This window comes from Mauremys reevesii, linkage group 9, assembly GCF_016161935.1.
Source record: "Mauremys reevesii isolate NIE-2019 linkage group 9, ASM1616193v1, whole genome shotgun sequence".
Taxonomy (NCBI): domain Eukaryota; kingdom Metazoa; phylum Chordata; order Testudines; family Geoemydidae; genus Mauremys; species Mauremys reevesii.
Genome location: NC_052631.1, coordinates 78704681 through 78814695, shown reverse-complemented (window position 1 = coordinate 78814695; position 110015 = coordinate 78704681). Strand labels below are relative to the sequence as shown.

General features: G+C 45.8%; 1 protein-coding gene across 1 annotated transcript; it reads left to right on the top strand.

Moving 5' to 3' along the window:
- Positions 1-24534: 24534 nt before the first annotated feature.
- On the top strand, positions 24535-107841 carry FAM155B (family with sequence similarity 155 member B). Its single transcript, XM_039489550.1, has 3 exons — positions 24535-25356; positions 106137-106308; positions 107321-107841. Exons 1-3 carry the CDS (start codon positions 24535-24537, stop codon positions 107716-107718), a joined length of 1392 nt encoding a protein of 463 aa, XP_039345484.1. The 3' UTR covers positions 107719-107841.
- Positions 107842-110015: the final 2174 nt, after the last annotated feature.

Here is a 110015-nt window from a genome sequence, read left to right as displayed (position 1 = left end):
ATAGGAGGTATGGCAAGAGATCACACTGTCTTAACCAGGAGATCTTCAATGATCTAAAAATCAAAAAAGAGTCCTACAAAAAGTGGAAACTAGGTCAAATTATAAAGGATGAATATAAACAAATAACACAAGTACATAGGGACAACATTAGAAAGGCCAAGGCACAAAACGAGGTCAAACTAGCTAGAGACATAAAGGGTAACAAGAAAACATTCTACAAATAGATTTGAAGCAAGAGAAAGACTAAGGACAGGGTAGGCCCATTACTCAATGGGGGGGAATAATAACAGAAAATGTGGAAATGGCAGAGGTGCTTAATGACTTCTTTGTTTTGGTTTTCACCAAGAAGGTTGGTGATGATTGGACGTTTAACATGGTGAATACCAGTAAAAATGAGGTAGAGACTAACAAAGATGAAAGATGAGAAGAGACTAAAATAGGGAAAGAACAAGTTAAAAATTACTTAGACAAATTAGATGTCTTCAAGTCACCAGGGCCTGATGAAATGCAACCTACAATACTCAAGGAGCTGACTGAGGAGACATCTGAGCCATTAGCAATTATCTTTGAAAAGTCATGGAAAATGGGAGAGATTCCAGAAGACTGGAAAAGGGCAAATATAGTGCCAATCTAGAAAAAGTGAAATAAGGACAACCCAGGGAATTACAGACCAGTCAACTTAACTTCTGTACCCGGAAAGATAATGGAGCAAATCAATCAAACAATCGATTTGCAAACATCTAGAAGATAATAAGGTGATAAGTAACAGTCAGCATGGATTTGTCAAGAATAAATTGTGTCAAACCTACCTGATAGCTTTCTTTGAAAGGGTAACAAACTTGAGGATAAGGGGGGAAGTGGCAGACTTGATTTTAGTAAAGCTTTTGATACTGTCTCATGTGACCTTCTCATAAACAAATTAGGGAAATGCAACCTAGGTGGAGCTACTATATGGTGGGTGCAAAACTGGTTGGAAAACAGTTCCCAGAGAGTAGTTATCAGTGGTTCACAGTCATACTGGAAGGGTATAATGAGTGGGGTCCCTCAGGGAACAGTTCTGTTCAATATCTTCATCAATGATTTAGATAATGGCATCGAGAGTACACTTATAAAGTTTGCAGATGATACCAAGATGGGAGGGGTTGCAAGTGATTCGGAGGATAGGATTAAAATTCAAAATGATCTGGACAAACTGGAGAAATGGTCTGAAGTAAATAGGATGAAATTCAATAAGGACAAATGCAAAGTACTCCACTTAGGAAGGAACAATCAGTTGCACACATACAAAATGGGAAATGATTGCCTAGGAAGTACTGCGGAAAGGGATCTGGGGGTCATAGTGGACCACAAGCTAAATATGAGTCAACTGTGTAACACTGTTGCAAAAAAAGCAACCATCATTCTGGGATGTATTAGCAGGAGGGCTGTAAGCAAGACATGAGAAGTAATTCTTCCGCTCTACTCCGCGCTAATTAGGCCTCAACTGGAGTATCATGTCCAGTTCTGGGCGCCACATTTCAGGAAGGATGTGGACGAATTGGAGAGAATCCACAGAAGAGGAAAATAAATTATTAAAGGTCTAGAAAACATGATCTATGAGGGAATATTGAAAAAACTGGGTTTGTTTAGTCTGGAAAAGAGAAGACTGAGGGGGGACATGATAACAGTTTTCAAGTACATAAAAGGTTGTTACAAGGAGGAGAGAGACAAATTATTTTTCTTAACCTCTGAGGAATGGGCTTAAATTACAGCAAGGGAGGTTTAGGGTGGACATTAGGAAAAACTTCCTAACTGTCAGAGTGGTTAAACACTGGAATAAATTGCCTATGGAGGTTGTGGAATCTCCATCATTGGAGATTTTTAAGAGCAGGTTAGACAAATACCTGTCAGAAATTGTCTAGATACTACTTAGTCCTGCCATGAGTGCAGGGAACTGGACTAGATGACCTCTCAAGGTCCCTTCCAGTCCTATGAGTCTATGACTGTGGATTGTTCTCTGAAAACATCCACTCAATGTGCAGCAGCAGTCAAAAAAGCTAACAGAATGTTGGGAATCATTAAGAAAGGGATAGATAATAAGACAGAAAATATCATATTGCCTCTGTATAAATCCATGGTATGCCCACATCTCAAATACTGCATACAGATGTGGTCATCCCATCTCAAAAAAGATATATTGGAATTGGAAAAGGTTCAAAAAGGGCAACAAAAATTATTAGGGGTATGGAATGGCTTCCATATGAGGAGAGATTAATGAGACTGGGATTTTTCAGCTTGGAAAAGAGACAACTAAGGGGGGATATGATAGAGGTCTATAAAATCATGACTGGTGTGGAGAAAGTAAATAAGAAAGTGTTATTTACTCCTCATAACACAAGAACTAGGGGTCATCAAATTAAATTAATAGGCAGCAGGTTTAAAACAAACAAAAGGAAGTATTGCTTCACACAACACACAGTCAACATGTGGAACTCTTTGCCAGGGGATGTTGTGAAGGCCAAGACTATAACAGGGTTCAAGAAAGAACTAGATAAATTCATGGAGGATAGGTCCGTCAATGGCTATTAGCCAGGATGGGCAGGGATAGTGTCCCCAGCCTATGTTTGCCAAAAGCTGGGGATGAGCAACAGGGCAGATGGATCACTTGATGAGTACCTGCTCTGTTCATTCCCTCTGGGGCACCTGGCATTGACCATGGTTAGAAGACAGGATACTGGGATAGATGGATCTTTGGTCTGATCCAGTATGGCCATTCTTATGTTCATTTACATAGAGCCCTCTACAACCCCACCCACATAGGATGCCCATCTCTGGGTAACCACAGACCGAAGCTCATGGGTGTGGGTGCACATTCCGCTGCAGGTCAGGCAGATGTGCAGTTGCCAGTGAGTCTGATGCACAGGATGGGGCTCTTGCAATACTTAAACTATGTAGCCATGGATACTGCACCCATTACTATGGCGTCTGGGCAACAGGTGGAGGCAGAGGTAGCTCTGTGTTCCTTGGTTGCGCTGATGGCTATTGTCAGTTAGCTTCACTCTGCCATCTCCTGCTTGATGCCTGCTCATGTGACTGGCTACTCCAGGTGTCCAGAGCTCTGGGTCTATGTTACTCAGCTAGAAAGTCTTGCTGAGAGGATCTCTTTTAGTGTTCCCTTCACCCATCTCCCACGCACCATTTCCTCATTAGCCAATGCCTTGTGATTCAACGTTCATCCATTCCTAGAGCAGAACCATTCCATCTCATCAGTGCCGAGATCAGCAAGCTCAGAACATTGTCAGGCCACTGGAGAGTTTATTTCATGGGGATTTGTGGCCAAGACACACATGTAAGATAAAGAACATGCTATCCAGCATTGGTATACACACATTTCCTGTGCATCAAGAGGCAGGGATGTGCGTATCTCTGGGTCTGAGTATGTGTGAATGCTCATGTCTGTGTGTGTGCACACACGTGCACATGTGTATCTGTGGATATGTGTGCATATGCATGCATGTGCTAGTGTGGAAGTGTGTGTTTATGAGTGCATCAGTATGCATGTGTGGGTATATGCCCACGTGCATATCTGTGTGTCTGATCTGAGTGTGTGTGAGTGGACAGAAACACAATCGTTATTCAAAGCACTGGTGGAAGCAAACAGAATGGGGAGAGGATGTGTCCAAGGGGATCAATGGTGAGAAATGGAAGGAGGGGAGCTGGGAAGAAGGAGGGAAACAAACAGGGTAGAGATGGAAATGGGGAGAGAGAGAAAAGCAGAGAGGGAGCATAGCTCTGTAACAAGGGGCTCAGGTAATTCAGCAATCAGTGCTAGCTTGTCATACACAAATCTACACAGACGCATGTCCTGACAGGCATTGCTAACATACATAGCCTCACACAGATATATCAACGCCTACATGGACATACAGGCTGGTGCATGTGGTGTGCACACACAACTGCCAGCCACCATTAGTGAATCACTCAGGGACTAGGCGATGCTCTTCTGTTCAGAACAGACAGTCAGCTACCTCGCCTGCTTTCTGGGCTTAGACCCCCTTTCTGCTTCCGTCTCCCTGGGCCAGGATTAGCCTCTGACCCCTGCTGCTTGTTATATGGCTGTGAAATAAAACCTCTATATCGCTGGGCAGAAAGTTCAGGTCAGTGACACTAAGTTGCTGTCAGCCTGTTGCCCTTTGCCAGGCCCTGCATGCAGGGTGCACTGCCTGTTTGTAGTTGGCCTTTGTGGGTGAAGGAGGCAGTGTCAAACTGCTGGAGATTGGCCCCGAGCATAGGGTTGCCAACTCTCCAGGATTGTCCTGGAGTCTCCAGGAATGGAAGATTAATCATGTGATGAAAGATTATGTCATGTGATGAAACCTCCAGGAAGACCTCCATCCAAAATTGGCAACCCTACCTGTGCAGTGGACTGCTGGGGCCCTTCAGAGATGGGCTGCATCCACTCAGACAAGTTCCTCTACCTGAACTGCTCTCTGCACTGTTAGGTAGCACCATGTTAAATCAGATTGACTAAAAGGGTTGGCTCCGCTCCCAGGTTCCCCATGGGTCATGAGGGTGGGTCAGATACTGCTGGGAAGCCACCAAGGTATTTGAGTTCCAGCTGTTCTTAGGGAAGAGCTTGTGTTCTGGCACACAGTGTGAGGGCTCTGCTGGGGTGGGGCTTTTCACTGCATCAGCCCTGCTGCTTGGCCCTCTCAACTGTCCCCCTTTCTAACCTTTGCTTCCTAGCTGAGACTCAGAATGTCCCACTGTCCTGGAGAACTGAGCTGCAGCAGGAATGGGAAACAAGTCTCAGGGAGCTGGGTGTGTGTTAGGCTTCTGCAGCACTTCCCCACTATGAACTGAGAGAGCCCACCCCCAGGCTCAGCACATCTTCTCATATTCCCATTGGTGGCCAGCCAGTCCCAAGGGGGCAAAATCCCACCATCAGCCTGCTCTCCAGCTCCCAGCACAGCTTGTGTTCCAGCACTGGTGCTTCCAGGAACATTACACAGCAAGTGTCCCTAGTGGAGGGACCATTCCTGTTTTTAGCAGGACATTGGCCATTTCCCCAGGCTCTCTCCCCCAGTCAGACGTGTGCAGAGTTTACTTTTCTCCTCAACAATCCCTATGTCTCAGTTTCACCGGTTGTCAGCCACCTGTGATGGCTACTAGGCCAGCAACGTCCTTGCCCCCATAGTGACCCTTTCTCCTGTGTGAGATCTGCACCACTTCCAACCCCCTTGAGCAGGCAGCTTTGCTCCAGCCCTCACCCTCCCCCGCCCCAGCAGGTGTTTGTTTCCTTGTGGCTTTTAAAAGAAGGGGCGGGAAGATCTCCAGGGGAGTTTGGAGAGAGCTGTCAGGCCAGGCTTAGCAGTGAAATATTGCTGGTCGGGTTTTATCAGCCTGCTAATCTCCTTGGACTGAAAATCAAGATGTGATAAAGGGCCTGGCGGTTCCAGCAGGCCCTGGCCGCTCTGCTGTGGCTTTGGGAACAATGGAATCTCTGTTCATGTTGCTATCATTGAGTAAATATCAGGCAATCCTAGCCCTGCAAACAGGGAGAGGTGACAGAGCGACATGGGGCTCTATCGTCACCATGTGGGCCTGAGGAAGGAAGGGCAGAACCAGCACCTGCTGCCAACAGGATTGGGGCATCTGATCTCAGATGCAATGGAAACAAACGCCTCCTCCTACAGGACCATTTCAGAATAGTCCAAGCCATTTAACCCCCATGCTGCAGCAGGGCTGTGGGTGTGTCCTGCAGGATTCCCACCCAGATGTCAACTCCTGTCAAGCCTCAGTTTGAGCCAAAGGCCACAATGCATCCACCCACTTGCCTGCCCACTTCTAGAGATGAGTGCCCCAGAGCAAGGTGCGGAAAGGGGAGAGGGAGTGCAGGGGGAACTGGAGAGTGGTGGGGTCCTGGCATCTGACTTCCCAGCTCCTCGGTGTGTCCTGTCTGCTTATTGCTGGAGTTAAGGGCAGTAAAGCTGTTTCAGAGTCTGCTCCTGACACTCAGACCCCAGGCCACAGCAGCTAGGTCCAAGGAGCATCCAGGCTGGCCTGCCTTCTTGCCCCAGAGGAGTCTGGCTCTCCTGATATGAGCTGCACCTGTTTTTCCCCATCACCCCATTCCAGTCTGCCTGGGAGGGTGCGAGTCCAGGGCTGGCCTCTCACAAACTTTCTGCTGCTGATGGTGATTCATGTTGGCTTTTCAAAGCGACTGTTTATTTTAGCAGAAGCCCTAACAGGGGAAGCGCCAGGTGCTGTTTACATGGGGCTTTGGCTGGAGGCTGCACCCAGCAGCTCTACTGGCCACAAAAGGGCTGGTTGAGAAACATAAAACAGGCCAATTTGTTACACGAGACTGCAATGGAAATGAACCCTTTGAGCCCTGATTTCGTGCAGGAGAAAGAGGCCATCCAAGGGCAAGGGGATCAGGGGCTTGTCACCCAGAGAGGCAGCAGTGGCTGGACTCCAAAGGAAGCAGGAACTGCACAAGGAGTTCGCATCTCATTCTCCCCAGTTTGTACCCACTCTGCCATGCTAATGAGATGTCTCTCTATCTGCCCTGCAGCATTACAGTTCCTCACTGCTTTCCCAGCTCTTCCTGCCCTGTGCTCTGCTCTCTGGCCTAGACCTCCACTGCAGCATTACCACACTGAGTCCTGTCCTCCCCCAGCCCCAAGCTCCTCTCCTGGCTGAGCCCTGCTCTGCAGCTACAGGAGCGCCTCGGCATTTCTTCTTCCTACAGTCAACATTTATCCTAATTTCACTGATCTTTTAATAATTAGAACTAAAATGAGACTCTCTAGGTGAGAACTGCAAGGACATTGAACCCTCACAGAGCACATCCCGGCTCTGATGGGAAGTCCCAGGGGACCCATGCGATGAAGTCTTGATGAGAAATTCCTGCATAGTCCCAGGGATCCACGTCATGGAGCAGGGAGAGGACAGGAGCACAAGGAAAAGGCCAAACTGGGTGAACGGTGAACACAGAACGTGCTTTGAGTGGGAATCAAGAGAAGGTGTGTGGGAGGCAGGCAGCAGCATCCAAGACAGAGAAAAATGCAGAAGGAAGCTACAAGTGTGGTGAACATGCTGATGAGTATGTGTGCACATATGTGTATGCATGCACACTGTGTATATGTGAACTCTTTGTGGATGCGTGTGTGCTCTGTGTACATGCCTGCACTCACTGTGAGCATTGTATGCCTATAGGCGCAGGCGTGTGCGCTGTATTTGTGTACTGGTGCATTTTATGTATGTGTGCTGTGCACTGCAGGTGTGTGTGCACGTGCACTATGTGCGTGCACTCCTGTGCAGGTGTGATGGTGGTAAAAAGGAAAGCTGCTCAAGGCAACAGGAGAATGGATCATTAAGGAATTAGGTGCATAACAAATAAGCCATCAGGACAGAGACTGCTGTGCCCCTAGGAGTGTCATTCCCCTGTTTTTTTATAGAAGTGCCATACTTCATATGCTCTGGAACATATGCATGCAGAGCACATGGTGTCCCCAACAGAGGCCTCAGATTCTCAATGTAATGGGGATGGACTGGACCACTGTAAGGATCAAAAGGAGATGTCTCTCTATACATTGATATTGACGCCTGCAGGCAGGCACAACCAGGGAAGGGATGATCACACCCTCAAGCATTTGCTTTGGGCTCCAGAGTGTGTGAGGAAAGTGATATACAATAAAGTATGAAGCAATGGCTGTGGGTACTGGGATTGCGCTGGTCCGGGCAGCCCACAAGAGGGAAGCAGAGTGTAAGAAATAGCCCATTTCATTTCCTGCAGAGGATGGAATAAATAGTAAAATTATGCAATGGCTCTAGAGGGTTTTGTCACTGCAAAGACTTCAGCATTGCTATGGGTCAGGTATAGCTCTGCTACCTTCACTAGCTCTGCTCTGTGACTGATGAGAGTGTTTCCCCTCTCATGTTCCACCTTTTCCTCTCTATTGCAGTTGCTTCTCTGTTGAGTTTTACTCTTTTAATTTAGCAACACCGATGCAAATTCAGCTTTAAAACCTAAATGAAATGTCTTTGTTTTGTGGGGGGGGGGAGGCAAGACCCCATAGAAGCACATGGTGGTGGATTCCAGGTAGCCCCAGGGAAATCATCCCATCACAGGAAGCTGGGACGCTCTCCTGGCTGATAGTGTGCCCAGAACCCCAAGCTGCAGTGGCGCTGGGCTGTCTTCACCTGGAAAGAGGCTCGAGTGTTCCTCACTAGGCAGGATTTTCTCTCTAATTCACAGCCAAGACATACAGGATTTGGGCCAGATGGGCTGCCTCTGTGATACTGTGGAAGATCAGCACTGAAAATGGGCAAACACAGCATCTCCTCTGCTTGTATTTCATCCTGTCATGCTCACTGAGGGAGCTGCAGGCTGCAGCCTGCCCTTTGGACCCATGCGCCTCATGGATGAGAAAAGCTGGGAGGTGGATACTGGTTTTGCTATTCATGGAACTTGACAACAGCTCCCTTGGGGAAGGGCAAGACACCTGCATACTTGGAACAAGCAACTACTCAGGACATGGTCTCGTCACATTGACAGTCTTGGTAGCTATTGCTCTGTCTCTAACCCTCCCTTGGGGGGAAGATCACTGTAAAGAGGCCTCAGAATTCCCCAACCCCTGTCAGTTGGGCTTTAGCCCTAGATATGCTACAGAAAGAGTGCTGGTCTCCTTCTGGCAGTGGATAAAGGTCAGGTGTCTGGGCTGAGGCTTTAAGATCTCTGAGCTTTGTTGCTGACATGGCTGAGGACCCAGCCAGTGCAGGCGGAGCTGAGACAGATGGGCTCCCTTCTTCCTTTCCGAGACCCCAGAGGGGAGTATCCAGCAGCTGCTTACCTGTCCTCGGGGCTCTCTCGGGAGGGGTGAGCCAGAGCTTGTTTTCTGCCATCCGGTCCTACATGAGGAGGGCAGTGAGGCAGGATAGACTGTCCTGCCCTCAATATACTTCTGACACTGCACTCCAGCAGACCCAGATGGTGTGATCTCTAGGCTTTCTCAGTCTCTGGCTAAGACATGGGCCTGGGTGAGAGGCTGATGCTTGGTCTGAATATGATGGAGGTGATTTTGATTGGCTATGGGAAACATATGGAGAAAGGCCAGAGGCCATACCTGCCATCTCATTTGATTAACTAGTCCCACCAAGATGGTCAGTCAGATAAGCAACCCAAGACACCTCCATTTATCTCTAATAGTGGCGATTGTATGTAAGCAGCCCTTCCTTCTGCAGGATAGTTCCCTGATAACTTTCCCTTCTGGGTGAACTCTTCACCAAAGCATTTCCATGTCATTCACTGAATAGCTCATATTTCAATTACTCCCCGGGAACACCAGCTACTGTACAGTGTCACATGCTCATGGCCTCACTAACCTTCCCTGGGATCTTGCCTATCCCCTGGCTCCTAGAGGATGCAACAATAGCCAGTGAAGTGTTTTCTCACTATGGGATACCAGATGAATTAATAACAGACAATTGCCCACCATTCACAAGTAGCTCATTCTGGCAATTCTCTTTACAACAAGCAATTCAAACACACCAGGCCAACTATGAAGACAAATGGGCTTACAGAAAAATCCATTCAAATAGTCCTGGCACATTCAAGGGATCTAGACTTAGCATTGCTAGAATATCATGACATACTTCACTTTGGGGATCGCCAGTTCAGAAACTGATAGGCAATAGGACAAAAATCTTAGTGCCAACCTCTAACAAGCTTCTTGAGCCAAAAACAATTGACCCCGAAGAAGCTCCTTGCAAGAACAAAAGCAACATTAGGACAAAAATCTCAAACACTTAGCCCAGCGCAAGTGGAAGAAAATGTTTGATTCCAGACAGTCTGTGTCTGTCAACCTGCAGTAACAACTCTTCCATCTGCTCCGAGGTCATGCAGCATAACCATCCCTTACGGCCAGCTCTAGATGAGGAAGAAAACACATCCAACCAAAGCCAAGAAAGACAACAACTTTCTTTTTCCTGGGGATACTCAGAGTGCTGCTGACAGAAGTAATACACCTCACCTAGTTACTGACAATGAAAGACACAGGGAGCAGCAAACACAAGCTCCATGTAGTAGACTCCCTCAAGGGTCAAATAGACCATTGCTGAAGGGACTTTTTTGGGAATAAGACTTGGCCGTGTGATCAGAAAGCCAGTGAGGGTCAGAGAGAGCAGCTATTGGCAGATGTCCAATAAGAGAGAGAATAATCCTCTGCTCAGTCAGCGGTTTCAGGTTGTTTCCCCTGACTTCCAGCCTATGCATCCCCAATAACTAGTCTGTGGTGGTGATTTGTGGTTGGTATTAGGGTTTATTGGCATTTGATTTTCAAAACAAAAAGGAAGATGTATCAGTAGCCACTAGAGCAGAGTGATACTAACCTCTGTCCCACAATGGGTATTAACCTTTTGTAACCATAACACGTCTGGTGACTGAGGCCAGGACATAAAAAGCCAGCTTTTTCCAGCACTCCCTTATTACATAGGAATGAACTTTCACAGCCTCTTATCCCTCTGCTGTGCATGCAGAGATGACACTGATTCTATCGGTTTGGCTGCCGTCCCACATGCTGAATTTGATATGCATGCATGGCCTCCCCCTCTCCCCCATCTTCAAAGTCAAAGACCTGGCAGCCGTTCTGAAACCCGGGCAGTTTCTATGCCACGCTTGGCACGGAGCTCAAAGGCTCAATTAACAACATCTGCTTTTGTGGGTTATGAAACCCTCTCCCTCCCCTCTGAGCACTCACAGCTGGAAGCAGCATGGAGCTGCAGCCAGCAATATCCAGGGAGTTCTTTTAGCTCTCAGCAAATCCCCCTGCTGCAGGTCAGTAGGAAAGAGCTGGGAGTATCCAGGAGATGCTACCTAGAGGAGGAGCAGGCTACCATGCAGCCATGTAGCACTTCATTTGAAAGAATTCTGCAGGCCCAACTAGCTCAGGGCTGTAGACCCCTTAAGGCCCCTCCAGATGAAGGGTGATTTAAAATGCTGAGAAGTGGGCAGGGGATCAGGGCAGCATGTGATAATAATATGAGCTGATCCAGAGGTCTAGTGAGCATCTCAGCAGGGGCAGCTCCAGGCCCCACCACGCCAAGCACATGCTTGGGGCGGCGAAATGTCTAGAGCCACCCCTGCAGTGTGCTGCCGCTCCAGGATTTGCATTGGGTTCTGAGCCCTGTCCCCATAATTGGGCTGGGAAAGGCTGGACTCAGGGAGGGGATCCCTCATGTTCCTCTGCAGAGACACGCACCCCCCCCCCCAAATCAGGCTGATTCAAAGAGGGTCACTGCTGGCTCTGAAGGGAACTGCATTCAGCCTTCTTCAGCCAGAGTCAGATGCAAGGCCTGAAAGAAGGAAGAGTGGAAACCCCAGAGGAAGCCAAGGTAATTTTGAAAGCAACATGGGGGCCAGGGAGAACCCACAGCACACGTCCAACCTGACTGGTCATTACACAGCCATGGACAAGCTCAAGCCCTGATTCCAATACAAATACCTAGACAAGAAGCCACACAATTCCCACTCTCCAGGAAAATGGGCAATTTTTACTATCCCCAGTTGGTGGCTGAGGCATGGGGAAGAAATGACTAGCTTGAGGTCACTCAACCAGTCAGTGAGAGAGCTGGGACTAGAACCCAGGTCTCCCAGGCCTTTGTGCCAATTCCTGGGCAATGCTTCCTCACAAAGCTAGGGGTAGAACCAGTCCTGGCAGCTGGTCAGTGACCAGCACAATCTCCCGGCAGGCTGGGACATGGCGAGGATGTGGTCAGCCACGCAGGCACTGCCAGCATTCCGGGGTAGGGGTGGATGTGAGGATGCTGTCATACCCTCTCTTTATGCCATCAGGCAGAGCATGGTAGTACAGTGGCGAGTGGGAGTTCCTGCAAGAAAAAGCTCCTCTCACTCTCTATAGCGCCTGAGACATGTAATGAAAATGGGACTTTCAGAGCCTTGTGCTAGGGCTGCCATTGTGCTTGGCTGCAGCGCCATTGATGACCCTGGCCTCAATCCCCAGTGTCAGGGACTGGAAACCAGTCTCCATCCAGCTTCACTACTTATGTAGGACAAAGGCCTCCCAATAGCAGCTCCTCCCCCAACACACACGGATTGCTCCGGTGCCTCCCTCTCCCCCCTGCCGACAATGACTTCCTTGTTTGGGGTCTTCTTCCCTTCCAGCCCCCAAGAGAACATCCCAAAAGCAGGAGTGAGAGCCTGGAACAGCCCAGTATCAATTCCCACAGACTGGAGATGAGCCAAGGCAAATTGTGTCCATCATGTCCCACGTTCAACCTGGGATCAAAGCAGAAAAGCTCTTGCAGGCTGGGGAGGGGAAAATCTTCTCCTTAATCAACAATGATTAGGAGGAAATCCTTGAAGTACACTGCCAGGCATCAGGCATTTGACTCCCATCAAAGAGATGAAGTTATCTGCACGGCAGAGAAGTGGGGGAGGAGGCAAACCAGCTTTTCTCATGCAAATGTAAAACAGAAATTGAAATGAAAGTCTCCCTCATCAATAATACAATAAAGGGAGAGGGAGAGATAACAGGGAACTAGCCAGATAACAAGGAATGAACAAGACAGCACAAAACTTAACCACACCCTGCTCCCAAATCCAGCATAGCTCCCCTCTTGGGTGAGATGAGTTTCTGAGGCCTCTGTACAGCCTGTACAGAGACCTCCAGGTTAGTGTTACTGCTTTGCTGTTCTAGGGAGCCTCCCAACTGAAGCTCTTCGAGTGCTTTATTCACCAAGCAATCAAACATGCTCCCTCATCTTTGAGATAAGGTGACCAGAACTTCATGCAGTATTCAAGGTGTGGTGGTCCCATGGATTTATATAGAGGCATTATGAGATTTACTATCTTATTATCTATCCCTTTCCTAATGATTCCTAACATCCCGTTAGCTTTTTTGATGGCTGCTGCACATTGTTGAGTGAATGTTTTCAGAGAGCTATCCACAATGACTCCAGGATCTCTTTCTTGAGTGATCACAGCTAATTTAGACCCTAACATTTTGTATATATAGATGGAGATATGTTTTCCAATATACATTATTTTGCACTTATCTTTGCACTTTGAATTTCATCTGCCATTTTGTTGCCCCTTCGCCCAGTTTTGTGAGACCCCACCCTTTGTAAGTCTTCACAGTCTGGTTTGGACTTAACTATCTTGAGTAATTTCGTATCATCTGAAAACTTTCCTACCTCACTGTTTACATGTTTTTCCGGGTCATTTATGAATATGTTGAACAGCACTGGTCTCAGTACAGATCCCTGGGAAACACTGCTATTTATCTCTCTCCAGTCTGAAAACTGACCATTTATTCCTACCCTTTGTTTCTTGTCTTTTAATCCATTACTGATCCTTGAGAGGACCCTCCCTCTTACCCCATGATTGCTTACTTTGCTTAAGAGTCTTCGGTGAGGGACCTTATCAAAGGCTTTCTGAAAGTCCAAATACACTATATCCATTGGATCACCCTTGTCCACATGTTTGTTGACACCCCCCACCTCCACTCAAAGAATTCTAATAGGTTGGTGAGGCATGATTTCCCTCTACAAAACCTGTGTTGACTCTTCCCCAATGTATCATATTAATCTATGTGTCTGGTAATTCTATTCTTTACTATAGTTTCAACCAGTTGCCTAATATTTAAAGTAGGCTTACTGACCTGTAGTTGCCAGGATTGCCTCTAGAGCCTTTTAAAAAAATTGGTGTCACATTAGCTATCTTCCAGTCATCTGGTACAGAAGCTAATTTAAGTGATACGTTATATAGCAGTTAGTATTTCTGCATTTTCATATTTGAGTTGCTTCAAAACTCTTGGGTGAATACCATCTGGTGCTGGTGACTTTTACTGTTTAATTTATCAGTTTGTTCCAAAACCTCCTCTACTGGCACCTTACTCTGGGACAGTTCCTCAGATTTGTCATCTAAATAAAATGGCTCCATTGTAGATGCTCCCTCACATCCTCTACAGTGAAGATTGATGCAAAGAATTCATTTAGTTTCTCTGCAATGGCCTTGTCTTCCTTGTGCGTTCTTTTAGCACCTCAGTTGTCCAGTGGCCACACTGATTGTTTGGTAGGTTTCCTGCTTCTTATGTACTTTTAAAAAAATGTTCTTAGTTTTTGTGTCTTTTGCTAGTTGCTCTTCAAATTCTTTTCTGGCCTACCAAATACTACTTTTACACTGGATTTGCCCCCTTAAGGAGAGGGTTACTCAAGAGTCCCCGCATACCCAATCCCAAACGCAAATCTACTATAATTTCTTCCAGGCCCCACTGAAAGAATTGGTTCTTTCTCTGCCAGAAGTTGGAAAGTAATGAGGCTTTATATTCCAGTTTGTCACCAAGTCATAACCCAGATGCACTTGTATAACAGACAATAACTGTGCAGGATGCTGGCCCAGCACAGTGGGGATAAATATCCCAGACTTCACGGGGTGCCCAGTGTGATATGTCCATCACTGGCTCACTGACTTACAGACAATTACTTGTTGATACTGCTGACATGTAAGTACAATATTTATATTCCAGATTATTTTATAATTATACGATAAAAATGAGAAAGTAAACTATTTTTCAGTAAGTGTGTTGACACATTTGTATTTTTATATTTTGTTAGCAAGTAGTTTTTAAGTGAGGTGACACTTTGGGTACTCAGGATAAACCAGACTCCTGAAAGGGGTACACTAGCCTGGAAAGGTTGAGAGTCACTGCGCCGGAGGGTCTGTCCTTTAGTATTATGGGTTTTAACTGAGCAGGTTTTGTGATGACGATGAAAGGTACCAGCTCAATATCCACATTTGCCACTCTCATTTACACACCTACATGCTGATGTGAGTGACCAGAAGGTGGATTTGGATGATTTATTATGGGTATTTGAAAATCAGCCCCTCAGCATGTAAAAGTAGATAGACTGTAGAGGGAGGGGGCACCCTCTGTGTGGGTGACCTTATGTGGAAATGGGAATGCGTGTTTATTCATTGTTACCTGTAGATGCAAATCCCCCTCCCCAATCTCATTAAGTTCATATACCAGTGTTATTATTCTGTTGCAATCTACTTTTCTGCTTTTTTTCCCATTCTCTTGCTCTGGGCCAGATAAGGGCTCATCCCCTCTGCTGATCTATCCAGCCAGCTGATCAACAGCCTTGATGACAAAAGAGATTTCCATTTGACAAGGGTGTCTGCAACAAGATAAGAAGTAATCAGAGGGGGCTCGTGAGCAGCTGCACAAAAGGACATAGACAGTGAACAGGCACACACTCAGGCTGTGATGCTGGTGGATTTTCAAAGTGGGCCCCCTATATCTTAGTGACAGAGTTGCAGGGTCTGAGGGAAGGTAGTTGATCCAAACTGCTGTCCACTGCAGAGATGCTTGTCAGGGAAATTCTAGCCACAGTAACTTTGGCTGAGGGGGGCCTTTTTAGAAGGTTTGAATAACCCCTGGTAAGTGCCTCTCACGTCTTCTCCCTTGGGCCTTTATTTCTGTTGTTAGCTTGTTTGGTTTTCGTTTGTGTGTGTGTGTGTGATGCTAAGCACCCCTGTATTTGCACACTATTGTAATAATCTTTGTAGAAGATATGCCTTGTGAGGTATCATTTGAAAACTAATAACTCAGTGAGCATTAATATCCCTGTATGATGTATGTGTGCGCAATGTGTGTTAAGAGTTACAAATATACATCAGAATTATGACTAAAGTGTGTGTAAACCAGGCATATGGTGGGAGGGGAATTGGTAAACAGGTCTATCCTAAACAAAGGAATGTGTGTTTACTTCAGTTTACATATGAGCAGTAAACAGGGCCATCAAGACAGCATAGGTAGGAGATGGCAGGAAACAGAACAATTTGCATTTCAACAAACACAAGTATGGGAAGAAGGAGCCTGGAGCTTCTTTTACCACCAGACTCCACAGCTTGAATAAACTTTACCTTGAGGGGTAACCCTCAGAAGAATCCCTTTCAAAAGTTTACTGGTCTATAAAGAGGGGATGGGCTTAACCTCAAGTGATAAGCAATTGAATCAACTGAGTGTATATGATATTACTGTATTGTAAAAGTTTATAGAGAGGTCTTTTCTGAAAGCAAATGGCACACTGGTGATTACATTTGACTATGATATTATGTATTAACACTATATGAGGAAATATGGATATTTAATTACATGATATTTTAAAGCCTGTGGCCAAACAGGGAGAAACCAGTTCCCTAGGGGCAGGAGAGAAGGCAGCTACTTACCTGTCTTCTATGTAAATTAAGTATGGTGGGATCAAAGGACTTGAAGCCCACAGGAAGGGAAGAACAGCCTCAGGTCATCCTGCCTCTTCAAACAAAGTAATTGAATTTGGGAGATACAAGCATGGACAGAAGCCATCTTTGGCATCCATCACAGACAGACACAAGAGGCCAGAGCTATTGCAAGCTGAGAAAGATGGGTCCTTCAACCAAGGAGAGTTTGACTTCTCTATAAATGAATATAGGTGAGAAATCTGCATAGGCAAAGATCTTTCGCCTATGAAGACAAGGGCAGACAGCTCCTTGTACTTCTGTGGAAGCTCCTGCCTGAGGGAAAATCAGCCATTGCTGAGAAGAGTTGCTGGTGAGAGAACCCATCTTGAACAAAGCCTGGATCTTGTTAGATTATGTTTTAGACGTTTAGGTGCACGTTTTCACCCTTTGAACTGCTTTCCCCCTTGGCCAGAGTTAGCTGGGTTTTGTCTTTAAAGTACAGTTCTGCTCTGAAAAGTGGTTTTGTAAAATGGCATCATGGCCCTGTTTATTGTCTAACAGTGGATTCCTAATCAAATTGTTCATTTTACAAGCAAAAGATGGGGGAGGAAGCTTCCTGCTGCCAGCCCTGCAAATTCCCACCTCATGCATCATCACCAGAAATACTGAATCTGCCAGCCAAAGGCTGCCCTTGGCTGCACCTGTACAATTCTACAGCCCTCTGGCTCTACGGATGTAACTGAGGGCCAGACCCTCAGCTGATGTAAATCAGTGTAGCTCCATGTACTTCAACAGAGCTTGGTGGATTTCCAGCACAGGATATGGCCCAACGGATTACACAAGTGGACCTGCAATTAGAACCTAGTTAACAATTCTGCTGATGTTGTGCAGATCATAAAGCAATCTCACTTCCCTGCCAACCCTCCTTTAGCTGGGATAGCCCTACAGGGTTACTAGGAGTAAAAACAGTAAGGCTATCTCCACTGTGCAGCTGGAAGCACACTTCCCAATATGGGTAGAAAGACCCAGGCTAGCTGTGCCCAAGCCAGCTTGCTAAAAATAGCGGTGTGGCTGCAGCAGCTCAGGCTAGCTGTCCCAAGTACATACCCAGGGGATTGGGCAGGTTTATGCTCAGGCAGCTAGCGTAGTTACTCTTTTTAACACGCTAGCGTGTCTATCTGTGCTGGGAAGCACACTCCCAAGTGCTGCACAGACTTACCCCAAATGCCTTTTGTTACTGACGTCAGCAGCAATGACTCTGACAATCTGAAGGGAAAAAAGAGGCCACTTTTCAGAGCAGAACTATTCTCTAAGGAGGCTTTTTGAAGCCCACCCCTTGCTCAGAGAGCCCAGATCAAGGCTGAGCATGTTCACTTAATGTTGGTATAAAGTAAAGAGAACTAAGCGACCTCCCCTGGAGTGACCATGTGGAACAGCAGCCAGGTCTCTACCTCAGGGCTGAACAGCCGGGGTGCTGCAGGCGGAGGGTGAGCAGCCTTGGCAGCATGGGGACTCAGGAGTGGAATAAGAAGGTGCTGTGTGTCAGCCCTGAAGTGCGTTGGCAGGCCCCTGCTGTGTGGGTGGTTGTAAAGTACCCGCCCACACTACACCTGGCTCTAGCCAGCTCTGTATCCATCCTTCATTATCACAATGGAGCACTAAACGCATTCACAGAATAGAATAAAAGTGAGGTGACTCTGGCAGCTGCTGTGCCCTGCTCTGTTTCACTTGATACCCACATGGTTCTGAGCCAAACTGGCCAGTCAGACTCTATCTCTTATCCAGACTATTTTAATAATATAAATTAAGAGTTTCCCTGCATTACAGTCAAGGCCTTTAATGTGCTTAGTGCTCCTGTAGTACAGATTCAGGGCAATAAATCAGCATTCAGCATTAAACCTTACTGCTGCTTTCAAGTGCTTAGATTTGCCAGCGCTAACTTACAGGCTGCTGCCAAATATAGTTTGTCGCACCAGCAGCATGAGGCACTTGCTGTCTGCACTGTACCCCAGCCTGCAGTCACTGGAGACCACTGAGAGGAAACAAAGACCCCAGGCACAGCAAAGTGCTGATACATTGTCTGGGTGAGATGTGAGCTGCACCCCAGCACCCTACAGAGGGAGAACTTCTCCCATAGTGATCCCTCGTCTCCACCATTCTGAGTCTGCACAGCCTAGCAGAGGGTAGCAGAAGTGCCCCCTGCATAGCAGCATGTCCAGAGTTTAGCACGCTATAAGGTAGGTTCCTTATCTAGCCAGACTCTTGTGGGTGACACTGCATTAAGATATGGAAGTGATTCAGTTACAGCAGGGATTTGTGGTATTGCAAAGCAAGAAACAGCATTGTGATGTGACAGTTTCATCCCTGAGAACAAAGCATACAATATGGCAGCTCCGCTTCCACATGGCAAACCCAAACACTGACAGGGCTATTTAGGGGACTTTTTGAAATGGAGATTTGATAGTCAGGATCTGGGTTCATAGCCTCTAACCCTGGGTCCCACATGCATTAACAGGGATGAAATGCTCACAATTAAATTCCAACAATACATCATTCGTGTTCCATATAACCCAAATCCAACTTGGCCACGAAAACAAAGCATAAGGAGTGACTTGGTGATCAATGTGAAATGGAGCAGACACTGATTTGAGCATCTCTGAGAGAATAAAGAATGGCAAACCCAGGAACCCTCTCTGATAACAAAGACATATCTGATTCTGGAACTATGTACTAGCCAGCCTGTCTGAGGCATTTCTAAAACATCCCATCCCCATGGCAGTTGGGTGCCAAATACAGAACTAAGGGTTGCACAGCATTGATCCGTCCCTCCGCCCATCCTTGATTCAGGCACCTGCTTAGCTGTAATATTTTTTAATCAACATTCTGTTTCTGAGAGAAATCATGTGGGTAACTCCTGAGCTTGTCACCCATGCGCTAATCTCTCTGGCACAGCGACTAGGTGGCAATGCTGCCTGCAGTTGTTGAAAGTGATGTGCAGCTGGTTGTTGTCAGCACACTGGTGACACCAGAGCATGTGGCAGAAGCTACCCTACTGCTATCTCTAAATAATTGTGGGTGTGTTCTGGACAGAAGATAGGGCTGAACACAACAAGGTGATGAGATAGTCCTGAGCAGGGAGGTGGGGCAAGTAAAGCATAGGCGGCAGCAGAGCTAGTTCCCAAACACATTGTTCATCCTGACAATGTGCCTCACCCCTGACCTAAAGGGACCCCTCTGGGGAGAAGATGGGGACCATTTCAGGTGGTGGTATTTCTGATGTGAATATCCAACCTCTAGGAACTGAAAGTCCCCATCTTATACAGGCCCCTGGATAGCCATTTTCATGGTAGTGAATCTTACTGAGCACTGACATTGATTGGAACTGAACTGGTAACCTTCACTGTATTCCATTACCAGGTTCCGGAGCCCCTCAACGTATTTCATCATATGCATTTCTAAGGCACCCATCAGTACAATATCTAGGGCACCATAAAAGCTCATCATCAACAGTCCTTCAGGAGAAGGAACCAGGCCTCCTATTGTCAGATGGATGCAGAATCTTGGGAAGAAAAGCTGTCATGACACTGACAGTGGCTTCCTAGTTTGCTTATAGTGCCTCCTTTCCTCCATGGAATCCCCACCAGCAATGATTAGCGCCTGGTAATGACAAAGAGGCAGTGACCCCTGACTCTGAGTAGATACAAGTGTTCCACTTGTAAACCAAACGTTGAACCTTAAGACAAAGGCTGGGCTGGAGCCCAGGCTTCCAAACTGAACTGCCATGGCATTGTCAGCCAGCCCACGTTTCTCTGCTTGGAATAATAAAAATGTTAATAAACAAGATTGCTTCCTGAATAACAGCAGCAGCAGTAGTAAAGAAGAGAAATCCAAGGAAGGCTGAGCAAACTAATCAATTGTCTAATTAAGGACATGTGTAAACCAGCAGTTTTTTAATGAAAGGACCAAGAGTGAGAGGAACTGTTAATGTTCTTCTGATAAGGAGAAACTCCCAGGTAAAACATAGCTTTGTAGCTTGGAAACGAACCCATTCCTCAAACAAGGTGAGCCATCCAATATTTGCATAGGCTTTATCTATATTTGCTGACGTTTGGCTTGGTGCCAGGGAGGAAATAGAAAGGGGATTGATCATAGCACTGAGTGCCCACTCACAACACCTGTGGGCTTTTGGGAAAGTTTGGACCATGAGCAGAGCTTTTTTGTTTGGACTGGTCTATACAATATAGAAACCCAGTGAATAAGGAAACAAAATAGGTATGGCATGCTGTAGTATTCATTGTTTTCCAATTGTGGTGCCTTTGTTTCCCAAGTACCACACCTTTACATTTCTAAGTAGTTGTGTGCAAGGCCAGCAGCCTGTCTTTTTTGTTTGTTTGTTTGCTTCCCCCAGCCTGTTACAGAGAAGACACAAACACACTGTGGTCTCTCCTGAAGACTTTACTTTTGTTCTTTCTTGTCATTTTTTTGCCAGAAAGAGAATTATCTCCTCTCCAATATGCTCCTTCAGTTGACTTATTATGGCTTAGCGCCATCCACATCAGGTTTCTGAAATTGTATGGAGGGCCGGTTAAGGGAGGCTGTGCCTCCCCAAACAGCCAGGCATGGCCCGGCTCCCTGCCCCCATCGGACCCCCTCTGCTCCTTCCCCCCTGACAGCCCCCCTGGGTCTCCTGCCCCATCCAACCTCCTATTACCTCTCCCCTAATGGCCCCGCTTCCACCCCTGTCCCATCTACCCCTCTCTGCCCCCTTACTGCCCCCTGCTGCCCCATCCAACCCCTCCTCTCCTTCCTGACTGCCCCCAGGACCCCTGCCCTCATTCAACCACCCTGCTCCCTGCCTTCTGACTGCCCTGACCCTTATCCACATCCCTGACCCCTGAACTCCCCTGCCCTCTATCCATCCCCTCCCCCCCCCTCCTTGCCCCCTTATCGCGCTGCCTGGAGCACCAGTGGCTGGTGGCGCTACAGCCACGCCACCCAGAACACCAGGACAGGAGCCACGCCACCTGGCTGGAGCCAGCCATGCCACCGTGCAGCACAGAGCACCAGGTCAGGCCAGGCTCTGCAGCTGCGCTGCCCCAGGAGCTCACAGCACCACCGTCCAGAGCATTGCACCGGGGGCGCAGTGAGCTGAGGCTGCGGGGATGGGGGGAACAGCGGGGAAGGGCCCGGGGGCTAGCCTCCCAGGCCAGAAGCTCAGGGGCTGGGCAGGAGGGTCCCATGGGCCGGATGTGGCCCACAGGCTGTAGTTTGCCCTCCTCTGCCCTGATCTATGCCCTCAGATATGTGAGTGTCATGAACACAGCTCTTTCTGGAATCGTTGGGGCACAGAAGAGTGAGCAATAGGGATTTATTCTGCATGTTGCTAGCACGTGTCATGTAGCCGGCTAGTGCCATTTCTTTGCGCTGCCCTGTATCTCTCTCCTTCATGCTAGCTTTATAGGGAATCAGTCAGGCTGCAATGCAGGGGGTGGTCCAGAGGAGCAGCTCCAGTGCAAACGATTGTATATCTGGAGGGATGTTACTAGAGCTGGAAGCAATGACAGGCTTAACTCAGCGTAACTCACTTCAGGATGCAGCTAGATGAAAGCCCCAGAAATAGGAACACTTGGACCAGTTCCCACAAGCCAGGTTAATGCCTGCGAGTGAGAATGGATGTGTGTTTGGAAAGGCAGGCTCAGAGCACGCACTGCCTGCTGCTCTATTAACAGCAGAGTTTCACATTGCAGAGCTCTATTTATTGTTCATTTCTCTTGCCCAGGAAATCCCAGCGGGGTGTTAACGGGGCTGGGGGCACAATCGAGTGACGTTCCCTGGAAGTTGGTTTCTTCATCCATTTCAGGGGCGATTCCGAGTTCACTGTCAGGGCCCTAGAGGCAGAACACTGGGGCCACTCTTGGGAGGGCTCATTTCCCGACCCTTCTGGGAGTGACGGGCCCCTGCACTGGCCCCCGCTCGGAAGACAGAACTATGGGGCTCGGGAACCTCGGCACCGCTCTGGCTCCCCAGATGTTCGGGGATGGGAACGCAACCCCCTGCCTGGCACAGACCGTTCACCTCCCCAGGCCGGTGTCACCACAGACACAGGCCAGTGCGCGCCCCACAGCGCAGGAGCCCTTCCAGTGCTGCCAGGGGGCAAAGCGCTGGGCATTGTCTACCCCCAGCCAGGGGGAAGAACCGCACAGTGCCAGACAGCTCTGCTCGCTGGGCTGCGCCGGTATCGTCTCCCGGGCAGAGTCCCGGGGCCGGTTACATGGGACTAGACAATGGGGTGAGGCCCTCCTGAGTGTGCCAGTAATAAACGGAGCCACACCTGGCCCGTGCTGCCGCTCGCCCTCCCCAACAGCGGCCGTCCTGCCCAGGCACCCAGCAAGGCCCAGGGGGATTGACCTGTGGGTGCAGACGGACCCCGTGAGCGCGAAGCTTTTGCCTGGGCAGAACAGCTGCCTCCTGGGCAGGAATTACCCGCGGCGCTTTGCCAGGCTCGGAAAGAGCGAGCCCGGGACTCGGCTGGGGCTTCTCCGCAGGCTCCCGGGGCTTAGTAGAAGGGCAGCAGTGAGGGAGCTGCTGGCGGAAAGCAGGAGATGGCTAAAGAGCCGTAACTCATCTTCTGGGGGAACCTCGCTGCAGAGAAAGCCCCGCTCCCTGCGCTGCTCCGACCCGCGCGCTGGTGTCTCTGAATTAAGCAGATGCGCCGCTCTCGGTCACTGGCTCCAGCCTTAGAAACGTAACGAAGCTCGGATCTTCCAGCTCAGCTCTCATCCTGCTTTGTGGATTCCTTGCCGATCATGGCTCCCAGGGATTTCCCTTCCCCTCTAAACAGTTGTTTGCTGGGAAAACACACGGAACCCGGGCTCGGCCAGAGCCGATCCATGTCACCGCGCTTCCAAACTTGTGCACAAGCAAATCGTCAGCACCCTGGCAGCCAGCGCAGGCTGGGGGGTCTACAGACGGGAAGGCTGCCGCCTGCACCCCCCCTGCGCCAGGGAAGGCGCTGTGGGGACCCCCGTCCCCCGCTGGGTCTGGCTGGGCTGTGGCAGGAGCTGTCCTTCAGCACCACGGCACCTGCAAGCCCCTGGGTGGCCCGCGGCGCCCGTTCCCACCACCCCGCGTCTTCCCCCAGGAGCTCAGCCCCGCAGCCTGCCTGTGGCAGAGCGAGCCCCGCGCAGAAGCAATGTCAGCTTGGTCCGGGACCTGCTTCCTGAATCCAGGCAACTTATTCTTCCAGCTCAGTGAGGAGAAGCAAGGCGCGGGGGCGGGGGGCAGGAGGCGGCCAGGAGGCGAGAAGAGGCTCGCAGCCCCTTGGACCCGAGAGCCGGGGACGGATCTGCCGCGGTGTCACACGCACAGAGACATTAGCCCCCCCCCCCGGCTGAGCTCCGGGGACCGCCAGCCACCGTGGCGGAGCTCAGGCCACCTGCAGCAGGGACCCGTCCCCCGGCGAAGGTGCCGCGTGCCCAGTATCCCAGCGCTGTGTGCGCGCGAGCTGCTGGGCTGGGCCGGGCCGGGGGGTAGGAAGGCGCCTGAATGAACGCTGGGAAGAGCGGATCCGATGAATGAACGGCTCCCTGGAGTGAATGGAGAGGCTGGGCTGGGGGGAGGGGAGGCACGAAACAAATTGCTGGGTAGATGAAGAGGGGATGAGGAGCGCGCACGCGCCTCCCCTCCGCTCCCCCTCCCCCCGCGGCTCCCCCCTCCCCCCGATCAATTTCTCAAGGTGTTCTCTGTACAGCTGAAGATGGCGACAGATTGAGGGGGGATGGAAAACAGGAGACACCGATCCAGGATGATCAGGAACGGGAAAAACGTTGCCCACCAAAAAAGAAAGAGGAAAGCGGAGTGATTGTGTGTGCAGGGGAGGGCAGAGGCAGGCAGGAGAGAGGAGAGGAGGCGAGGCACCCCGGCAGGATGAGGATGAGGAGGGCCAAGCGCTGACTGTGGGGAGAAGGAGTATGCTTCTGCCTGGCTCCGCTCTGGGCTGAGGGGCTCGCTCTATGGACTGGCATTGGCGAACCGCAGCCTGGACATGTTGAGGACCGTAGCGCTGATTTTTCCTCCCGCAGCAACATGCAATGGCTGGTGGTAGCATTTAGCAGCCCAGGAGGAGGTGGAGGTGGTGGTGGAGGAGGGGAAGGCACTTCCTTGTTTCTAGCCATGAGAATGATGCCCATCATCACACCATGCTCCAGAGGAGGTAGGTGACATTGTTGGGGGGAGTCTATAAGAGGAGAGGAGCAAAGAGAACCACACCGGAGACCGCAGTAGCCCCCCCACTCAGCCCCTAAAATATGATCAGGGGGGCTTGGATGTATCCAAGAGAAGATGACGCTGTGTTAAAAATTTGTTGTGCACCAAGACAAAACGACAAACCCTGCGCTGATTCCGAGAGGGCACAGAAATGGCGAATGTCTCTGGCATCCCTTCTATTTTTCACTGTCCTCCTCTCTGATCATCTGTGGCTCTGTGCTGGAGCCAAGCTCAGATCCAAGGATAGGAGCTTAGCCATGCAGACGCCTTGGGGGGACGCAAGCCAGCGCGCCTTCCAGCCACATTTCCTACTGACAGGGGATCAACAGTCACAGGAGGGGAGGTGTGAGATTTTTTTAAGCAATTTGACCAAATTTGCTGCTCCGATCCCATATTGCACTGGTGCCCGGGGTCATTTCGATCTGGACTCAGCTTGCACCAAATTGTATTCCTTGCAGCGACTCTTGGGCTCTTTCCCTTCTGTACCCTTAAGGCCACCCCCCTCCTCCTCCTCCTCCTCTTCATCAGCCTCTTTTTTTTCCTCTTCCTCCTCCAAAATAAACTTCTTAAAGGCTTATTTTAGGAACTTCAACCTCTCTTTTTGTGATACTTACACGATCTGGGACCTGCTGCTGGGCATGGCCGGCCCAGACAGCTTGGATTGCAGTTTGGACAACCTGATGGTGGATTTCGTGGCTGCTGCAGCCGGTGCTCTGGACGGAGAGGCGTGTAGCAGCTGCGTCCAGGCTTATCAGAGGCTGGACCAACACGCTCAGGAAAAATATGAGGAGTTTGACCTCTTGCTGGAGAAATACTTGCAATCAGAAGAGTATTCAGTTAGATCCTGCATAAGAGACTGCAAGGTAGGAGGGGGAAGCACAGGGGGCCTCCGAGCTCCTGCCAAACCACACTAGAAGAAAAGTAGCTTAAGGCAAATCACACCATTTTCCTGGGTCCCAGTCTCCCCTCCCCCATCTCCCTTGTTGCTCCTTTGTTCTGTCTGTTGGCTGGTTGGACTTTTTTGCTTTCACAAGAATTGGTTAATGCAGATGTGGCCTCTTTGGATGTGCTGGAGCCCTGCAGCCCTGCAGTGTGATAATATACAGGCAAAAGTCACAGCAGCAGGAGGAAGAGGAGGAGGAGGAGGAGAAGGGAATGAAACCGTTCAGTCTGGTAAAAAATAATAATAATAAAAGCCCACTGAGGGTATGACTCGAGCACTGGTGGGTCCCCCATGCTCTCTTTCCTCTCACCCAGCACAGCCTGGCAGAAGGCATTTCCTTGGGTCCTCAGATTCCTTTCTTCCTGATCTGAAAGCCAGTGGCATTCCCCTGGGCTAGCTGGGCTTTCCAAACCTAATCCCACAAAGGAGGCTGGAAGGGGCAGATAGCCTGGGGGGTGCCACCACAGAGAACATTCCTCTGATCAAGTAAATCCGGGTGCTGCACAAGTTCAGTCCCATAGAAATGCCCATTTTGGATGGCAAATCAGTGGAGCAAAGCCTATGGAAATGGTCCCCCCCATGCACACAGCCCAGACTTTGGGCTAGTGACTAGAACTCGCACACAGAACAGGTGTGGGAGCCCATTGGCTGCTGCTTCATCCGGCCTGTTGTAAATCAGTGTGGCTCCTGCGTGGGGATGGGGCGGGGGGGGGGGCTCTCGGTGGATAATTAGGCAAAGGTGTTTGAAATGAAGTGGCAACCTGATGTGACCCAAGAGAACAATGGCTCTCCCCTCCCCCCAGCTCTCTCGGATTGTCCTCTGCCTGGGAGGCAGATCTCCAGAGAGCTAGTCAGAGAAAGGGAAGAATCAGACGTTTGCCAACCCTGGCCTCTGCATACTTGTGTCCGGAGGAAAGTGGCTGGTAGGTCAGGGAGTTAGGAGTTAGCAGAGGCGAGGCCTTTGAACCTCTCTGAACTGTGTACTCTTAAGCACCTATTTCTGCAGATCACTTTCCCCTTATTTCCCAAAAGTTCGAGGGGAACGAATGATTCCCTTCCCTTTTCTAGAAGAGGCCCCTGGAGCTGCTTGTGCTAAGCCCTCCATCCTCCTGCAGCGCAGTGCAGAGTCAGTGTTATGAGCAGCCTGCATTTCCATCAGAATTTACAGCCACCCCACAATCCCTCCCCACCCCAGCCAGACAAGGCTGCTCCAGTTGCCACAGATTACATTCCTAGCAGACCCCTGGGTCACTGTTATTCATCAGCACACACCTATGCCCGGCTCTGGGTTGGGTTGGAGGCAGCTTAGTTCTGTCAGTTCTCCTCACTGAGGCATGGTGAGCTAGCCCTATCAGGTGGTGATGGTGGGAGAAGAGAGACCGCAGTGGGGCTGCTTCTGAGGCCCATCCTGGGTGACGATCGGGGAAGGGTAAGAAAAGTGAATGAACTTCCCCCTGGACTCTGGGGCTGGATGCAGGGCTGGGGTGGAGTGCCTGGCAGGAAATAGACAGGCACTAGGGGAATTCTACTTGACTTGTGTAGTCCAAATACTTGAGAGCTGTAGGGGCTGGGCCTAGAAGTGTGTGTGTGGACAGTGCCTCACACAGTGTGAGTGCTGTTATAATACAGAGAAATAATAACCATAACCAAATACATTTTTGTACCTGGGCACATTAATCCATGTAGGCCCTTATTCTGTCCTTGGCAGTGACACGTGTGCCCAGTATTTCATAGGAAGGCAAAAATACCCACAATGCACTTAGCTAATTGTGCAGTGCTGTAGCTCTCGTGGAGAAGAATTTATTCCCAAAGCTGCAGGTGATCACTTCATATGCAAGAAGCATAAGAGTTGCCTTCCCCAGCACCAATTGGAACAAACTTCCCAGCCCACCGTAGTCAACTATGTTTTTAATATATTCCAATGTCCAACCAGATTCCTTGTAAATTACATGAAACTCTTCAATCATTTCTCATGAAAATGACATAAAGGTTTAATCCCCAGGACATGGCTCTTTGAACTTCAACATGTTCAACAGCCCTTGAGTGACTCTGATGAGATTTCCTGACTTCACCTGTGCAATCTCCCTTTAGCTGCTATGTCCAGGAAATGTAACTGTCTTGTTAAATTATAACAGAAACCTTTTCTCAGAGCAATTTCTTGGGGGAGAGAGAGTGTCTGTGTGTGATAGCAAAGGCTTTGCTTCCACATGACCTCACGGAGCAATTGTGTCAGCACTCAGAAACTGACCAGGGTTGCTCTTGGTCAATACTTTTATGGGAGACTTCTAAGGAAATCTCAGAGCTGCAGTAAAGGTACTTGTGATGCATTAAGTGGTGCTCTTCCCCCCAAGGAAGTACTGAACTAACACCTTAGTATGGTGCTGGGGTATGGAGTTCCTGCTGCAGGTATCATCTGTCAGGTGATGTGAAATTGAGATTTTGATCATCACTTCCTGACAGTTTTTGTAATGAATGTTTTTGGAAAGATGTTAGCCCTGTTGTCCTGGGAAAATTCCAATTTGGGTAATTACATTCTGCCTACCTAAATTCTTCCTGCAGTTTCAAAGGTATATGGTGTTCTGCTTACACTGAATTGTTTTGTATTGCTGCTCTGCTCTGTTAAATTGTTGTCATATTCCACTGGAAAATGACTGCATTATTGCCATTTATTATTTTTATTGCAGTAGCGTCTGAGTCCCTAGTTAGGAACAGGGTCCCATTGTGCTTGGCACTCTACAAACCTGTAGAAAGAGATGATCTCTTTCCCGCAAAAGCTCAGAATCTAAGACACGGTCATGGAAGAAGTGTAAAAAAAACCAAAAGGAGGGAATAGGAGAGGAAGGAGAAGGGTAATAGTGATAGGGATACATGGCTGCGGAGACTAGCTACAGTCACAACTTGATGGTACTGAATCCTTTAAAATAAACAAATAAAACAGATATCAGCAATCCCCCTGGCAATCTACCTGGGCATTTTCAGATGGCAGTTTTCCATAGGCGTCACAGACAAAGCGGATCTTAAGGAAGGAGAAGGTAGTGGCTTTATGGATCAGTGTGGGGATTGTGTTCTGTATGTAAGGAGCAGAGTGGAAGAAAGCACAAAGACATTTGTGGGGGAAGGGGACAAATGGGCAGGCATTGTTAGTGGCATGACTCAATAAGCTACAGGTAGAGAGTGGCAGAGATGTGTATATTTCCTGTGCGCATAATTTTAAAAGCATATTGGCATCCTTTAGGATAAAAGGCCTATAGGAAAGTCAGACACTATCTGTGTGTAACTATCATAGAGGAATTCAGAGGTGTGAGTAACCAAAACACAAGAGACGTATATCAGGGGAGCGATATAGAGCGGGAACTTTGTATATAAGAATATAATATAAGAAAGGCCATACTGGGTCAGACCAAAGGTCCATCTAGCCCAGTATCCTGTCTCCTGACAATGACCAAGTGACAGGTGCTTCAGAGGGAATGAACAGAACAGGTACCCATCAAGCGATCCATCCCCTATCACCAATTCCCAGCTTCTGACAATTTACAGAGGCACTACAGACACCATACCTGCCCATCCTGGCTAATAGCCATTGATGGACCTATCCTCCATGAATTTATCTAGTTCTTTTTTGAACCCTGTTATAGTCTTGGCCTTCACCAGGGCCGGCTCCAGGCACCAGTGTAGGAAGCAGATGCTTGGGGCGGCCAATTCAAAGGGATGGCACTCCATCCAGTATCAGGGCGGCACGGGTCCCTCATTCTCTCTCTTCCTCTTTGAGCTGCCATCAAATTGCTGCCGAAGAGGAAGAGAGGGGGGACCCGCCACCGAACTGCCGCCGAAGAAGCGGCGCGATTGAGCTGCTGCCGAACTGCTGCCGCTCGTCTTTTTTTTTTTTTTTTTGCCGCTTGGGGCGGCAGGAAAGCTGGAGCTGGCCCTGGCCTTCACAACATCCTCTGGCAAAGAGTTCCACAGGTTGACTGGGTGAAGAAATACTTCCTTTTCTTTGTTTCAAACCTGCTGCCTATTAATTTCATTTGGTGACCCCTAGTTCTTGTGTTATGAGAAGGAGTAAATAACACTTCCTTATTTACTTTCTCCGCACCAATCATCATTTTACAGACCTCTATCATATCCCCCCTTAATTGTCTCTTTTCCAAACTGAAAAGTCCCAGTCTAATTAATCCCCAGTGGCCATCTACCTGGGCATTTTCAGTATATGGTTTAGGCATTAGTTCAGCAAAGCACATAAGCACTTGCTTAACATCCACCTCTGTTGAGTTTAACATGTGCTTTGTGGAATAAGAGCTTTAATAGATAAACAGATTAAAGTACTAAATAAATTAGTGGGTTGGGGGCTTAGATGAAAAACTGACACCACTGAAGTCTAACACTTAGAAATAGGTCCGTATCTAAACAGGTACTCAGATACCATGGTGATAGGTTTGGCCTGGGAACTTAGAAAGAATAATATGTAGGGGTCAAGGTAGTGATAATAAGAAATATATCAGGTAATTTGTTAGATTGTCAAGTATTTACTATGATTATTTATATCACCAAATAACATCAGTTTTACAAGTTTGACAAGATCTATTTGACAAGTAGCATTAGAGTTCTCCATTTGCAAAAAGAAGATAATACCTAACTCATCAGTTGTTGTGATGATTAGTGAGTTCTGATCTGATTTGCAAAGGTTCTGAGCACCTGCAGCTCTCATTGCCTTCTGCTAAGGTTGTGGTTATTCAACAGGTCTGAAAATTCAAGCTATTAATGTGTATAAAGCAACTTAAATTTGTAAAGTACCATTCAAACGCTGAATATCATTGTATTTGAAAATATATCTTTGGGCTATATACTGCTCAGAGAATATTTGGGCTATATACTGCTCAGAGAATATACTGCTCAGAGAATAGGCAACATTGCAGAGCACTTTTCAGCTAAAGTTTTGTTTTGCTTTATGTTTGTTTGGTTTTTTTAATGAGAATCAAAGGAAAATGCAGCAAAATCTGATTGGAAAATCTGTGGCTTCTGCAAAAATCCTGCATTAAAGGACCCTGGCCATAAAGATTTTGGAGGTTCAAGGAGCACATATCTCATTAGGTGGGTTATTTGATTATAGAAGTTTTCCTGAACTGAGTTATAAGAGAGGATAAAAAACCAAGTTGGTTCTTATGTTATAAGTCTGTAATTGAATAGGAATTTATATAGCAAATGAAGATACTGAAATGCTTGCTGTATAAATGAGAATAATTGCATGAAGCTGTAATTGTCTATTAAATATGCTTATGAGAAAGAGAGCTTTGTTCATGCCCGCTGATTTCCTGAAAAAAGAGCTGGGAGAGAAATCATGACTGCAGGGAGAAGGAGCCCATGAGGTGAACAAATGCCTGAGGAGCTGAGCCGTTGAGCCCGGGCATGATCAGGAGCCTGTGACCCAGAGGCTGGGGGCTAGGCCCAGGCGTGATCTGGCGTCCGGCGTGGGCGTGGCCTGGGCAGTGGGGAGCTCGGGAGCAGGCGCGCGAAGTGGGCCGCGGGCAGGGCCCAAAGGAGCGCGGGAGGCTGGGAAAGAGAAGAAGGCCGGCCGGAGAAAGGGAGAGCTGGGCGAGGCGAGCTCAGAGGGGCAGGAAGCTGCGGATGAGAAGAGGCAGCGGAAGACAAAATAAACAGGTTGGACGCTAACACTCCTCTGATATGTTAGGAGAAAGGCTTGGCCGGGACACAGAAGGAGCTTAGGGGAAACCAAATACAGTCTTCCTAAAACTGTTTGGATTTGAAAACACAAACTGTTTGGGAGGAGTAAAAGCAGCCTTAATAAGGAAGCTTTCTTGGGGAAACAAGGGAGCTGCTCCTGGAGGAAGAAAATACAGAAAACTAAGGAAGCTTTTATGCTTATTGCACATACCGAAGGCCCAGGAAAGACTGATTGGCTGGAGAGATGAGCTGACAGGGAAGAAGAGAGGAGTTGGGCCTTGGGGCTGGCCTGGGCCTTGAGGGCACAGGAGAGAGGAGGAGCTCCCGGAACGAGCGAGGACTGGACAGGGGTGAGGCTGCGCACGTAGGCGGGGCCGGAGGTCGTGACCTACAAGCAAGTAAGTTGTTTAGCGGCAAGGTTGTTTGGAGGTCGAGAGCTGGGCTGAGGCCGTTCTGCCGGGTGAGCTGACAAATGGCAGCCTAAAAAAAGCAACAGCAGCGGTAAAGAGCAGCAACACAGATTGTTTCTTCTAAAGCAGCCAAGCAGGGAAAAGTAAAGCCAAGCATGAGTTAAATTTTTTTTTTCTTTTTTTTCTTTTTGGCCAACAAAATGAGTTCATGCTCTAATGCTCTTTTAAGCAGCTCAAGCTGAAAAGCTAATAATGAAGCAATCTGCAAAAAAAGCATGCAAATGCTGCAAAGCTGCTGTCACTGCTCTCACAGAAAGGCACTTTCAGACAAAAAGGCTGCCCTAGCTCAACCCCATTCCTGACAAGGAGAGAATTTTTATTTTATGATTTTTCCATTTTTTGATTTTTTTTTTTTTGATTTCATTATGCTTTTTGATTTTTTTTTTTTTTTTTTTAGTTTCATTGTGCTTTTTTTCAGCAGCAAGCGCTTTTTTTCTTTTTCCTTTCTCTTTTCGTCCAGGCAGCCCCAAGGTAACGCATGATTAAAGCCAGAAAGCTTGATCACACAAGGGTTGAAAGATTCCTGAAGAAAAGAAGAAAAAAATCCATCAGAAATGAGAAAAAAAAAAACAAAAGACACCTGGAAGAAAAGAAAAAAGAAAAGAGATTTTCTGAAGAAAGAAATGGGAAGAAAATTGGAAAAGAGATTTTTAATTGATTTTTTTTTTTTTTTTACAGGATTTTTTTTTTTTTGGATGTATTTTTTTTTTTTTTTTTTTTTTTTTTTTTTTTATTTTTTTTATGTATGTTCCTTGCCCAATTAGGTTTTTTTTTTGTGGATGATTTATATTTGAAGCATTGAAGTGGAGCTGGTATTGATGTTTTAGGATATGTTTTGATGCCATTTTTGCCCAGTGATTTTTGAATGGAGTGATTTTGATTTACAGATATATTAGGAGATATTGCAGATATATTTATGTTAGATTATTTGGAGGGGTTGTATGGATACAGATATTTTAGGTTTGGTTGGTGATGTGAGACCAGTTGAGTTGTGTACATACCAGTTGAGTTAGGGTGTGAGGGTTGATGGGGGTTCAGTTGGAAATGAGGGTTGTTGGATTTTTTGATTTTGGTTGTTTTTGTTTTTTTTTAAAGTTTTTTTTTTTTTTATTGAGAAAGTTGTTTGTGTTCTCAAAGAGTTTTTTGTGAGAATTTAAGTTAGGGAGTTGTGTTTTGGGAGAATGGCTTTAAATTTTTTATGACCCTAAATTTTTATGTTAAGTGCCTTTGAATTTTTTGTTAATTTTGTGTTATTTTATTTATGTGTTTTTGTTAATTTTGTGTTATGTGTTGATTTTATATTTAGATAGACTTTGTATGATAGAAGATACTATATGGAAACTATTGTGAGGGTAACAGGAAAACAGAACTGGTTGAAGCGTGGAGGCAACAGAGGAAAAGGAAAAAGGATAAGTTGAGAAAAGGTAAGATTGTACAAGCAGTGTAGTGTAAAAATGTTAAGTAAGCACTCTGAGTAAAAAAGTTAACACTGAGAATTTGCTAATTAATGCTTTGAGAAAAATTAAATTGGTTGTAAAAGTTTTGGTGTTTTTGTTTTTAATTTTTTGTAAAATAATGTAGTTGCATTAATTGTTAATTTTGTTATTTACATATTATATTTTGTTGTTGTTGATATTGTATGTATTTATGGTATATAAATTGTAATTGTTATTTTAATTTTATTTATTTTTTTAGTTTTTAAAAATTGTAAGAATTTTATTTTTGATTTTAGAATTTTTTTTAGATTTTATTTTTTGAAAAGTATTAGTAGAAATGATTGGATTATTGTATTTTTTTATTTTTTTTTTTTTTTTTTTTTTTTTTTATTTTTTTTTATTTATTTTTTTTTATTATTAATTTTTTGTTTTTTTTTTTTTTTTTTTTTTATTAGTTAAAATTAAATTTTAGTTGTATGTATAGCATTGTGTGTTATGTGTAATTATTTATAGTTTAAATTTATTGTTATGTTTTATGTTTTTTGTTGATGTGTGTTGTGTTTGTTGTTGAATTGTGATGTTATTTAAAATGTTTGTTGTTGTTGTGTTTGTTGTTGTTGTTTTGTCAGTCTCAGTTTGATCACGATCACTGACACATGAGATTGATGTCACTAAATTTTTTTTGTCACGATTTGGGAGAGATTGTGGGGAACCTGCAGAATTTATGTTATTTTTTGTGTTTATGTTTTTGATTTTTGTGTTTATTTTTGTTGATTTTGTTTGTGTTGTATGTATATTTGGATTTGTATGGGGGATATTTTTATTATAGATTGATTTTTTTGTTTTTTTTTTTTTTTGTTTTTTTTGGTTTTTGTATTTTTTTTTTTTTTTTGGAATTTTGAGAATTTTGAATAGCTGCCCCAATGTGAAAAAGTGGAAAATTATTTTGAGAGAAGAAGAGAGAGATAATGTTGTTATGAGAAAGTAGGGGAGAGAGCAGATGAGGCAAGGGCCAGTGGCCAGACTGGAACTGGGGATCAGGGTGTGAAATGGGATGGGGGAGACAGTGGTGAGGATGGATGGGTGAAGTGCCAGTAAGCCATTTGGATTGGCAGAGTGCCATAAATACAATGGCCTTCTGCTTGCTGCCCCATGTTGCTGCAGTGCCCTATTGGAAACCTGCTTTTTTGGTGTTTGTGTTGCATATTTGCCATACCCTCCTGGCCCCTGGGCCCTTCCATGTAGGAGGGAGAGGGAGGAAAAAAAAATAAAATAGGCAAGATAGATATTGTTATTTGTTTTAGTTTAGCAGTTTGGTTTTTTTTGCTTTTTTTTTTGTTGTAATTGATTGTAGTAATGTGATGCTATAATGGAATGTTGTTTTGCTTTTTTTTTTTTTTTTTTTTTATGAGAAAAAAAGGGGGTTGTGATTGTTTGTTTAGTGAGTGTGGAAACAAACTGACAGTCTCAAGGATGAGGGATGTTCTTATCTGCTGGGAGGGAGGCAATAATATATAATAAAGTAGGCCAGGATGTTAAATAGCCAATGCCAATGAAGTTAGCTTGTGTCTGCTGCTTTTTTTTATTTTAGCAATTAATTATTTGCCTGCCTAATTGTATAATATAAATGAAATATGCTGGAGAGAAATAAAGGACTTAGCTGCCAATCATACTGACTGAAGAGCTTTGTTCATGCCCGCTTGAGAGGCACCGAGACGCAACACTGAGTAAACATGCAACAAGAAGGAACATTAATCTTTACTGGGAAAGGCTTTTGTCACCAGAGGAAAATGCTTCCTACAAATGATAGTAACTTCCCTTGTTTTGCTCCAGATCAGCAGGGGATGAGAGCAGGACTCTGCAGACAACAGTTTTGTGAGGCAGGGTGAGAGGAATTTTTGAGACATATTTTTCCCTGTCCCTCCCTAGTTTGAGGGACTCCAGAGAGAATGATACAGACCCAAAGTGGGGAAGGCAGAAGCAGGGAACCCCAGAGGGCCTCCCCTAAAAGGACACAACTCAGGGTTGGTTGTTTCTTTAGTTTTTCTTTTATTGACGAACACAGATGAAAGGTGCTGCACTGACAGCTGTGGAGGGTGGAATGTCTCTGTATCCACACAACAAAACAGCACAGACATGGGGGACAAACTTCCTCTAGATGGTGACTCCTGTCAACATCCTTCAGCCTGACCTGGAGGAGAGGACCCTCGCTAGGGGTGTGAGCGTAACTTGGACTCCATGGCCCACCCAGCCCTTGACATCACTGCAGAGAATGCCAGAAAGCAGGCCAATTAGTGCCAGTTGTGGTGATGGTGGCTTTTGTGATCTGGATACCTGCCCAGGAGGAACTGGACTGAGACCCACCAAACCCATTTCACAAAATGGCCAATAAACAGCCATCAGAGAGTAATGATTTGGGGGGTTGCACTGGAACTGGTGAAAGGCTCTAAGTCTCATTCACTATCCCTGGCCCATCCTGTCCTCCAGCAGTAAATCTTTTGGCCCTTTCGCTAATGAGTGTCTTTCTGTCTTTCATGATAAGCCATGGAAAACCTAACACTGGAAAACAATACAATCCCAGCTCTACTGGCACAAAATTCCTCAGAGACCTATCTATCTGTGGAGGCACATCTCCCACCAGTAATTTCCTCCAAGAGGGACTATGTAACTCAATAAATATCACAAATGCAACTATTAGGGAACCCCAATGAGTTCAGCGACTTTGGGTTTTTTATTGGCTGGTTTATTTAAAAAAAAATCAGCCAGGAATAGCTACTCCATTTTTGCTGCAGCAGCTTTGACCCTTAGCAAAACCTATAAAATTTCCAGTTAAATGTGAAAACTGATATTCCATGAAAGGGAACCAAATCTGATGATTTCTCTGAAAATGGTCCATTTCACTTCATTCAGAGGGTAAAGGTCAAGTGGCCGGGAGAGGTAGTGGGGGTTAGAAGTCTGGTGGGCGAAGGGGGAGGCAGCAGCAAAGAAAAGCAGCGTTAAGGAGTTTCACTTTATTCATGTTATTATTATTTTTGTTTCATTTTCTTCTTGTCTGGTCACAAAAGCAACAGAGGCAGGGAGAGAATCCCCCAGGCAACTTAACTAACAGCTGGTGAGAGGAACTAACTGTCAGAGAGCCTTGACCAATTTTGAACTGCTGTCCATCATAAGTACCTCGGATGTGAACCATGAAGTTCCTTAGGCTCCTAAATCCCATAGTTAGGCACCTCGGTGATTCACAAATTTCCACTCAGCTGTCACTTAACCCAGCAGGTGCCTAAATTCAAAGCGCCTCTAAGTTTTTGCCTCTAGGCATGCACTCTGTAGCCTCACTTTAGGCATCTGGGTGTCCATCTCCCACCTGATCCCCAGAGCCATTCACAAATTGAGAAAATTAAGTGTTCGGCATGGGCAAAGACAGTGGCATTATGGGATTTGTAAAAATTTTTGAACCTCTCTGGCTTCCTCCAGTGCAGAAAATCCTTGAATGCCCAGTGCTGAGTGCAAAGGACCAAGGGATACTCTCTGAGAAATGCCACATGCTTCGCCCACAGCAAGGCACTGCCATGTGTACACAATGATGTGAACTGAAAGAAGGAACAAGTGTCCCATGTGTGTGCATGCTATTATCATGGCTTACGTTCTGTGAATTAAATAATGTACGTACATCAAATCAATCCAGTTCAACACACACACACACACACACCCCTGTGTTGACAAGCCCTATGTCAGGTTCAGGGACCCGATCCAATTGTTTAGAAGCACCTTCCCTGAAGAACAGAGCCCTGAACTGTAGAATAGGATTCCACTGTAACTTGCAAAGGAGAAAGGTGCATGCTAGCAAATGTTCTCAACAGAACAATGAGATGTAGGAACCTTTAGCTAGTATAGACTCTGTTAGCAAACACTCTTCTCTTGCGGTAGGTTCACAGGTAAATCCCAGCTCCAAGATCTGTCTCTCTTGTTTTTCCTTCCAGCCTTTCCAGCCCTCCTGGGCACAGGAAGAGATGGAATGGTTTAAAAGGCCAGCACTCTGTGGTGAGTGCTTGACCACTTGCTGGTTTGTTTGAATAGAAGTAGGTACGTACAAGTCACTGTTTCTTAATAAATCAGTTGCAACCGTCCCTCCTCAGGCAGCACAAGCTGAGTGGAGTTGGGCCTGGTCAGTACTTGGCAAAGAAAAAGGCAGGTGTTGCAGGAAGTGGTATAGATAATTCAGTATTAAGTATTTGCTAAGTGTCAGTGTGTTCAACACCTTACAAGATACAAAGGAGCTTGCAGTGTAAAAGACAATCAAAGATTAGACAAAAATCACACTTGCAGATCCAGAAGATGGACATTACTTAATATGGTGGAGTCTCTATATAAGGAATAGAGCTGTTTAGATTACTCATTACAAAAATATATTCAAAGCAAATTTAGACCTTTTTTGTGTTTGGGAGTCATTCATCAACTTATCCTGATTTCTGCAAACAACTTTGGTATTCTAGAGGGACACCATCAACTTTAAAACCACACTCTGTCTGAAAATGTTTTACTTACGACTGTTCCAACTAACTTGAGCACTATGGCTAACAGGTTAGATGAGGAAAATACTTTTCTCTATTTTATTGGTTCAGTACATTTGCCAGCACTTGTGTAGTGTCAGTTTCACTGTCCCCCCTGTATGCTCAGTTAATTGGTTTTCCCTAGTTGGTTGTGTGGGTCTATTTCACAGCAACAAGGGAAAAGATAAAAAGAAAGAAACTGCAATTGTAAACCCACAAAAATTGGCAGAGGGGATGCAAAGTCAGGTGCAGTTTCTGAGTCATGGGCAGCTTGCCCCTTTGTGGGCTGAAGGCCTGGGCATAGTGTAGAGTCACACCTGACAGAGATCAGCAGTTTCCCCTCCACAGGGCAGCAGGAAGCTGCAGGGAGGAGAGGGAAGCTCAAGAGACTATAAAGAGTGAGAAAGGCAGCTCTAGTGAAGACCCTGAGACCAAGGGAGTTATTCCAGCTGGGAAGGGCTGGGACTAGCCTGCTAAAGTAAGGAGCCTGACCAGACCAGGGCAGTTTGGGCTGTACCAAACTGAAAGGAAGATTCTTGTATTTAGATGTGAGTTTTAAGTTAATAAACCAGACCCTAAATAGGGCTGTTGTTATTGGGACTGAAAAAGTTTTTTTCTTTTTAAGCTCAGTTTGAGGAACTCACAGGAGGAAACTGATGTGAGGGGTTGTCTTCATGGCTGCCATGAGCAGGGGCGGCTCTAGCTTTTTTGCTGCCCCAAGCACGGCAGGCAGGCTGCCTTCGGCGGCTTGCCTGCGGGAGGTCCGCCGGTTCCGCACCTTCGGTGTACCCACCACTGAATTGCCACCGAATCCGCGGGACTGGCAGACCTCCTGCAGGCAAGCCGCCGAAGGCTGCCTGACTGCTGCCCTTGCAGGGACCGGCAGGGCACCCCCCACGGTTTTCCGCCCCAGGCACGCGCTTGGAGCGCTGGTGCCTGGAACCGCAGCTGGCCATGAGACCACAAGGGGGTGTCTCTGAGGAGGCCACTTACTGACAATCTGAAACAACTTCTAGCCTGTTATGTTTGTTTGTAGCAACTAGATTTCAGGTTGACTGTGTTTGCTTGCTGTGGTTCTTATAAACCACTTAGTGATGGCTAGGTTGAGCACCAATGGTGTATAATTGACTTTTGCTTTTCCTGTTCATAATGACAGACAAACAAACAAGCAAATGTGTATATGTGTTTGGCTGTCTAACACTGGCTGTTTTTCCTCCACCCTTGGTATGTTTCTTGTCTTCTCAGGCCCTGGTGCCATAAAAGCTTATACATATGTGTAAGTGAATGCATAGAGCAGTTCTCTTGAAGTCAATGGATGAGATTTTTTCAGCAGAGAGACTAAAGGTGTTAAGGACACAAGTTCTACTGGATTTACTACCTGAATCCCAGTCCATGTGGGACTACTCAGTGTGTAAAGTTAGGCAATTGCAAAAGTCTTTGCAAGTCTATGTCCTGAGACTGTAGGATCCTCAGGGCAGGGACTGTGTTTGTAGAGCACCACACATAATAAGCCCTAGTCCGGGCCTCTGGGCACTCCTGCAATATGAGGACCAGATCTCTGCTTGTGTCAGTCAGTTTAGCTCCACTGAAGTTGATGGAGCTATGCCAACTTACACCAGCTAAGAATCTGCCCCTAAATAGTTAATAACAATTGGCCAAATATTATGGACCAACAACTTTCAGTTCATGGTTTTGTTGTTGGTGTGTGGGGCTTTTTTTTTTAAACAAGCTGTTTACTCTGATTATTTACTGCTACTTAGCTGGTGGCTGAAGGCTCACTTATGTCACATGGCATTACTGCTACTCTTTGACTGGATGAATGAATTTATTTATTTTTTCTCCAATAGAACAACAAATCCTGAATTATGAGTTAAGCACTTCCTGGTACAAATGACCAGAAAAATCACCTTTGGTGCTTAAAATGTGTGAAACTTCAAGGAATGCTTTCACAAATACCCTGTGGTCACCCGATTACTGACAAATTAGCTATTAACTCTTTGTATGATGGATGTGTAGGTGGATATTTATGATATTTATAGGTGGAAGTGCTGGAGGTGCCCTCTTTCAGGGCAGAAAAACAAACCAATGCTCTCTAGCTCTGTTGACTACACAATTAAATATTTTTCTTAAATGTGCCCTGCCTTGTATTTATATTTTCCTCTACAAATAGTTATTCCAAAAAGCTCTAAGTTCTAACTCAGAACACAAAGTCCCTTAAAAAGTTATTGAGGAAAATAAATAACCCTGGGACAAAGTACTGTGGTGGATTAAGAACTGATTGTGTGGTAGGAAATAAAGAAATGTTGTGGCTGGTTACTTCTTAGCGCACAGAGAGGTTAATAGCGGAAACCCCAGGCTCTGTATATTAGTTAGTTCCTCCTCTAGATCACTGATCTATTGAGTTCCTCTAAAGTTGGTGGCATTTGCTGATGATACTAAACATAGTTCCACAATAAAAACTAGAAATGGGCTGAAGAGGCTGAATTATGTTTGCAAAGCCAGCAGTGATACATGTCTAGCTTCAACTTTTTTTTCCTGAACCACCAAAAGGTAGGAGGGGATAGTTGAATTAAAGGTTCTTGTTTAGACATACTAATTTTTAATGAAAGACTGAGACTAATGTGAAACTTTGTATGGACTTGAAGTCATTGTTAGACTGAGCAGCCAGGTGGCTGCTCAAATTCATATTGGATAAGCATATTGTAAAGAGCAATACAAACCTCTCCTGTAGCCTGATAGAGGAGACACACTGGCAGGGCCTGACACTAGGATTCTGTAGCTGGCAAGGTCAATCTTGGGCTTACGGCTGTGCGGGGCAGAAGTCTCCTGCTGTTTCCTAGCTGAGAGCCATGAAAACCAAGTGATATTAACTCATTCCTGTGGTAGAGGGTTTGGTCATTTGTGAATCCTCTAAAACCTAGATCATGACTTCAGAGCTGTGAGGAGCAGGAACTGCTGATGCTGGAGTTAATGCCAGTTTCCCTCCTGGCAGCTGAGATGCTCTTTGCTGAGTAGCTAATGTGGCCTCAAGGAGGCAGCTCAGTAACATGTGGCAACATGTTCATCTGGACTGAGCAAGGAATTTCTGTGGTCTTGTCCCAGTGCTGCCACTAACAACCTCTCTGGCTCATGGCTGCAGAGGTTATGTGACTTGGCCAAGTTTTCCCCATCTATAAACTCTACTTATTAGAGGTGATGGAGTGCAAGGTGGTAAGAGCTTCATTTCAGAGAGGGGTTTTTGCACAACGCTCATGTTGATTTAATCAATTTCTCTGTTGTCCAGATGTCACTTGTCCAAATTTCAGCTAGATCCAAGCTGCATGTCATTAATAGACATGCTATGATACAAGTTACACAGCTCAATGAGTGTGGCAGGGCCAGAGCTGGAGCAGCTGGAAAGAGACTTCACAGGTGGCCCAGGTTAAACAATAAAACCCTCTCTGGGGTTCCCCTCTTATCATTCTTGTTCAGTCAGAAACAACACAACCATGAAAGTCTCTGGCTGCCTTTCTTTACTGCAACTTCTCAGGCCGTAAATTCCAAACCAACAAAGGAAATCAAATAAAACACACAGAGGGCAGCTGTTCTGTCCCCAAAGTATTCTGTCCTGGCTTCTGCTCAGAGCACTCTCTTCTTCCCAATACTAGCCCAAGCTCAGCTGCCTCATGTCAGGGAGTCCGCCAGCCTGGACTCTGAAATCCCTTCTTGTATTGAAGCTGAGGCCCACATTCCTAAGGGCACCAATGGGCATGGTGCAGCAGGGCTGTGGGATCCCCTGGGGACCCCAAATAACCTGCACATGCTCTCAGTGCGTCAAAAGAGAAGCATTGACAAAATGCTTCCCTGGATCTGAAGCTCTCAAATCTGTAGTTATCTAAAACACTTCTTATTATATTTGAGCTCCAACAATGTGCTCACCACTGTAAAAGACAGTTCCTACCCTCGAGACCTCCCAGTTTAGGAGACAGACTGATAAGATGTGCTGGGAGGGTCACAGAAAGGACAATTTCCCTTACATAATTTTTAAACCCTTAATTCTTTTCTTGGAGTGTTACAGAAGAAGTGAGTCTTTCAGAGGGATTGAACGAGGAGAGGATGGGTGAGGGTAGTAGATGACGATAGGGAGGGGAAGGATGGGAGCAGGCATGAAGGTGGCAATGGGTGAAGGAAACTGAGGTTTAAAGATTGATATTGCTGGTGGAGCAAAGAGGGCTAGGGTTACCAAGATTAGAGGTGGGAGCTGAGATAGAGGCTGGTGCTGAATTGTGCGGGTGCTGAAGGTGGGGAGAAGTTTAAATTCAATATGATGAGCAAGAAGGAGCTAGTGGGGTGATTCAGAGATGCACTTACTTCCTGGCTGGGTGAGGAGAAGAGAGTAGAGTCCAAGATGTCCCTGAGATTGCAAGCCTGAGCAATGGGGAGAAAGCTGGTGCAATCAACAACAATGGTGAAAGGAGAGAGAGGAATGAATTGAAGTGCTGAGCTTGGTCCATGTTCTTGAGCTGATGGTAAGTTATCCTGGATGGTCTGTTAGAGGAACAGTGTGATATACAGGCCTGGACAGGGGCTAACTATTACTTATCTCATTAGAACTTGCAAAAAACCAAAGTCTGTTCTGTCTGTCACACTGCAAGCTCAGCACGGCAGGGACTATATTTACCTTTGTATATTGTACAGTACCAAGGCCATGGTCAGCACTGAGCACATTAATAATGAGTTAATGTTTGTAAAGTGCTGCATCCATGATAGTAGAACTCAATGTTGATGTTGAGAAGACAATGGAATGCAGAGGGGAGCGAGGTGACCCCACTGAGACAATGGGGATCAAAGAGAACAGCAGTAGGGGAGAGACAACATAACCTGGGAGACAGCCAGGGGGCACAATAGAGAATGAGGCAACAGTGGGAGGACAGAAGAGGAGGTACTGCTTTTCAAAAGTGGGGGGGGGGGCAGGGGGGAAACCTAGACCAAAGTAGGTATGGAAACGAGACACGGGAAGGAAAATGAGAATAAAGAGGTGACGGAAGGGAATAAGCTGGAAAAGACGCACACCTTTCAGGTTAGTGAATTGTATTGAATTTATGGTGCTGCCCAGCATCTCTAAGTCTGGAGGCCAGGGCTCTGAGCAGACAGGGTACACTAATGTAATGGGTTACTCTGGATCCTACTTGAGTTATTTTCTCTAACACTCACCACTTGCATTTCAGCCTAGTGTCTCCCAAACTACATGGTTTTATAGAAAATTGTCCCTTGAATTTTCTTTTCAATACAGACGCTCCCCAGGTTATGCAAACCCAATTTACACAAATCCGCATTTACAGAAAAAGTTCCATAAGCTTTTTTTTTCCCCCGTAATTGTTGGGTATATGTTCCTGACTTACGCAAAATTCTCTGGAACACCTTCCATAAGTTGGGGAGTGTCTGTATTGATAGCTATAGGAGAGCCCCATCCACAAGTAGCTGAGTTTCCACAGCAAAGAAGCTGGTGGTGAGCTAAGCCAACCCCAGAATGCAAAGGCCAGCTCTGGGATCAGAACTGTAAGATCTGTGGAAAATTAAGACCTGGTAAGAGAGATCCATGGAATCATCTGCAGCTAATTCTGTCCCAACATTCTACTTGCTTTTTTAACACGGGCCATGATATATTATATTCTATCATAAAAGTGGGACATCATAGCTTTGCCCACTGTTGGGGTCCTTGTCTTAGATGTTAAGCCAAGATGGAAAAGGTCCAAAAGGGGCAGGAAAGATATCAGTAGCAACATACAGGGTTCTTTAGCATAGTAGGTAGAGGTTGTTAGAGAAGAGTTGGTCTAGTGCAAATGGCTATTTGCTGTTACTGACTATCTGAAGTATCTAGTCAGTGGGGCCTGATGTTGTTCACCCCAGGGTGCTGAATGAATTAGCTGAAGGAATCTTGAAGCCACTGGCAATAATATTTGCAAATTCATGGATGACAAGAGAGGTCTTGGAAGACTGGAGAAGGGCTAACATAGTGTCCATCTCTAAAAAGGAGGAACTGGGAAATTATAGAGCAGTTAGCCTGACCTCGGTACCTGGGAAACTACTGGAGCAATGTATGAAACATTCAGCTTGCAAATATCTGGAGGATGAAGGGGTAATTGCTAGCAGCCAGCATGGATTTATTAAGAACAAGTCATGTCAAACCAGTTTGATTTCCTTTTTCGATAGAGTAACTGGTTTGGTGGTTAGGGGGAATATGGTGGATACAATATACCTGGATTTTAGCGAGGCTTTTGACACCATCCCACATGACATTCTGATCAGTAAGCTGGAGAAGTGTGGGCTCGGTGGCACTACCATTAAGTGGATACATAATTGGTTAAACTGCAAACAATGAGTATCTATTAATGGAATGATGTCAGATTGGAAGGAGGTCTTGAGTGGGGTTTCACAGGGATCTGTTCTGGGTCCTGTGTTTAACATATTGATTAATTACCTGCATGTAGGAACAGAGAGCACAGTGATCAAATTTGCAGATGACACAAAGCTGGGGGGAAGGAGGGTAGCCAACACTTTTTTGAATTGTATCTCTTTCCTCCAAGGGATCTTAATACATTGTTGAATTTCTTTGCCATCTACATCCCCATTCTCCAAAGACAAATGTAAGGTGATTCTATGATTCTATGAAAAAAAAATTCCATAGACTCAATTGAAGAAAATTGATGCCTGCAACCCAACAGAGTTGGGGATGAGGAGTTTGGGGTGTGGGAGGGAACTCAGGGCTGGTGCAGAGGCTTAGGATACAGGGGTGAGGGCTGTGGGTGGGGCCAGGAAGGAAGGGTTCAGGATGTAGGAGGGGGCTCAGGGCTGGGGCAGAGGGTTGGGGTGCAGGAGGGGGTCAGGGCTCTGGGCTGGGGGTGTGGGCTCTGGGATGGGGCTGGGTATGAGGGGTTTGGGGTGCAGGAAGGGGCTCTGGCTTCCTGCCTCTCCTAGCACTGCAGACCGCACTGTGCCCTAGAAGCAACCAGCAGGTCTGGCTCCTAGGTGGAGGCGGAATTAGCCAATGGGAGTGCAGAGCCAGTGCTTGGGGTGGGAGCAACATGCAGAGCCCCGTGACACCCCCCCCCACCCGCCTACAAGCCGGACCTGCTGCTGGCCACTTCTGGGGCACAGCTTGGTGTCAGAACAGGTAGAGACTAGTTTTTACTGGCCAGCCGCCAGGGTCCCTGGGTGCTGAACAAGGCGACCCAGTGCCTTGCATTCCGTGACCCAGAACTGGGTCGCAACCCAAACTTTGAAAACCACTGGACTATAGGATTAGAAGGGACTGCAAGGATCATCTAGCTCTGTGATAAGAGAATTGGTATCACTGAAATGAAGTTAGTGGCTGATAAGTTCAAACTAGGGCTGTTGATTTAATTGCAGTTAACTCATGCGATTAACTCAAAAAAAAGTTGATCACAGTTTTAATTGCATTAAACAATAGAATACCAATTGAAATTTATTAAATATTTTTGGATGTTTTTCTACATTTTCAAATATACTGATTTCAATTACAACACAGAATACAAAGTGTGAGGTGCTCACTTTATATTTTGATTATCATTTTTACAGTGCAAATATTTGTAAACAAGACAGTATTTTTCAATTCCCCTCAGACAAGTACTGTAGTGCAATCTCTTTATCGTGAAAGTGCAACTTACAAATGTAATTTTTTTTTTTGGTTACATAACTGAACTCAAAGAAAACGATGTAAAACTTTAGAGCCTACAAGTCCACTCTGTCCTACTTCTTGTTCAGCCAATCACTAAGACAAAACAAGTTTCTTTACATTTACAGGACATAATGCTGCCTACTTCTTATTTATAATGTCACCTGAAAGTGAGAACAGGTGTTCGCATGGGACTTTTGTAGCTGGCATTGCAAGGTATTTACATGCCAGATATGCTAAGCATTCATATGCCGCTTCATGCTTCAGCCACCATTCCAGAGGACATGCTTCCATGCTGATGCATGTTTTTTTTTTAAAAGTGTTAATTACTTAGCGACTGAACTCCTTGGGGCAGAACTGTATGTCTCCTGTTTTGTTTTACCTGCATTCTGCCAATATATTTCGTAGTAGTCTCGGATGATGACCCAGCACATGTTCTTCATTTTAAGAACACTTTTGCTGCAGATTTGACAAAACGCAAAGAAGATACCAATGTGAGATTTCTAAAGATAGCTACAACACTCAACCCAAGATTTAAGAATCTGAAGTGCCTTCCAAAATCTGAGAGGGACAAGGTGTGGAACATGTTTTCAGAAGTCTTAAAAGAGCAACATTCCAATGCGGAAACTACAGAACCTGAACCACCAAAAAAGAAAATTAACCTTCCGCTGGTGGCATATGACTCAGATGATGAAAATGAACATGCTTCGGTCTGTACTGCTTTGGATTGTTATTGAGCAGAACCCGTCATCCGCATGGACGCATGTTCTCTGGAATGGTGGTTGAAGCATGAAGGGACATATTTACATGCCAGATGCACTAAAGATTCATATCTTGTGATGCCAGCTACAACAGTGCCATGGAAACGCCTGTTCTCACTTTCAGGTGACCTTGTGAACAAGAAGCGGGCAGCATTATCTCCTGCAAATGTAAAAAAACTTGTTTGTCTGAGTGACTGGCTGAACCAGAAGTAGGACTGAGTGGATGTGCAGGGTCTAAAGTTTTACATTGTTTTATTTTTGAATGCAGTTTTTTGTATAAATTCTACATATGTAAGTTCAACTTTAATGATAGACATTGCACTACAATACTTGTATTAGGTGAATTGACAAATACTATTTCTTTTTTACAGTGTAAATACTTGTAATCAAAAATAAATATAAAGTGAGCACTATACACTTTGTATTCTGTGTTATAATTGAAATCAATATATTTGAAAACAGAGGAAAAAAATCCAAAAATATTTAAATAAATGGTATTCTATTATTAAATGCGATTAATCACATGATTACATTTTTTTAATTGCATGGCAGCCCTAGTTTAAACTAAGGAAATATTCCACCCACAGTCTGAGGAACTCCTGGAGGCTGGAGTGTCAAATGCTATCATTTTGGAGATATAAAAGGAGCTTTTTGATTTTTTTCTGATGAGTAACAACCAGGTTTGCTAAGGGAGGAGTAAGCAAGCTTCACACTTCAGCTGATCTGTGTAGGAGATGAGAAGGATTTTTCCCCCATGCCATGTTCAGCAATTGGACAAACACTTTAAGGGTGGTCTCCAACATCTTCTAAGATGGGGTCCCCAATGCGGTGTCCGTGGGCACCATGGCGCCCGCCGGGGCATCTTAATGCGCCTGTGTCCTGGCCCCCGGGAGAGCACCCGCCAAAATGCCGCCGAATTTCAGCAGCATTTTGGCGGGGACGCCTCTCGAGGACAACGCTTGTCGCCAACAAGTGATGTCAGCGAGAGGCGTCGCCCCCTAATTTCAGCAGCAACGCCTCTCGATGACATCACTTGTTGACGGCAAGCGTCATCCTCGAGAGGTGTCACCGCCGAAATGCCGCCGAATTTCGGCAGCATTTTGGCGGGTGCTCCACCGCCGTAGTGGTCCTTCATCTGGCGCACGCCAGACGAAAAGGTTGGGGACCACTGTTCTAAGATATCACAGGCCACTGACAGATGTGAGACACCAGACCACTGGTCCACAGCTGGTATGACACTAAGTTCCTACAAATATAGACAGCACCAGGCTCCAAAGGAAAGGGTTCTCCCCAGCTGGGGCTCCCCTGGAAATGTCCCAAGCTACAGCATTCACTGACATGATCTGTGCTGGGTCTCTCAGGCTGGGATTTCACTGGAACTATCCCAGGAGAAAAAGCCTTCACTGATTGGTTGAGGATTAGATGGCCCCCGTGTCAATTCTCCTCCAACCTAAGTTTATTAGCTAATGGTTTCCCCTTTGGGAGTAGAACACCCATCAGCAGACACTTCCAATACTGTTATTTATTAATAGCTGTTATGTAGTGCCTGGCAGTCCTGGATCACAATCAGGGCTCCTATTGCACTAGGTGTTGTATAAACACTGTAGGAGACAGTCCCTGCCCCAAAGACCTGACTCCTTGCCTGTTTAGGATTGGCCTGTGATCTCTGGAATAGTCATGGGGGTTGTTTGTCTCGGTTCTGATTTCAGCAGGTTCCTCCAGTGAGATTAAGAGGAAAACTGGACAGAACTCGTGCTTCCTGGATAGTAGTGATGAAGAGGGGAAACCTGATGCGTCTCTGGAAGCATCAGCAAGATCAAACACCAAGAAGGGAAAGGGTCTGTTGTGGGGAGGGGGAACGAGGGATAGAACTAGGAGGAACCAGATAGACTTAAACAAAGGGAGATTTAGGCTGACTACTAGGAAAGTCTTCCAGACAGGAATGAGTCTTCAAGGGAAGTGTTAGACACCCATTTAGTCATGAAACTTGAACTGGATTGCAGAATATACTGGAGAAAACATTCCTGCTTCTCCCCTCAGGAAGTCAATAGCAAAACTCTTGTTAACTGTGGTGGGGTCAGGATTTCCCCAGTGAGGTGGAGATGAGATATGGTCAAATGGGTCTCTTCCATCTGTGATTTCTATTCTGACAGCAGCTCTCTGGGAATCGGGGAAAGGTTTCAGTGTAAGATTTGTTCCTATTTGGTTAATGGTGGACCTCAGATAGTCCTTGACTAAAGCAACCAATATAGTAACTGACACACAATGAGCAACAGTCCTCCCTGACTTCACAGAGAAGCAATGAAATTGTGCCACAGCTTTGCAAGTCCACAGACTCCTAAGTCTGCTGCAGATGTTGTTAGTAAAGATAGCATTTAGCTCTTCTCAACTATAGATCTCAGAGCATCTCCTTAAGTAACACTATTCTCATTTCACAAAGGGGACACTGAGGCACAGAGGGGAAGTGATTTTCCCCATGGTCACATAGCAGGTTGGTGGCAGAGCTGGGAAGAGAACACCTCTCCTGAGTCCTACTCCAGTGCTCTGTCCACTGAAGAACACTGCCTCTGTTTTGATTTCACCTTTATGCTCAGGTGTGGGTGTACGGGGGGTGGGGAGCAACCCATGCTGCACTCTGATAAAGAATGTAGGTACTGAAAGTTTGCTCAAATGAATGTACCAAGTGCCCCAATGAAAGTAACAATGAAGTTTCATTTATAAACCTCTCATCTGTCCTGACTGGGCTTCAGCTGCTCCTCCTCCTTTTGGTTTCTGGCCTGGTTGCAGGTGGAGGCAGCATGTACATATCTCATGCACTCACAATATGGCAGCTGTTTTCCATTTCACTGCATGTGCACTGGCCTCTCTGTGCTCCAGTCAAGGGTGCCGCCTTGGCTACCGCACAAGCCAGGAGCTGCTATGTGAAGCCAAGCGGTCATGCCTTGAGCCTGGGGGCAGCATTCGGCTCTGAGGAAGTTTCTCAGCTAAAGCACATTTAACAATAAGGGAAATTTTTAAAATTCACCCCTCCAACAATATATTCCTGTAGGGCCCTTTCCTGCCGTTCTTACTTGGCCTTGGATGTCAGTGGGACCTCTCCCCATTTAAGGACTCAGAATTTGGGCTTTACACTCTAAACAAAGTTTGATTCAGTAGAATGCGGTGAGCAGCTAGTGTGTGACCCAGTTGCTTCTGATAACGCTAACAAAATATGTTGTAAAATGGCCGAGACATTTAGCTTTGGAAAAACAGCATGTGCCGTAACTGCTTTTCATAAGAACAGTGACTATGCACGCTGGGAGTAGATATTTAGGAAAAGCTGCTGCAGTCTAGCAAGTTTCAGATCGCCTACATTTGAGCATTACACTCCTGTGTGTCATAGTCTATCCTGCCAGCTCTCACTGCTATGGAGGAGCTGTTTTGTTAAGTGCTATCTAAAATATATATATTTTTAAAAATACTACTGCTGTGCTCAATGCTAAAGTTGTGAGTCAAAAACAAGCAAGGAAACCCAAAGGTTAGGCCTAAGCACTGACCTCAATTCATCCTGCTAGACCATGTTGCTTGCTTAAATCCTGTTATATTTTTAGTATGTTACATTTTTATTTATGGAAACCTATTATCTGCATCAATACTGGTGTTGCAAAGTTGGGCCTCTGTGGCACCAGTGATCAAAATTTCATCTGCATTGCCTTTGCTTTTCATGGATTTTGTCAGTCTGTCAACTACTCACTGAGGGGGAGTGTGTTATTGATCAGCCATTGTCTAAAGTTATATCACACTTTCACATTACATCCTGTAATAAATCAACAAGGTTACAAGCCCTTCATAAAAAGCAGCCCCAAGAGCTCTCCTGCCAGACTAACTTTAAAAAAAAAAAGAAAAGACAAGGCAGCAGTGTTACTTTTTATTGATGACAATATGAATTTTTACTTGTATTTCATGGGGCGAAAAATAATTTGAGTAAACAAGGGACCGAGACAGCATTTAACTTGCTAGCCTTTACCAAGATCACTTCATTCTTGTTACATTTAACCCCCACCCCCAGAACACTTGGTATATATGAACTGATCAAAGGAGTTGGCTTTAGTAAAAGGATTGATGCAAAATATACTTTTTTACAATAGATATTTTTTTCATATTTAAAGTTCCAATTCTGTGAATTGGAAGGGTGGCAAGGCACTGTTAGAAGTGGATACTGATTGCTCCACCACGACATTTGCTCCTGCTTCTCAGACTAAAGGTGCTTTACAACCCCATGAGCACAGCACTCCTGGAAGAGCGTTCCCAACTCCAGTGAACGCATCATGAGCACTGACTTTTTGCCCTCGCTATGGGAGTGGTCTTGAAAACGCAGTATGCTCCTATCTTGACATGATTTTAGGGACACACAATAAGAGGGAGACCAGAGCCATACACAATGCCCTATAGATTTGCAAGTGTTCTAATCCTAGCTGTTTAGCAGACTACTAATATTTCTGTGCCCTTCCCCCTGCATACTGTTAATCAAAGCCTAGTACAGCTACCTTTTAGGGAACATAACCATCAATCACCATTTTACAGATAGGATCATTGAGAGCCTGCACAGGGTCACTTTAGATAGTGACGGGGATTTATCCCCATCTCTAACTTAATAAAGCCACAGATCCACGGGCGGCACATAAGCCCCCCTTTTAGGGAGGCTAGCCATGCGGTCCTGCCCCTTCTGCCCAAGGGGCCCCAACACCCCCACCCCCGTGGCTGGAGGAGCCCAAGCCAAACAGCCCTGGGCCACTAGCCTGCTGCCCCGGTCACCCCCAGCTACCTGCTGGCCTCTGGCCAGAGCTGACCTGCCACCAGCTTGGAGGAGAGGGCTTTCCATGGGTAGGGCCAGGACTTGGTTTAGAGGAGGCTTAGCCTCCCCAGGCTTATTATACCCACCGCCCATGCACAGATCAACCACTTTGCCACAGGCTCTTTTTGAAGGTGTGGCTGAAATGGCGAACTTGTATACCCCATGCTGCCACACCGTGGCACTAGGTCACTCTCTAATGGCTAAACTACATGTATAAGTTATGAGTCTGCTACTCCACTTCTATTAATGGGGCAGGTTCTTTGGTTCAAGTACCAGGCAATCATGCTTTTTTACATCCAGGGGATGCACGTTCAATCCATGCAGATGACCCAAACAGGTGCTTGGTTAGCTGTGGCTCTAACCACTAGACTATACTCTCCTCCCAGAGCCAGGAATTTCTGATATGATTTGGGAGTCAATCTGATTTGGGGGAAGGGGCAAGTCTGACTCATGCTTTTGAAACAGGTGGAGATGGCAATGTGCTAAAATGCAGCTTCCTCTGGAGTAGAGGACAGCAGCCAGGAAGACAACAGTGTAGGGACAGGGAAGTTCTTGCTAAAGACACCGAAGTAAGACCCTTCTCTTATGGAAAGTGTCAAATGACCTTCACTGGCCATGCAGAGCAGACAGGGCCTCCGTTTGTAGTGACCAACATATCCAGTAGCAAACTGCCTGGCACTCTGCCTTGGTAGGATGAAGAGGGTCATAGCCTGACAAGTCAAACCTGTGATTCCAGAGAGTACATGTGCTATAGATCTGCTATTCAGAGCGCTAAGACATCCTTCTACTCCTAGAGTTTTTAGTGGCTTCCATTGAGGATTCCAGCTGTTTCTGCTGCATGACTATATATAGCTAGGCCAGGTTTGAACTTCCTTCAGCATGGTAGTTTGTTACAGTGCAGGGCAAGTATTTGTAGACATGTCTGCCTATATCTTAGTGGTGCTTGCTATCACTTGTGCCCCTGTTTCCTCCAGATCTTCAGTGCTGCTCTCCTTGTCAGTAGGGTGACCAGATGTCCCGATTTTATAGGAACAGTCCCGATATTTGAGGCTTTTTCTTGTATAGAAACCTATTATCCCCCACCCCCATCCCGCTTTTTCACACTTGTCAGTCAGGGAGAGTTGCTGCTCTCTCTCTCACTGCCTGAGTGGCTGGATATGCTGTTTCCAGCTTCTGTCAGAAAAGACTGGGGGGTGGGGGGAATCCAGTCCTTGGGGATCTGATCCAAAGCCAATTGAAGTCAATGGAAACCCTTCCACTGAGTTCACTGGGAGCTGGACAGGACCCTAATAAAAGGCTGGATCTGTTTGGCCATATGTACATTATGCCTGGATTTGCAGATAATCATGGTCATTCACATAATTCAAACTTTGGGTTGCCAACCCTCCTGGATTGTCCTGGAATCTCCAGGAATGAAAGATGTATGTGATAACACCTCCAGGAATTCATCCAACCAAGGTTGGCGACCATATAAACTAGGCCACTTGTCTCCAATGAAAACCACAACACAAAGCCATGCTTTGAGGTTCTAATCCTACTTGCCAGTTGTGTAGTGGGTCTCCACTCTGATGCGGGTGAGTTGTCCAGCCTTGAATAGGATCACTAGTGGGCAATGCCTTTGGGAAAACCCCCTCCCCTCCCTGAGACAGCATCAGCTAAGTCTAGATGATAGGCAGCACCCTAAGCATAACTTTTCCAGCTGCTGCAGAGATTCTACAGGTTGGTGGGTGTGTTTGTGTGTGTCCATCCCAGCTGTAATGTGGTGGCATCTCAAGGCAGAACCCTGGGGGGTACTTACCTCTACTCTGCCCAACTTTCTCTGTTGGACACACAACCATTAAGAGCTTGGGACTATGGTGAGCGCTCAGCAGTCATGCTCACCTGATTTGTTAAAATGGCTCAGTCCCATGAAATGCAGTGCTGCTGTCCGCCCACTGCTGCAATCTGCGGCAGTAGTTCTCAAACTATTGTACTGGTGACCCCTTTCACACAGCAAGCCTCTGAATGCAACCCCCCTTATAGATTAAAAACACCTGTTTGTATATTTAACACCATTATAAATGCTGGAGGCAAAGTGGGGTTTGGGGTGGAGGCTGACAGCTCATGACCCCCCATGTAATAACCTCACAACCCCCGAGGGGTCCCAACCCCTGATCTATGGTTAATGAGAGGGATGCAGTTGAGATTAAAATCTGGTGTAACTCCTTCCTTTTGTTGCCTACACCTTTGATCGTGATTGCTGAAAACTGTAACAGTCTCCCCCTTATTCATGTAATGAAAAGACTCCATCTGCACAAAGGCACCTGGGCTATGTACATAGACTAACAGGAGAGCTGGACAGTCATCAGCTGGAGCCAGTCAGTCCATCAATGCCATGGGGCAGATCGTCACCTGGTTTAAATTGGCATCATTCCACTGACTTCTGTGAAGCTAGGCCAGTTTACAACAGCTGAACATTTGATCCCATGTATTTGGTTATTGCCTCCCACCCAGCTGGGGCAGTGACTCACTGCACCTCAGTTCACCTGCAATCATCTGCTGCTGCTGTGTGACAGTGGCACTAAGAAGCTGCCTGCCCCCTGCCTTAGTTTCTAAGGGCTCAGCAAAGTTTTGTCTGACCCCCTAGTTAATCTGCTAGGGTGAAAACTTCTGTTGGTGCATGGGGTGGTCACTGAAGACTTCTGTTGTTGTTAACAAAACTAAATGTTGGGCCTAACAACTGTCCCTTTACTCTTCTTGTAAAACAGGGTCTTAACCTGAGCCGCACACTCAGGTACTGGTAGGACAGATTTTGATTTTCTTTGCCCTTTATTTGAACCGGGAAGCTCAGCCTTTGCCCAGCTAAGGGAACCTCATTAGAAACTGGTCAGGAGTTCCAGGGCCAACCTCAAATTGTATAAAACAAATTACAGCTGCCCCCTCCTCATTATGGCAGCTGGTGAGTGATTGGGGCCAGCATGCTTGGTGCACGGTCCCCCCTTTCATACTAAAGATGAAGGTGGTAGATGTGGCATTGTAGAGCCCCATAGGCCACACGTTAGGTGACCTTACTGTGAATTAAAATACATGTGTACAATTACATTAAAATAATGCTCTTATGTTCACCCAATACTGTGCTGCCAGTCTGCCTGAATTCTCTGGATCCAAATTCCTCAAACTGCAGCTGAGGAGAGGATTCCCTGGAGGGAATTCAGTGTATTCCCAGAGGTGATAGCATTAGGTGTCTATCTCTCACATGTCTGTCACCACGGTATCTGGGTGCATTGCCTATGCATATGGTAGACAGATTTGCAGGAGTTCTATTTGTAACCCTCGGTTAACACTGTTGTGCCTCTGAAATGTCTCCAGATGAGGATTTAATGGGGCCTCAAATCTGGAACTGTCAGTCATTGGGAATGGAATCTTTTATGTACTGCATAATTATTTACAACCTAGAGCAATGTTTAAACATCTGACTGGGATTGTTGCAGAGCTGGATTTACCAGTGAGGGGTAGAACAGAATCTATGGAGCAGCAGCCAGAGCTCTAGCATGAGAGTCATGGTGCAATATTTCAGTGGCTAATGATTTCTTTTGGAAAGCATCCAATGTGCAATGGTCCTGTCAGGTTATAGGCAGTTTGTGGGAGCCAATAAACTCAGCCTAAAGTGTCAGTCTTGGCAAGCTACGTTTATTCTGCAGCCACAGACATTCACTTTCAGCTTATTGTGTGTGTTCCGCTGTGCCCACCTACTCTCTGTTTCCTCTGGGCCGTGCTGTCCCACACCCCTCATTCTCCCTCACCAATGTACAATGCCCTCAGTTGTCTGTCTCACTGAACCAGCATAGAGTGGCTGCAGTCTGAGACCTGCACAGATGCTGTATAAACTTCATTATTTAGTGTTTTTAATCTAAGAGTCCCAAAATTGAAGGATTCAGGGTGTGTCAGATGGAGGGAAGAGATGGGCCAGTTGCTGCATTTATGTGACCATCACTGGACTATCTATGCCACCTCCGGTCTCTGTTTCTTCTCTGCTTGGTAAGGACTGGATTTGAGCTTGGGAGCCAAGTCCAGTATCAGGGAGCCAGTCTGGCTTTACACCCCATCCTGCAGACTTGACAGGGATCCAGCCTGTTGATTTTTCTCTCCCACCTTTTTAGACCATTTTGTGTGGAAGGGGGAGAGGACAGCAGGGCAAGGGCGCTGTCCCTCCCACTTCTGGTGTCTGCACTGAACCCCACAAGGGATGCAGATGGCCAGGCTGAAGAGGGTAAGTGACCCTGAGAAGAGTAACCTCTGTAATCCCCCCCACAGCCACCTGGCCCTGCTCAATAGCCATGTTTATTCCTTCAGAGATAGAACTAGGAAGCACATGGCAATAGGAGCTGCCTGGCAGAGCTGTGCTGCACCATTAATTAGCCAGTACTGGAGTAGCAGGGTGCAGGTATGAAGGAGGAGGTCACGAATGGGAACAGATGGAGAATCTGAGTACAACAGGCCTGTGGGTAAGTGCAGCACTATGGGCAGGAGGCTACACGCACCAGGGAGCAGACTTGGGTGCACAGAAGAGCAGTAGGATGAATAGGGCTGTGCATTGCTGCATGGGGTTGTGTGTAATGGTGGCCTGGGGTGGCAGAGCAGGAAGGGCTTGGCCTAGTAGCAGTGCATAGCAGTTCATGGTGTTCACAGGAGCAAAGGATGATGATTATCCTTTTATAGTAAATAGTTTGGAGTGAATAGCCCATAGCTGTAGATGGGGGGCCAATGCCTCTGGGAATAGGGAAATGCTCATAGCTATGGGCAGCAGGGTTGTTTTGGCCTCTAGATATGGCGGGTGGTCTTGCACAGCACAGGGGTGGGTGGGGGGTGGTCTAACACGGCCCATAGCTAGGGAGATGAGGCCTGTAGCTGCCAGGAGGAGACAGTCTTTCCCACCAGCTATAGGCTGTGCAGGAGGTGGCACACTGCCCACAGACTGCAGAAGGGTTGTCTTGCCCACTTTTTAGGAGGTTGAGCATGTCTGGGTCTTTGCAGGTGCCACATGTGCCCATGTGGGTTGTCAGGAATCTGTACACAGCAAGATAGTTATTTGGTGAGGCAATGGGTAGATCATCAGCTGTGCCAGAGTACCACTCAGTGCCACTGAGGCTGCAGGGGGCAATTGTCCCTGCTTTTGATTCCTATGGTAGCTGTGGACTGCTTCAGCTCCCCATGTAGCTTAGAGCAGCTTGTAATGGCCATGCACCCTTCCATAACATGCACCTGGCATCCCTCAGTACAGGAGAATCCTTAGCTATCAGAGCAGTGCAAAGGCAAGTGGCATGAGCCAGAATCTGGACCAGTGTTTCCCAGGCTAGCAGTAGTCATGATCCACTTGTTGTTAGTCCAATAAGGCTCCTATATATCCACCTCTAAAACTACTACTGCACCCTAACCTCATTTATAAACTGGGGTCTCCTGACTGCCCTTGTGGTTGGCTCCATACCTTTATGGGACTCTAAGGGGTTCATCATTAGTGATGGTTGAGCCTCAAAAGGTTCAGTTCAGGTTAGCTTTACCCAAGCTTAACTGAGCTCTCCAAATCTCTTGGACCTGCATAGCTGGACTAAAGAGCTCAAAGAAGAGGCTTCTCTTGAGTCTTCCCCCAGGTCCACTCCTACTCTGAGGCCATATCTACACTACAAAGTTTGGTTGACATAAGTTATGTGGGCATGCAGCAACCAATTCTGTATATCACTTGCTGCTTGTGTTGGCACTGTCCTCACCACTAGTGGTTGCATGGATTGGAAAATGCAGTGTACTGTGGGCAGGTACCCCAGTGTGCCCCATGCTGCCATCTGGCACAATGCCTTGTGGGAACTTTTTTTGCAGTGCTTTGTGGGATACCAGCAATTTCCCCAGGGATTTCTCAAAACTAGGGGACAGGTTCCCTCAGTATCACTTTCCCCATCCCATAATGCTTGCCCCATCCTATAATTTTGCACCATTTATAAAACTCCCACAGACCAGTACACCACATTTTAGTCTCTGCCATATCTCTGGCAGAAGCATGGACCCTGCAGAGCTCAGCACAATTCTCATGACCATTGTTAATTCAGGATGCACAATTCTCCTGTATTCGTGGAACTTCAGTGACTACTACTACAACTGGCTGTATGAGGAGGAAGAAGAGATTTCAATAACTGTTGTTGATGAACACAGAATAAAAGTGCCAGTAGAATTAACAGAGCAGCTTCCCAGGGTGGATCACATTTCTGGGCACAAGAAACAAGAACTAATTGGTGGGATCACATAGCGTAAGCTTGGGGCAATGAGCAGTGGCTGCAGAACTTCTGGATGGAAAAAGCCACATTCCTGGATCTGTGTGCTGAGCTCCCTCCAGCATAGGACCCCAGAATCAGAGATGCATTGATATTAGAAAAACAAGTGGTGATCCCACACTGGAAGATTGCAACGCCAGATTGGTTTCCTACTGTCCAAGAGCATTTTGGAATTGGAAGATCTATACAGAGGGCCCACTGTCATGCATGTGTGTAGGGCCATCAGTTGTCACCAGGCACGTGGGTCTGTGACTCTTGGTGTTGTGCAGGCCATAGTGGATAGATTTTCAGCAACGGGGCTCCCAAACTGCAGTCAGATGATAGATGCATATCCCTATTTTGGCACCACCATACCTTGCCACAGAGTACAGCAGCAGAAAGAGCTACTTTTCTATGGTTATGCAAGAACTAGTGGATCACTGAGGCACTTCTGATATCAGCATGGGCTGGTCAAGGAAGGCACATAATGCTCTTTAGAAAAGTCATGTGTTCCTAAAAGCTGCAAGCAGAGACACTCTTCCCCCAACCCTTGCATTCTCATCATGATGTTGCAATGCCAGTAATGATTCTGGGGTACCCAGCCTACCCCTGGACCTCTGGCCCATGAAGCTATACAATGGCACCTTAATAACATCAAAGATTCAGCTAGCAGTTCAGCAGGTGCAGGATGACTATTGAATGGTCTTCTGGTAGACTGAAGGGTTACTGGCACCTTTTACTGACTAGATTCATTTCAGGAAGGTCAACATCCCATTGTTAGAGCTGCATGCTATGTATCTGTGAGGAAAAGAGGGAACGGCTACAAGCAAGGGGCAGGACTGGGGTGGACTTGGCTGACTGCTGAATTTGAACAGCCAGAACCAAGGGCTATTAGAAGAGCTCACCATGGGCCTGTAAGGCTGTGGAAGGCCTTAAAAGAGCATTTTAACAGTCATCCACAATAATGTTGTGTGATATTTCTATGAAGTACTATGCCTTCATGTGTACAGAGCTTAAATACAATGGGTTACTGACTCTCTCTCCTTTATGAGTTCTGTAATGTAGCAACTATGCTTGGCGTAAACCATTAAATGTACTTGGGCTTCCAAAAATAGAGCTTTTGTGTGAAAAGAAACCAGAAACAAAATGCATTTACACAAGGTAAAAACACTTTAGCAGCACTGTAAGAAGGTGACCCATATTCTAGAAACCCAAGTAAACATTCATGTTGATATATTAAAAATGTGACGTTTGTCATGTTACAAAACATGTAGTGCATTGTGGCTGGTCCTATGATTTTTTTTTTCTTCTTCTTCTTCACAGGTCTGTGTAGGTGTAGTTATGGTTCTCCTTGTTTTTCCCCTGGCATGGAGTGATAAGGGGTAAGAGTTTATACCATGCTGTCACTCACCTATTCTGTCAGGGTAGAGGGAGCAGCAATGATGGAGTCTTCAATGGATTGGAAAGACTGCTTCATCTGGAATCTTTGTGCATAGCTCTTTGTCAAGCTACTCAACATCTGAGTGTGTTGCCTAAATAAACACACAACGGCCTGGTGCACTGAGAAGTCTATCTCTTGGTCCCTTTGCCTGTTCTACAGCAACTACTCTCTCCATTCTTAGCCAAGACCAGGGAGAATGATCACTTGGCTTCTCCAAGCCCTGTGTTCATGATTAGCAAAGACTGGAGGATATTGCAGAACACTTCCTCCCTGGTCCTCTTTCTTTTCCTGAAGAAAGAAGTAGGGGGGGGGTGTATCTCAAGGCCACCACACCAAAGGCTGCTCATTAGAATAGAAAGATACAGCACCAGACTTAAAGTCACAACAGAAAGGGAAAGAAGTCTCAAAACTTACATTATTCCCACTGATACCTTTTTAATAATAATCATCACTCTAGGTTTGGAGCATACTGTTACAGCACTGCTCTGAGGCCCAAGCCATGGTGAAGACAGCCTAGTGGGGGAGGAGGGGTGGGAGCATGGTCTGTCGCCTGGAATGTTTAGATGCCAGGTGCCCCTAGGTATGAGAATAGGGAAAGTGTGAAAATATTTTCACAATATTCACTATAGAGAGTGGTGACTCTGGTTGTCACTCTCACGAGTGAAATATCAAAGGCACAGAGAACCCAGCTGCTATTGGTGTCCTGAAGCCACCCTGGCTCATTTGCTGCTAGCCCACTTATTACAATAGTGCCAGCAGAGTGGAGCTCAGAGTGGCATGGGAAAGAAACAAGGGTGCCATTCCTAGCAATGCTCAAGAGAGGAGTGCAGAGTATCTCCATGAAAGTTTCATTGAGATTGCTCAAGAGGGTAATAGGGACATCCCTGTTTGGGAAAATCAAGTACTTTGCATGGGGAAAATTGTGGAGGTACCTGCTTAGCACATCAAGCCAAAGAATAAAAAAGCAGATGCAGCTTCTCTCTTCTTTCTACTTCTGAGCACAGGACACAGATGATGTAATTCAGAGTACCATACTAAATTTTTTAAAAATATTATTTTCTAACATTTGAGTAGAGTGAAGAACCAAAAGTCATGTCTTTGTTCTCTAAACACGGGGATGCACTGAGTGTCATTTTTAAAGGCAGAAGAGGGGCAAGGGGTAGGGAGAGACGGTTTCAGGCAATCCAGTAAAAAATGGTTGAGGAATAATATACATGTACACAAGCTCCCTTTGCCACATTCATCTGAGCTCACCTGGTGGGGATATGCTTGACTCCAGTGGAGTTTCAAACAGTGCCTCACTCACTGTATGGTTTGCCTCTCTTCTGGTCCTTCCCCCTCCCCCATCATTGGTGTGCATGATAGGGGTCTTCACGTTAGGCTCCTGCAAAGTGTCCAGTGGTACGCAGACCATGCCAAATATGGCAGGCAGATTGTTGTAGACACACAGCTGTTCCTTAGCTGGATTTTCAGCCTCTTCTCTCCAGAGGCCAAGGAGATCCATGACTTCTTTCCCGCATCAGCCAGGAATTTGTCTAGTACTCTCTGTGCATGGAGCTAGCATGGTCAGATGCTCACAACAGGAGGCTAAGTAGGTGTGATGTCCAAGGTAAGCAATCAGTAAAAGGCATTTCAAGAACATACTGGAGATGTAAAGTGTGTGGGGTGGGAGGGACTGACTTCTGGTGGCTGACCCTTGGGCAGTGGAAGTCAAAATTGACTAGTGACCACTGGTGTGGAGAAGGGCATTGTGATGCAGCTACTGGCAGACTGTTAGGGTGCAGACAGGCAATACGGTGTCTATACTCGCTGCATTAATGGAAGTAGGTCAAGTGTCTCTACTTTACTCAGAAATGTGGTGGTATTGTATGACTGTAATGGGGTGCTTATATTGGTGGGGAAATTAAATTTAGGTATCAACACACTCACAACTAGATAGGTCGACCTAAGTCAATTTGTTAGTGTGGACCAAGCCTCTGACAGATGCCATGAGAACAACCTGCAGCATTTCAGAACATCCACTTTCAATTGAATCCTAACCCTAGAAGTGTGAAATCACTTATCTAAATGTTCCAGAGCCTCAGGTCTGGCTCTAGAAATGGTCTAGGGGGATTATCTTTCCTGAAACAGTTGGCCTAGCCACGTGTACCTGGCCATCTAAAGAGGCCTCTCCACCATTTGGACTGCGCTGCTTGGCTCTGATCTCGGAGCTGTGGACCAAATAGTAGAAAGGCAGGTGCATGTGGATGTAGGCTGGGCTGCAAGTGACTGTCCCTACTGTCACTCACAGGCATTAGGATGCAACTCATGCCTGGTGTTGCACAGAACACCAAACTCAGCTGTCATTTGAAGGGCAGTGACTCAAGGACAGGAAATCTGTGAATGAGACACAGGCTGGCTGGGTAAGAAACCTCCATCCTTCTACACTAAATGTAGCCCTAGCTCCCCTCAAGCTGCCAGCAGACTAGTGAGATAAGCCGCATGCAACAGTGGAGCTCAGCCAATGAAAAAAGGACAAAAGCTTGTCATGTGAGACACAGCAAGCTATTCTATGCCATGCTCATTCAGCCCAGCAGTGATGTAGTGTCCAGCAATGATTCTACTCTGGAAAGAAAACATGGTTGCATTCCCACTGTCCACTGCATCTCTCTTTCCTCTGCGTTTTCTTTTCCCTTTCTGGTCTGTCTGCATTAACAGCATCACGCAGCTGGGCATGGCTTTATAGGAGCCCTGCCAATGATTGGGGGCGGGTGTAAAAACCCTACATGGGTAAGATATTCTGTCTCCTGGCTCAAAGATTTCCAGGTTACAATTCTGGCTCTAGAACAGGGGTAGGCAACCTGCAGCACATGAGCTGATTTTCAGTGGCACTCACACTGCCCAGGTCCTGGTCACCAGTCCAGGGGCCTCTGCATTTTAATTTAATTTCAAATGAAGCTTCTTAAACCTTATTTACTTTAAATACAATAGTTGTTATATATTATAGACATCTAGAAAGAGACCTTCTAAAAATGTTAAAATGGATCACTGGCACGCAAAAGCTTAAATTAGAGGGAATACATGAAGACTTGGCACACCACTTCTGAAAGGTTGCCAACCCCTGCTCTAGAAAGGGCAGTGGCAATATGGCACTAACTGAGCAGATTCTGTGTTTAAAAAAAAAAAAAAATCCTGTGTGAATGGCTATCCTGAAAGACATGTCTGTTGCAAGGAGGCTGCATAGGGAAAAGAAAAGAGGAATCACTAAAATGTTCCCTACTATACTCTGTCCCTGGGGAGTAGGACTCAAGCATCTAGCAGATCAGCTGACATCTTACGCCTGCAACGGAAACAGCAAAGCTGCTAATGGGTGGGGGGAGGCAGAGGGAGGAATAGGAAGGCAGTTCTAGCACAAGCTCCCTCCATAGGTGAAGGGCAGCGTACTTCAACCCTACTCTGAAGGGACTATTTCTGGGGCAGGGGAGAGAAGGCCCTATGGCCCATTCAAACCTTAGCAAGGAGAGTGCTTAGCATAAGGTCTCCCCTGATCTGCTCCATACTTTCTGAAACATGCATTAACAGCAGCAAGTTAGTTAGGAGGGAAATACATTGGTAGTGTGGATAGGGAAAGAGGTGAATGAAATGTGGAGTAGGAGGGGACTTTGCTTCATGTCTAGGTATTCTGGTAATGTCTGTAATTATCAAACATACCCAACTATACACAGATGTAAATCCTCAGAAAGATCACTTTACCATATTTGAAATGGAGGGGAGAGCTCCATCTGTGGTGAGAATGGTGTCTGTCCTAAATCCAGGTGCCTAGGAGATAGCTGGCAGCCTGCTCTGCACTGGACAGAGCAAAGAAGAGCAGCTCTTTGCAGAGGAGATGGCAGAGTCAATATTTATAACTAGTCCCTTTCCACTCTTGCCAAATAACAAGGTGGAGGGAATAAGTGGAGCTTCCTTTTCTTAGGGACAAATCCTCTCTTGCACAGCTCTGCAAAAGCCAAAAATCAGTGGGAAGGGTTGGTTCTCTAGTTACCTGTTAAGATCTCACACTTGTGGAATGTGGGAGAGCAGTGGTTAATGCTCTATTGGCTGCATCTGGGACACGCTACTGCTGAGGGAGCACCTGCTATGGATCAATCAAGCTAAGAAATTACTTTTTAAATAGTATTGTCCACCATGACAGCTGACAGCAATTCCAGGCAGAAATAGACCCCCCCCCCAATTACTAAATGAGAGGGTTCTGTCACTTTAATCCAGGGGCAATGGTGAGTATTGCACATGATAAGTTAGAAACAGATGGAGCAGCCATTAAAGTTGTTTCCATCATGGTTATTAAGGAAAATGTCATTCTGTCAAGGAAATGAGAAGTCTTGGAAAGCCCCTTCCAAGGCCAAATTCTGCACTGATGTAAACTGGTGCAGCTCCATTGATGTGTAAATTGGCACAGCCCTGTTAATAAGCAGAGATTTGGGCCTTGGTTTCAAATCTTGGGGGCGGGGCTAGTCGCTAAAGAACTCTGGGCATGCATGCTGTTACTGCCACTACTCGATTTATTTATTTTTTTCCAGCTTTTCCCAGATACAGTAGAACTTCAGAGTTACAAACACCTCAGGAATGGAGGTTGTTCATAACTCTGGAGTGTTTGTAACTCTGAACAAAATGTTATGTTGTTCTTTCAAAAGTTAACTGATTATTGACTTAATATAGCTTTGAAACTTTACTACACAGAAGGAAAAATGCTGCTTTCCCTTCTTTTACTAGTTTACATTTAACACTGTACTATATTTGCATTTCTTTTATTTTTTGGTTCTGCTGACGATGGTTGTGTACTTCTGGTTCCAAATGAGGTGTGTGGCTTGACTGTAAGGTGACCAGATCTCCTGTTTTTATAGGGACAGTCCTGATTTTTGGATCTTTTTCTTATATAAGATCCTATTACCCACCCGCATCCCAATTTTTCACATTTGCTATCTGGTCACCCTATTTGACTGCTCAGTTTGTAACTCTAGTGTTCATAATTCTGAGGTTCTAGTGTACCAAATTTGGTCTCTCTCTTCCAGGCACACTCCCCAAAGGTTTGGCTCCAGCTAGGTCAATAGTTCTGAAACACCAAAGGAGAAGCACTGTGTAATCATAACTTTTTTTTGTTGATGTAAACAGATTTTTAAGCCAGAAAAACAGTGTTGTGTTTTTGTGGGTGGAGGGGGTAAGGTTTGTTGACTGCACACTTCCAGGTGTTTCTGATTCTGTGCAGCTCAGATTATAGAGATTTGCTTTTAAGGAGGATTATTTTATTCAAATTGGAGCACAGGTGGCAGCATCCTAAACAGCAAAATTCCATATGCTTTTGGAAAGTGTTCAATAATGGGCAGCAGATTTACTATGAGAGAATTTGGATGAAGAACAAGTTAAGGAACTAAGATCAATAGCTTCTCTCAGCAATGCTGTGAGAGAATATCCCTTCCGGACTGATATCTAATTGTTGGTTGTTGTATGACAGCAGTGCCTAGCTTTTATATTCATCACTTGGGGTTATATTATGCTTGGAATTTAAGGTCTCTAAAAGTCATTTGACTGATAAGGCCTATTATTGGACTTGAATATTTTTCCAGTGGATCACAATGATTAGGCTCTACAGAAATATTCCCCCCGTTCATTCAGACTGTAGAGTTGGACTCTTCCTTTAGGATGAGAGGTTTCAATTTTTTTTTAGAAGATTATTTCATAGAGGTCAATGCCCTGATTTTCAGAGGAATGGAACAACCACACAACTTCTAGTAAAGTCAATGGGAATTGTGGGTGCTCGCTTCCAGTTTGTTTGCATCTGGTGACAGCCAGGAATTTCCCACTGCTAGGAGTTTACTTGTCACAGAAGACTGTTCAGATTTAGGCTGAGCAGTTTGCTTCCATGCTAGCAATCAATTTTCAAGTGAACAAACACAGTTTCCCTGTTTGAGTCTTGGCTGATGAATCCCAGCAAGCATCTAGAATTGTTGGAGGATCAGCATGCTATGACCTCCGCTTTATAGAGCTAGTGAAAATGAATGTGGAATTGCTGGGGCCATTAAGAAAGATTGGCAAGGTCTGCTTTCAGGGGGGAGGGCAGGAAGTCAGCCTCTCTGAAAGAGGTGACTGTTTTTTCAGCCAGACTCTCTCGTCACTGGCAATTCCTCCAATTATTACCACTTCTCAGAACTTCCCTTTGAAGGGAATATTATTGGAGATGTGGTAGGAGGCGTCCTCAGCAATAGCTCAGGTCTTTGATCCCCATCAACTTAGTTTTAGGTATAAGTACAATGCAGAGCATGTATGGGTGGCTTTGGTTGATCTCCCCTGGCAAGGAATGTAGGTCATGTGTCCATACCAATTATTTTAGATCCATCGGCTGCTTTCCTTAGGTCAGTAACAGCTCATGCTCAACCAATCTACTGCCAATAGTGTGAATAGATGACTTGCTTTTAAGTATGTCTCCTCTTTTCTTTCTGAGAAATCACAGAAGATAGTCTTAAGCAGTTCCACTCTGTCACCTCTCCTGTCCAACATGTGTCTAAGGAAGGTTAGTAAGAAAACATTGTCTGTGGTGTCTTCAGGATGCCAAAGAAACCCTGCTCTGTATTTCCATTCCTTCTAACCCAGCTGGTGCAGATGTCTTACCAAGCATTCAGGAGAGAATGGATTTGTAAGAGAGCTAACTGATTTGAGATTCCGTCTAGAATAACTGGGGAAGCAACTAGCAGAAGTAGCAGATATTAGCTCCCTGTATTGAATGGCTATTCCCTGCCCCATTTTATTCATGCATACAGCCTCAGCTGCTTCACGTTCTCCAGATAACAGCATTTTTGTAGCTGCTGCTATCATTTGTGCTTGGCAAGAAGATTGCATCCTCTCCAGTCTGAATCCTAGCCCCACTAGCCAGGCCTAGATCACTGCACTCTCTAGGAAGCTGGACTGTAAGACCATTTGGAAACTGCTACTAATTCAGAATGCATCTACCTGCTTATTACGCAGCATCTCACACAGGATGCATATGATTGCAATATCATGCAATGCTCCATGATTTCCATTGGTTGCCATCAATTTCCAGGTGAAATTTAGATGTTTAACCTTATAAAGCCCTAAATCCCTTGAATCTTTACTATCTGAAACTGCCTTAATCCTTACATAATATCAATTCAGTTAGGACCAGCCAAGCCAGCCCTAAAATTAACAAATTCCAGCTCTGACAGCCTTGTATAGGGAGTGATGAGGTAGAGTCAAGGATTCCTTGTTGAGAATGTGTCTCCACCAGCACCTCAGCTGATTGCAACAGCTGCTAACAGAAAGAAAAAACAGGATCCGCAATATTTAGAATTGTACAGGTCACAGTGAGAGCTGGTTGAGTGATGGGAAATGTGTGTGTATAAAATCCAACCATCTGATTTGGCCACATTTGTGCCTCTTTCTGTTAATTTTCCAACAAATATTCAGAATTCCAGTCTCTATACAAATCTTTGTGGATGAGATGCATACAAACTCCTGTATTGCATGTAAACCATGACCATTATTCTCTGTTAATTAGTTACTTATTAGTGATCATTCCTTATTCTCTGGTTAAAAGTTTGTCATCAAATCACAGAACAGAAACAATACCATATGACTTAGGTGGCAAAAGGAAAATGAAATAACCATATCAGCTCAATTTGTGGCTAATCTTTAGGCTGTAGTTCAGCCAAATGATTCCACAGATTCTCACAAATAACCAAGAGATGAGGGACAATCCTCAGCAGTTCCCATATAGTTTGGGAACTGAAAATTGGCTTTGTCACTTGTTACAAGTAGTTTGCCCTGCTCAGGTCAAAACTAGTGGCTTGAATTGCACCAAAAACAACTTGACAGCCAGTATTAGACTTTGGAACATGAGTGTTAAGTCCTTGCTACAGGAAGCACAGAGGAAGTAGGAAGCTAGATTCTGTACTAGATAAAATTTGAGTGGTCTTCAGGTATAAAGTGCATCATGAAAGCAACACTTCCAGCCCCATCAGTTCTGTACCTCTTCTCAGGATTTCATAATCTGTTGACCTCCGCTACTGAGGGGTTCAGAATAGGGTTGCCAACTTTCTACTTGTACAAAACTGAACACCTTGCCCTGCTCCCTGCCCTGCCCATCCTCTGAGACCCTGCCACTTCTCCTGAGGCCCCCTCCTCCCCCTCCCTCTGTCGCTTGCTCTCCCCACCCTCACTCACTCACTCATTTTCACTGGGCTGGCTCAGGAGGTTGGGGTGTGGGAGCGGGTGAGGGCTCTGGCTGGGGGTGTAGGCTCTGGGGTGGGGCCAGGGATGAGGGGTTTGGGATGCATGAGGGGGCTACAGGCTGGGGGTTGGAGCTGAGGGGTTTGCAGTATGGGAGGGGACTCTGGCCTGAGGCAGGGGGTTGGGTCTGGAAGGAGGTACTGGCTCTGGGCTGGGGGTTCATCTTGTGGGAGGGGCCTCTGGGCAGAGGTTTAGGGGTGTGGGGGGGCATGAGGGCTCCAGCTGGGGGTAAGGGCTTTGGTGTGGGGCCAGAGATGAGGAATTTGGGGTGCAGGAGAGGGCTTCAGGCTGGGACTGAGGGGTTCAGAGTGTAGGAAAGGAATCAGGACTGGGGCTGAGGTGTAGGGGAGAGGTGAGGGGTGTAGGCTACAGACACCACTTACCTCAAGCGTCTCCCAGAAGTAGTGGCATGTCCCCCCTCCAGGTCCTACAAAGAAGCATGGCCAGGCAGCTCTCCACACTGCTCCATCTGCAGGCACCACCCCTACAGTTCCCATGGATCCTGGCCAATGGAAGCTGCGGAGCTGGCACTTGGAGCGGGGGCCACATGCAGAGCCCCTTGGCTGCCCTTACACATAGGAGCTGGAGGGGGGACATGCCGCTGCTTCCGGGAGACGTGCAGAGCCAAGGCAGGCAGGGAGCCTGCGTTAGTCCCGCTGTACCACTGACCGGACTTTTAATGGCCGACAGGGTGTTCCGGTAAAAAAACAGACACCTGGCAACCCTACTCCAGAAATGAATACAGAATTCACAGTGCTGTCTCGCCACTGGTGTACAGAGAAGGAGGTTCCCAGGCCATGATCTGATGCCTCCATGTACATAACACTGGCTAATGTTCCCCTACCATGTAGCACTGCAGTTTCCAATTAGGAATTCCCTATTCAGTTTGATATCCAGTATCTCTCTTAATTCCCTTTTGACACTACTGCTTTCCATCTGCCTCCTTCCTTCTGAATATCTGTATTCCAGGTCCAACCTTCTACATCCTGAGGGTGCGCCCCAGGCCCACTTTCACCATGCCATTCCTCAAAGAACCAGAGCAGAAGAAAGATCTGTCTACTCCAAAGCAGAAGCCAATGAGTAACCCAAGAACAGCCTGAAGAATTGGCTCTCTCTGGAGAGTCCTGGCTCTCACTGAAATGCTTTTACTGTGGCTATATTCTGTGATGGTAGGCTCCTTAGAAATGACTTTTACCAGTTTGATTAGCTGCATTTTTCAAGATGGCTCTCATTTATTTTCTGCCCATATATCTTAACCTCCCTGGGTGTCTTTATCATTTCTCTGTCCCTGCTGGTGTTCACAACACCTCACTATTCAGTATAATTAACAAATGTAATTAACATGCTGTTTACTTCCTCTTTTAAATAATTAAAGGTGTTTAAAATTAGACCAGGTATCAATCTCTGGTATCTCACCAGATTTCTTTCCCTCAATGGGATATATCCCCATTTATCATTAATCAGAATAATTAATGATTGCACAGTGCTTTGGAACTGTAAACCTCTGTATAAATGCTAGTATTATAAGAGATGGAAAAGACCCGTGAGTTCATCCAGCTCATATTCCAGAGGCAGACCAGGATTGTTCCCAAATGTACATTTTACTCATGTTCTGTCTGGTCTAGTTTTTAAATGTCCCAGGGTTTCTACCCCTTTCCCCACAGGACAGCCTTTGTGTTATAGAACCATAGTGTGTGTTTGCACTGTTGTTACTATGTAGTTGAGCTCCATTAGCCAGTTTTCAGTGTTTGTCCAGTTTGAATCAATTTATATCAAGTTCTCTCTCCCCATCTGACCTGGTTCCCTATTATAATGCCTGGGCTCACTTTGGTAACCACTCTGTGACCTTCCTCCCAGCTGCTGCTCTCCTCTTGTTGGAAACTAGCCACACTAAATTCTCTCCTTCTGAGCTCCCCAGGAATTCTTCTGCCTGAAAGAGATCCTGAAAGCTGAATCCTCATAGCTGTGAGAGGTCCAGAAGGCAGTGATATTCCTGCATGTCCAATTACTTCTGTAGAACAATGTGCCATGACCCTTCAAAGATTCCATCCTTCTAATCCAAGCCCCCTTCCCCCCCCTTTTTTTTTACATTTTTGCTGCTAAGATGACAGACTAAAGGCTTGTGTATTTTAATTTACATGCATACACATTCTACCCATTAGTGATTGACCAACTCTTACATTTCTTTGTTTGCTCAGATGGTGGGGGGATAGTTCTAGGGAAATAAGTGGCACTATTGCTCATGCACTCTCGGGGCTACCCCAATTTTGGGTTTTTACATGGCACTTAAATCAGCGTTCAGACTTGCAACAGATGTAAAGCAAGTCTGTGTAACACCTTATGCGATTCTATTAGAGCATCCATTTGCACAGGTGTAGTCTGCTGTTTGTCATGTGGTATGGAAGGCTTTGGATACTCATACTCTCTGTACATATATCACTGTAGAACCACAATGGAAGCAGCTAGGTGTGTAAGTCAGGCTTGGATCTTGCGAGGCGCAAAGGATATAAACTGTGGTTTAAATTGCCCCTAGAGTCCCTCTTTAAACTGTCCAGTAGTAAAAGGTGGATATTCAGAATGCCTTCAGTTTCACTGATCATTGGTACCAGTGGGGGAAGTGGTAGCAAACTAATAATACCCTAATGTGTTCTGAAATTACTCTCCTTGGGCTGGGCTGTGGTGCAGGATTGTCAGTGCTTGAGGGGTAATCTGCGAGGTACTCCACTTTCTGCTCCATTTAGCCACTTTTATCTCCGTTGTGGATAGTCCACAATTGTTGGTTAATTACCATGAAATCCTCTCTTCCCATACTCTCCTGGAGAATCTTCCCAGCTCAAATACTGGATTTGCAGTGATTGAGATTTATCCCCAATCACAAGGTTAACGGGGCAGATTCTGGTTATTTTCCTGATGTTTAAACCTGTTACCTGCTTGGATCTGCTTAATACTTGTGAGCTTTGGCCCCAGTTGGCAATCCCAGTTAGACCCATAATGTCTGAGATGTCACACCCCTGGGTCGTGGGGCAAGGTCAGTGTGATATGGCCCATGGGCAGGATCTTTGCTGGGGTGAATTGTGGAGTGCTGTGTCAAGAGTAAAGATGTTGGTGGAGAGGGCTCTGGGGTACCCTGCCCAAAGCTTCTGAGAGCTTGTCTGTGGGGGTGTCTGACCAATGCTATCCCATGGCCTGGGGTGTTTCTGTGTTGTGTTAAGTTCATGCCACAGCTAGGGGCGTTTTCATTGGGGGCCAAGTTTGTGCCTCTGGGGCTGCCCTGTCCATGCCATAGCATGTAATTACTTGTTTAAGTATGAAACCTGCCAAACAGGTGGTGTGACCACTGGATGATGAAGTAGCACTCAAGGAAGACAAGACCATTGCAAAGAAGCTAAGTGAATTCTTTGCATCAGTCTTTACTGAAGAGACTGTATGAGAGATACTTGCATCAGAGCTATTCTTTATGGGTAACAAATCTTAAGTACTGTCCCAAACTGATGTTCTAAAACCTCTTCAATTTACACAAATTATTACCATTTAGTTTATCAAGTCAACAGGACCAGATGGCATTCACCCAAGAGTTTAAGGAACTCAGATATGAAATCGCAGAACTACTAACTGTGGTATGTAATCTATTGTTTAAATCAGCCCCTGTACTACTAGATGACTGGAAGGTAGCTAATGTACAGCTGACTTTCAAAAAGGGCTTTAGGGAGAAGATCCTGGCAGTTACAGACTGGTGAGCCTAACTCTAGTACCGGCCAAATTAGTTGAAACTATAGTAAAGAACAGAATGATGTGATTTGTTGGAGAAGAGCCAACGCTGCTTTTGTAAGGGGAAATCTATTAGAATTCTCTGAGGGAGTCAACAAGCAGGTGGATAAGGATGATCCAATGGATATAGTGTACTTGGACTTTCAGAAAGCCTCTGACAAGGTCCCTCACCAAAGGCTTTTAAGCAAAGTAAATAGCCATGGGATAAGAAGGACGGTCCTCTCATGGATCAGTAACTGGCTGAAAGAAAGGAAACGGGGTAGGAATAAAGGGTTCATTTTCACAATGGAGAGGTGAACTGAGGGGTCCCCCAGGGATATATACTGGGAGCTGTGCTGTTCAACATAATCACTAATCTGGAAAAGGGGGTGAACAGTAAAGTAGCGAAGTTTGTAGATAATCTTGAATAATTTTGTTAGTCCAAAGCAAACTGAGAAGTTTCCAGGAGGATTTCACAAAACTGAGTAACTGGACAACAAAATGGCAGACAAAATTCAGTGTTGATTATTGCGAAGTAATGCGCATGAGGAAAAAATCACAACTATATATACCCAATGATGGGTTCTAAATTGAAATCTTGGAGTCACCGTGGACAATTCTTTGAAGTCTTTGATGTGCAGCAGTGGTCAAAAAGGCTAATAGTACATTAACAATGATTATGAAAAGGCTAGAAAATAAACAGGAATATCATAATGCCACTATATAAATCCATGCTGTGCCCACACTTTGAATACTGTATCCAGCCCTGGTCATGGCATCTCAAAAAGGATATAGTGCAAGTGGTAAAATGTTCAGAAAAGGGCAACAAAAATGATTGAGGGTATGGAAACTCTTCCATATGAGCAGCAAAGAATCCTGTGGCACCTTATAGACTAACAGACGTTTTGCAGCATGAGCTTTCGTGGGTGAATACCCACTTCGTCGGATGCAAGTCTTGCATCCGACAAAGTGGGTATTCACCCACGAAAGCTCATGCTGCAAAACGTCTGTTAGTCTATAAGGTGCCACAGGATTCTTTGCTGCTTTTACAGATCCAGACTAACACGGCTACCCATCTGATACTCTTCCATATGAGTAGACTAAAAAGATTAGGGCTGTTCATATTAGAAAAAAATGACTAACAGGATATGGTAGAAGTCTATTAAATCATGAACAGTGTGGACAAAGTGAATAGGGAAGTGTTGTTTCCTTTTTCCCACAGTACAAAAACCAGGAGTCACCCAATGAAATTAATAGGCAGCAGGTTCAATACAAACAAGAAGTACTTTTTTGCACAACTAACCTGTGGAATAGGTGGGCAGTTGTGATGGCCAAAAGTATAACAGGGTTCAGAAAAGAAGTGGATAAGTTCATGGAGCATAGGTCCATCAATGGCTATTAGCCAATTTGGTCAGGGACACAACCCCAAGCTCAGGATAATCTCTGACTACCAGAAAACAGGGGTGGATCACTCCATAATTTCCCTGTTCAGCACGCTCACCCTAAAGCTCTAGTAAGGGCTCTGGTTAGAGACAGGAAATTGGGCAAGGTGGACCATGGGTCTGACCCAGTATGGCAGCTCTTATGTTCCTCTCTTCCTCAGAGGAGGGGATCTCTCTAGGGGAGCCCTCCCTGTGCCATGCTATGTCGGGGGGGTATCTGCCAGACACTAGAATTTGCTGCAGCTAGAGGGATCTGATTCATTTCTGTTCTCGTCCCTGCTTTTATTGATCCACTTTCCCCCTTTGCCTGGGGACAGGGAGCACCAGCTCCAGCCTCAGCCCTTCCCTGAGCTTCCAGCACAGAAAAGGCTTCCCCTTTAGAGTCTGCGTAGGAGTCTCTCTCTCCCTCTCTCTCCCCCCTACATGTTCGTCTGCAGTCTCGGGTAGGGAGATGCTGGCCTGGGAGTCTCTCACTTCCTGCTGGTCACCATGGAAACGGAGAGATCCTGGATTCCTCCTAACCTTTCATTTTCTCTCAGCCAGCAGCCCTTAAGGGCCCACGTGGAAGGGATGTTCCCAAGCTATGTTCAACAAGGGGTAAAAATGAGACTCCCAAACCAGTTCTTGTTCTGATAGGGGCCTAATGTGAGCTAGTTACTTCTCTCAGCAGGAGCTACTACTTCTGTCTATTTCACAAATGCTTCGCACATTACTAGCTTCCCCTGTACTCATTGGTAGTTTGAGCACCCTCCACACACATCATGTATGACAACTGGCATCTCCAGACAGCTGAACACCCAGCTGCCACCCCACACCCCCATAGCTGGGGAAGAAGGAAATCTGTCTATCTTTCAGTTTGTCTGTTTTTGGCATCTGAGTGGCCACCACACAGCACCCCCAGGGTGGCCTCAGGGCAGCCCTAAACACAACCCCTCATTTCAGTTTCCCTTGTTGGATCCCCAAATAAACTCCCACACAGGGCTTTTCAAGTCCAGTCACAACAGTCCTCCTTAAGATCTGATTTATTAAATTAACATTCAAAACTAAACACCAGTCTTGCCTTCAGCTGGGTACATCCCAAATTCCCCTGGTCTGGTCAGAGTCCCTCCTGCCTAGCAGGCTACTCCTAGCCCTCCCTGGTCTCAGGATCTCTTTTTACAGGAGCTTCCCCCACCCTTTTTTTTCTCTCTCCCTCTCCCCAACCTCCTGAGCTTCCCCCTTACTGCAGCCACCTTCTGCTCTTTATCAGAAATTGCCCAATTCCCCTCATGTGGGGTCATTCTGTAATTTGGGGTTGGCTTGGCCCCATTATTGTCTATATAGCATCAATCATCATAGCATCCAGGGGCTGTACTAGCAAGAAGGGATGCTCTCCTCTCCCTGACATGCTGTACTAAGGAACTGGAAGAATGTCAGAAGCTGCTTCCTTCATCTATATTCAGCTAAAATCCAGCATCCTTGGGACAAAAGGCAGCTCAGAATCTGCTCCAAGGGGCTGTGGGGTGTGGTAAAAATTGATAAATAGCTTCAGGTTATTCCCATATTCACAAAGGACCTGATTGTTCAAGGTGTAATATGCCCTTGACTATGTTAGCTATAGTGCCAGTTAGGTGTTTTTGACAGCTCAGAGGATCAGGCCCTACCTTCCCATGTCACCAGGACCATGAGTACTCTGAAGGCACCTTCCTCATATTGCTCTGCAGTAAACCCTGTAGAACATAAGAATTGCTGTAGTGGATTGGGCCAGAAGTTGGTTTGTAGAATGTCCTCTGTGTGAGGTGGCCAATAGCAGTTGCTTCAGAAAAAGATGAAAGAAGGAGTGTCTTCCTAAACCCTATCAGCTAGTGGCTGACTTATGCCCTGTACCACAAGAGTCTGTCATTTGTTTTTATTACCTAATCAGGGGCGGCTTCAGGCCCCAGCACGCCAAGCGCGTGTTTGGGGCAGCATGCCGCGGGGGGCGCTCTGCCAGTCGCCGGGAGGGCGGCAGGCAGGGTGCTTTCGGCGGCATGCCTGCGGAGGGTCCGCTGGTCCCGCGGCTTCGGTGGACCCTCACACCTGCGGGAGGTCCACTGGAGCCGCGGGAGTGGCAGAGCGCCCCCCGCGGCATGACGTCATGCTTGGGGCGGTGAAATGTCTAGAGCCGCCCCTGTACCTAATGTAACTGGATATTCTCATCCATATAAATTCTTGATTCACTTTTGAATCCTGCTAAGCTTTTGGCCGAATAATATCTGATGGAAGTGAGTTCTTCAAACTATTCTAATAGATTTGAGAGACTTGATTTTTTTTTCCCCTTACAGAAGTCTTGCTGGTTTGACCCTATCATGTTCATCTATATGTTTCATAACTGTCTTTAATTGTTTCAGCTGTTTTACCTGGTACTGAAGTAAGGCTTACTGGTATATTCCAGGATCACCCTAGTGTGTGGGGCGGAAGGGGGGTTGTTTCAATAATAAATAATAATAATAATAATAACGATAGTTACACATTTGCAACTCTCCAGTCGTCTGGTACAGTGTGAGAGATTGAAGTGGCTGAACTGCTAACAAAAATACGCATTCTTAAGTTTCTTCAGAACTCTTGGATGTACACCATCTGGTCCTGCACTATTCCATTGTCGCCTCAGTCTAACAGTGTCTTTAGTAGCTGAAGAGAGGTGGTGACTTCCCAACATAATCTGTGGTGTAAACTGATGCAAAGAAATAATCTAGTTTCTCAGTAGCATTCTTCTCCTTTATCACCCCCTAGTATCAAATAGGCCCACTGATTCTCTTCAGAGGCTTTCTGCTTCTGATGTACTTAAAAAAATTACTTTTATGATGTTGACAAATTGCTCTTCAAATTCCCCCAGGTCCTTTGTAATCTCCGTCTTGCATATTATCCGTCATAGTTTATGTTCCTTTCTGTTGCTGAAGTGGAGCTAGATTTCCATTTGGACACTTGTTTGGTTTTAATAACCATATTACCATTTAACCATAGTGATTGCCCCCTTGCTGTTCTCTTTTTGGTTTAGGGGTCTGCATGCCTTTTGTGATTTCTGTTATGGTTGCTTTTGTAGCCATAGGCTGGGACCAAATATTTTCATTTCCGTACCTCTGACTTCAAAGTCTTTCTGCCTAGTGCCCTCCATTTAAAAAAAATAATTAAATCCCCTTCTCTGAAGTTTTGCATTGTTTTTAGTATGATCCCTTTCCCAAGGATGTTTAACTTATTTATTTTTAGGGTTGTTTAATGATTAACTAGAGTTATCCCTTGAACCAACTCCTGCACATTACTTACGGCTAAAGCAAGCAACCATGTGGTCTAGCAATGGCTATTCTGAGAGGCAAGGTATTGGAGGCAAGGTACCGTTTAAGGTATTGGAAAATTGCATCTCAAAACCTTGTCCTGCTGAGACATTTGACCAGTTTATGTGCAGTTAGCTAAGGTCATTCATCCATTATTACTGTTTTATTGCCTCTGTGATATCCCTAAACATTGGGCACTCAGTACCTCTTTCCTGCTCAGAGATTAGTAGTATAACTTTGCTAGTATTTGCATTCTTATGACCTGGGATTTGTATCCATTCAGACTCCCCTGTTGTAATGCTCCCCACTCAGAATGCTATGTCATTAGATAGAGGCAGCACTATACCTAAAAGATACCACAATGACCTAATCTGCCCTTCCTACTCACTGGCCCCCTGTGCCAGCAGATGCTGAGAGAGCTGTAGAGGCAGAAAACAGATCCTATTGCATTGCATTCCAAAAGCAGGCAGAAGCTGGGGTGTTCAGAAATCTGTGTGAGTGGTGATAACTTGGCCAACTAAAGTGTTGCTACTACCCTAGTTTGTAATGATACTTGAAATCTTCCTTTGGACCTCAGCCTAAGAGGCATTTGTCACACCTGTTGTGAAGGAGATCCTCTCCCACCCTTCTCATCTGAAAGGAGAATGGCCACAATCCAGGGCATTAGGGTAGCGGTAAGAATTCAGGAAAATTACCATGGCTCTGAGGCAAACTGGGGGCTCTTCCTTCCTTAAAAGCAAAAGCTCAGTTACTATTCTTCTGTAAAAATCAGAGAAAATTCAATTTAATGTAAATACTCAAATAGGTTTATTTTTTATTTGCAGACCCAGGACCAATTCCTGGTACATGAATCCTTTTTCACCAGCAGAAAAAACATCACCAGTTTGTGAGGAGTCGCCTTGTTCCCCAATCTGTCTGTGTTTGTTAAATTTTGATTCGTGAAAGAAAATTGATCCAGAGCTGTGAGATGGGAAGCAGGTGAGGTGCAAAAACCTGCAGCCCTTTGCAGCACAGCTTTAGGGCCAGCAAGTGACTTTACAGTCCTGCTGTGGCTTAATCAAAAAGCCTAACTACAATAGTTGGCTTTGCCACAGATTTGTGCAAGATTTGTGCAGATCTGTGCTCCTTTCCCATCTGACTGTGGTCCATTGGCACAGCCACAAAATGTGAGATGAGTATGGTTATGCAGAGTGAAGTCAACTCCTAGACACAAGGCTTGTAGGTGAGGGGAGTGAAAATAAAGGACAGGTGCAATGCCTCAGGGGACTGCCCCTCTTCTCCCCCCCCCCCTTCCTGATTCCTGTCCCCTAGTGCCAAATAGCAGGCCCTCTTGGGAGGAAGGGAATGAATGTATGGATTACAGCAGCTCCAGGTGCTGGGGGAAGAGCAGGAGTGTGAACTGTGCTGAAATTCGGTCCAGAAGGGAGTGAGTGACAGATAATCCCAGAACATGTTAAACAAAGGCTCCCACATACACTTTGTGAATTAATTTCAATCAGACGCTTATTGTGTGTTACCTAACATACCAGCTGACTGGTCACAACATTTATTAAGATGAATGTACTTGTAACAGTGACATCTTTCTTTCTTTGGGAATTGGCAAGTTACAGTCGGTGCAGGTTTCCCCTCTGGACTGTAGGCAAAGCCTCTGGTTAGCTGGGAACAGCCTGTGCTAATGCAGTGCCTCACACAGAGCACGAGGTTGGCTTCCAGCTATAAATAGGGATACCAGAGCATGGGATGCAACTCAGGCTCAAACACAGAGCAAGTCAAAGCTCCACTAACCTGAGCAAAGGAGGCAAAACTCTCTCTGCACTGAAAGTTACAACCACAATGTGAGCTTTCTCTCACTGCGGTATGGGTGTGCTAAGGGCAGTGCCAGAGCAGTTAGGTCCTGAGGGAGCTCAAAGAGTGGGGGAGAGACATGGGTAGTGTGGGAGAATGTGCGAATGCAAGTCCCACAGCTGACAACTGCCGCGCTCCTCGCACCACAAGGTCTGCAGAGTTGATGAGATGATAAAAGGTGGCTAACAACCATCTGGCCTGGAGAAGGCATCAGCAAGGAGAGGGCATGAGGTGCTGCACCCAGAGCTCTTACCAAGTGTGCCCATCCCAGATTTTGTGGTGCCCAGCCCAACCTGGACTTCAATGGATGTTTCTTTCTAGAGGGAGAACGTGGCAGTTTCCCATCCCCAATATAGGATTGGTGCAATGAGGTCCACAGCAGCCCCATTCCAACAATGCCACTTTGGCAACCATCTTATCAGCTAGGTAGCCCCCAAGCCTGGTTCAGGGGGTGAAGTAAAAGGGCTTGTCCACAAAAACCTGCCACATTTTCTGTGGGTTTTCTATTGTCTGACTTCACATCACGGTGCAATTCCTGTAGTTTTGCTGTAGGAACTTACCCATTGTTTCACACTGGAATGTGAGGTAGTGATGCACACTTTTTTTTTAATCCAATGTCTGTATTTTTGGGGCATCATAAATTAGCAGATCTGCATGCTAGAATTTGTTAGGGTTCATGGACAAAGTTGATTCCTTATTGTTGAGTCATCCCACTGCTAACATTTAGCAATGCTGAATCCTCTGAGTACCCACACAGGAAGTGAAGGACAGGCACCAGCAGGGCGAGTTTCCCTTATCTCTCGTCCCTCCAGAGACTACTGCAGTTACCATTGTTAGGATTTGTCCTGTGGATCATAGGAGGTATGGGGCATGGTGCCCTACCCACCCTCTAGCCATGTGGCCTTGGGAAAAGAAACTGCAGGCAGTAGCCAGGCACACTGAAGCCAGCACAACAGCTGCAGAAACAATTAAGCAGGGACTATGGGACACAGTGTCATGAAAGTATATTTTACAGTTTTGACTGGATATTCTCTGCCCTCTGCTGATTGGGTGATCAGCCTCACCCTACATGCTTTTTCCCCTTCCCTCTTCAGCCCTATCCCTTCCTTTGTCTTTCATTTAGCTAATGCCCTCCTCCCTAAACCCCACTCAAAAAAGAAAAAGCAATCTTGACAGTTACTGCTATCCTAGTGGTCACTCTGCTAGTGTGTTCATACACCTTCCTGTGTCCCTCTTGTCTATATTGACTAATGTTCTTTAGGGCAGGAATTGTCTGCTACTCTGTTTTCATATGGCACCTGGCACAATTAGGCCCCAATCATGGTTGGTCCTTAGGCAGTACTGTTATAAACCAACAAATAACAGCAAGGGGGTGACAATTATTAACTTGTATTACTGTAGCAACCAGAAGCCCCAACCAAGCTTGGAGCCACATGGCTTATATACCTCCTAGCCTGAAGTGCTCCCTGGCCGAAGGAGCTTACAATCAAAATAAACCAGTCGGACACAGTGTGGGGATAAGGGATATATGTATATATACTATTGAAAAACATACGTGCCAAAGTCAGTGCACAAATGTGAAATTAGGTTCTTTGTGTTCTGTCAGCGCAGCAACATCTGAGAAATTACAGTGGGCAGAGATGTCGAAGTTAACCTGTCCCATAATTAAGAAAAGTCGTCATGCAAATTATTAACGGCTGTTCAATGTAGGGGAAAAAAACATATTGAATTTCTGCTTCCCTCCGCATCTACTGTTATTAAACCTGTAGGTGATCAGCAAGCCAAATGTTGGAGCTGGATTTGATGAAGGGTTGGATAATTCTACGAACAATAATACTTGTAATTATGCCTGTTGAGACAATGCTCATGGAATCTGGGCTCAAGGTGAGAGAGAAACGGCCCTTTTCAAGTTTAAGTGAGCAAGCAACTTTGGTTGCAGGAGCAAGGAGATTACCTGCAAGACCAAGCTTAATTGTTAAACTACTCTCTTTCGTGCAACCTGGAAAACAAAATCTGAAATGTAGATTTGTTACTAAGAAACTTCTGTAGCTCATCCAGTGTATGCTACTGGCTCAGACCTGCAGGTGAAATCATGTTAGAAGAAATGGAAAGGTAAGCACCTCCGGCATCTGGAAATAAGCCTGCACCTCAACCATATATTGCACTGAACCATCAGTAAGTCAAGTGTGGTATGGGATTTGTTTGCCTTCCCTTGAAGCATCAGGTACTGGCAACTGCTAGGGACAGGAGACTGGACTTCATGGACCAAGTTGGATTTGCTTGAGCAAATCCTTGCTCCTTTCCTGACACCAGCCTAGCTGTAGTCATACACTTCCCCCCGTAGCAACCCCCTCTCTTTTGCTGAGTTAAGAAGGTGTCTGGATATTAGCTAGAAATAGCTGCCTACACTGCAGCTTGCCCTTCAGCCCACCAAGCTGAGAGAGAGTTTGTTTTTTTTTCTCATGTGCCCTGTTTGTTTCCCCTGGAAAGCCCTGCAGCAGTTTCCCTTAGATGAGTTTTAGCTTGTTCTCCGGCTGGTTCATGTAACCCATCGAGGTTACTGGGGCTTTTGTCTTCATTGCTGTGTGTGTGTGAGTGTGTGTGTCGTGAATTTGAGGGAAGAGGGGGAAGCTGTTTGTCCTTTCAAGCAGCCCCTTCTCTTAGCAAAGCCAGGGAGCATAGTGAGCTCAGCAGCTGCAGTAACACAGAGGCCTTTGGGCTGCCTCTTAAATATCCCTCTTCTCACAGCACACACTGTCTGCCTGGATAAAACATTCAGAGCTTTGCCTTGTTGATTCTGGTCTAATTGTTGCTTCCTCCTTCCTCTCTGCTCCCACCCCCCTCTCTCCACCACTGGAAACCAACATCCACAGGTTCCTATGGCAACAAAGCTGCAATGGCAAATGTTGCATTGGACTAAATCAGAGATTATGTATGGTGTGAGTGACACTGGTGGAAGGAAGATTAAAGGAGCCTCTGGGAGCCCAGGAAGCTCTAGGGCCTAGAATATAGTCAGATACAATAAGGTTCATGGATCAGTAGAACTATGGGCCCCCTCCCATCACTACTATAGAGCAGTGTGCACCCGTGCTCACACTCCACACATGATCTGCCAGTGCCCCTCCCCACCGCCCTGCAGCACAGCCTGCTATTCCAATCTTGGCCTCCTACACAGTTATGCCAGTGCACCTCTGTTCTCACCTGCAGCACCCTCTGCTAGTCCAGGTTTGGGTCTTCATACACCTCTACCACTGCACCTCCTACCTCTCTATCAGAGGTTAGAGTGTGAGGGCTCTTTGCCAGCTGTGTGGCCCTGAAAGTCACAGTTGGGCCTTGCAGCTGTTTGTTGCGCATGCTGACTGCGTGAGAGACACTCTGCGCAGAGGGAGACATGGGTTCCAATGAACATGCATCTGCCCACACACAGGTACAGGCCTCATCCTCAGTGCAGGCTTAACTCCTGCTCATGCTGAATGGGTTAGCAAAGGGATATTGGTTCCAATGGGTTCCTGACACTTGCACATCACTAGTAACTCACCACTGAAAATTCTCACCATTACTAAGCATCTGGATGGCCTTATAATGAGTGGGCATTTTTGGGTTCCCACTAAGGCAGCTTTGTGCTGCTCCAACGGTATAATGTAGCTCCAAAGACAGCTTAACTGAGTTCCTGGGGATTTCCCTGGCAGACGAGGAGTTCCTGGATGGTGTAGGGTGAGTGTAGTTAACGCTGTGCCAACCTCAGTTATAGCCCCCTATCTGCTGAGGGCAGGACCTGGGGAGTGGGACCAGAGTGTCACAAACTCCAGCCCATCCCTGCCTGCTAGACCAGCCTATGAGGGCCTGGGCAGCTGGAAGTAAAAGAGAGCATCCCTGATTGTTCTATTTTGCATCAATGACTGGAGCAGAGCCCAGGAGCTCCACAATCAAGCAATGCAAAGGAAATTTACAGCTAGCTAGGTGCCCTGACACTCTGGTGCTGCGCCAGGTACAGCATAGCCAGGCACCAGAATCTGGCCCTGTGTGTGTATGCAGTTCCAACTCCCTGAATCTGGCAGCCTACAGAGTGCAGTATAACTCAGCGATTGGACCAGAATATGTGGTTTAAAATTGTTCTTTGCTTTTCCCCTGAAATTGATTATTATAGGCTGTAAACTCTGATAAATAGTGTTTCCTGTTCCAGGTCTTCTCACAGCTAGTGCCAGCCATAGAATCTAGATATACCTAAGAGGCCCTGTTCCAGGCCTCGTCCATAGCTGGTGCAAACTCTCTGTGGCTCAATATTTTCAGCGGCTTATTATCACCTAGGCCAACAAGGCCTAGGCCTAGGGTGGCAAATTTGCAGGAGCAGCAAATTTATAATAGCAGCATTTTTGTAATCACAGCATCAGTGATGTCGCGATTCTACCAATCATAGTGCATATTGAAACCACTAATGACGACACAACGCCATTTAGTAAACAAAAAAAACAAAACAAAACAAAAGCTATACAAAATAAAGGGAAAATGAAATAATAGCAAAAATGCGCAAAATAGATTCCTTTGTTGTATCAGTTAGTGCCAACAGTCAGACAGAAAAAATAGTTGAAAGTAGTAGTGAAGTAAAAAGTGAAAATATTGATGTTGATATTGAAAATATTGATGTTTAATAAGTTCATATGGGGCCAGGGGCAGCAATTATTTCAGGGCCTAGGGGTGGCAATATCATTAATCTGCCATGGAATATAATCTTATCTTCACACCCACTTGTTCTGAGGTGAAGTGGCCACTTTAAATGTGTCTCAAATCTATTTCCTAATATACATATATATCTATGGATGAGAGCTCTAGGTCTCTATCTTCTTCTCCCCTGTGCACGATTGCCAACCCCAAGCATTCAAAAATCATGAGATTTAATACACTCTTATTTTGGGTTCTTTTTCTTTGCCATCTGGTTTCTGAGCCTTTAGGGTATGCTTGGGTCATGGCTTTGAGCTTTTCTCTGCAATCGTGAAGGCTAGAAATTTTGTTTATTGAGCTGTTCATGTAATCACTTGACGGCAGGAGCTGAGGATTTAAGAGAAAACACTAAATATCATGAGGTTCATAATGAAATTACTAGAGTTGACAAAGATGCTATCATGTGCCTCTTATTGAGCTAGATTCTGATCTTAGTACATCAGGGTAAATCCAAAGTACTTCCACTGAAGTCACTAGGATAATTACACCAGCCTCACCTGAGATCTGAATCTGGGTCCCGATCTGAAAAATCTGGAGCAATGAATCCACCACAATGTCTTAAAATTAGGGGCTATTTGCCATTAGGACCTTTCCCATCTTGCATAGTATCCATTCATTTCCCCTTCCACCAGGGACATTCTTTTGCTAGATACCCACAGAGCAACACTATTTCTTTCTATTGCATGCCCACTACTGCTGCTGCCCTGTCACCTTCTCAGCAGCTTGGGCTATTGAGTTTCAGAGGGGTAGCCGTGTTAGTCTGGATCTGTAAAAAGCGACAAAGAGTCCTGTGGCACCTTATAGACTAACAGCTTATGCTCCAATACGTCTGTTAGTCTATAAGGTCCCACAGGACCCTTTGTCGCTCTGTGCTATTGAGAATCCCCTGCATATTGTGCACACACAAGCAAAATGAGATCATCTGAAAAATCAGGTCATCATGGATTAGTAAGTGGGGTCAGAGGCCATAGCAAGGCACCCCAACTAGAGTACACACCGCTCTGTATGAAGATCATGAGCTCCCCAGGGTACCAGGATGAAAGAAGACACTGGTGACTGTATCTCACTGCAGTGCCATCTCCTGACAGACAGACAAAGAGATCAGCACATGGGATTTCCATGCTCTTCCTAATGTGCTGCTTTCACCAAATGTTTTCTGTTCAGACATGTACTTTAGAAAGCACAGATGTGGGTTTGGGGGGGGACAAGGGATACATTATGGTGCTAGGCCACCAGTCTGAATGAAAGCTGTTTGTTCAGTGGCCTGTGTGGAATGAGTCTGGTATTTGTCAGTCCAGGTCCCAGTAGCCAAGTGTCCATATCACAAACAGCACAGTAACAATTAGTGTTAATTGTTGGCAGTCTCCGCGGAGAGACCTAGGGCTGAAAGAGCCACAGAGACTGACCTCCCCTCTCTGCCCTAGGAGCGGCCCCTCCTTCCCAGGGCTGAGACATACTGACAGGGCAGTGGCATGAAATGTACATTGCTGCTGCCTGGGCTAAACTCATTCCGTTGCGAAACAGAGAAGCCCAGGCTCCAGCACTATCATCACTACACAAAATTTAATGTTCTTTAAAAAAATAAAATCAAAGTGTTTTTCCCAAGCCAAAGAATCAGAACGTGCAAACACTCAGCCAAGACTGGGATAATACAGCCAAGATGCAAGTCAGGACCTAAACAGGAAAAGAGTCACCAAAAATGCAGCTGCTACAGATGTAACACTAGAACAGCTTTCAGCAAGGCCAATGGGGGGGAGAGGAGGACTGTGAAAAAGTTCAGTGTTGTAAATGTCAAAATTCCAGGTGGCTGTAATTGTGTACAATACTAATTGGGCTTTGGCGCTTTTGTTAGTCTGTGATTCCTTCTGGAGGGTAGTGCACTGTTTAGCTATTCCCTTGTATTCACTGTTAAAGGGGGGCTCTTCTCTCCCCCTTGTTAGAGCTGCTTCCTCCCGCACTCTATCCTGATGTGCCGGGGCTTGGAGAGATGCCCAAGCATCTCATTAGCAGTATTCATTTCCTTGCGTCCAAGATTAATGAGGCGCGGCCACTCCAGATGCTCATCTCAAGTCACGATGGAAATACAAGTCCTGGCAACTATGCCTTCAAAGAACCAGGGAGAAGGTGAGAGGGAGAGACAGGAGGTTTTTGTGTGGGAAAGGATGTACTTGAGGACAGATTTATGAGCTCTGTTCCTCAATAGCTGTGCACCTGCAAACTTCCAGATCAGCACCCTTATCCACATGGTGTGCAAAATGTAAACAAAATCTTTGTGTGCCGATGAAATCAAAACTTAAGGCTGAACTAATACTGAGGAACAGTTCAGCCAAATTCCCAAGCAGTCAGTGGGATTAGGTGAGAAGGCAGCAAATAAATGTCACAGGATGTAGAGAAATTAGTGTGCGAACAAAAATATCAGCTGGGGAACATGGTTGCCAAATGGAGCAGTCACCCAACTCATTGACTGGGAACAGGAGTTGGGGTTTACCATGAGCCCAGGGCATCAGGAAAGACAGTCAAAGGACATGCTGTGCTGTATTAGCCAAGGAATGGAATACAAAACCAGAGGCTGCAGCCATGCCACATTATGCTTTGGCATGGGTAGCTCTTACAAATGAAGCCAGGCTGAGCCAGGCCAGGAGATCTTTTAAGATATCCAGGTATTTCAGGAAGTAGTGTTGATTTTTCACTCACGGTTCTCTTCCCTTTGGATCATCATCGTGTGAGATATTTAAAACTACACTTAATAAAATATTAATAAACTGAACATGGAGGCACAGTCCTGGTCTGCCTTTATGTCATTATCATGTCAATATTCTGTGGAAAAGTGCATTCACCCCCCTATTCTCAGTCGTAGCCACTTGGTAGCTAGTCTATGGCCTCTGACATTGAGACCAACACAGAATAGTAGCATAGCTGACAGCTGCTGCCAACAGGAAGTTCCAAAGTGCCATGTGGAAGTTTTTAAATACATCTTAGCTTGTATTCATAGTGACGAGGCCACATTCAACGTAAGAATCTGAGGAGAGAGTGGACCAGTCTTTGTTAAAACTGTCCACTGAGGTTTGCATAATATGGGTGTTTAACCTTTCCCGGCTTGGCTGGGGTATGAGCTTCTAAATAGCAGTTATCAAACCAAGCAGTGATGCCAGCTAAGGAGAGGAGGGTGGTAGAGGAGAATCTTGACAACTGAGCCAAACCATTTCCAAGGGGAATCCCAAACCATTGACCCAAATACATTCTTGGAGGATTCTCCAGAACTGAATGCATTACAGTTCCAGATTAGCCTACAGCATCCGGTATTATTATAATAAAATCCTGGCTCAGCTCCTGTCAGCTTTGTCAACCTTTAAACTCATATTTGGTCTCTAATGCATCCAATTTGCCTGCACCAAATGCAACCACTTATCACTGCCCCTCAGTAGTCTCAATTGCCTTGGAAGGCTTTTCTTGGGAAGTTGTCACAAGGTTACAGGGCTGCCCAAAGGATTCAGGGGGCCTGGGGCAAAGCAATTTGTGGGGGGGTTCCATAAAAAAAGTTGCAATACTATAGAATATTATATTCTCATGGGGGCCGCTGTGGGGTCCAGGGCCTGGGGCAAATTGCCCCACGTGCCCCCCTCTGGGCAGCCCTGCAGGGTTACTGGCTCTTGAGGGTAAGCTAAGGCCAGTGCACCTGTGCCTGATGAGAACACTCTTCAGATTACTTAATTAATTAGGCCCTAGAGCCAGGGCATCTGATTTTAGTACCTTCCTAGGATGGGAACTTAATTGTGGTGATTAGTCCCAGTGTGGGGAGGAAAGAGCCAAAGGAATAGAGAGAGCTAGGAGTCTAGTAAGGGAGAGTGGACAAGGAAGGATTCTCCTGTTGAAACAGGCGGGCTATTTGCACATCCTCACAATACTAGATATTCTGGTACTTCTGGGAACAGTGTGGGCCTTCCCCAATTGGTGTAACCCTGCCCTCACTGGTGTGACCTTGCATGCACAGTGAGTGTGAGGCCAGGCCACACAGATGACACTGTTTTAAAGAGCACAACACTCCACCCTGACCAGCAGGGCCGCCAAGAGGATTCCGGGGGCCCGGGGTCTTTGGTGGCGGGGGGCCCTTCCGTTCCGGGACCCGCCGCCGAAGTGCCCCGAAGACCCGCGGCGGGCCCCCCCCCCCCGCCGCCGAATTACCGCCGAAGCGGGACCCGCCGCCGAAGTGCAGCCCGGTCTTCGGCGGTAATTCGGCGGCGGGGAGCCCCCGCCACGGGTCTTTGGGGCACTTCGGCGGGGGTCCCGGAACGGAAGGGCCCCCCGCCGCCGAATTACCACCGAAGACCAAGCTGAACTTCGGCGGCGGGTCCCGCTCCGTCTTCGGCGGTAATTCGCCAGCGGGGGATCCTTCCGCCCCGGAGCGGAAGGACCCCCCGCCGGCGAAGACCGGGAGCGAAGAAGCTCCTGCGCCCGGCCCCGCAAGACTTTTCCGGGGCCCCCGGAGCGAGTGAGGGACCCTGCTCCAGGGGCCCCGAAAAACTCTCGTGGGGGCCCCTGTGGGGTTCGGGGCCTGGGGCAAATTGCCCCTCTTGCCCCCCCCCCTCTGGGCAGCCCTGCTGACCAGTGTGACCTCACATGTATGGTGTGTGCAAGGTCATGCCACCAGAGGTGGAGCAGTGCACTCTTTAAAATGGCATCAGCCATGCCTGATAGTGGAGGATATGGCTGGTTTTGTACCAATATGGGACAAACCTTAAACAGGAGTGTTAAGCTTAAAACAGGATATATGGGCTGCCTGTGTAGCAAGGGGCCCACAGGAAGCAAACCAAGGTCACACGGGGAAGAGTCCTGAGGCATGGGGGCCAGCACAGGCTGCAGAGGGACCACTAGGAGTAAGATAGGCTCTTGAATGGGGAGCCCTTGTGGATACCTGCAGAAGAAGGGAAGCAAGCTGGTAAGTTTTATGAAAATTGACCTTGAAAGTTTTATGAAAACAGCTGGACTTTGTAGGGATTAGATTTAGGGGTCAAGACAGTTGAGCTTTGTATTTGTTAAATACCCAGTGAAGAGGCTTGATGAAGACCTCAAGGAAGAGAGGCTGGGAGAGGACTGAGTTTGTCCCTGTGAAAAGGGGAGAAAGGAACTGTGTTAATTTGTTATGATGAGTTAATAAAACTAGCCCTGAAGAAGATGGTTTCTTGAGTGATCCCGACCTTGTGTGTATGATTTGAAGTGCCTCTGGGAGAATGGGCACCACTGGATACGTGACTCCAGAGCTACTGCTGATCTGTAGGGGGTGCTCCTGCATGGGTCTAGACAAGGGGTGGCCAACCTGAGCCTGAGAAGGAGCTAGAATTTACCAATGTGCATTGCCAAAGAGCCACAGTAATATGTCAGCAGCCCCCCGTTCCCAGCGCCTCCCAACCACCAGCAGCCCCATCGATCAGTGCCTCCCTCTTCCTCCTGATCAGCTCTTTTGTGGTGTGAAGGAGGCTCTGCGGGGGAGGATTGAGGGTACTGCTGGCTCAGGAGAGGGGGTGGGAAGGGGCGGAGTGGGGGCAGGGCCTGTGGCAGAGCCAGGGGTTGAGCAGTGAGCACCCCCAGGCACATTGGAAAGTTGGCACCTGTAGCTCCAGCCCCGGAGTCGGTGCCTACACAAGGAGCCGCACATTAACTTCTGAAGAGCCGCATGTGGCTCCGGAGCCACAGGTTGGCCACCCCTGGTCTAGACCCTGACTGAAGGAAACTGATGGAACTGGAGCCAGATGCTCTCTCTGTTGTGTGAAATGCTTCTAGTGGGGAAGGGAGTGCAGGCAGCTGCCTGGCTCCAGCCCCAGAACTAGAAAGGTCCTGTTCCATTGTTGGTGGTGTTCATGCTCTTGTCACCCTGATGCTCCTATTCTGCAGTTAGATGGGATGAAATAATTGCTCTTCAACCCAGTGTAATTTTAGCAGAAAAGGAAGCGGCCACAAGATCTTACCTTTCTGAGCAGAATCGGATTAAATCATATCTGAAAGTTTCCCTGATTCCTTCTCTCCTCTCATTATCTTTCACTCTTGTCCTTGGCTACCTGTTGTTCCCTCTGTTACACCCACAGCCCTTGTATTCTTTCCATTCAATTTGCAAATCCTATTTCCTCAATAAGCAGATGCAGTTGCCTGCAGTTGCCATGGCAGCCATTACCAGAGCCCCCGTCTCTAATTAAAGAGAAGAGTTTTGTTCCAGCTGGGCCGCGCCCCCCCCATGATTAGCCATAAGCAGGATTTCCCAGGGGAGATTTCCCTAAGCCTTACTTCCTGTTTTAATGGGAAAACAGCAGCTTGTTAAGTTAATTACAGATGATCCTCCCTCTGGGCCCCCAGTTTATCCCAGGCACAGTGTCCTCTTGAAAAGTGCTGAGGGGGCTTGTTGGGTGAATCCCAAAGATTTATTTCCACCGGAAAGGCAGACCCATGCAGCACTCTGAATTTGGTTAATGAAGTTGATAGGAAAATGTCGGTGTCTGCAAAACTCAACATCAACTAGAACTGCAATTAAATTGCTTTAAAAAGAAATTAACATGAAACAATGTAAACAAAAGGGTAAAACTTTCCTCATGGAGTCTGCCATTTTTCTGTTACTAGGCAGGCAGTAAGAGAAATTTGAACAGGATGAAACTCTTTCTGCACTGAAATCAGTGGGGAAAAGCCTGACTTTGAATGTTGATATTAGGTGTCAATGACTAGGAGGGCAGATACATTTAGTTTATCTAGCTATCATATTTTATATCTAATCTATTTAAACATTTATTTGATTGCCCTATGGTGTCTTGGAAATTCAAGTGCAGATAGATAACCCATCCTTCCTCCTCCTGGGGAATGGTACATCTTTGCACCATCTACTCCCTGAAGTAGTCCTCTGGTCAGACTTGTGAGCTGAAAAAGCAGGGAAGGTGGCAGATATCAGAGGTGCACCACTTCTCCGGAGTGCCAGCTATTTATCTTCACTTGAAACTGACAAAATAAAGAAACACCAGTAAAGTTTAAAACCAAGCTTCACTTTTCTGAACAAAATGTAAAACAATGATGTACAATTAGAGTTCATAGCTGTGCTTTTCCCTTCGATTTTAATGGAGAATAAGTTTCTTTCTGTCCTAACGTCTCTCACTTCCTGCTGGTAGGAAAAGAATGGAATAACCTCAGAAACATCCACAGCAAGAGAAGCCATAAGAATTGCTGCTTCAGTAATCTTTGTTATTTTTATTCCTTTGACATAATGTTGTTGGGCTATTTCTCAGTCTGGTCAGTATTTGACAGGAAAATGCCAGTTTCTGTTTGAAGTCAGCACTTTGTTCTAGTCCTAGAAAGCTGGCTCTGTGATAGTCTGGTTGGCTTTGGTGTGGAGCAGCTGCAAGCTGTATTTAGCCAGTGGCCCTTTGCCATCTTTATTTTTGACCAAGAACAGGAGATTTCTATTGTGCATGGCGCAAGGATTTCCTAACTAAACACCCACAGAAATCACACGTAGGTTTTTCCTTATTCAACATGTGCTAAAGAGAAAGTATCAGATTTGGAGCTGTGCCGTGAGGCTCATGGGAGAACAGTGCCCATGAATTCTCCAGACAAAGAGGGGCTTGGTGCCTAACAGAGATGGGGCAGCAGAATTTACACAGTAAGTGCTGCCAATCTGCCACATGATGCTACCAGCAAACTGCAAGGCAGAAAGGAGAAAACTGATTCTGTGTCACCAAGGTGGATCATTAGCACGAAGTGTCCCACAGGCCAGGCCTAAGGTTCTAGAGGCAACAAAATTTACTGCTATGTTTGGGTCTTGTGGGAGGCTTCTTTGCCCCTCCCTCTGGTCAAATCAATGAAGGAGCAACATGAGGTGTAGCCTTTGAAGTGAGATCCAGGAGAGACATGAGAAGCCTAGGAGAACCCCAATCCCAAAGCAGTGTCTCAAGCAGCAGGTGCACTTGGAAGAAAGAACAAACAAAAAAGACTATTTGAAACAAGTTCTGTTCATGCTTTCTTGTGATTTGTGAGTGGCTCTTGTTGTGTTTGTGATACAGGGACATTCCACATGGTACTTAGGCCTTTTGGAGACATGAAAAGAGCTCCTCTCTCTTGTTTTTTTCCTGTATGTTTAAGATAATGTCTCTTCTGCCAATGCCTGAGGGAACCCCATCTCCCCTGGCCTATATGGGTCTACTTCCTGTAACATAAGTAGGGCCCTACCAAATTCATGGTCCATTTTGGTCAATTTCATGGTCCTAGGATTTTAAAAATTGTAAGTTTCATGATTTCAGCCATTTAAACCTGAAATTTCAGGGTGTTGTCATTGTAAGGGTCCTGACCCAAAAAGGAGTTGGGGGGGGGGGCGGTACTGCTACCCTTATGTGCTGCTGCTGGCGGCAGCGCTGCCTTCAGAGCTGGGCAGCTGCTGGCCGGGAGTCCAACTCTGAAGGCAGAGCCACTGCCAGCAGCAGCACAGAAGTAAGGATAGCATGATATGGTATTGCCATCTTTACTTCTGCACTGCTTCCTGCAGAGCTGGGCCCTCAGTCAGCATCCACCACATTCTGGCCACCCAGCTCTGAAGGCCACAGCGCAGAACTAAGGGTGGCATGGTATGGTATTGCCACCCTTACTTCTGCTCTGCTGCTGGCGGGGCGCTGGGCACTCGGCCAACAGCCACCACTCTCTAACCACCCAGCTCTGAAGGCAGCACAAAAGTAAGGGTGGCAATACTGTAACCCCCCCTAAAATAACATTGTGACACCACCCCCCACAACTCCCTTTTGAGTCAGGACCCCCAATTTGAGAAACGCTGGTCTCCCCCATGAAATCTGTATAGTATAGGGTAAATGCACACAAAAGACAAGATTTCACAGGTGGAGACCAGAGTTCATGGCCCGTGACACATTTTTTATGGCTGTGAATTTGGTAGGGCCCTAAACATAAGGGTTGTTTTAATGAGCTTTTCACCCGCTACTTCATCCAGGAATTGACTCCTGTTCCTGATAGAAGCCACTGCAGGTGCTGTGTTTTCTGTGAATCACAGGAGCAGGTGTTAGTCATAAGCAGGCTTCAACTGGAGCTTAGACAAGAAACATGGACTGGGAGATCCATAAGGGAGGTTAGTCTGGCCCCACCATCCCAGGGATACCCCAGTTGAAAATCTACATGATAAATGTTAACTTGGTTTTAAGCTAATATTTTTCCTTTGTCTTCTAGTGCAGGTGGAGCCAGGAGAATCTTTATTAATGCATTTTAGTGGCACAGAGATACCCCATAATCTACTTATGCCAGATGGGGCAGCAATATTGGTGAGGCCCCTTTGATCCTGGGGGCAAAAGTAGGTGATGTCCTTTTATGGCAGGAAATGCATGCTCAGTAGGAAGCAACTGGTTGTTCATGAACTACACTTGTGGACAAATCCACTTCCAATCAGTGCATGGTGCAAGAGACAGTTGTAGTGACAAGGAGTCTGGCAAAGAATTTTGGAGTGATCACATGGTGCAGAGGAGGCCAACTTCACCTAACAGAATCCGGTCCTTGCCAGCCGATGTTGACTAATTAGAGTAGACAGCACATCCTATAGGATATTGCATTTGATTCTGGGAACCTTAGTAACAGAAGGATTGTGACAAACTGAAGGGAGTTCAGAAAGAGCTGCTAATGATTAAAGAAATCAGAGACTGACTTATATGGAAAGGTGAAAAGAGTTAAATCAGTCTAGTTTGGCTAAGCAATTATTTAAATGGACAGTGTGGTACATCTACAAATATTAGAAACGTGTAAACACCGAGGAAGTTAGGAATGATTTATGGCAATACAAGGGGATGGGAGTTCCCTTTCCCTTTCCCTTATGGAAGAGAAAATGTAGGTTAAATATCAGAGAAAACCTCTAGACAGTGAGATCATAGAAATGTAGGACTGGAAGGGACCTTGATAGGTCATCTACTCCAGTCCCTTGCACTGAGGCAGAACGAAGTATTATCTAGACCATCCCTGACAGGTGTTTGTCTAACCTGTTCTTAAAAAGCAACAAAGATGGAGATTTCACAACCTCCCTCGGTAATTTGTTCCAGTGTTTAACTACCCTGACAGTTAGGAAGTTTTTCCTAATATCTAACCTAAATCTCCCTTGCTGCAATTTAAGCCCATTGCTTCTTATCCTGTCCTCTGTGGATAAGGAGATTAATTTACCGCTCTCCTCCTCATAACAACCTTTTATATATTTGAAGTAGGGCTGTCAATTAATTGCAGTTAACTCACGCGATTAACTAAAAAAAATTAATCACGATTAATCGCTGTTTTAATTACACTGTTAAACAATAGAATACCAATTGAAATGTATTAAATATTTTGGATTTTTTTTTACATTTTCATATATATTGTATTCTGTGTTATAATTGAAATCAGTGTATATTTTTTATTACAAAGATTTGTACTGTAAAAATGATAAACAAAAGAAACAGTATTTTTCAATTTACCTCATACAAGTACTGTAGTGCCATCTTTTTATCATGAAAAGTGCAACTTACAAATGTAGAATTTTTTTTGTTACATAACTGAACTCAAAAACAAAATTATGTAAAACTTTAGAGCCTAAACGTCCACTCAGTCCTACTTCTCATTCAGCCAATCGCTAAGAGAAACAAGTGTGTTTACATTTACAGGAGATAATGCTGCCCGCTTCTTATTTACAATGTCACCTGAAAATCAGAACAGGCATTCACATGGCACTTTTGTAACTGGCATTGCAAGGTATTTATATGCCAGATATGGTAAACATTCGTATGCCCCTTCATGCTTCAGCCACCATTCTAGAGGACATGATTCCATGCTGATGATGCTCGTTAAAAAAATAGTGTGTTAATTACTTAGTGACTGAACTCCTTGGGGGAGAATTGTATGTCTCCTGCTCTGTTTTACCTGCATTCTGCCATATATTTCATGTTATAGCAGTCTCAGATGATGACCCAGCACATGTTGTTCATTTTAAGAACACTTTCACTGCAGATTTGACCAAACACAAAGAAGGTACCAATGTGAGATTTCTAAAGATAGCTACAGCTCTTGACCCAAGGTTTAAGAATCTGAAGTGCATTCCAAAATCTGAGAGGGATGAGGTGTGGAGCATGCTTTCAGAAGTCTTAAAAGAGCAACACTCCGATGCGGAAACTACAGAACCCAAACCACCAAAAAAGAAAATCAACCTTCTGCTGGTGGCATCTGACTCAGATAATGAAAATGAACATGCATCAGTCCATACTTCTTTGGATTGTTATCGAGCAGAACCCATCATCAGCATGGACACATGTCCCCTGGAATGGTGGCTGAAGCATGAAGGGACATATGAATCTTTAGTGCATCTGGCATGTAAATGTCTTGCAACATCGGTTTCAACAGTGCCATGCAAACGCCTATTCTCACTTTCAGGTGACATTGTAAACAAGAAGCGGGCAGCATTATCTCCTGCAAATGTAAACAAGCTTGTTTGTCTGAGCGATTGGCTGAACAAGAAGTAGGACTGAGTGGACTTGCAGGCTCTAAAATTTTACATAGTTTGATTTTTAAATGCATTTTTGGTACATAATTCTACATATGTAAATTCAACTTTCATGATAAAGAGATTGCACTATTGTACCTATATTAGGTGAATTGAAAAATACTATTTCTTTTGTTTTTTATAGTGCAAATACTTGTAATCAAAAATAAATATAAGCACTGTATCCTTTGTATTCTGTGTTGTAATTGAAATCAATAAATTAGAAAATGTAGAAAACCTCAAAATATATTTAAAGAAATGGTATTCTATTTTTCTTTATCTGTGCGATTTAATTTTTTTAAGCATGCGATTAATTTTTTTAATCGCTTGACAGCTCTAATTTGAAGACTATCATCATGTCCCCCCTCAGTCTTCTCTTCTCCAGACTAAACATAGAATCATAGAAGATTAGGGTTTGAAGAGACCTCAGGAGGTCATCTAGTCCAACCCCTTGCTCAAAGCAGGACCAACACCAACTAAATCATCCCAGCCTGGGCTTTGTCAAGCCGGGCCTTAAAAACCTCTAAGGATGGAGATTCCACTACCTCCCTAGGTAACCCATTCCAGTACTTCACCACCCTCCTAGTGAAATAGTGTTTCCTAATATCCTACTTAGACCTCCCCCCACTGCAACTTGAGACCATTGCTCCTTGTTCTGTCATCTGCCACTACTGAGAACAGCCACGCTCCATCCTCTTTGGAACCCCCTTTAGGTAGCTGAAGGCTGCTATCAAATCCCCCCTCACTTTTCTCTTCTGCAGACTAAACAAGCCCAGTTCCTCGCCTCTCCTCATAAGTGTTCTGCCCCAGCCCCCTGATCATTTTTATTGCCTGCCGCTGGACTCTCTCCAATTTGTCCACATCATTTCTGTAGTGGGGGGCCCAAAACTGGACTCAATGCTCCAGATGTGGCCTCACCAAAGCCGAATAGAGGGGAATAATCACTTCCCTTGATCTACTGGCAATGCTCCTACTAATGCAGCCCAATATGCTGTTAGCATTCTTGGCAACAAGGGCACACTGCAAAACAAATCCAGTTTTTTTTCAATCTTTCCTCGTAGGTCATGTTTTCTAGAGCTTTCATCATTTTTATTGCTTTCCTCTGGACTTTCTCCTATTTGTCCATGTCTTTTCCAAAGTGTAGTGCTCAGAACTGGACCCAATACTCCAGCTGAGGCCTTATCAGTGCTGAGTAGAGTGAAAAAATGATTTCTTGTGTCTTGATCACAACACTCTTGCTAATACATCCCAGAATGTTGTTCGCTTTTTTGCAACAGTATTACAATGTTGGCTCCAATTTAATTTGTGGTCCACTTTAACCCCTTATCCTTTTCTGCAGTACTCCTTCCTAGGCAGCCATTTCCCATTTTCTGTTTGTGCAATTCATTATTCCTTCCTAAGTACTTTGCATTTGTTCTTATTGAATTTCATCCTATTTATTTCAGACCATTTCTTCAGTTTGTCAAGATCATTTTTAATTCTAATCCTGTCCTCCAAAGCACTTGCAACCTCTCCCACATTGATATCATCTGCAAACTTTATAAGTGTACTCTCCATGGGTCTATGCCATTATCCAAATCATTTGAGGATATTGAATACAACCAGACCCAGGATAGATAGCTGCAGGACGCACTCAATATACCCTTCCAACTTGACCATTGATAACTACTCTCTGAGTACGGTTTTCCAACCAGTTGTGCATCTACCTTAGAGTAGGTTCATCTAGATTATATTTCCCTAGATTGCTTATGAGAAGGTCATGTGAGACAGTATCAAAAGCCTTATCGAAGTTCTGATATATCATATCTACTGCTTTCCCCCATCCACAAGACTTGTTACCCTTTCAAAAAGGGATATTAGTTGGTTTGATGTGATTTGTTCTTAACAAATCCATATACTGGCATGATGTACCAAATCCCAAGGTAGGATATACTGTTCTCAGCTGTGAAATAGTCTCCTGAGGGTAGGTATTGAAGTTCCATCGCTAGATAAAGTCATGGAGAATGGGAGACTGTGGGAAACAATCTGGCCCTGGCCATGAGCTGACTACATCCTAAATGGCCCTTTCCATCCCTACTGTCTAACTGAAACCCTTGGCATGATAGAAAAGAACAGACCTTGCACAGGCTGTGTATGGCTGCTACAGGCATTCAAGATTTCAAGTGCTGTATGTCCACTTTGGGTCATTTGGCCACTGTTGTGTCCATCTCCCTCTTAAAGACTTCAGGGAAGGTCTTGCTGTTGCCTTTGGTGCTGCAGATAGTGCCATTTGGGTGGCTTCAGTCCAGACAGAATATTTATTTTACAGATATAGTTTCTTTTTTGTATGAATCTATGTGCAGAAATTCTATCTCCCTTTGGCACAAGGCTATGATGTAGCCCAGAAAGTAAACAGAATGCAATGGAGACTTGCCTTGCAGATCAGCTGTTTGTGGTATCTTGGCATCCTCTTGCGAGGGGTTGCATCAAGGAGTTCTTTGCCTTCAGCATGTCACATTCAGCCATGCAGCTGCTGTTCATGCTCATGGTGAGAGACACCTGTTCTGGAGTTGGTCAAATAATGAATGATATTTGACACCTTTTTTCCTCTCCATGAATCATTCATGTACAGATCTTGATTTTTGTGAATGTGTACACTATTGGTTAGTATTCACACCAGAATTTATATGAACACATTTCATCCTATGAGCTATGTGCAAACTGTTCACCCATTCACTATTCATTACCCATGGATTGGGAGGGGTCCCCTAAGCCACATGGTATTGCTTCTGCTCCCTAATTGGATGACTTTTGAACAGGAGAAAGATGAATGACTAATAAAGAGAATAGTAAATAATTCCTACCTAGCACAAAGAGTAATTTAGGCTAAAATTCACAAACTTTGGAGACCCATGAACATTTTTATGAATACTTGGTGGCTATTTAACCCCTACAAACAACAATAGTATGACCCCAATAACAGCAAACTGAACGCAGCACTTTCAGGCTCCTAAATATTTAGGAATCACTTCCTATTTTATTCAACCATATTCTGCTCTGTGCACAGGGAAACAGTGGATTCCCATCAACACGCACAAGTGCAGGATGAGAAAAGCATGGGAGCTTCCCAGTAAGTTACTATTATACTAGTTCAATTGGGGCTATTATCAGTATCTAAAACTGTCTGTTAATTCCAGTTGCTGCTTCAAGACATGTTCAAAGTAGAAAGTTGAATCTGCTCCAACTATGAGATCAAGTCTGGAGCTGGCCATACTCTCCCCATTGTCCCCATCTCCACTGCAGGTTTAGGGCAGCTCCTGATCACAATGAATGGGTTAGTGAAGGGAGAACATTAATAGTGATTCATGTCAACCTGCACAGTGGTTATCTAATATCCGCCAATGGAGAATAGGATGAAACCACCACCCTTATGAAAAAATCCCACTGAATTTAATAGGCATAAAGCCAATCAGGTTACAGATTACTGTAAAAATGTAAAGAATACAATAGAGAATAAAATCCTTTCTTTATATTTTTAAATTATTTTATGGAGCTATATACCAGGGAGATAATTCTCTGTTTCATAGATTTTTAAATCCAGAAGGGACCATCATGATCTTCTAATCTCACTTCCTGTGACGTTGTCTAATTAAAATATAACCATGCAAACCATTGTTGCTACCACTGTTATATAATTGCAACAAATCTTATACAAAGTGTAACACATGGCCAGAAAGGGTTAAGCATCCTGCAGGCTAAATGACCCAAAGCCAACCATTAAAGACATGTTAGAAAGTATGTGAATGGTAATTAGGGCTATTCCCTGCTAGATAGGCTCGAACTTTGAAGTGCAAACCTGTATTATTAGAGAATTAGAGATTATACTAATGGTATAACATATAATAATGGTATAAAACATAATAATGTGTTTACTTATATATTGTTTAATAATTAGCCATTGTGACAAAGTTCCTCCTCTACCTTGGTGGGTCCTGCACTTATTGGCAGATTTGCTCACCTCAGTGATCTTCCCCACAGTCTGGGTCAACTTCTCCTGTGTCTGAACAGGAGTTGGGAGGTTTGGGGGGAACCCGGGCCCACCCTCTACTCCGGTTTCCAGCCCAGGGCCCTGTGGATTGCAGCTGTCTATAGTGCCTCCTGTAACAGCTGCATGACAGCTACAACTCCCTGGGCTACTTCCCCGTGGCCTCCTCCAAACACCTTCTTTATCCTCACCAAAGGACCTTCCTCCTGGTGTCTGATAACGCTTGTACTCCTTAGTCCTCCAGCAGCACACCCTCACCCTCTCACTCTCAGCTCCTTGTGCCTCTTGCTCCCAGCTCCTCACACACACTTCCTCTCCTCTGGCTCCCCCTCACCTGACTGGAGTGAGCTCCTTTTTAAACCCAGGTGCCCTGATTAGCCTGCCTTGATTGGCTGCAGGTGTTCTAATCAGCCTGTCTGCCTTAATTGGTTCTAGCAGGTTCCTGATTACTCTAGTGCAGCCCCTGCTCTGTCACTCAGGGAACAGAAAACTGTTCATCCAGTGACCAGTATATTTGCCCTCTACCAGACTCCTCTACCCCACTGGTTTGGGTCTGTCACACCATGTAAACAGACAGTTCCTGTCCGTCACTATAGCTATTGATTCAGAGATATAAAGGGAATATTAACATTTAGATTAATCTTGAATGCAATAATGTCATTGTCTATATGTCTCTTTAAAGTTTGTGATAGACTGCCTAATGGATAAATAATTTTAGTTAATTACGGGTGAGGTTTAGGAAACTGAAGGTTACATCAAAATCCTATTGTTCACCTAGGACTGTATGGTCTAATGGCTGCTAGAAAACTATATAAAAGACCCTTGGGTCCTGATCCTGTTATCTCAGATTTGCTTGAGGCTTCATGCAGGGGAAGCCTAAATCATAAGGATTGAGATCCCAGTCCTGACTGGACCACCCTGAATATAAACATTGGACTATAACCCCATGAACTGTTTCTGAAAGAATTCTTTGCAACTACAAAGTTCACTATCTCTGCTTTGAATCTGAATCTCAAGAATTGTACCCATGTCTTTATGTATACTGATCTTTCAACCATACTCTCTCTCTCTCTCTTTTTCTTTTTTAATAAATTTTAGTTTAGTTAATAAGAATTAGCTGTGAGTGTGTGTTTGGGTAAGATTTAGAATATTCATTAACCTGGGAGGTAATGTGTACAATCTTTCAGAGTGGCAGAACTTTTTTATATGATGAATAAGATTTTCAGTAATTGTCATCCTAGTTGACTCGAATGTCTGGATGGAGGCCTAAGGCTGGGTTACTTCAAGGGAACTGTATTGTTGGCTTCTGGTAACCAGTGAGGTATTATAGAAGCTGTTTTGTGCTGGTTTGGTAAATCTAAATATTGGAATATCCACCAGCTTTGGGGATTGTCTGCCCCATTCTTTGCAGTTCACCCTAATTGAGTGACCTCACTTGACTCCCCTGGGACTCTGGTCACACTTCCTGTGGCATAACATAGGCCATAGAATTTCACCTACTGACACCTGCACCTCACCCAGCAACCTGTGATTGAATTAGAGCATATTTTTAGAAAAACATCCAGTCTTGATAGCAAGACTTCATGAGATGCAGTCTTAAATATTAAATCCTATAGAATGACAGAAAATTTTTACTATGAGGGCAAAGTTGTTTCTCTTGTGGCCTAGTCAGGCTCTGAACCCAGATTTCAGTATAGTAACACATTGTGCCCTCCATCCTCCCTGTCTGCTTTCATTTGTATGAATGTTACTTTTCTTATCCCACTGCTTTGATAATAGAACTAAAAGGCCCTGCAGATTCCTGCTAAAACAAGATGGAATGGGATGAATGCACCCTCTAATGGAGAAGACAGGAATAAATCTTTCCTATGCATCAGAGTAGAGAAATTGTATTTTGGATTCCTCATAGTGCAAGATATTTTTTTCCAAGAAAGTTCCTTGGGGAGGACTCTTTGTTGTCAGATGACTTTACAACTGACCCATCTCTAGAGTTTGTTGCTATCACATTCCCTGCCAAAATGCCCACTTCTTAAATGGATTCCCCACTTGGTTATCATTTCCCAATGCTAGGCCTCACCCTGAAGTCATTCCAGATACTGTTCCCAAATGTTATTACACTACATTTTAAAAAGAGAGAGAGAGCAGCTAACAACAAGCACATGTCACTAGCAGTTTATCTCATGGTTGTTCTTCCACCACTGTAACCCTTGCCTTCCCACACCCCCTTCCTTCATTTATTACCATTGCATGTTGTATAATTTCCACAGCAAGCTGCTTGGGGCAGAGACCAGTCACTCATTTGTTCTCTAAAGTGCCATGCATAGCTATAGTGTTGTATAAGTAATAATATTGCACTATTGCACTGATAGGCACATAGAGATTGCCACACTGGACCAGAGCAGCAGTGCATCGAATCTGGGATCCTGTCTCCAACAGTGCCCAGTGCAGGGCCTTCCCTAGCTATTCTGGGGCCCTACGCAGCCCCCCTGCAGGGTGTGGGGCCCCAGGCATCTGTGGGGGAGGAAGCGGGGGGGGGGGCTGTCCGCAGGGCTCTGCAGGGGGGTGGGCCCTAGGGCTCCATGGGAGGGGTGGGGGTGGGGCTGGCTTGTGGGGCAGGGGTGAACCACCCCCCAGCACTCACCGGCAGCACAGCTGGGTCTGGGTCTGCACTTCCCGCCACCGGTGAGTGCAGGCCCGGCCATGCTGCAGAGCTCAGGAGAGTGGGGGCGGAGCAGGGGCAGGAAGAGGTGGGGTGGGGGCAGAGCAGGGGTGGGGGCCCTGGGGAAGAGCCAGAGCAGGGGCTGGAGCAGCATGCAGCTGCGCAGGGCACCAGAAAATTTGGTGCCCCAAATTTCCTGGTGCCCTACGCAGCTGCGTACTTTGCATATGGGTTGGGATGCCCCTGGACTAATGCCACATAGTTCAGAAATAGACACAGATATTTCCACAGTGGACAACTATGGGATAAACTGCTGCTACAGGAATTTTCTTAATTTCCTCTGTTACTTAGTTGCTGGCCCTGAACCATGAGGTTTTACCTCTCTTATCGCTTTTTTTTATCCTGTCTAGTATAATGGTTTATGTTCTCTTTGTTCATGGAAACCTTGCTGGAATCCTACTAAGGTCTTGGTCCCAGTGATTTCTAATAGCAATGATGGAGGCTTCATGTCCCAGATGGCCAGCCCCTTTAAGGGGATATAGGCCCAACCGCAACTGTGACACAATTAGCTCACCTCTTGAAAATGGAGTTCTTGTGATTTGTGGGTAATATCACCAACCAGTCCTTCCAGGGAAAAGATAAGAGCAGAGGCCTGTGGAAGAGCTGGAAGAAGTGAAAGGCTCCTGCAGGCTGCAGAGAGCAAGAAAGCTCCTGCAGGGGACACTGGGGCACCAGGAGGAGGCCAGACTCGGCAAGAAGGACATGGGGGGAACTGGATATAGAGAGGAAGAGAGACCCGCCCCCAGGGAGAAAGGATTGGGTCCAGATGGAGACTAGAGTGAAGACTTTGTTTCTTTGGACCACTAGGGGAAGGACACTATTGAGTTCTGTTCTGGAAAGACTTGATTGCCAGCCTGTGTGGAACCAGTGTGGATGGTGTTGTCAACGGGACCGGGTAGAAACACAACACAAGCACCAGAAGGAGGGTTGTGGAATTCCCTTAGTTAGGAGGAAATGGTTTGGACCACTGGAAATCATGTGTAGGATTAAATAAATTAGACCCCAGCCATAAAGGGAAACTTGTTTTGAATACCTTGGACTGTGAGGAGCTTATTGCAAAGGTGTAAGAAAGGGAAACAAAGGCAGGGTTGTGCAGCGCCCCCTCCCTGCCTAGGCCACAAGGAGGGCTCTCTGCAGGCAGTGACACTGTCACACCTCATTTGTTTAACTGGGGTTTTGAGTAACTTGGAAAACTAATCACTCTTTCTAGTCTACCATTGCCACAGGCCTGCCTCCACAGCCATCCCCTGAATGGTCCTGCTTCAAGCCCCAGTGCTCTGCCTCCTCCTGTTCCCGCCAAACAATGGACACGGTCAGGGAGATGTGTGTGTCAAATCTTACAGTACTGCAGCTTTTGCTTGTTGTGGGAATAGACAGAGACATGTCTCTAGACCTGTCAGTCCAGCACCTCAATCTCGCCTGCATTGTTTTCCCTTTCAAAGGACAATTAAATTACAAATGCCAAATGACATTCTGCCTGTGTTTGGTAGCAGAGGAAGAACCAGCAATGTGCGGCTAGTGGACCTACAGGTTGCACCTGATAGCACAGGAGTGAAAACTGGGGTCTAACATCTATTGGATGCTGCTTTAAGTAATACTAAAGATTATGTTTTTCCTGGTGAATTAGGTATGTCCTACTGAAGTGAAGCATTTGGGCCAGAATTAGTCACTTCAGCTGCAAAGTTCTGCAGCCCCAAGGAGGTGGGAATGCTGGCATGCCTTCACCTCACCCTGGGATACACAGGAGATTTGTGCAATTTTGTGTCATATATTTTCTTGCTGCCTCTTGGTCATTTACAGCAAAAGTGATAACACAGCCTCCAACACAGCACAGGGCTCCAAGCTAACAGAGTTTCTGTGCCATTGGATCATACAATGGGAGCTTTCAGTGCTGTGGGAGCCTGTGCTAATTCGGAAGGCTGGTAGGTGCTTATTCTCAGTCTTTCCCCTGGGAAAACCTCCAACACCTCACCCTACGGGCTCGCAACAGCCAGTCCCTAAAATACTTCATATTAGCAAAGGCAGGAAATGTCCATCTGAGCTAGCTAGTCAGCAGGGCCAACTCCAGGCACTAGCATAGGAAGCTGGTGCTTGGGGTGACCAATTCAAAGGGGCGGCACTCCATCCAGTATCAGGGCGGCACATCCAGGTATTCGGCGGGAATTCAGCGGCGGGTCCCTCATTCCCTCTCTTCCTCTTTGAGCTGCCGCCGAAGAAGCAGCGCGATTGAGCTGCCACCGAAGTGCTGCCACTTGTCTTTTTTTTTTTTTTGCTGCTTGGGGTGGCAGAAAAGCTGGAGCCGGCCCTGCTTGTCAGGGCCATGATTTCTCACTATGGGTCCCAGCCAGGTCTAACCATGCCCAGCTGATGTTAACTGCTCCACTTCATTCTGCAAAGCCTCACTTTCCTGGGCTCTGACAGCAGCTGAGCAATGAAAAGGAAGATGCCCTCCCCCCATGCTGCAGGGTAAGATAGAGAGTTTCACCCTGATACACCCTTGCTGGGTTGGCAGTGGAGATATCTGCAGGCACCTGTTCTGCTTTGTACTGGAATACATTAGGCTGTTTCCTTAAGACTCTGGCTGGGTATTGGGATACTTAGAGAGAGGGAAGGAGTAGCGAAGAGCTTGGGAATGGGCTCTTGTAAGTGGGATGGTTCCAGGACTCAGTAATTCCAGATGGTGCATGTATCACTAACTCAGCATTACTTTGGTTTGCATGATAAAACAGATACACAGTAGGACTGATGCTCCATGAGGCCTCTGTGGGGTTAACATGGAGCAGCTAGTCCTGATGATTTTGCATGCAGAAGTGAATTTGCTTCTTTTGGCTGTTCTGTGTTGACCAACATCATGTGTGATTATGTCACAATGTGTCCTATTAGACATTCCCATTTGGGTTGTGAAAGTGCTCACCTCTTCTATTGAACTGCACCCTGAATTGAATGGGTGATAGAGCATGGGATACCAGAAATCAGTTTTCTCAGAAGAGGGTGGCTGTGGAATTCCCTCTCAGAGGAGATCACAGTGAGCCCAACCTTCAGCCAAAGTCTTTCAAATTGTACATATGGCGCACTTATCTAATCTACCTTCATCCTCCCTCTCCTTCCATCCTAGTGTTTGTTATAATTATTTCTTGTGTCTTGTTTCAGTTTAGATCAGGGTGGCCAAACTGTGGCTCACATGACACGTGTCTCTTTTACTGTTAAAGTGAGGCTCATGGAGATCCCCAGACCCCTCCTCCCCCATTCTCCACTTACCAAATGGGGGTGCGGGGAGCTCGGGACCTCTGCCTTGCAGCGGGGTTGTGGGGGAGGGGCTTCTGCCCAGTGGAGGGGGCGGGTCTCAGGGCTTCAGCCCCACAGGGCGCACCTGCCAGGGCTCAGGGCTTCAGCAGGAGCAGGGCTGCAGCCCCAAGCCCTGTCAAGCACTTCCTGTGGGGCTGAAGCCCTGAGACCCAGCCCTGGCTCTTGAACTTCTGAAGATTTTCATATGCAGCTTGGAGCATCAGTAAGTTTGGCCACCCCTGGCTTAGACTGTAAGCTCTCTGGGAAAGGGTGAATGTCTTCCTATGTGTCTGTGCAGCCCCACGCACAAAGGGGTCCTGTTCCTAATGAGGGTCTTATGGTGCTACCATTGTATAAACAAATACTAATTATAATCCTCTCTGTACAAATGAGGGCTGACAAAAGGGTAAGAGATTCTTGTAAAATTCCAAGTAAGGCAACTGAATGTAGAAGAACTAGATTCTTTTCAAGCACACACAAAGATTTACCCAATTCTCATTGAACAACATGGGAATCTTTCTGTTAAACTTCAATAAGTGTTGGATGTGGTCCTTAATATGTGTCTTAATTTTGTATTTGATGCCTAGATATTCAAGTGATATGTGCACTGGGGATGCTGATTTCTTGCTGTTGTTGTCATGGATTACATGGAAAATGGGAAAATGACCATTTTCTGTGAAAAACATGAGATCTCTGTTTCAAAGAAACTTTTCACCAATTTCCGCTTACTGTGCATATAACTGAGAGATGGGGATGTGGCAGAGTGAGCAAGGAGACAAGTGGATATGGAGCCTTAGAGGGAGCCATCTGGCCTGCTCTTCGGTTCTCAAGCTGAGCCTGCAGACCAGACCACTGAGGGCAATGGGAAAGAAACAACGGGAAAAAGCAAACAGTGAAGTTTAGGAGGAAAGGGGACTAGTCCCACAAAGAGGAAAGCTTTATTAATGAATCATTGGAACAATTTTACCAAGATTTGTGGTAAATTCTCCATCCTTGATCATTTTTAAATCAAGATTGGATGTTTTACTAAAAGATCTGCTCTAGGAATTATTTTGGGGAAGTTCTATGGTCTGTGTTATCCAGGAGGTCAGACTAGATAATCACAATGATCCTCTCTGGTCTTAGAAACTATTAATCTATTTTCTCTGGTGGGGAGGGGCATCTCCATTAGCCAGTTCTTGAGAGGTATTTCCTCTCCCGCACTACTGCATGGTTTTGTCTCCTTTGGGGATGAAGGTCTTGCCTATGCTGTTTGCGCTAGAGGAGTTGCTGCTGTTGATAAGCCTGATAGACTTCAAAGTCAGAGTTTATGGCACATGTGGAGTATGAATGTTGAGGCAGGCACAAGCGGAGCCTAAGTTACAAGCTACACACAAGCTAGGCTTTGATTCTGAGAGTTTTGCAAAGTTCAGCTCTAACCATCTAAAAGATTAATGTAAAATCCTCCTTTAAGGGGCATGCAGGAACATTTCTAGCACTGGTTAAAGCATTGTTTGGTATGTATTGGTAATTAAAATACATCTATAGAATGTAATGTTGCCCATGAGATATGCCCATCTGAACCAAGAGAAATGGCATGTTTTCCAGCAATAAAGGATTCCACCTAAGCAACAGGTAAATGGATATAGAAGATTAAATAGATTTAACAGTGAAGCAGAAGAGGAAGAGGCCATTGTAACTAACAATGAGCTACCTCTTATTAACATCATCCAGAATAAAGTGTAAGGCAGGATTGGTAATATCCATGAATCTCCCCAGTGGCTGGAACTAGTGTAGATTTTTCAGTAGTCATATGCATATGGGTATTTTCAAACTGAACCACTCCAAATGTCCATCAAGCCAAGTCTCCAGTCTCCAGCAGTGACCAATGCTGGACCCTTCACAAGAAGGTGTAAAATCCCTATAATTATTATTATTGTGCAGTATTGTCCCAGAGATAAATTCCTTCCTGACTCCAGCTGGTGAGCAGTTTACATCCTGAAGTGTGAGGATCAAGAGCCCGGGTAATTTTATCTTAGCTAGTGTCACTGCAGGTGCTTTTCTGATTCATATAAGTGTGTGTGTGACTTTAATACCTCTGTCAACTGTTATTTGTTGTGAGGCTGCTCACAAGGGCTAGATTTCATATCCTGGTTTGTTATACCTGCTGCCAATGCTGGTTTGCTGTTACAGAGTTTCTCATTAGTGTTGGGCTGCACAATATAGTTTGTTATTATAGGGCTACTTACCAGGAACCAAGCTACCAGTGTTATTTTGTTATTTGTAGGGTTGCTTATGACTCATGGTCATAAGAGGAAAAAGCATTTCCACACTTATTTTTAAAGAGGAAACAAATAATTTCACGAATTTTGCAAACAGGTGAAATTTTGAGCCTACCAACCTTGACAGTATCACTAAAGCCTCTAATCATGTCTAAGGACCTACAAGTAGAGGACAATAGCCTATATGTTCATTTGCTTTACTCTTGTAGATGTTTTAGGTTGTGAATTGAATTTCACACTAACATCTTTCAGTTTACTTTAAATGAAAGAGTTAATTCAATAAGTAACCCTGATGTATTAACCAATATTTATTGAGATTAAACAGTGAGGTAAGCGCTCACCATTCATCTGCCTTCAACTTGCACTAAGCCCCAAGATTATTAAATGGTTTTAATATACATGTTTTTGCTGATGTGATGATGTGTCTTGCGGTGTCTTGTTTTTTCCCTTAGGCTGTCTACAAGGCCTGGCTGTGCTCCGAGTATTTCAATGTGACACAACAACAGTGCCAACACCGGATTCCATGCAAGCAATACTGCCTGGAGGTGCAGACCAGGTGCCCCTTTGTGTTACCTGACAATGACGAGCTGATCTATGGAGGGTTGCCTGGTTTCATCTGTACGGGTAAGAAGGTCATGGAAGTAGGACAGGTGTCCCCGTAATGACTTCTTGTCTCCTGCCCGTTGTACATTTCAGGAAACGGAGGAAATACAAAAAGACAGGCAGACAAATGTGTGGGGTGGATGGGGAGGATTTTCAACTCATGTTCAAGTAATAAGTTCCATTTCTCTAGAGCCTTTCACCCTGAAGACTCCTTTAGCACTGTACCATGGGCCAAATCTTGTGTAAGGACTTCAGGATTTGGTCATATATATAAAATCAATATATATAGGAAGTACATTATCCAGTATTGAAATATTTCCATCTCTGAGGTGAAATATAGCTGTTTAGCAACCTCACAGCAACACTACCTGACACTTTAGGGCAGGAAGTGAAAAACAGTCCCACCGCTAACTGAAACTTCAAGGGTCTATTTGGTGAGGCAAAATGTGACTGGGTTAAAGTTCAACCAGCTCATTGACACTAACTGCTACAAAAGATGTCAGAGGATTTCCTTTTTTAAAGTGTGTTTAGTATTCATGGCAGGTGCTCAGAGACTGAAGTCCTCAATTTATCCATCCATACAACAGGTACAGCATAATTAGGGGCAGTACAAACTTTCCATCCTGCCACCTACCATAGCAGGTTTTCCTGGCAGTTCTCCCATCCATGACTGAACCTGGCCTGATTCTATAGTTTGTAAGATCTGATAAATACACAGCCTGAACGCTTTGTCCCAAAATATCATTACCCATGGTCCTTGGATCTTGGAATAAAGTGGACCTGGACCATGGTTGCTTTTTCTCTGGAGGAATGTGGCCTAGGGTCTTAGTCCCAGAGAAAATCTGCCCAGATGAAGGTGCTCGGGGTCCCAGTCCTTAGGCTGAAAGTTGTCCAGGAGCAGGCAGCCAACTAGAACTGAAACCCCTTTTTCCTGCTGCAGGTGGATTTTCTGGCAGGTCCTATGGCTTTACTCTCTATTGGACTTCCCCTGCACGTTCACTGATTCTCACCATCTGTTGTTATGTTTTGCCAGGGTTGCTAGAGAACCAATTATCCAATGAGGAAGCAAAGTGCTGCGATGTGCAATGGGACTCTTGTGACCACCCACCAGACAGCAACTACAATGCGTCCCCCAAATCCACAGAGTCGGAGTCATTCCATTACCACCGTCATGACCCCCACCTTCATCACCACCAGCAGCATCACTATCACCTCTACCACCACCACCAGTACCACCCACCATCTTTGCTGCCTGTCTCCGCAGGGTCTCGCCTCAGCAACAGCAAAATCAGACTGTGCGTCCTGGTCCTTATGCTTCTGCACACCATGGTGTCCTTCTCAAGCGTGCACAGCAGTGAGGGGACTGCCAGCAGGGGGCTGAGCTTTGAGGCCCTGCCTGCCATGGATGAGAGCATAACAAGAGATGAGTGACCCAGAGGGGAAAGGAAACGTCCAAGCAGAGTGCCGGCTCTTTTCCTGCCAAGGGGGGCACACGCTATTCCTCCAATAGGAGGCACAGGATTGGGGGTGATGCACACACACACCCCTACCCACACCCCCAAGAGCTGCTCGCCACGGGGCATCCCCGTGATGAAGAGTCTTTAATGCGCACAGGGCTGCAGGACTCAGCTTTGAGAAGGGTTCAGTTATCAACAGCCTTTCAGCTGTGTGCATCCTGCTTGGGAGAGGCTCTGGGAGCTAGCGCAAAGAGGTATAGAAAAGGGGATGGGGGCTGGGATGGGAGAGAGTCCCTTTGAAAGAGTACTCCCCACCGAAATGCTACTGCTCTCCCTGCCACCTATGAGGTGTCTCATGTGGTGCCCCTATTTTTTCTACCAACTGGATAATTCAGTGCAATGGGTTCAAGAAATTGGTTTATCCATTATTCCTCCCCCGCCCCCACATCTTTAAACATCACCATTGTATATCACCAAAGCTGCTAGGTGGCATATACAGCAACTCAAACACCTCAAAACAAACCCCAGCTAACTTCTCAGCACACCTCTCACGGCTGAGGGACAGTCTTGGGTCCTTAGTGTGACCTGGTGACCCCTCTGTCTGGGTAGCCTGGTGTTAGGCTCACTCTCTTGCCAGCAGACAAGATCCATTTCTAAGGCTAAGTTGTTGGGGTGAAAGATGTATTACACAGCATTGTGTGTGCCATTTGGGGTTGTGTTTCTTACCTCAGTCAGCCCTTCCTTGTCTGTGCCACTCTTGTCCTTCAATATACTGAACATAAAGAACATCCCCTGTGGATGTTGGCAGTGAGTTGAGAGATGGATGTAGTACGGGATGGAACAGGAAATTATATTTCCAGAGTTCTTAACACTTCACTCCCCAATGTGTCCGCAGAATTTTCTTAAACTCCTGTACTTTGTTTTCTCCAACAGCTTGTTTGAGTTTGGAGAGGGCAGCAGTTAGGGAAACGAGAATCTGCAAGAGGCCGATGGCACATACTTAGTGCTTAGGCTGAGGGAGATGGAAGTGTCATGTCACAGTGAGCAGCTCTGCAGGGGCAGAGCTGACTGCACTAGTTTGCAATGGGGCCAGGGATGGTAACAAATGGATAAAAAGCCCCAACTTGCACCCTCTAAAGTTTCCCAGTTACAAACTCTTACAGCATGTGGGAAGAGGACTGGAGAAATCCAGCCCATAGGGAAACAGTTTCCCAAATAAAATGCCACCAGCTAATAAAGCACAGGTGAGGAAGAGAGGTTTCATGTGCACTATGTGCAGCACTGATCATACGACTCCTGGAAATCCTGCTGGAACAGCCACACTCAGCCTGGCAAGATGTTGATTGGCAGCAGCTTAGATTGACTCACCTTTATGTCCAAACACGGTCATAGAATGGAATTCAGCCCCATCCAGACATAGGATCCCACCTCTAACTCTGACCTTTCAAATTCTCCATCCCAAGGACTGAGATTTATACTCATAGAGAATGTTGTAATTTGAGGCATATGGCACCCCGCCACCCCTTCTATGTCCCTTTATAGCTGATATTTTCTCCTGCAGAGCCCACGTTCAGGGTGATTTCTCTCATTCTCGCAGTCATGTTACTGTAACGGGCTGATGATATCACTAGGAGGAGCGAATGACATTTTAGGAAGGAATGCCTGGGGTCCTGGCTGGAAACAAAGACAAACTAATCAGGAATGAGAGAGGAGTTGAGGGTCAATTAGTGAGGACAAAGCTCACTTTGGAGGGGGAAGGCAAGATGAACTTGTTGCCCAACATCAGTATGAAGTGAAGCACAAGGAGACAGAAAAGAATGTTGTGCACAGTTAGATGCTCTCCCTCTCTCCAGGTCACAGTGACCGGGCGCATTTATTATTCATCTTGCATGGCTCATTTAGGGAAAAATTAAGATCTAGGTCCCACCACCTGAGACAGCATGTTCAGTGGCTGAGTGGTTGTAACTAGAGGTCAGGCAAACCAACTAAAATCAGAATTAGACTGGTTCTTCTGTCAAATCTCAAACCAAGCCCAGACCTGTCTGAAGGTCAAAGAAATTTCATAAAGTTCAGGATTTATAATACTTTTGTATTTCCTGACTTCTGTTGAATTGAAGCAGAAATAACCAAAACACTATGAGAAAAGCTACTTCCTGCCTGACTGGAAGAAGGAAGTACCAGAAATCTCATGGGGAAAGCTGGATTTTCTGACATTTCCAGCCCATTTCCAGCCCAAAGAGGATCAGAAAAGCAGGTGAATGTTTGGATTCT

Excerpts from the sequence above, each read along its gene's own strand:
- FAM155B (XM_039489550.1), top strand. The coding sequence starts at position 24,535 with ATGATCAGGGGGGCTTGGATGTATCCAAGAGAAGATGACGCTGTGTTA. Across the intron at positions 25,357-106,136 it reads CCTGCATAAGAGACTGCAAG|GCTGTCTACAAGGCCTGGCT; the intron begins GTAGGAGGGGGA and ends TTTTTCCCTTAG. Across the intron at positions 106,309-107,320 it reads GCCTGGTTTCATCTGTACGG|GGTTGCTAGAGAACCAATTA; the intron begins GTAAGAAGGTCA and ends ATGTTTTGCCAG.